Genomic DNA, 144,179 nt, shown 5'->3' with positions numbered 1-144,179 from the left:
CAGGAGATCAAGATGCTAGAGGACAGGCAAAGCCACGAGCCATGTGGCAAAATTTAAGTTGTAAGAGCTAGTTAGTAATAAGCCTGAGCTATAGGCCAAGCTTTCTATAATTTTTTTCCATTTTTTTCTTTCTGTAGTTAATATATATTTCTGTATGTTTATTTGAGACAGGTGGTTGGGACAAAAGAAAGGCTCTTCTGTCTCTGTTTACAGAGAGAAAGACAGAGGGGCACAGTTTGTTCCCTTGGAGTCAGATCAGTGGGTTCCAGACATGGTACTGAGTCCTATGAGTTACGTTATGAAGAATTTCCATATTGGAGAATTATCCTTCTTACTCTAAAATGAAATTACAATAAGAAATTAATATAAAAGTCTCAGAAAAGCTTGGCCCCCCACCAACCTCCCAAGAAAGCTTAAAGCAATTGGAAGTTAGTCATAGAGGAGTAGGCAGAAGTTTTGACATTGCCTTAACAGATACATTTTCTTATAATAAAATAGTTAAGGATTTCCAAAATGTCACAGCACCAGATGAGGAGCCTCAAGTACGCCTTATGCCATCTCTCTTCCTATCTGGTCAGAAATCCCCAGGCAGGGCCTGGCTTACACTGTGGTTTGCTTTCTGGATACCTGAGAAGAACTCTGGCTGCAAAGGTGCCAGAGTCTACTTTATTCTTCTAAGAGGCAGAATTAAGATGAAAGCCTTCTGTCTTTTCTCAGACTCAGAGGACACCTTCCTTTCTTTTTCTTTCTTTCTCTCCTTTCTTTCCTTCCTTCCTTCCTTCTTTCTTTCTTTCTTTCCTTGTTAGTTCTCCAATTTAACCTTTAAGCTGAGCATCATCTGTATGCTTGGTTAGAGTCACCCCACTGACCATGACTGAGAGATTGAATTTCTGCACTCCAGGATTGCTTCCAAAGTAGCACCTGACCTGCGATGTGTAAGCTCAGCATTGGCTCATACATGAGCTGCCCCTCTGTTGGGAATATTCCATATTTCTGCCTCTCTTTTCCTTACTGTTTTATTGCTTCTTAGGAAGTCTGCTCTTCTCTCTCTCTCTCTCTCTCTCTCTCTCTCTCTCTCTCTCTCTCTCTCTCTCTCTCTCTCTCTCTCCTTTCTCTCCCTTTCCCTCTCCCCTGCCTCTCTGTGTGTTTCTATGAGTTTATGTTTTCTGTCTGTCTATGATGTTGCTTGTTAGTTTTCAATGTATATGCTTGCTAAAGAGTCTTAAATGCTCACACTGTTTGCCAGACTTTGTTTCTAATTTCCCAGTGTCTTTGGCTTGAATGAACCCACACATCCTCTATATGAAAGGGTATACAAAGTCCCACTCTACCAGCTGACATTGCCAGTGAGAGAACAGGATCTTCCTCTGTCACCTGACTGCGCTTCTACTAGCTCATTCCAGTTTGGCAGGTAGACCCTTCACTCAAACTTACAAGAGTAGCTGAGACCTCATTGCTCCTTGCTAACAAATCTTGAGGAGTATAAACATCTGGCCCTGTTAATTTCACTGTGTGATGTCTTCCATTTGTAATGTGTTTATAATAATTTTTAATAAAGACTGACCATCGACTATGGCTTTTCTAAAACTCTACAGAGCAAATGTCTCCTGAAATACTTTTTGCCTTGGGGCTTTTTCCTTTTATTTCCTTCTGTATATCTTACTTTCATTGCTTCTCTTGTCTGTCTGTCTGGTGGCTACCTGACTTGTTGCCTGGGCATGTCCCTGTCTTTCTCCTCATTCTTTTCTTCTTTTTTCTCCTCTCAAGCCTGGATTTCTCATCCTATTTATTCTCTCTGCCTGCCAGCTCCACCTATCCTTTCTCTGCCAACATATTGGGCAGTCAACTCTTCATTAGACCAATAAGATGACTTAGGCAGGTAAGGTGAAACAAATCAAACACATCTTTACATAATCAAACACACATCCTTACACACTTAAATAAATTCAGCATAAATAAATGCAACAAACCTTTACACAGTTAAAGTAATATTCTGTAGCATAAGTAACTATAACGCATCTTTGCATAGCTAAAATAATATTCCACAACACTCATAAGACCCAGGCTGGTCTGCAATTTGCTATGCAGTTGAAGATGACTTTGAACCTATAATCCCCTGGTTTCTGTCTACCAAACATTGGGATTACCCATGTGTGCCATGAGAGCTCCATGCACACTAGGCAAGGACTCTACCCATGGAGGTACATTCATAGCCCCTACAGTCATTCATGTCACAATCTACCTGCCTTTGTGTCCCCCTTATGCTTTCTCATGAATGTCTAAGCCCTTATATTTTCTTACTCCCCAAGAAGAGTGAGGTCTAGAAAACTGAATTTTTAAGACAGCATTTGTTGGTAAACATTGCTCAAGCAGTGACATTGTACATGAATCAGCTTTCCTGAACCAAATAGCTCCTATAGTAATGATAATTACTTATGTGGTGTCTTGTCTGTCAACAAATTTTAGTTCTTTCATGAGATCATGGCAAATAATGTCTATAAACTATAAAATATGAAGCTATACAACCTGTTTAAGGGTACTACTGACAAATGCCTATGTTATAGGCCATCACTGAAAATGTATCACCATTTGTCAAATTATCCTAGGCATTTAAAAATGTATAGATGTCAAAAATGTTCATTTTATTTATTTTCCTTATGGGTTAACACCATCTACATTGCTTACAAATTTTGTGATGCAAAATGCTATAGTTGCCGGGCGGTGGTGGTGCACGCCTTTAATCCCAGCACTCGGGAGGCAGAGGCAGGCGGATCTCTGTGAGTTCGAGGCTGGGCTGGACCAATAGCCTCCAAAACAACACAGAGAAACCCTGTCTTGTAAAACCAAAAAAAAAAAAAATGCAACAGTTTAATCACAGAACAATACACATTCAATTTATATATATTGGGGAGGGACTTTTGAGACGAGGCTTTTCGCTTTTGTTTTTGGGGTTTCGGTTTGTTTGTTTGTTTTCTAACTGTATTTGCAGCTAAACATAGCCTTCCTTGTACTTGTGGCCATCCCCGTTGCCTCAGCCTCTTGACTTCTGGAATTATAGACATGACCAGCTAAGCAAGACTCTTGACAAATAGAAGTGAAAAGACTGGGTTAGATCTGGGAGAAGTTACATCAAATATATCAAAGTATATTGCATGACATTCTCAAAGAATTAATAAGAATGTCACATTTAAAAGTTTAATTTCTAAGGTACAAGCAGATTTGTGAGAAAATAGCAACTGTAATCCCAATTTACCATGGAGATTAATTTGGCTTTTCCCTTAGAAAAGTTGAACTATTCGTTAAGAACAAGACAAGCCAGTTGTGTGTGCATCTGTGTATGTGCGTGTGCCTGTAGTTACATAGACTGATAGTTAAAACACGGTATTTAAAATATTTCCTCAAACATTTCTAGTCATAAGTGCTCTGTCTTAAGTCTTTCCTGAAAGGAATTTATTTAGAAGTATGGATCATTTATACTTCTGGGTTCCTGTTTATCTCCGTGTGTTTTAACTTTTTGAGGGTTGTTTTCTTTTTTTGCAAAAATGAAACAAAATATTGTTTTAAAAATTAGACAAACTCAGAAACTGAGAAAATAAACATATGGGAAGAAAGACAACTTCAATATTGTTTTAATACAAGCACGTTTTCCTTATTAAATTTTTGGGATGGACTAAAGTTGCACAAAACACAAGCCAAAAGTAAAGATGGAAGGCCTCGGCCTTAGAGATCTTACAAAACTTCAGGTCCCAAGCCCCATCTTCTTTGAAGATGCTGATTTCTGAACTAAGCATGGCAGTTCATTTGAACTGACAGCTATCTGGGCAGGGCCAAGCCTTCCTTAAAGGCATACTGGAGCCAGGATGTCGGTTGGGCTGTCTGGGTCTGTGGTCCAGCTGCAGCTGGGGTCTATGTTGAAGTCTATGACCCAGGGGACCATAAAGCACACATGGATGCCCAGTGTCTGCACTACAGCCTGGGCCCTTGTTGGAGTCTGGGGGCCATGCTGTAACTGGGTAACATACAGATCTGGGTAGCCTGTGCTGCATCCTGGGGCCAAGGTGCCATCTGGGCCTAGGCTGCTGTCAAGGGACCCATGTCTGGGCCCGTAGCCCTATAGCCACCCAGGTCTGAGAGGACATATGTGGGTGGCTCCTGTTGCCAAAGAGGGCCATCTGGGTGGCCAGGATCAGGTCAGTCATCTGAGTCCACGTTGGCAGCCAAGAGCCATGATGCAGCCAGGGCCATGCAGATCTGAGTGACCTGAGTTGCTACCCAAGCTGTGGTGACATCCAGGCCAGAGCTGTGACTGAGGGCCATGGCTGGGCCCATGGCCGTACTGTAGCCAAGCTCTGTGGTAATGTCCAAGGCTCCTGTTGCCATCAAAGTCCATGTGGACACCTGAGGTCTGAGGCTATGTTGGTGGTTAAGGGTCACACCTACTGCTGGGGCAATGGTGGCATCCAGACCTGGCTTCTGCCGAGGGTCATTTGTGTGGGCCCGTGGTTCTACTGTGGCTGCTATCTGTGCTGAAGTCCAAGTCCTGTATTTCAGCCAAAGACTGCACAGAATCCTGGGGTTGGGTTGGCAGCTGGATGCCTTTGTAGTGTCCAGGGTTCAGGTCACACAGCTAGGACCATCCCAGTGGTTAGTGTCTCCACTCAGAGCCAGGGTGTCATGCAGGCTCAAGCTGCTGCCAAGGGCCAGGTCTGGGTTGGTGGTCTGGTTGCAGTTGGTGTCTGTGGTCTGTGTCATGTGTCACTGCAGGGGATCCCAGGAATCATGCAGGAAGGAATCAGAGGGTCAACATGAGCAGGCCCTGCCCTTCACTGGCCCCAGAGAAAGTTGGTCCTCCCTCTTGCTGGACACTGCAGCAAGAGAGATGACCCTGACCCTCATGGGAGAGCTGACCCTGACCCTCACGGGAGAGCAGAGCCCTGCTCCCGGGAGAGATGGGCCCACGCCTCACCACAGACTCTGACCCTCCTCCCGGGAGAGATGGACCCACGCCCCACCACTGACCCTGATGGCATGGGAATAGGGGAGCTGGCTCCACTCCTTTGTCTGAGGCAGATGGTCCCAGTGGCCTGGAATGATGCGCTCAGCTACCACCCAGGACCACAGTAGGGCCTTGGGTCGGCCCATCCTTGCATCTCCATCTTGGACCTACTGGAGCTTTTGAAGGAACTGGTCCTGTGGAACAATACCAGCAGGATCTCCGTGACTCCAGGTGGCCAGGAGATATCCCAGAGGAGTTTTGGTGAGGATCCAGTGATGATAGTGTACCAGAAACCAGAGGCTTTGAACCAGACCAGTGACTCATTATAATGAACATTTGCTAGTAGAGCTGATTGGACAAGGGTGCACCACGTAACACACTGATCCCAGTGCCACCAGGATGACTGAAGAAGTGTTGGAGAGGCCAGAAAGAAGGAGAAACAAAGAAGTAGGTTATTTTGTTGCTGTTGCTTTGTTTTATTCTTGTTTTTGTTTGCTTGCTTTGTTTTATTTTGACTTGATGTTTTTTAATTTTCTTTTGCAGGGGATACTACATAGGTGAAGGGGGAATATGGAGGAGTTGAGCAGAATTATAGTGCATGATGTAAAATTCTCAAAGAGGCAATAAAGAAATTATGTGAAACACTAGCTCTCATATTTTTATATACAAGTGAATGATTCAAAGTAACACACAATATGTTATATAAAGTAGTATGCTATAGCTAAATGATGTTATAATCTTACCTTTTCTTTCCCTAGAGAAAAACCCTAACCATACCAGGAATCCTGGCCACAAATCAGGCAGCTCAGATAGTGCTGATGGAAGCTGGGTGGTTACTACAAAACAGCAGGGAGGTGTTCTTCATAGACCAAACGTTTCAGGACATACTGAGACCCTCCCGCTCACGCTAGAAGCTAAAGTCCTCTAAGATACACATGACTGCTGACATGGAGACTGATAAACAAGATGTGTATACCTTAATGAAAAGTCAAATCTACAGTAACTAACTCACTTCCCTGCTACCCAACTCTGAGATTTCCTATTTCCAGCTTTAAGGCAAGCCTACGGCCATGCAAAGGGCAGAAATTAGCTGTGATAGTTCCTAGGTTTGCTTTTATTGGCTTTCCCAAAATTTCCAAGCTGGAGAAATTGTTTACAATGTAACAAACTGGAAGAGATATTAAATATTGTCAAATCAGTTTTCAGTTGCACGTTAAAGAAAAACTAAGGCTGAGAAGAATTCTTCAATTCACACCATTATTTGAGATCTATCTCATACCAAAATCCAACACAAAGTACCAAATCCCTAAAGTTATCGTTCAGTTCATGTGCATAAAGGAAAGAAATGGCTATAAAAATATCAAGAAGGTGGGGAAAATGTTGTGTATAAGAGAAATAGATTTACAGACAGCCTGCCTGGTCATTTCAATGATACAGTATTAACTCAAATTTTAAAATGATTTCAGCATGAGATTTCAATGAGTGTTTCTGTTACTAAACCATGACCGCAGTTTCTTAGGCGTATGGTCAGACAAACTGAAGTCTCGGGAGGTAGAATGACTCATTCGGGAAACGCAGTTAGTTGTCAAGCAGACGGGCTTTACCAGACACCTGAGTCCTAGTCCGTCATTTCCTCCTACACTATCACTGTTCGCTCATACTCAACCTCAAGAAAAGATGTGTCGGGCCAGAATAGCAGATCACAGACCAGTGTCGTCAGGACCACGACTGGGAAAGAAAGTAGCTTTTTCTCTGCTCCGATAGCCAGCAAGGCTCAGAAGTTTAGGCAAGGACAGGCTTATGGGAACCCTTCCAGAGTTGAGAGGTTTACAACTGTTTACAGTGCATTATTGTGGACACTAACTGATGCCAGGTTGTGTTGCCAAAAGGCCATGTTGTCACGCTGCATGAAGCCCAAAGGTTGTTTTGGAAGTCATTTCTGCTTGCTGGATTTCAGGATATGAGACAGCGTGTGGAAGGGAAGTCAAACGAGAAAGGTTTGTATCATTGCATCAAAGAAAAAGAAAATAGCAAAGGCTTGTTTATTCAAGTAACCCCTGAGTCATGATCCGTAAACTCATTTCTCTTATTTTGGAGGAAAGGAATGAAACATCTTTTAACCCAGTGCCAAAATGTGGCATGAAATAGAACTGTGGGAGAAGCCAGAATCACCCAGGTGTGCTGCAACCATGCCTTGAACAAGCCGCTTCTGCAGACAAGTGAACATGAAGGGTTTGGTTGCTGTTTGCATGGAATGGCTCACAAGAATCCCATGTACTACACTGGAGGATTTTAACTTTCTAAGAACTGCAATAATACGACTGGAACATGAGGACTCATTACGGTCTTTACTATTCCATGCCCCTAAAGCGAGTACCCGAAGCCCTGCAAGTTTACAGCCCTCTGTGTTAACTTAGTGTTACAGTACATCTTGCCACCATTGACACTGGCACACACTGTTCCTGCCTGAGGCATTAGATAGCTAATTTGATCAATTTCAGACCCTATAATTTGAATTCAAGTCAAACCACAATCAAATCACAACATTTATGAAGCCGCCACCATCTTGAAAATGTCATACGCGGGTTGTGAAGCAAGAAGTAGCTCTGTGAGGGATAAATAGAACCCACTTTAAGGAATTTCGCATCTGATCCCTTATGTGAGGCTACCAATCTACTAGCTGCGATTTGCATATCTTGATTAACCTTTCATCACTTTACATGTGTGCTAGAGAACAATATTCTATCTCCATGCACCATGCATATCAAAATGTCCCAAACTCAGAGTCTCAAAGTGCAGACCTAGACAGTATCTAAAGTCAGCATAGAAGCACAAGAAGTAACCAGAGAGGAGGAGATGCTTTCATATGTACAGAAAGTGAGGCTGGTAGAAGTATAGCCTGGTTTGGCAGTCATGGTCAGGCCTCCTTGTGTCTGAGGAACTGTGTGCTCCATTCGAAATCCTTTTGGAAATCGCCAGTTTGATAGAATAACATTGCAGGAAACCACTCAAATTGAACATGTTTGTTGTTTTATGTGCTGCCAGGCAAATGTCAGAACAATGCCAGGAGACCAGAGTAATTTAGAATTAGAGCTAGCAGGAGGGGAGGGGAGGGGAGGAGTGGGAGCCAGAAGGAAAACAATGAGAACAGAACGCCAAGTCGCTGTAATGGGGAGTTTTATAGTAGGAAATGAACTCTTGCTTTTAAGAATTAAGAGCAAAGTAGAATGTGTCTTCTAAGTTGTTTTGTGGTCAATAGCATGGCATCTAATGTGAAAATTGCGTTGTAGAATTTAATTATTGTGGTCAAAACTTTTCCGTTTAAATCTCCATCCATTGGTCAATGACGTTGGAAGCGATGACTATTAAATTGGAGAATGTGCTGATGGAAACTCATTGTTACAGTTTTATGGTCTTCTTTGTGTTGAATCCTTTACTACCGGCACTTTTCCCTTTGCATCTTTTATTTACACAGTATGCTCAACAAATTATTTCAATTATTCAGAATATTTTACCCTACTTGTTTCTTCTCTGTCACATAGGAAGACACAGTGAGACATAGCCATCCCCCCCAGCCTAATTTTTCTAATTTTCCTAGGTCTGATAGTATATTAGAACTTATTGGTTGGAATAGCAAATAGTCCTGCAGGGGTTTATCTTGCCAGAAAGATGCACACTGGGGAAAACTGTATGAATGACTGCGTCAGCTTAGCCCTTGCCTCGTTTTCACTCCTCATTAGGAACCTGATCATCTCTGTCAGACTGTGGGTGACTTCCTAAGGAAACAACCGTTGCTTTGTTCATTTATTTACTAACCTTTGAGGATTCAACCCCAATAGCACTCAAGACCTTCGTGGCCATGCCTGTCTTAATATTGTAGGGACAGAACATCAGTTAAGGTTATCTTGCCCGTCACTGAACTGTTAAACCAAGCATTGAATACACACTCTTTAATTTGCTGCAACATTATTGCATTAAACTGAATTCTAAACTGGGCGTTGGTGGCTCATGCCTTTAATCCCAGCACTTGGGAGGCAGAGGCAGGCAGATCTCTGTGAGTTCAAGGCCAACCTGGTCTACAGAGCGAGTTCCAGGACAACTTCCAAAGCAATACAGAGAAACCCTGTCTCTAAAAACCCAAAACCAAAACCAAAAAACCTGAATTCTATTGATCTATTGATTTTATTACACATATTAGATAAAACAAAATAGAACTAGAATTCCTGCAGTTGCCTTTCAAAAAAAATAATAACCCAAATACACACACTTTGGTAGCAGCCCAATGAAGACCATCGTATTTTCAAACAAGTGACATCACAAGCAATAATTGTTCACAAATAATAATTTGGGTACTTAAATCATTACTTAGTTAATACTGTTTAATGTTTGTGTTGATTTGAATAAAATGGTCCCTGGAGGCCCAAAGTGAGTGGCACTATTAGGAGGTGTGGTCTTGTTGGAAGAAGTGTATCACTCAGGGTTGCAGTTTGAGGTCTCAGAATCTCAAGTCATGCCCAGGATGCCTGACACTTCCCGCTGCTAGTGGATCCCATTGGAGAACTCCAAGCTACTTCTCCAGCACTATGACAGACTGCATGGTGGGGAATGTTCTTCTGTATATTTGTTTCTCTTATTGGTTAATGAATAAAACACTGATTAGCTGATTGGCCAGACAGGAAGTGATATAGCTGGGTAGAATCAGAATATAAGCAGGGAGAAACAGGAAACCGTTCTTTTCTTCTTTATGGAGATGCTGAGCAGTCGACACATAGGATGACAAAGGAGTAGCAGGTCCCTGGACCTTTCTCTGGTAAGAGAAGACCACCTGGGAATACTTAGATTAATAGAATGGGTTAGTAATTAAGACAGAGCTAGCCTATAAGAAACCCTAGTCACCAGCCAATAGTTTCATAATTTATATAGAGTCTTAGTGTTTATTTGGGGGCTCAAAGGTGGCATCAGAACCAGGCAGTGATACTGTAAGACCTGCACACCACCATGCTTCCCACCATGGCTATACTGGACTAAATCTCTAAACTGTAAGCCAGCCCTAACCAAGTGTTTTCCTTTAAGAGTTGCCATGGTCATGGTGTCTCTTCACAGCAATAGAAATCTTAACTAAGACAGATATATATTTATCTTATGCTTCTAAAATTAAGGATTTTGTTTTTATGTGCATAGTGAAATAATGTTTGCTACGAGAAATGATCAAGATAAATTTTGCAGTGCCTATCATTCATATTTAGCAGTATTCAGTGGAAAAGTGGGTACCATTGAACTAAAAAGCAGCAAAAACCAACTCTCAAATTCACCCAGTGTTTTGATTGAAGGCTTTTGCTTTGATAGGATAATTTTGCTACAGCACCAAAAAATAAGGGAATCGTTTGCAGCTTTTATTAGCCCCTTAAGTGAATGATGCAATGATAATGACAAACAGCTTTTGTGAAAAGAGAACCCAGTCCTTCCACTAAGGAGAAAGGGTGTTTATGTATATTGTATGATTTGAAAGATACAGAAAGTCCCATGTCTCCTTGGCTGCTTTTGTTCAGTTAGATGGCTTCACAGAAAGCCGTAAGTAACATTTCTGTTACTCCTCAGTGAGCATCACCTAGGAGACTACTCTTATCTATCTAGTATCAGATCTTACTTGAATTGGTTTTATTTATACTCAGAGCTCAGTTTAGCTGCTCATTCTGTTGAAGATCTTTAATATCCAGCAATGAGTGATTTTTATAATGTAAATAGGTGACAACCAAGCAAGGTAATTTTAAGACATTGGAAATAGAAGAAATTTCAATTTGGTCATCCATAGTCAAGTTTATTAGAACATGACACTGTTTGCACATTGTCTAGAGCTGTCTATAGCTGTCCAGAGCACTGATGATGGTTGTTTATTCTCCACTGGAATTTAAATTTCCTGATGGAATCATGTCTTACTCAGTGTGCTTTTCCAGCATTTACAAGAGAATGTCAGGGTACTCACGAGGTGTTTAATAAAGAGATGGGAAAGATATAGCCTTTCCTCAGTAAGTAATTATAATGAGTATCATTACTTTATCAATCAGTTTAAAATGACTCTACAAGCATGTTTTTATAAAATGAAACACAAGGAAAAATAAGGTGGGTGAGGATTAAGACACAGATATTAACTAAAAGTGGATTGCCTTTATTTCTTGCAACCAATTAAATAAAGTGGGCTTAATATTATTTCTTTCTAGGATTTTAAAATTTTATTATAATCACCCTCTTTTGAAGACCGAACAGGCTTTATTTTTCTCAGTATCTGGAAAAATATCTTAATTAAAATATTGAGATTATAGTTTCTGTCGATTGTGAATCACGAAAGATGTGTCTGGTCCAAAATTCACTGGTAGGGATGGACAGGTGGCCACAAATCACCTGAAACTAGTGACGGACACTAGCTGTACTGTGTGCTAGATTTCTCTAACATGGTCCATTAAACTATGTGGATTAAACCTCAGCCTCTAATGAGATGGTTTAACTGCAGAAGACAGATATTTGGTACTTCCCTGCCGTCACTCCTCGGTATGTAAGTATCAAGTTATATATCCTTGGAATGCATTGTATGATTCTTCTGTGTTTTAATAAGTGCTGTTGAGTTGACTTGCATTCCAGAAAAAGTCACTAAAAGAACTTTGACTTAGGATTAGTACAGAAATTCCAGCAATTTCTAAATTACCTGAAACATACTTTTGATATATTATAATGCATATTTATACGAGGTGATGTTTTTCAGCAATCATGATTATAGAGTCAAAATATCACTGTTCTGTGTCATACTGTATCAAATATTCAGCCATCATTTTATATAAGAAGAGAAAAGCATTATATATCTCAGTCATACTAGGTGTGTGTCCATTTTAATAATCTGTAAAAACCATATGTGCACCAAAGAATTGTTTTTAAATAAATTTATTACAATTAACAAATGTTTTGTTGGTATATCTCATACATTGATGTACCTGGAATTTATCTAAAAATTTTAAAGAAAAAAAGAAGGTCATTTGCGAGTGGTAAAAATTTAAGAAGTCCTGTCTTAAACAAGAGAAACACCTTTTCCCACTCTCCTGCCTGTTAGAAATCCAAGATCAAGACTAAGTGAAGGTCATTATTCCCAGTTCTCATTCTGTGGCCTACAAGTACCCATCTTCTTCCTCCATTTTCACATGGTCTTGAGTTTTCAGCCATCTGTGGCCTAACCCATGTTTCCTACCCAGGCCATATTGGATAATTTCTACCACGGAGACCTCAACTTTAATCATTTCTTTGATAGTTCTATCTACAAACACTTTCTGAGGTACTAGAAATTAGAACCCCACACTCACATTCTCAGGTACTATAGAAAGCAGAATCTCAGCATGCATTTTCATAGAACACGTTTCAACCCACACCATCGGAAAAAAATCTCAAGAATAATCTCCCACAGATTTTCATAGCTCCTGAGAAGGGCATGAAACAAAGCATGACTGAAAATTACCTTTTGAAATAGTGACTTTTCCAGTGATGAAAACAAACATTTTAGGTCTTGATGTGAAACGCAATTCTTGTTTCACAAATTCAAATGTATGGTTTTGTTCATACTTGTCCTCTCTACATAAGCAGGCCTTAAACCGTCTCCCAGTGAATGCCATAATATGTTAACACCTTGAGTGATGTCACATCATTTTCAATATCTGAACAAAGTTCGTGCCACAGTGAAATGTTTTCTTTAGTATTTGATTCTTCATTCATCATAATAAATTTAGATGTTAGACAAGATCTCTTTAAGTTAGTAGTGCAAAGGAATTTGCCAACTACCTGCATAGTTCTAGTGTGATTATCTCTTTACAGAGTACATACTTACAGTTTGTCAAAAAAAATACTAATTTGTCATTTTCCCTCTGTCTTTCTGTACATTGGAGTACCAATGGCCCTGAACTTTGACTTAAATAATCCCATAATATAAACTCAGTACACCCTGAACAATCCTTGTCTCTTTACAACTACCTCTTACACTGGAATTGTGTTCACACTGTTATATCTAAGTTGACTTTTAAGTTCTCAGTAGTTTGCAACTATCTTTAAAAGAACAGCACAATTAAATCTCAAGTCTCTAAGTGTGTTACCTTTTGCAAACCTTACCATGGTAAACTTTACCATGTCCAGTAAGGAACACCACAGAAGAGTAAGTGAGAGAATGCAAGAGCTGGAATAGCAGGAGGGGAGCTGTGCAAAGCTGACTCCTGGATGTGACATAGCTGTTGCACACAGCAACTCACAGCAGCTGCAGGTGTCCGCACAAGACCTGCAAGTTATCACACCAGTCACAATCCCAACATAAAAGGGGAGGGGCCCCAAGGTCCCACCCTCGGCAAAGAGTTATTGACAATAGATGTTTGCTGAGGGAGGGTGAGTCAATCTCCTTTGGGGACATGGCTGCTACTGAGTTACCCATATCTCAGTGGATGGCCCCACACCCCTGGGCCTATGGACAGCACTAGCTAGACTCAGGGGGTCTCTCAATAACAAAAACAAAAAAGAAAACAAGGACATGAAGTTGGGAGGGACATGTGGTGAAGCTGGAGATGGAGGAAAATAATGATGGGTATGGGTGGATATAATCAAAATGTTGTATTAATGCACAAATTTTCCAAAGAATAAAGAAAATAATATTATTAAAGCATTCAAGGTTTATTGTAGTGATATGTTATTTATGATTTATTAAAGTTTGCCTGAGGATTCAGAAAGCAAAGTCAGCCTCAAGCAGTGGTGACACATACCTTTAATCCCAGCAACCAGAAGCTAGGAGGCAGTGGTACACACCTTTAATCCGAGGACTCAGGATCAAGAGATAGATGGATTTCTGTGAATCCAAGGCCACCCAGATCTACACAAGAGTGAATCAGTCTAGAAGAGAATTATAGCTCATACCTTTAATCACAACATTAGGGAAGTATAGAAGACAGAAGCAAGGTCTCAGAGAGGCATTCATTCTCTAGTCTTACAGTCTGAGGCTTGGTGAGAGTTTGTGGAGACAGGATCAGCCCATTCAGCCTGAGGTAGAGGTAAGAAGCTAGTGGCCAGATGCTTTGCTTTTCAGATATTCATTTTGAAGCTTGAAGCCCAATGTCAGTCTCTGGATCATTTATTTTTCCTGTTACAGTTTTTTCTATATACTTCCTTCAGTGTCTCTATCTCTCTCCTTATCTTCCTCCATCTCTATTGATCTGTCACACACAGAGAGACACACACACAGACATACACACACACACACACATACACACACACACACACACACACACAGAGCAGAGAGAGAGAGAGAGAGAGAGAGAGAGAGAGAGAGAGAGAGAGAGAGAGACTTCCATCTCTCTAAATGGTTTGCCAAAAAAGAACTTCTAATGTGGAAATAGTTTAGGGTAGACACAAATTTAGAATACTGGAAATTCATGAGGATGACATACAACAAAATACAGTTCCAGTTCACCCCATGTGCCCACTGCACTCCACATATTTTTCTTTTTAATTTAAATCTCGAAAGTGTTATTGTTGAGCGGTCCTCTCCATCTGTCTCCTTGACTTTGGACTAGCTCTAATTCTCTAAGTCTGTGTTAATGACTCAGATACCTTTCAATGTTGTGGTTGGATTGAGTGACCAGTCTGTTTTCTTTACCCCATGAGTTGCATTTTCTTGTTTATCTTTTTGGTCATCAATGTTTCTGCCAGTCACAACCTTTTTGTCTTTTAGAGAGTGGTGAGTTTGCCTGAACAACACGGTGGTGTTTATAAAGGAAGATGAGGCAGTGATGGCTCATGGAGTCAGGACTGGCCACCAACAGTTACCTTCCTTTCTTAGAGGGAATCATGGTGGTGTTCTAATATTGGCTCAGGAATATACCTTCTCTGATACACTGCTTGTGATGAAAGCTGCTAGGGTGAAGTCCACTCACAATGAACATCAGTTCCTTGAGTCCCTGCGGAAACCCTTCCTTCTCACATTCATTGGACTCATCCTGGTTGTCTTTGATCGTCTCTTGTCCTTTTATTTTGAATTCTCAATGAGTATTCATGCCTTGTCTCTCACATACCGAGTGTGATACATCCTGTCCACATGGGAGCCCTTCTGCACATTCTAGCAGCTACCACCAGCAAACATGCTTGGTACACTTGGGTACTACAGTTTATTCATTTTCTGATTGTTGACTTGTAGTTGCATTGTTTGGATTGATTACTTTACCTGTTTCTCAGTTTCTTCTATTTCTGATCTTCTTTTTAATAACACTGTGCTTTTTAAAAATTCAGATGAGGCTAGTTCTTTCTTTAATGTTTTCTGTTCTTACAGTTAATCAGAAATCTTGTTTTTTTATTAGAACCTAAATTATTGTAATATGAGGCTGACCTCTATATGAATACCATCATCCTAACCTCAGCTCTTACTGGAAGACTACAAACAATTTCCCAGAATTACCTAGAGAAATTTCTCCATCTTCATGGTCTCCTTGTCTGTGGTTAATGTTTAATGGCACAGCTAAGACTTCACCATGATTAACACAAGCTTGTGACCATATCTTGGAGTCGGTGTTCATATTACTTCTTTGCTTCCTTCTGGACCCAATTCTGATGCAGGGTCTGGTCTTCACTATACAGTACGTGTCACTTATCTCCCCAGGAATCTAAGACAATGCCTCTGGCCACCAGATGGATAAAAAGTTGTAATCTCAGATTATCCTCTGTAAAGTAAAGCTTTTTTCCTGGTTCTAGAGCCACAACAGTCCCAAATAAACACACAGGAGGCTATATTCATTATGAAGCTTGTTAGCCTTGCTTGTTTCTTACTGGCTAGCTCAGACTTAAGTAATTACCCCATAATTGTTAATCTATGTGTTTCTCTTACCGGAGAATAGTTCCGGGCTCCTACCCCATGGCGGTTACATGTTGACTCTCCTGTGTTTCTCCTTCCCAGAATCCTCCTGGACTCCTAGTCCCACCTATCTAGATTCCTATTGGCTCAACAGTGCTTTATTGACAAAAGACTTCCCCAACAATCCTGTAAGTCCCTTTAGCTCCTATTTGACTCTCTTCCTGGATTGTCGGCCATTTGGACACTCCTGTGTTTAACCAGGATTCATTTGCAACTATGGTTTTGAAAAAATAGAAAAAAAAAACTTAGTGACTTAAAACAAGAGCAATGTATTATGTTTTTATTATGATAATCAGACATTCAAAATATGTCTCAGGGCTGAAAATCAAATATTCCTTACTGTTCCTCTGGGGACTCTAGCAAGGAGTTCACCCCCTTGCCTGCTCTGGCTTTGGGAAACTACCTACAGCTCTTGACCAGACTCTCTTTATTCATCTTCAAAACCAGCAATAGCTGGTGTAGTCCTTCCCCACATTCTGTCACCCTTAAGCTACTTCTATTGTCGTATTTTCTTTGAATCTCCTGCCTCTTTTTCCACGTTTAAAGAATCCTTGTGATTTCATGGGGGCCATTGGACAACCTCCTTGAGTTCATGTTATTAATGCCTTTAAAACAGAACATATTTACAGGTTCTGGGAATAGCATCATCGGCATCTTGGGAAGCCATGCTGTCTACCATAGTGACAAATACTTCAGTGACCAGGTTGTTGTTGTTCTAAAGGAACATAATGACAAAATTATTTTGTGTGAGTATGTTTACCACGTTCCCGATTAACTCTTTTAACTATCTTTATACATGGAATTTCTCCAGCTCTTCCTAAGGTGGGCTGAGTCAACTTGACAGGCTCTAGAATCACCTACGCAATTAGTCATTGCCATGCCTACCAAGGACTGTCTAGATTAGGCTGACTGAGGTGGGGAGACCCAACGTACTGTTAACACACGGTTCCATGGGCTGGAGCCCCTGGATCAATAAGAGGGAGTGTCACCACTCTCTGTTTCTTTGATATCAATGCAATGGAGCCATGTTTGTCTCACCACAGTGGTCAAGCCCTGTGAACCAGAAGCCAAAATAAGCCTTTCCTTCTGTGAGTTGCTTTACTTGGGTGCTTTGTAGCAGGAATGAGGAGAATCATCAGATCTTCAGCTCCCGCCCCCAACCCCAGATTTCAGGGTTTCTTTGTCCATCATGTGTGGGCAGCTGTTAGCCAAATGTACAGACATGTACTCCCTAAAATCATGATACAAAAAGTTCACATTAAAAGCCTTAGGAAAGAAACTTGTCTGTTAGAAATGAAATCCCTCAAGCCTTTTCATTCCTAACAACGTTTTCATTACTAAACTGTGTGTGGTACCTTTGGTTTAGTACACCCAGCCCTTCCTATGGATATGAGTGGGTGCTTTTGTGTATATGTGTCCCAGAATGCCCACTTCTGTTGTCACATAGAGCAATATTTAATAGAGTTTTAATAGAGCAATGGGAAAATCTGTTCTGAGGTCATTTTTTTTCCATTTTAGATCTTAGAAAGCAACTTACAACGTTGAAATGATGGTGTCTGTAATTTAAAATTTGCCAAGGTCCTGTCTCAACAGAGTACTGGGCACATATTCTAATCTCTTGCTCAAAGGTGAGACACCTAAATATAAACAGGTTTTCCAGGTCTTTCTAAATTTTCAAGTATTTGCCTTAGTTGTCCCTGTTCAAGGTTTAGGCACTGAAACTTTCATCTGTTTTTCTATTTTTCATCTTAAATACCCAAAAGAACTTTACAAGTAGTTAACATCACTTCTGACCTTCATCTCCTGCAAGCCCATCTAAAGTCCTCTGAGATTTATCCAAGTCCTACAGTGTTTCTCTCTGGTTTGAACCCTTGGTCATGCAGATCCATTTGTTCACCTAAGGGACGTTCCTCTTCTACGGCTTGTCCATGCAATCATCCTTTGTCATATTAAACACAACGTCAGGGGCTCTCCCTAATGAGACCAAGAATACATTTGATTTTCCATTTGCCTTTTTCCTTCTTCCTCCCACATATTAAGAATTATGAGGAACAGTTTATCATAATCATCTAAAAATATACATCCTACGGGGGCAAAAACTGTATCCTCCTTACATCCTATAACCTTCCAACAACTGTGTATAGAAAATGTTAAAGGGCTTAATTAACAAATGAATCAAGGCACTACCATTTCTTTCTTAAATGTCACATATTTTTACCGAGCTAAAAATATTTTCTCTGTGGTCTTGGCATTTTGCATGAGGCATGGCATCTGCTCTGAAAGCAACAATAGAATTATAACAGACCTCTCAACTGCTATTTTGAGTAAACTATTTTGTCATCTTAAATTCTTTTGTTAAAATGCAAGAGAGGATAATTATTTTCCCCTAATGCCGTTGTGAATAGAAATGCACTGTGGTTGCAATAAAAAAATGATATTCCAACTGTCTCAGGAGGTTGACACAGTGTCGTTTTAGGAATGTGCGAGTTCTCTTGGGACCACTCTATGTTTTCTCATCCAAGTAACTTAAACATTGATGTACTACCCATAATTCCCCACAGACAGACAAACATATAAGCAGTTCCTTGCCTATTTAAGTCAGTACTGGGCAATGCAAGCCTGTCTAAATAACAAATTCCCTAAGTTGCCACTAGAGTGCTTGGTTCAATAATTTCTGAACTGGAAACAGTGACATTTGCTCAGAGAATGTGTGCATGTAAACCCAAGTTCTCTAATATTTTAGCATCTTGACTGCAGATTATCAAATTACACCAAGTCCAACAAACTTAATGGTGATAGGCATCACATATTCTGTGATGCCAAATAAATGGCCGGATTACTTTTCCTCCTGTAAAATTGTTGAGCCAGTTAGTTAATTGATAGGCCCCATGTCAGCCTATAGGAGAAGCATGGAAGTGGTCTCTGAACTATAAGTGTTAAGATAATTATGAACAAAATTGTATTAAACCGTTAAACAAGTAATTATACTTCAGAAAATAGTGACAGGGAGCAGTCACTTTTGTGCCTGAACCACAAGGCTCATCAATATCTCTGTGGTTTCTAATGTAAGTTCTTAGTTTCTAATTTGCTCAGTTTTCCTTGGCTGGGCCTGGCAGCATACTTTTGCAATTTCAACATTAGGGATGAAGAGGTTGAAGGATATCTCTAAGTCCTGGGATAGCCTGGTTTACAAAATGAAAATAGCCTCAAAAATAACATTTAAACATTCATATGTTGTATAATTTTTTTCCTTTTAAGTCATAAGACTAAAAGTTTTGGTGAGCAATTTATAGTGCTACATTTCAAAATTATAAATCCCTATGATACATAATACCTATTTCACAAATGTGATTTGTGCCTACCTTGTAAATGTATATCACATTTCCTTCATTCGTCTGTGCATATAATATAGACAGACTTTTCTTCCCCTCCCACCAGTTCCCAAATAATCAACACAGAGACTTAATTATAAATGCTCTGCCAATAGCTCAGGCTTATTACTAACTAGCTTTTACTAGTTAAATGAACCCATTTCTATTAATCTCTGTATTGCCATGTGGCTTGTGGCTTCATCTGTCCTCCAACACATCTTGATCCCTCTGGACCTCCTGGTGACTCCTCAAGTCTTCTCAATCTCCACCCTTCTTCTTCCCAGCATCCTTATTCTGATTCTCCTGCCCAAGATCTTCCTTCCCAGCTACAGGCCAATCAGCTCTTTATTAGCCAATGAGAGCAATGCATATTTACGGTATGCAAAGACTGTTCCACAGCAACAAAGAGTATTTTGATATCCTGACTACAATAAATTGTGCAGAGGTGAAGGAGGAGGTGTCTTTGAGATGTTGATTTTAAAAAGTTATTTGTATATGCGTGTCGCGACCGCCTCGACCAGCAAGGAAGATGCAACACTCGGACTCTTCTCCCGCCTCGACCAGCAAGGAAGATGCAACACTCAGACTCTTCTCCAAGCAGTTTATTCAGGAACCTCGAACAAATCTTCTGACCCCAGGGAGTGCCCGCCCACATCTTAAAAAGGCCCTTGGGCGGCCAACCCCAGTAAGCCATGTGGCGACAGCAGATAGGTCCACATACGAGGAAGCAAGCCTGATATCCAGCCTTGACCAAATAAGGAGTTGTTTATCACAGAGAGCACTTGCTATCAGGCTAGCAGAAGGCGGAAGCCAGCACCATCTTAAGGGTGCAGCACTTCGCAGCTCTCTACATATGTGAATGTGTGTGTGTGATGTTTGCTCGAAAGTGCGCATGGGTGTGCTCTCTTATGTGGGCTTGTGACTAACATCGGATGTCTTTTCGTTCTTCCCTTCCCCACCTTAGCTTTTGAGGCAATGTCTCTCGGTGAAGCTGAAGTACAGTTTGACTAGCCTGCTTGGCCAGTGAGTCCCAAGGTCTGCCTTTCTCCACTCTCCAGAACTGGGGGGACAGACAGTAGCAGCTGTACTCAGCTTTTATGTAGGTGCTAGGGACCCAAACTCAGGTCTTCACGCGTACATGCCAGGGACCTAACTCACTGAGCTGCCTCCTCAGCCGAGAGACTGTTTCTTACTTGTTTCAGATATATTCCAGGAGTGGAGTGAGAATCATATGGAATTTTCTTTTTCATTTTTTGAGAGATTTTCATATTGTTATCCTCAGTGGCCATACCAATTTTCGTTTCTGCCAACACTGTGCATGGAGTTCCTTTTTTCCTACTTTGACAGATGTTTGTTAATTACTGACTTGCTCATAATGGCCATCTTAAAATGTACGAAGTGTTACCTCTTACAAATTAAGGATACTTCCAGGCTATTTCTAAGAGCGGTTGGCAATTGTACCTCTTCTTTGGAAAAATAACTGTTGAAGTGTAGGTAGAGACCTACGCACCCGTAGCCACGCCCAAAATAGGCGTGGTCAGTGGCACGTAGGTCTGTCCCTGCACTGAAATCACTTCTGTATTTTAAAAACTAGATTATGTGTATTTTTAAATGTACCTAATCTTTCAAACAATTGCTTTCCGAGATTTGTGCAGTGAAGCTACCGTTTATGCATTTGTTCAAGCCTTGGGGTATCTCTTTTTCGTTAACATCATATAGCCAGTCAGTCTGCAGATGTCGGCACCTAGTATCCTGTCCGTTTACAGTCCTTTGTCTCACTCTTGGTGACGATGCCAGTGACCGGCCTCAGATGTTGATTCTTCCTTAGAGTTGCCATTCTGACTGACATTTATGGATCGGAACCTTTTTCTATCCTTTTAGCTTTATGACTTCCTCTCAACAACAAACATCATCCTAATTCATCTCTTACTTTCCACATTGCCTGCTTCTAACACATCAGCCCCTTAGCTCCCCAAGGGAAAGATCCCAGAAACCCGCTGCAGATCTTTGCTCTCTGTTTAGCAAAGGCAGAAGGAAGGACACATTCCAGAACATTTCAGCTCAGTGCTGGCCATTATGTAGTAGCAGTAATGCCATTTCACAAACAAGGAAACTGCATTAGAGGAGATTTTCAAGGACACACTGCTACCTGCACAGCTTTGAACTGATTTCTGAAGTCATTATTATTCTTATTAGATCACACACCAACTATATTTTTACTGCTACAGTCATGATTGCTTTGGGGCGCATCTTCTTCAAAGGAAGTGAAAACAAACTTGATTTTATTGGGTGCTACAAAATTAATCAAGGTGATATCTCTGCTATAGATAGCATGTAGTTGCCATCCAATTGATGCAATAGATACAATGTTTCCTTGAGATTTATAAGTTATCAGATAATAAATATGTAATACTTTCAAAGTAAGATAATTTAACATAAAAAGGTCAGTATGTTGAGCACTTTCTTAAGTGTCTTTCAGCCATTTTAGACTCCTCTATTGAGAATAGTCTATTTATTCAGTCCCCCACTTTTTAATTGGATCCTTTGGTGTTTTGGAGACTTGCTTTTTGAGTTCTTTGTAAATTTTGGAGATCAGCCCTCTGTCATATGTGGGGTTAGTGAATATTTTTCCCAATCTGTGGGGTGCCTTTTTGTCTTGCTGAGAAAGTGTTCAACATCCTTAGCCATTAGGGAAATGCAAATCAAAACAACTCTGAGATATCATCTTACTCCTGTCAGAATGGCTAAAATCAAAAACACCAATGGCAGTCTATGCTGGAGAGGATGTGGAGAAAGGGGAACACTTGCCCATTGCTGGTAGGAGTGCAAACTTGTACAGCCACTTTGGAAATCAGTATGGAGATTCCTCAGGAAAATGGGACTCAGTCTACCACAAGACCCAGCAATTCCACTCTTAGGCATATACCCAAAAGATGCCCATTCACACAACAAGGATGTCTGTTCCACTATGTTCAAAGCAGGATTATATGTAATAGCTAGATCCTGGAAGCAACCTAGATGTCCCAAAACTGAAGAGTGGATAGAGAAAATGTGATACATTTACACAATAGATTACTACTCAGTGGGAAAAAAACAATGGAATCTTGAAATTTGCAGGCAAATGGATGGCACTAGAAGAAACCATCCTGAGTGAGGTAACCCTGTCACAAAAGACAAACATGGTATGTACTCACTCATTTATGGATTTTAGACATGGTGCAGAGGAGTGCCAGCCTACAATCCCAGTGCCAGTGAGTCTGGGAAACAGGGAGGTTCCCAAGAGATATTCTTGATACCCCAGAGAAGTGGAATGAGGCAAGATCTCCTGAGCAGATTGGGAACATCGGGGGAGGGGAGAGGGAACCAAGAAAAAGAGAGGGGAAAAGAGGAGGGGAGAAGGCATGGGGGAGCAGGAAGGTTGAGTCGAGGTAAGAATAGTGGAGAGCAGGAAGAGAGATACAATAATAGATGGAGTCATTATAAGTTTGAGGAGAGACCTGACACTAGTGAGATTTCCAGAGATCTACAAGGATAACACCAACTGGCAAACTAAGAAATAGCAGAGAGACTACATTAATAGCCCCTTCCTATGATAAGGTTGATGACTTCTTTATATGCCACCCTAGAAACTTCATCCAGTGACTGATGGAAGCAGAGATAGATACCCACAGCTAAACACTGAACTGAACTCCTGGAACCCAGTGACAGAGATGGAGGAGTGATGAGCAAAGGGGTCAAGATCATGCTGGTGAAACCCACAAAGACAGCTGAATGGACAACAGGAGCTCTTGAACCCCAGACTGATGGCTGAGAGGCCAACAGGGGACTGATCCAGACTCCATGAATGTAGTGTCAGTGAGGAGGCCTCAGAAATTTCTGGAGCCTTGGGTAGTAGAACTGTGTTTACCAGGGCATATGAATGAACTTTTGGAGCCCATTCCAAGTAGAGGGATGCTCTCTCTCAGCCTGGACAAGTAGAGGAGGGCCTAGGTCCTGCCCTGGATGAAATGACAGACTCTGGAGATCCCCCCACCGTGGAGGGCCTCACCCTCCCTGGGGAAGGATGTGGGGATTGGGTGGGGGCTGGGAGGCTGGTGAAGGGACAAGGGAGGAAGGATGGGAGAGGGAGCTGGGATTGACGTGTGAACCATGCATGCATGTTTCTAAGACATAATTTATTTTAAGAAAAATTTTTAAAAAGGTCAGTATTGTCACCTACTTAAGACTAAGACTGGATTTATGGTAAAGTCTACTGTAGCTGCAGATTCAACAAAGCAATGGGAAGGCTGTTATTTTTTCAGTGATTCAGCTTAATGAGGTATAAATATAAAGGGTTTTTTTGTTGTTGTTCTTACAAAGGCCACTGGTGTCTTATAGCAGCAATACTGGCTGAATTCTGTGTTTGAGTGGGAAGCATCAATCTTGTAGACCTTTCTAGATAACTTTGAAATATATCCCACTTGTTATTATAAAGGAGTGTTTAGAATCATTTTTATGGCAATCATAGTAAGTTCAGTGGATACAGTGGTGCTCCATCAGAGACACTCCGTGATAGTAACTGGGCAGTAATTCTAGTGCCTTAGAATTCCACTCCATTGCAGTTAGGAGATGCTCTGAGAAACCTGCTCCCTGTTGAAAGCTTTATAGAAAGCATTTAACACACATGCAGAACTCTTCTGTCAAAATGAAGAAGCACATCACAGCGCTCTTGTAGCTTCCGTCTTCCTTCTGCAAAGCCTGGGGGCCACTGATCTTTCCCCCATTGCTTGTATTTATCGGTTCAAGAACAAAATGATAGAACACAACAACTTGAGATCCATTCATGTATATCAGCAGTTTGCTCTCCTTTCCAGTTAAATAGCATTTCTGGTGTAGATTACAAAGACATGTTTATCCTTCTGTCGTGGAGAACATTTGGGAATAAGCTATTTCAGTTTGGGGATCTGACAAAACCAACCATTATGAGCATTATCTATAAGCTTTTGGTTGAACACAATTTTTTATAGATGACATAAAAATCCACAAGTGCGATTGCTGGGTCCTGGGTTTTAAATGCCTGTTTGATTTCCTTGGACACTGCCAAACTTCTGGAATGGCTGTACCATTTTATATTCTAAACAATAATTTATGCAGAATACATTTTTTTCTGCATCCTTGCCAGCTCTGGTACTGTCAGTACTTTTTAAACACTATTCTCATAGATGTGTAGGGAAAACAGATGGATTGTTAGTGGTATTTTTGGAACTCTATATACATACTCCAATGCACTTTCTAAAGTGCACATGAGTTCTTATACCACAAATAATCGCAGCAGATCAGACCCCTGTCCTCTCTTTATAAAAGTGAGCACAAAATCAGGGAAACTTAGACCCCTAGTAACCACAAAACCCTATGTATTTGTTAACAAACCTGGAACCCTTGTAGCTAGGTTCATGGGAGAGCAGACAGAGGTTGGCTGTGGTTTGCTATCTTCCTTATGGCCCAATTCTCATTGGTCAGATGATAAAGAGTCCTGGAAGGGTTGGGACTTTCTAAAGAACTCTTCATGTTTGAATTAGAGGACAGCAAGATAGAGGCATTCACACTGACCTCAAAGCATAGTGTTACTTAAAATCAAAACCAAAAATATTTAGCCAGACACCACTGGAAAATGCAGTCTAACAAAACTACTTTTCCTACTAAGGAAATTTAAACTAGATTAATGCATCAAAGTTAAAAGTTTTAGTCTTTAGTCTTATCTCACTACACATTTTATTCCTTTTTTTCTTCTATAAAATGAACTGATGAACACGTCAGTTATTTCAAACTTTGCATCAGGCTCTGCAGCTTAGTTGGGTAAAGCACCTGTCTGGAAACTCAGAAAAAAAATCCTTCTAATTGTAAAGATTACAGAGACATTTCTCAGCTCCTAAGCTCTGTTCCTGGGAATTCCAGCCCTCTCTGAGAAGCTTTAATGAATAGAAGAAGGCTATTGATGTCTTTTGAGCACCAGGGACTAATCTTAAGATTTGAAAGAGTGAAAATTGTCCTTAAGAAGTATAAAACTGTTAGTGAGTGAACAGCTTTAGTTTTGGTTTCCACTCTTTTACTGGTAGAAGACACAAAACAGTAGAAAAATCATGGATTTAGTACCTATTTACTAAGACTTGAGTTTGGACACACTAATTTGAACTTTCTGTGCCGTAGTTTGCTTATTTTTAAAACATCTACCTTTTGCTAGAGTGTGGTGGTGCATGTCACTGAGGAGGCAGAGGCAGACATAGCTGAGTTCGAGGCCAGCATGGTCTACAGAGTGAGTTTTAGGATATCCTGGGCTACACAGAGAATGCCTGTCTTGAAAAACCAAACTAATTAATTAATTAATTAATTAATTAATTAATTATCTTCCTGTTGACAAATGGCATTATGTAAAATTAAAAAGCTTCTGTACAGCAAAGGAAATCATCACTAGGAAGAGACCACGTAGAGAATGGGGAAAATCTTTTTCAATTATACATCTGGTAGAGGATTAATATCTAGGATATATAAAGAACTGCAAAAGTTAAACACCAAAAATTCCACATAATTCAATAAATGAGGCAATGAATTGAATATATACTTCTCAAAAGAAGAAACAAGATGGCCACTAAATACTTGTGTGTTTAACTTCCTTAGCCATCAGAAAATGCAAATTAAATCTGCTTTAAGAATCCATGTCACTCCAGTCAGAATGTCACCATAACCAAAATAAATGATTATAGAGGCAGACAAGTATGTGGGGAAAGGGGACCTCTTATTTACTGCCAGTAGGAATGCAAGCTCATCCAGCCACTGTGGAAATCAATGTTGAGGCTTCTCAAAAAGAGAAGCGATAGATTCAACACAAGACCCTACTATACCATCTTGGATTTTTCACCTGGAAGACCCCGAGTCAACGTGCCACAGCAATACTTGCACATTCATGTTTATAGCTTCCTTGTTCACAATAGCAAGAAATGGAGCCAGCCTAGATGTCCATCAACAGATGAGACAAAGAAAATGTGGTGCAGATACAAAAAGAAACTTTGTGCAGTCGTAAAAAAATTAAATAGTACAATTTTCAGGAAAATTGATGGAGCTAGAAATCGTTAGGTTAAGCAAAACAAAACACACTTGGAGAATCTAGATTTAAAATTATGTATGAATGTATTATGTACTTCTCTCTGTGTAGGTCATTAAAGTATAAAGGACACAGTAAGGAGTTATGATGACATATGAAGAGACATGGAAAAAAAGATGTTAATGGAATACATATGATGAATAAGGCGGAAACAATGCTGTCTACTAGGAATGGACCAGCCAGAGGAGAACTGGGAGCCTGTGGTGGTAAATGGAACAAATACAGTGCAATACAGTAATATATGTTTATGAAAATGACATAATGAAGCCCATTGATTAATATGCTACCCAAAACAAATCCAAAAATTAAGTGTATACTCAAATGAGATAATGATGTAAAAGCTACTGTCTCAGTGCTAAGAAAATAGAAGATAAATTTTAAAAATTATTTTCTTTTATTGTCTTTTATCATATTCCCTAAAATTGCCCTGATAGCTATAAAAATGCACATTTTCTTATCTAATAGAATCACCCGCCATGTGGGAAGCTACACATTTAACGGTCTATTCTAAAATGTGACACTGTACCACATTGGAGCTCTAACAACAAAGTTCTCATTCAAACAGAAATGTCTCATTTTTCTTCCCAGTTTATCACCTATTTGGAGACCTATAATAACTAAGACACAAATATGTTTTGTAAGATTATGGTTTCAGCTCTTTTGTACAGAGTGGAAAGAAAATAATACCATCTCTATAAGATTCTAGTAGCAAGATGATCCTGAGCATTCTGGACTTGCCTTCAGGGTCCTGCTGAAAGATTCTACTTTGAATCTTTAGCTGAAGTCCTACTCAGAGGTATGCATACAGGCGAGGGAGCTAGTAAAACCCATAGGAGGGCTGTGTTCAGGCCTGTCTGAAAAGGGTCCCTTTGAAATTCATATATAAGCTCTATATCTCCTAATCAAAAATTTATTTTAAGAAGCTCAATTTGGTGTGGCAATAGTTTAGCCTCTGTTTTTAGTGAAATTTAGTGAGCAGTGAAAATGTAATTTGAACATATAAAATATATGAGTATATATGGGTGTGTACACACACATGCATTAGTTAGGAAGCCTCAGGATATTTCATTAGTTTCTATCAGATTTAGTTACATAAACATTCTGTGGTGGTTTGAATAAGCATGTCCCCCATAGGCTCATATAACTGAATGCTTAGTCACCAGGGAATGGAACTCTTTGAAAGGATTACAAGGATTAAGAGGTGTGTCCTTGTTGGAGGAAGTATATGACTGGGCGTGGACTTTGAGATTCTAAAATCCTATGCTAGACTATAGGTCAGGATGTAGTTCCCCATCACTGTCCCAGTGCCTGTTTGCTGCCATGTTCCCTGCTATAATGATCATGATTTACACTTTGAAACGGGAAGCAAGCCCCTCCCTAGGCAAATGCTTTCCTTCATAAGAGTAGCCTTGGTCATGGTGTCTCTTCACAGCAATGTAACAGTGACTGAGACACAGTTCCAAGAATGTATTTGCCATATTGAAGGAGGACTGGGTTAAACTGGATATCTATCATTACTTGGGTATTCATTGCTTTTGGCATTAAAACCCATAATTCTAGCCAGGTTTTGTTTGCTGTTTTCCCAGGAGGAAATGAGAGTAGTAAACACATGAAACTCTCTTTGAGAAGAGCAGTGTTTGCTTCTCGCTTTTTGTTGCTTCTTATCCACTTAGCTATGTCTCATCTGCACTTCCTAGTATTGGGAGCATGACCCAAGTTCAATAGTAACAGGGTTATTTATTTGGGAAAATGCACATACTTGTATCTTGATACATAATATGATTTTGAAAAATCAACCAAAGGAAGTTTGCATTGGACAGTTGCCTCGACAAGAGTGAGGCCTCTGGATGCCATCCCTAGGCCAAAGTTCCACATGGATTTTTATGTGTGGCATCTGGAAGTCTATTACATGAGTTTCTCAGGTTTCAATTCTAGCACCATCCATGAACTTCATCTTTAAATGCTAAGCAAATGCCCCCTGGTTTATCAGAACCAGTTGGGAAATGAAAGGATTCAGGGTTTTCCTATATGTTCAACTTTGTTCATCCAAATGTTTGTTGTATCTATGACACTTCTCTTTCCATAAAATATGAAAGATGTGAATACATTTGAACTGAGAACTTTTTATGCACAGTAAGATTAAAATCATACCAACTTAGCAAGGGCAATAATGTCTCTTTCCTTAAAGCAATAAATACACAGTTTTTTTTTCATCCTAGAGTATGTTGGGAAGTTTTTAATTCATCAGTTAGTGTTAAATTCCATTAAGTTGCAATTTAGATGGTTCCATAACAATTCTTAAGAAGTAGTTTCTGTGAGTACTCAACTTCAGAGTTCACACATAAGTAATTAAAAACACCTCTGTATTTGATTATTTGCCTATGTTTTGTGGGACACACTGGTGAATGACCCAGCGCAGAACATCTTCTCACCATTGATGGCATCCTTCAGGGCCAGGTTGGCACATACGGAGTTTATGAAACATTCTCCTAACTTTATCTCCAAATCAGCTCACACAACTTATTTTTTAAGCATTACATTATTATTTTTTTTTACAGGGGAAAAGGTCTGATCCAATTTATAGCTCTTTTCCTTTTAATCCTTGGTCTTTTTCCATATTTGGTGCTTTCAGAGCTTATAACACATTTTTCCTCTTTTTTAATCTGGGAAAATTTAGCTTTGGCGCACCATCTGTTCTGTAGTGAAGCGCTTGCACTCAGCCTTCCAGATGGGTTGAATAAGAGAAAAAGGTTAAGTGATTTAACTTGAATTCGTACAGTGAGTCATCTGGCCTGGGCCCGGGCATGACAAAGTGGAGGACTGTCAAGGGTTTTTTTCTTACACGAACTTGGATCACACAGCTTTGAGCAGAGCCTTCTGCAAAATGGACAGAGTGTCAAGTACACTCAATATTGATGGGCAATAATTTGTGTTTCAAATTTATTTCTTAAATACAACATTTAAAAAACTTTTAAAAAGTAAACTTGCCCTTTTGGCAAGGAAGGAAAACATTGTTTTTAATAGCATGGCTTTCTAGCTGGTATTTTTACCACTCCTTACTCTCCCTTCCAACACATCTTCTAAGCTGGCCCTGTCTTGGATCTGTAACAACACCCCTTTCTCACATCTATGCTTAGGAAGAGTCAGTTTCTTCCTACAAACAGGGCACTAAGGAGCACCAACTCTCCAAAAGTGCCTGAGATCTATGTTTTTGAAAGCTTCCTTAGTCCAAAGGCCAGTGTGTTAACTCAGTTCTAGTTTAGATAACAATGTTTTCATTACAGGAACCAGTTCAGATAGCAGGAGATAGCTCCATGACTTAAAACTGGGCTAATAAAAGTTCTTGAGTCACTTGGTATTGTGAAGAGGTTCTAGAGAAGCACGGATAGTTCCTGTTCCTAGGGAGTTTGACTTCTAACTGATGCCATGATAAAAGTATCCCTGTTTCAGATAGAGACAGGTCATTTCACTCACGAACCAAAGTCTATGACAATTTGTCTAGAATTTCATATATGGTTATGCTCTATTTTTCTAAACTATATTATTCTTTTAACAATTAATTCAGCTATGTATCTTGGTATGAAGGAATATTTGTGTCCTCACAAAATTCAAATATTAAAAAAAGGACTCAGCCTCTCAATGTGATAGGTTCGGAGGTGGGACCTTTAAGAGAAAGTTAGGTTAAAAGGATAGGGTCCCATTAATATGATTATTATCCTTACAAAAACACAATAGAGTTTAGTTTTCATTCTAACAGTCAAGGACCATCTGTACAGGACCAGCCTGCTATCACCATGGCCTTGGACTTCCTGTTCTTTAATGTGGCAACATATGCAAAGTCATTCTGCCATTAGCATTTTCTGGCAAAAGATCTGACTCTCTTCATTTACTATGAAATAGTACTGTTTGATTAGTGGTTAATGTTACCCATTAGAAATTATATCAACGCATAATAATTATATACTTCCAGAAGAATTTTGAGGGAAAAAATCTTAATTAGAAGATTAATTCAAGTAAAGTTTCATTAGGATAAAATAACTTGGGCATAGAAGAATAAATAGCTATACAGAGGTAATAAATGATAGGGGGAGATTCCTAGCATTATGCCTCGTCCAGAGCTTAGTGACTGTTTTCTCATAAGTGAGTGTTACTCTAATAAGAATATGCACAATTGCCGCGTAGTAGTGGTGCATGCCTGTAATCCCAGCACTCTGTAGGCAGAGACAGGAGAATTTTTGAGGTTAAGACCAGCCTGGTCTGCAGAGCCAGTTTCAGGGTGGCTATGGTACATGGAGAAACCCTGACTCAGAAAACAAAACAACAACCATTCAAAAAGGAAAAACCAAAACAAAGAAACAACCAAAAAAAAAATACGTTTGCACAATGGGGCTGGCAAAATGACAAGCTTGCTCAGTTGATAAAAGTATTTGCTGCCTGGATCCAACATGGCAGAAGGAAAAATCCAACTTCCACATGTCAGCCTCTGACCTACACATGCTTGCCCAGCACATTCATGACAACACATATAAACATACACAATATAAATATAAAAATAAATATAAATTTTTTAAAGTTGTAAAGACATTTATATGACGACTGCAACAATCCAGACAATTAATTTGAATACTTATGTCACAGAAGACTAACAACATTTAAGGTACTTTGTACTTCCAATCTTCTTTTTATCTCCATGAGTTTTCAGACATGGCTGCCTTCTCTCCTCACCAACATCATCTTCGTGTCTTGATTGCTTGCTTCAAGTAATCAAGGGCCATGTCTCTACTTCCCCTAGACTAGTCTCTGTAACCCCGTGTGACATGTGACTGAGCTGAATTGCATTGTGGGTCATTTGTCTCCATCTTAGATGTAACATTGAAACAGGAATCTAATAAAATAAACAAGCATTTACAAACCAGTATTAAGAGAGTTTTGTGTGACAGAGACTGGGTTACACAGGAATTACACCAGAGGTGATGGGTGTCATGGCATTGTGGGTGCCTGAGAACCATCTGTGTGGCAGGGTGGGCAAAGAATTCCAGACTACAGTGCAGATATGATTTTCAGTAACTGAATGGAAGGAAAGTGCCTTATTCTCATGCTTCTTTAGCTAAAAGAGTCTCCAAATGTTGACTCCATTTCTTTCAGCCACATACAATTCAGGAAGATGCCAGCATGGGCAGATGGAGAGTTTTCAGATCCACACTTGGGGCACACGTAGTGCTCCTGTGAGGCCACTGTGTACTGTTTCTTCTAAAATAGCAGAAAGCATATGGCCATACGAATGGATCTGTCAGCTACTATCAAGAGAATAGTGAAGCTTTGAAAATAAACCAAATCAAACCTATAGGGTGACAAAATATCTTATCACATTTTGAGATTCTGAAGTTTTACATTTGTAGATATATGTACATTTTTAATCTTTTTTTTTCTCATAGAAACCACAATTCCTGTTAGAGCTGCTGGCTGAGTCTGAGACCAAAAAATGAGAAAAGGTCGGTGTAGTAAGAAAGTGTGGAGCAATTACAGAGATCAACAGTTGCGTACTCCTACTGTTTATTATGCTACAGGGTCTCTCCCCACTAAGAAATGGGTGTGTTGAACAACTGTAATACTTTCCTGCACTGCCTCTGCTTCCCTTTCCCAACACAAACATACAAACAGAAACTTGAGACTTGCACATGGGAAAAGCTTGCTTCAGTTAAGTAAGCCAGGTATAGTAGATGCTGGACACAGATTTGCAACAGCACAGGGCTGCCGTGGAGAGCCAGTCTCCCTGGATACTCTCCATTCCTTTTGGCAGGATGGCTCCCCACCAAGTCTAACCACGGTGCTTTCATGAATGGATTTCCTAACCAGGTCAAAGCTTCTTAATGCTAGAAGCAGAACTCTACCATGCTCTGTGTTTTCTATGGCAATCTACCGCTCCCTCAAATTATTATTATGGGATTTGAAATGATTTAACTTCAAGGAAAATGATTTCATAGGGCAAAACCCAAGGAATTAAAGGGGCTTTAGATAGCAAGACTCTATTTTAGGAAAATATTTTTGTTCAAGGTGAATAACTTCCTTTGCCTTTTATCCACATAGGATCCTTGATCCCAGATAAAGCAGAAGCTCTGTTGGTGGCTTTGAAGTCACATGCTCTCTCCCTCTGGGGCAAGACTGTGTGTCCGCTCTTGACTTCTAGCTACATAGAACTTTGTTTCCAAAGTCTGTAGCACGATGGTGTGAGTTTGGTGGTGTTCATTTTGAAAGACTATTTTGAAAATAAGGTTGTCATTATCATTTATTGATTTCTAGAGTAGGTGTTATAGGTACTATAAGTCATTATAGTACATATCATTCTCTCAAAAAGTTTAGGGGAAAAAACAACAAAATAAGGAATAAAGTGATCAAATTAAAAGCACAAGTAAAGTATTTTGTGAGTTTGGAAGAACAATAACTAGGTAAATCATAGATGTTCAGTGTTCATAGATACTTGACTGGTTTTTTTTTCTTACAATATTCCAAGACAATCCCATGACACAGTAAAAAATGTTTTTATCTAAGTGGGCCAATTATGCACCACTAGCACATGAAGTTTTGTATTCTAAATGACAATAAGTTACCATCAGCGACCCAGCTTATTCTCAACTCTTTCTTGGATTTTATCATAACTACAGGCAGAAACAGAGAGACATTTCAAGATCACATGTGCTTTATTTTTATAGTTCTTAAAATGAAACAGCATGCAATTCAAATCCTAATTTTGTGTTGTTTAAAACCCAAAAAAGATACTTTTAATTAATTTTTAGTATCTGTTTCAATTTAGAGACACAGTGTTTCCAAGACAGAATTCAAGTTCCATTCATATCTTCAAATTACTATTGTAAATTAAATCAGGAGCAAAAGCTCAAATTTTGGAATAAGTGGTAGTTAGTGTTCAGCCCTAAGGAGAATATGTAGCACCCTTCAAAGGCTACATGGGGGAGATTTTATGGGGTGTGGACCAGAAAGCGTGTGAGAGCCAGAAGACAGGGAGAAGGCTATGCAATGCCCTCTTCTGAGTTTGGCATAGCCAGTGTGGTCATAACCTCACAGCTACTGTGGCTGCCTACAGTGGGTCTACAAGAGACTGGGCCAGTCTCCAGTCAGTCACAGATAGGAAAAGGTTCCTGGGGTCATACCCCTCTCTCCTCAAATTTGATTTTGATTATAATGATGTCACAGTCCGTAGGTTTAAATCTCTTCCTGAGACAGGACCAGGAAATTGATTCTCTTTGGTTTTAGAAGCACTGGGCTCTCAGTGGCAAAAACAAAGTTTTCATTTAATACTAGAGTGAATACCGATTTCCAGAGAGATGGTAGCTGAATGTCTTCTTCATTTCTTCCCACCTCAGCATCCCAACAGAGCTCCAGCGTTTTGCCTTTGCTCCATTGTGGCGCACTTGTTGAGCTAAAGTAGAAGCTGGGGCTTCGGGGGCTCAGAGACTGGGACTTCCGGAGCTCAGTTTGTCCCTTCTGTCATACTTTGATTGGTAAGGAAGTCAGCTTTAACTTCCCTTGGTGAATTGTGACTCTCTGAGAGAACAGAGTGTATGTCACTTTTGCATTTCCAAGTCCCTAGAAAAATGTCATTCATGCACACTAATTGTAAGACAAAGGGGGTTGGGGTGTTAAATAAAACAAAGTTTCTTTGAACCTGGTCTGTAAGCACTGGCCAGCAGTAGTGTTAAAATATCGTGTGGAAGAATGTTTTATTTCCTCTGCTCACCTTCAATGACAAGAGATTAGAGATCTTCCCAGAAACAGTTACTGAGCTGTAGGTGGACACTGCCAGTGGCTCCAATATAACCACATAGAGACTTATATTAATTATAAATGCTGAGCTGATAGCTTAGGCTTGTTGCTAACTAGCTCTTACAACTTAAATTAACCCATATTTCTTATCTAATTTCTACCACGTGGCTCATGGTTTGTTACCTCATTATCTACCCATCTTTCTTCCTCTGTGTCTGGCTTGAGACTCCCCAGACTTTGCCCTTCCTACTTCTCAGTATTTTCTCTGCCCGGAAAATCCTGCCTAGCCATTAGCTAGTCAGCACTTTATTAACCAATTAGGGTTATATACGTATATACAGTGAACAACAAAGCACTGGGCTATGAGGCTAACTTTGTCTCATTTGGATGCAGCACTATGTAAAATTACCCCCCCCAAAAAAAGCAGTGACCAAAATCGTACAAGTCAGTATAGTACTTTCTACTGACAAGCACCCACGTACCAGCCTCTGCTTCAGTTTCCTGCTCACAGAGTCCCTCATCACGCTCAGCATCTGTTGTCATAAACAGTCAAGCAAGTTTCATCACTATCGATTCTGGCAGGTGATAAGAGGGAAGAGGAAACACATTATTAGAATTTAAGTTTAAACTGCACAACTTCCAGTAGCTCAGCTAGTTTTATAGGATTGTTTCCGAGGTGACACTATCCATTATGGTTTGAAGGAAAAACGTATTTGCAAGGAGGAAAGAACTGGTATGGGAATTTAACTTTTACTCATTGGTTTCTTTTAGTGTACACTTCTATTTAAAGTAATGATTTTGTCTTTTGTATTTATTGCTTAACAGAAATTGTATTCTACTTGAGGAAAGACCACCTCAGTACAGGTAATGATCTGCAGAGAAGATGTTGTGATCCATATAATGACATGCGGGTTTTTTCTCCCTGCAGACAAACAAAAGCACTCATGAAAATGTTCAAAAAGATAGGTCTAGGGGTGGGCTGTCCACTGCTGAATGCCTTTCTGTAAGTAAGTCTGACCTGTGATATGAATTTGAACATTAATTGTACCAAAAGCTGGTGCATGTAAAAATTTGAAACCTTTACAAATTAGTTATATCAAAATGTATATCAAATATCCCTATACATGTAATTTTAATCACTAACTTAACCAAATACATATTTAAATAATGGGCAATCAGTGCAGCAGCTTAGCTTGGTGATATATTTATTAATGGCTCTGCATTCCATAGAGTTTTTCACTTTATTTTCTCTTTCCTTTTTTATTTTTTGCTTTTTATTTATTTGTTTGCTTTCAGGAAATATTTTACTATGTAGCTCTGAATGTCCTAGACTCACTATGTAGAGCAGGCTGGCCTTGAACTCATAGAGATTCACCTGCCTCTGCCTCCCAAATGCTGGTATTAATGATGTGCATCACTATGTCCTACTCTTTAAGTCATTTTGAGTGAGTAGACTGAGAACAGTTTTTGTGCTCTGTCCCATCATGGTCACCTAAGTAATTACAATTAGGCTAAATCAGAGACCAGACAGGTCTAATCTTAACTGATATCCAAGAGCCTTAAGCCAAGAGAAATGGTCTTTTCTAAATCATTGTTATACACTGAAATAAACCTCCAAAATTTATTTGTTAAAACCCTAGTCCAAGATGTATGTAATTAGTTTAAAGATGGGATCTTTAAGGTGATAAGGATAAGTCCCTCATCACTAGGGTGATAAGGATATGTCCCATATCCAATAAGAATGGCGACCCTATAGAGAGGAGAGCAAGCCCCAGAACTGTATACACAGAGAGAAAGTCCATGAGAAGATGTGAGAGAAGTTGGGAAAGACCTCCAGAGAAATAGGAAAACATACACATACACACACACACACACACACACACACACACACACACACACACATAAATATATGTATGTAGTCCCTTAAGCTACCTAGTCTGTAGTGGTTGGCTAGGAAGATCTGCCTGACCAATGGACTATGTCACATGTACTTTTTGAGGGTCTGCTGGACTTATGCCTCCCTTTTGCTAACAACCAGAGCAATCAGATTCCTGAAACCATAGATTTATATACACCCAACACAAGTTAGGGACAATCACATTTTCTTTCCTGAAAAACTAAAGGTGGACATCAGAGCAGTAGTGCCTTTCTAGCAGAGTTGAACTTGTGATCTCAGTAGGGGCTGTCCTGGCCACACACACAAACGTCCTCCGTGTCAAGGATTCCTTTTAGTGCCCAACTGCTCAGCTAATATATACTAGGAAGCCATTTTTTTGTTTTAACATCTTTTTATTTTTACTGACTGCTTACTGCTATTTGGCGGTCATTGCTGAGTCTTTTGTATTCCATCTAACCTTGTCCCTACCGTAAGCTAAAGAGACATGCCTGTCTTAAAGTTACTATTTCTGTGATGAAATGCCATAACTAAAAGCAACTTAGAAAGGAAAGGGTTTATTTGACGCATATGTACTGAGTCACTGTCCACTTAGGAGGCCAAGGTAGGAACTCAAACTATACAGGAACATGGAGGCAGGAGTTAACACAGAGGCCATGGAGGAATGCTGCTCACTGGCTTGTTCAACCTACCGTATTAGAGCACCCTGGACCACCACCAGCCCGGGGTGGCCCCACCCACAATGGGCTGGGCATTTTCACATCAATCCCTGATTAAGAAAATGACATACAGGTTATCTACAGCCTGATCTTATGGAGGAGGTATTTTCTCAGTTGAGTCTCCCTCCTCTCGCATGACTCTAGCTTGGGTCAAGTTGATGCAACACTGGGCAGTGCAGTGCCTTACAGGCGAACACCAGTCACAGAAATAGTAATACTCTCACAGTCTTTGACAGCTGGTAAATAGTAAAGCAAATTCAGTTATCAGAGAGCTTGTCTCCAAAGTCCAAGTTCTGACCTACCACTTAGTCACCTTTCTCTTTGAGAAGCAAAAAGACAGAAAATGGAAAGGAGAGGAAAAAGTCAGCCAACTGTTTTTGCAGAGGCCTCTTTCTCCTTACAGACATTAATAATAATGAACTCCACTGTTTATAGGCAATACTGATGGTCCAATATCTGCCCTGCTTGGTCTTATGCTATGGCTCAAGTTCATTGTGTGATATGGTTGCCCAGCATAGGACAGCTATAGCCTAAGCCCCTCACCCCTACTTCACAGTTGTCCCCTGGGTGTTCTAGTTAGAATAATAACTGTGCAGTGACCATCAATTCAGGGACAAAAACCTGGTACATGATAGAAGGTATTGTGGCTTGCAGTGTGGGAAGCACATTGCTGTGGGTGAAAACGGGGCTCAGCAGAAATCCAGATAGGAAAAACGTCAGGCATGTCAGTCTGGGGGAATCTGGTTACTGTGATTCTCTACAGACTGCTTCTGGAATGCCAAGGAACTTGATAAAATAAGGTTTAATTGATTTGTCAATTTTCTATGAATTCTCCTTCGTCCTTCATGAGACCTATCACTTTTAACTGAGAATTTGACAGCCAGTCTTATAGGTGGAAAACCCAAATCGCCATAAGAAAAGTTAGTGCAATTGGGGAGGCAGTGACACATGGCTTTAATCCCAGCACTCAGGAGGCAGAGGCAGTTTGATCTCTGCAAGTTCGAGGTCAGCCTGGTCTACCGAGAGAGTTCCAGGACAGGCTCCAAAGCTGCAGAGAAAGCCTGTCTCAAACAACCTTTAAAAAAAAGAAAAAAAGAGAAATGAAAAGAAATATTAGCATAAAAACCAGGTTTTTAAGTATCTTGCAACTAAGTATGTTGTCTTGAATTTTAGAGAAATGATAAATTCATGTTGAGATGGATTTGTTTAGACATTGCTATATTGCACTTGGTTATTTTATTACTTTAGGTCAAGACTGTAAGGTAATGTGACAAAGAGACACCTACAATTTGCTTTTTAAAGCAACAATCTATAAACCCTAAAAAATAATGCTTAACCCTGAAAAATAATGATCTCCAACACGTACAAATGGTGACATTTGAATTTAGAAAGCCAAAATTATGTTTACAAGAATTTATTTACCAAAATCTAGAGATGAATTAATTCCCCATCCTCTTCCCTACAAACACTGTGGTCCATGTCTCTAGCATCATGAAAATGGGAGTAAAGCAATGGTGGGTCTCAAGTTCGTCAAGAACCTGGTAAATTCCGATATTCCCCATGGAGACTAAAGGCAGTAAGCATATACAAGACATAATATAGTCAACACAGAAGAGCAGTGTGGAATCTTCCCTTTTTCCTGTCATTCCTATTAGAAATCTTACCAAAAGCTTAGTGATCCCTCCAGGTTACTTGGGAACTGTAGCTTTTATCTGTTTAATCCCCAAAGCTTTGAGATGTTCAAAATCAAGTTATACAGTTTTGTTTTGTTTTCACATAGCTACAAAGCTCACTTGAGTTTCTTCATGCAGTGGGAGGCGTCTGATACCTACAATGTCCCTATGAGAGACATGTCACAGGTGAACAGGGTCAGTCCCATCAATATCAGTCACCTGCCTGTGTTTAAATGGCTGCCAAGTGGCAGAGCGGTTTGAGCAGCAGAGTTCAGCTCCAAAGTCCAACTTCTCAACCTTGAAGCCAGATAGTAATTTTTAAATTAACAATAAAAATCATGGATTCTTTAACCATGATTATATTTAGGGCTTTAACTGCATTTGGACCAGTTGTCTTCTTAAAGCACTACCCACTCATCCACATTCCCATGTGGCATTACATTGTAGCTGATATACATACATGCATGCATACATACATACATACAGATTGCGTTAGATTTTTCTATTTAAAATTTTTAGTATCTGAAGGTAGAAACCGTCAGCCCGGAAAGGCAGTCTTCACATAGTCCATAGTCACAGAAACATTAACCACAATGTTCCGTTCATCTTTGTAGTGTATTATACACACATTGAGTTTAATCATCTTTATGAAACGGATTAATCACAGAGTGGACTAAAAATGGGTTAGTGTTAACCATGCACAAGCCCGCTATTGAAAATGAGAGCAAGCAAACGGGAATGAGAAAAGAGGTTTTGTGAGATCACAAACCCTGAAGCTCATGGCAATTGCACACATCTTAATGTCTTCTTTCCAGGCCGTACCTGGAACTCTAAACAATCCCTAATTTGACACCTCACTATTCTTGAGTTACAGACAGTTGCATTCCTTGAAACCAACGACAGTCATGATGAGAAGGGAAAAATCCTAAGGAGGAAGTAGCTGTCAAGGATGGCTAGACTGGAAATTTTACTTCTCTTGACAGCGGCTTTGACTCTAATGGATTAACCTCCAGGATTACTGTTTGCCTACTTCTGACTCTTTCTACTTCTCCCTGTTAAAGCAATGTCTGGGACACCATGATGTTCTTTTGTCTAGATTTGGTTGTCACAGGTGAAAGGGGCGTGCTACTTGTGTCAAGGGACATGAAAGATTCCAAACGTCTTACAATATACAGTGATATTTCTCCCCATGAAGAATTCATAGTTCAGCATAAGACGATCACATATTTGAGAACTCCTGTGTTCACCCTTCCTCCCACATATCAGAGTAGGATCTGGGCTAAATACAATGCTTATTTTTGTGGTGTTATAGGATATCTGAACTTGTGCCCTTACCTCAGTTAACATCTTTAAAGATAAATGAGTGGGTCCTACATCCTTCCTTAGATGACATTTCCCTCCATGTCTAAAATATCATGGTTTTGAGTTATGAGAAATGGAAACCTAGGTGCCACTGACTGGGGGGGAACTGTGAGTGGAAATTGCTTGACACTGTAGGATAATGGTAACTTGTAGCTAACAAAGTCATCCTCAACCATACCTGCACATTTTAATTAACATGGAGAGATTTTGGTGTTGTGACTCAGCTACCTGGAGACGTTAGCTGTATTGGTCTCAATATGGATGTGGGATTGAGTGTCTTTCAAACGTACAAGGTCCAGCACACAGTCAGCTTTGATAATGATCTAGTCTAGACTCTGGGCATCACTGCAGAGCTACCAGGTTGAAAAATTCATTTGAGGGTCCAGAATCGATTAAGAAACTGACTGACTGACTACCTAGTACAAATAGTTTCCATTAGTATCATCAGTTTGCTCTGGATGGCTTGAAATTAGAGAATGAACCCCAAGATATCCCTAAAGTGTGTTGGCATCTGCTAGAACCTGTCTGAAGGACTCCCACAGAACCCTAAGCTTGAAATCTAAATGCCACATCACCAGGTAGCCTCTGTGCTAATCTTTGGTGTGTTTGTCTTCTCTTTGCATGACTCTTTTTCTATAGCACCCAAGTAGGGGCTGGAAGCAGCTGGACCCTGCCTATTAACTGCCATTGCTGATATCCATCTTCAGCCCATGAAGCTGCAGCACTGTTTAAAAACAAATCATTAGAGATGATAAATGCATCTTCATCCACCAATATTTTGTTCTCCTTCTCTGCCTTCATTTCCCTGAAGACAGTGACCATTCCTCCTTTCACTCTGTTTCTCTCATTTCAAATGTTAGCTAGCCCATTAGTTAAGTCTTAAGAGAAAATGTGAGTGCTTTCTCTACCAATTTGGAGAATTCCATGAAGGAGGCTTTGCTGGTCCAGTCTAACTGCTAAGACACGTGTATACATATACTACAGGGTGGTGTGTATGAGAGGGGTGTTGTGATATAGGTGATGACCAAGAGAATCAGTAAATGCCAGCTCGACTCTCTCTTAAGCCTGACTTTCAGGCTCCTGGCTTTGCTCCCACGTCAGGTCCCTGTTCACTCCTGCTCTGAAGGGGTAGCTTAGGGTTCAGCCTTGAAAGGATGCCACAGAAATTTTACTTAGAGAAAACAAGCTCAACAAATTTGTTTTATTTAATATGTATTTTACCATGCACTAAAAACATGTGTATCATGATGTCAGGCAAGTCTAACTCGAGAAATATAGGCAAGCATCAGTTCCAGAGACAATCAGCGCACTCAGAAATAGATGCAATTCTGACCTAAAACAAAACAAGCTTCACTAACTCCTGATAATCCCAGAGCGTGGCTGTGATTCAGAACAGTACCTCAAGGCTATCAGCTAGCTCAATGCTTCCTGAGAGTTGAAGAAGTCAATGGGAGCATGCATTTATCCAGTCACTGTGAATTCCCTTCTTGGTAGATCTTTTGCCAGTTTTAAGACAATGCTCGTTGTGAAATTCAGGGGAGATGGGATTGTGTAAGAGATTACATATTCAATTGAACTGGGTACTTTTTTTTTTATTCCTTCAAGTAACTGTGCTACTTCTACTTAATGGACTATTCAGCTAGAAGAAATAATCAACATTGGAAATCAGATTTCCAGAGGCCAAGAGAATTTGAAAAAAGTCTGGTTTAATCACTTAGCTTTCACACGTTCAAAAACAGGAAACTGGGGTGGTGGTAAAGTGCACGGTTGTGTAAGCATAGGGCCTGGATTGAGATCTCCAGCACCAATGTAACATGAAGTTTGGTCTGGAGGCAAACACCTGCAACTCAGAGCTTGCCTGGGAGGGACAGGCAGGAGGAACCCTGGAGCTTTCTACTCATCTGTATCTCCCTGCTGCTCCTTCCCTCTCTGCCTCCCTCCCTCCCTTCCCCTCCTTTTCTTTCTTTTATCTTATTTATTTATTTATTTATTTATTTATTTATTTATTTTGATACAGGTCTCACCATGTATGCCTGGTTGGTCTAGAATACTCCTTGTGGACTAGACTGGCCTCAGACTCAGAGGTCTGCCTGGCTCTAACTCTCCGTTGGTGGGATTAAAGTCATGCACTACCACACCAAGTTCTAGCTATTCATTCTAATTGACCGAGTAAACTCCTTGTTCAGAGAGAAACCCTGTCTCAAAATAAAGGCGGTGAGGGTTGCAGAGATGGCTCGGGGCTTAAAAAGCACTTGCTGTTTTTAGAGAGGACCCTTGTTCAGCTCCCAGCACCCACATGGTATCTTACAACTGTCTGTGTACCTCTAGTTGCAGGGACTCCATCAGACTTCTCTGGACTCTGAAGCTATCAGGCATGTATCTAATGCACTTGTGTTCATGCAGGCAAAACAGACACAGAAAATAAAAATAAAGGAATCTTTTAAAAGAAAATGAGATGGAAAAAAACATACATAAGCACCTAACATCAGCCACTCACTTCCATAAGGACATGCATCCACACACATGTACACCTGTAGATGTGCGTGCACATCGCACGCACACACACACACACACACACACACACAGAGAGAAGTAAAAGCAACCTTTCACCTCACGCTAAAGGCCTGTAGCAAAAGGAACACACAACGTTCTCTGATAATCCGGATCCTTGAACACATTTTAGACCTGATTCTTTGAGGATCTTTGTCAGTGTCTCCCTCAGAAGTTTGATAAATGAAAGCATGAGAAAGTCACAACTGTGAGAGAACAGTGTGATCAGCTTATTAAAATAAACACTTCTGAGTCATGCAGATCTGAATTTAATAAAAATTCTAGCACTTCCTAGATGTTATCTTTGGCAGTTGTCAAACCTCCGAATTTCAGCTCCTCCTAGAAATCAAAACAATGGGAACCCTACAACCCAGCACTGTTCTGCTGAATAGAAACGAATATCTAAGGCATTTGCACCAGCTCTGCCTTGGGTACCCGTCCTCACATCTGTAGTCTAAGCTGTTGGTGTACCTTGCAGCTGTCAGGAGTCGCACTGAATTCCACTCCAGTCCTTTCTCTCTCTGGTGGACATTGCTCCAATAATGGAAACAGGTTTGGCTCTGCAGAAATAAGTGGGGGTCAAAGAACTCGGAAAGGTGTTAGGACAAAAACTAGGGTGTTGGGAAATGGACAGAACTAATTTGTCAGAAAAAGAAGATAAGAAGATGGCTCGGGTTATGAGACTAAAACTATCTCCATTCCTGTTCCTTGGTTGTATAGGTTAGCTCAACCATTGAATACTGCTACTGGTCTTAGAGACTGAAAAACTCCAAATTTGAATTTTAGGAAAGGAAAATAATATTATGCTTTTTATGACTTGACCTTCAGTTTTCTTTGTAGTTAGATTTCTTTTCTTTTTTACATTTTAATAGTGTATGTTAAGTTGTGCAAAGCATAGTGAATGATTTTTGTGACTGATCAAAATAACTAGATTTTCTGTCATACAAAGGTAATTAATTGACTTAGAAAGTAAAAGAGTAATGCATTTCCCAAGTACTGCTGTTACTGGGAGGAATGCCTAACCTTTTGACATTGCAACATATTGTTGCCAACTACAAAGCTCATGCCTACGAACCATTAAATCAATTGATATTTTAAAAAAAACAACAACAAGGAAAGCAAAAACTTTGCGATGCTGGGGAAATGGCTTATTGGGTGAAGCATTTGTTGCACAACCTGAGTAGCAGAATTTGGATCCTTAGTATCCCTGTAAATGTCAGGAATGTGGGTGTGGTGGCCCACTTATAATCTGGTTAGATAGACTAGACCAATAGACCAGCTCTGGGTTCAAGTTAGAGACCCTGTCTTTCAGTATAACGTGGAGGGTGATCAGGGAAGACATCCAAGGACAGTCTTTGGTTCCCCACACTTCTGTGTATATGTGCATAAGCAGCATAGACAACCACAAACACACACGCATTCCCACACAGGAGAGGACACACAGAGACATTTTTAAATCATACATGTGAACAACCAGGATATTTTAAGTCAGTTTGCAACTTTTTTGGACTGCATTCATAGCTGTCCATAGCTAGCCTAGGGCTGCAGGTGGGACATTTAAATACTAGTGTTTGTGAAGGCTGGTGTGCCCTGAAAGTTATAATGTCCTAAGGTCTGCATGCATGACTCATTTGGTGTTAAGTCATTGTTGTTACCTAACTGAAAGCATTTTGAAGGCAACAAGTAAAACAAACATAAATAAATACTAATATTCCCTCGTGTCAGTGGTTTAAATAACCATTTTGTCTCACAAACTCGTTTATTATAGAGTTTTCATTAACCTAAAGAAAATCTCTACAACATCAGACTCAAATGTGTTAATTTATGATGAATGTGTCCCCATGTTTGGGATTTGCCCGGTGAATAACTAGATGTTTGGGAGCCTAGTAATATTCAGTTCGGACCTTGCATAAAAGCAGCAGCCTTGGATCTCCCAAAGTACTCTACATTACGTCTCTGTAGGGACAAGAAAATAATTCAGGTCTATCCAGACGCCAGCCTTAAAAGGAACTGGTTCCTTTCCTTTAACGCAAGTCTTACATTGATCAAAATGAAAGCCACTCTAAAGGAAATCTCTTCATTTTCATTTTCTTTTCACTGACAAGTAATTGCACGTACATATAAGATGTGTGGTGATGCTTCATGTACACATCCTGTGCTAGTTTGAATATCCATCTCCTTCACGTGTTTATCATTCCTTTGTGGTGAGCACTTTTAAAATCCTCTCTTTCAGCTACTCTGAAATACCCAATTTATTGTTAAGTGCAGTAACCGCGTTGAGCCGCAGGACTAGGGGAAACCTAATAGAAAAGGGAAGCGTTTATTCCACAGGTGCCAAGTCAGACAGGAAGCCTCAGTGCTAGAGGAACTCTAGAAGTAGGCTAAGTCCCTGGCTCCAGCAGCAGGCAGCTTAGCTCCGCCCCCCACACACTGGCTACAGCAACGTTTTAACCTTTACCGGCCCATCATATTCCTGAAGGTACAGCTAATATTATAAAAAGAGTGCCGTTCCTTGTTTCTTTGCATATCCCCATCATAACTTTTGTCTGGGTTAAGTAAGTAGACCGCAGAAACATCCTTGGTGAGGTACATCGAAATTACTGTGTGGGGTGAATACTGGCTCACGGGCACATTGAGAGAAAATAGGTCCAGGACTCAGAAAAGACAACGGTTTTCAAAAGTAGTTGCAAATGTCCAATACAAAGTGCATCCAAATGCAGGTAGGTGTTCTAGGTGGCAGGTCGGAGGAACGGGTGCATGTAAATGTCATTCCTGCACACCTATAAGGGCTCACACATTTGGAAAGAGAATTACCAGAGTTAAGTACATCACAAAGCCAAGAAAGGGTTCGAATCCTTCCTAGCTCAGGGAAAATGCAATCACCAGAACGTTTGTTTTAAATAATATAAAAGCTAATGAGATAGCCACGAGGATAATAACACCACATTTTTCTCTTCAAGTTCTATTAAAAACACATTACATGGACTTGGAATAAATGATCACACATAAAAAACAAAACAAGCAAATACTGCTTTGTGGCATGACCAGATAAGGGTCCTGACGCCTCTTTATGTAAATTTAAGTTGAAAAAAATTAGTATTTTTTAGCTCTAAAATTGTATACACACAAAAAAATGGCTAACTTAGTAGGGCCATGACTATGCTGGAATCTGACTGAAAAATAGAAGAAAAATTCTCCATATGGTGAAGGTCTCAACATTCTATTTTTAAAAGATTTTGGAAAAGATGGGTAGGAAGCATGACTACATGCCTGCTTCCAATGGTGGTGTCACGGCTGAAGTTTTCTATTTTTATACTTCCATCCTTATATTTTATTTAATCCACATTTTATTATCCTTTAAGGCAATGAAACAAGTTTTCTACAAGATAAAAATTCAGAAATGGACATATTTCTGTTTCACCAGAGATGAACATTCACACCCCAAAACTCTAGCAGCCTTCCAGGCTTTTCTTTTTAACTCTCTGCACTGCTGTAATTATGTCAGTGTATTTTTTTTTATTTCTTCTTAATCTCAATGAGACTTTTACTGTGAGACAAGAGGCTCCATCCCCCACCTCCACCCCCCCTACCCTCAAACAGTGCCTGTGTTTTTTTTCTGGAATCCAAATCAGATGCTTTCGCCATGCTGATTTCAAAGGCTCCAGAAAAACAGCCTAGCTCCCCGCTCCTAGCCAAGGCAGCCTCTGTGGCTTTAAGAGTAGCTTTCCGCCACCGCCCACCCCCCCCCCTGAGCCCACATACTTGTGCTCTCTTTGCACAGAAAGTGCCAAGCAGTGACATCTACTACAGTTTCTAGGACACGATGGTCTCTGCTATACAGGGAGAAAAAAAGAGCTGTGAGCAGCGAGAAAGACGGCAGGGGAAGTCAGCGCGAACCCGGCTGTGTTCCCAGAGGACAGACGGGCACTTCCCAAGCTGTAATCCTGAGTTGCTGTTTATGGCTGTTGGGCTGATAGGAAGCCCAGCTCCGGAGAGTCGCGGGGCCCCCTCCCCCTTGCTGTCCATTAATCACGAGTTGCTGCTACGAAGTGTACACAGAGCGGGGAGTCCTGCCTAGAGTGGCCTCTAGCTGTCTCCCGCTCAACGAAATGACCCTGTGTGAAAACTTGTTTTATGAGAGATTGGTTTATTTGTAACTAAACTACTTCCTCCGTTATTTGATAAGCTCAAATATTTGCTAGTGATAGTCTGAGAGTGTCACATTTATTATCCTGTTTCTGTGGTTGCCTCACTCCTTTGGAACTGGCCCTGTTAACCCTTGGAAGGCCTGCGGTGGGCCCATGCCCTCTTTCTAGAGGTCGAAGTTATGTCAGACCCATTAGGACTTGTGGTTCTTCCAAAACCAGGCAGCAGCCAACTCCGGGAGACCAGAAGGAAGACGCTGATAAAGACCCCCACCCCCGCCTCCCCCGGGTTCTGAAACCAAGGTAGAAAAGGAAGGAGAGGCCTTCTGACTCCCTAACACACATCTCAGGAAGTTCTACACCGATTTGTGTGTCTGAGATGGCGTTTTAAATAGGTCGGTGTGACTTCCTGTAGTGTTTCAGACCCCCAAACGTCAGTTGTGTAAAGCATGCCGTTCTCAAAATGCTGTCTCTTTCTGTGCTTTGACACTTTGCCTGTTAGAGGCTGAGCTCATTTGCGTTTGGCAGAACTTATTTCCTGCGTCCAGAGAAGGGGAGTGAGGAGGGGGCGAAACCCTTTGCAATACTCCCTCAAAGGGCTTTCTGAACATATAAAACTATGTTTCCAAGAATTAAATGAACCAGAATGAGGCAGCTCTCCTTTGAATGAAAAGAAATACAGGCTTTTGTTACATGCAACACATTTGGAAACCCTAACTTGAATGTCTCTCTTGACAAACCCACACTGGGACAGCCTACCAGCCCCTTCAGTCTCAGAGTCCTCAGTGAATGCAGAAGAAGGGAGGAAATGGCCACTTACGTGTGGCAAAATGTTCCAGCCTTGCAGAGATTTTCCCAAAATCATTAGGCCCACCAGCATGCTTTCCATTGGCCGGGTCCTCACCTACTCAGACATCAGAGTTTCCACACGCCTCCAGCCTCCCAGCCAGCTCTAGTTCCTAAAACAGCCAGTCGTTTGTAGCAGAAAATGTAACCAAGTCGGAGAGCTGGCCATCAAGCAGAAAAGAAAAGAAATAAAGTTGCCTCCCATCTTGTTTCAAAGTCGGAACTGACCATCCATCCAAGCTCCCTTTATGCTCCAAGAAAGGTGAATTTAGGGCAGCTAAAGTCTGTGGGAGGGCGCGTGCAGAGGGCCGTGTACAGGGAGGGAAGAGTCTTGAGAGATACACCGGTCTCCGGGTTCTACCACTGGTCCCCAGGTTCTACCACTGGTCCCCTTTAGACCTCCTTTCTCAGCAGGCGGCTCCCCCTTCCCCCCCGAGAGCCCACTGTGGAGCAAAGCTGAGTGACGACCCGAACTGTCATTATCTGCAAGAAATTTATACTTAAATATAAACATATTTAGTATGGTGAAAAGAATTTTGTTTTTTAATTCTCTAACCTTTCCATCTTTGTGTTCTAACTGAATTTTTGTTTGTTTGTTTTAAGCAATATTTCTTCTCTTTGACATCTTTTCTTTTCTCTGTCTCTGTCTCTGTCTCTCTGTCTCTCTGTCTCTGTCTTTCTGTCTCTGTCTCTGTCTCTCTCTGTCTCTCTCTGTCTGTCTCTCTCTCTCTCTCTCTCTCTCTCTCTCTCTCTCTCTCTCTCTCTCTCTCTCTCTCTCTCTCTCTCCCTTTTAGAGCTAGGGATTGAACCCAGACCCTTACATCTTACTACTACTCATTCAACTACTGAGCCACAACTCCAGTATTCCTCCCAAACATTTTTAAGTGTAAAATGCAGTTTTGATAACTGTAATATTGTACACTAAACTTCTAGAACCTTTTCATACTACAGGATGGATCTTTTTAAGCACTGTATGGCAAGACCTTACCCTAACCCATTCCCTGGTAAGAACTATTTTTTCTCCTCCTTCTTTATTGTTCCTCCTCCTTTAAAAAATATTTATTTTATTTTTATTTTATGTGTATGAGTGTTTTCCCTGCATGTATGGTTATGCACCATTTGCACGCCTGGTGTCTGCAGAGGCCATAAAAGGGCATCAGGGCCCCTGGAACTGGAGTTACAGATGGTTGTAAACTACTGTGTGCGTGCTGGGAATCGAATCCAAGTTCCTCTGGATGAGGAGCCAGTATTCTTAATGACTGAGACATTTCTCCAGCCCTTACCTTCTGGTAAATTCGATTATTTTAGATAACTGTGGTAGCTAGTTTTATGTCAACGTGATACAAGCTAGATTCATCAGAGAGGAGGGAGACTCAAATGCCTCTACAAGACTGAATTGTAGACAAGTATGCAGAGTGTTTTCTTAATTAGTGATTGATGGGGGATGGCCCAACCCATTGTTGGTCCTGGATTCTATAAGAAAGTAGGCTGAGCAAGCCATGCTGAGCAAGTCAGTAAGCAGCAATCTTCCATGGCCTCTGCATCAGCTCCTGCCTTTAGGTTCCTGCCCGGCTTGAGTTCCTGTCCTGATGTCTTTTAATGATGAACAGTGATGTGGAAACCTGAGCCAAATAAACCCTTTCCTCCGTATGGTGGAGAAAGAAAAAGACCCCCCAAAAGGAGTGGCACTTTTAGGAGATGTGGCCTTATTGAAATATGTGTGGCTTTGTTGGAAGAAATGTGTTGGGGTGGGCTTTAAGGTCTCTTTTGCTCAAGCTTCCCTCATTTGGTGCAGACTCTACTTCTTTTTTCCTGCAAGAGTGTAGGATCCTCAGCTACTTCTCTAGCACCGTGTCTGCCTAAACACTGCCATGTCCCATCATGATGATAATGGGCTGAACCTCTGAACTGTAAGTGAGCCACCCCAGTGAAATGTTCTCATTTATAAGAGTTGCTGCGGCCACGGTGTCTGTCTCTTCACAGCAATAGAAACCATAGCTAAGACACTCCCCAAGTTGCTGTGGCCACGGTGTCTCATCACAGGGACAGTGACCCTGACTAAGACAATGACTCACGACAAATATAATAATGCAGTATTTGTCCTTGTGCGATAGCTTACTATAGCTAACATAATGTCTTCAAGTTTCATCTACATTACACCATATAATAGGACTTCCTTTCATGGCGGAAGAACATCTCATTGCTTATACGAGCCATAATTTCTTTTATGTTGTTGATGAACAGCAGGCAGATTGTTTCTGCTTTGCAGCTATGGTCAATAAGGAATCAATGGTCCAAGGGGTGGATGCAGACATGTATCTCATAAGGAACTATATTCAAAACGTATGAAGAAATCCTATAACCAATAGCAAGAAATCAAATTAAAAATTGAGAAAAAGGACTTGAAGAGACATTTCTCAAAAAAGGGCATACAAATGGCCCATAGAAAATGTAAAACGATGCTATCATCAGCCTCTCCTTCTGTGAACCTTCTGCCGTGTCTTCAGGAATCTAAGTGTGCATCACTTTGGGAGATGCAAGCCAAAACCACAAGCAGATCTCACATCTATTCAGATGACCATGACAACACTGGATAACACAATATGACAACGCTTGTCACGAAGTCAGAGGCTCAGGGACCTGGTCACTGTCATGAGATGGAAAGTGCTGTGGTCAGCATGAAGTTTCCTCACAAAGTTGAAGTACAAGTGCGGTATCCAGCAGTCCCACCGTTTTTCAGTGAAACGTCTGTACTATTCTGTTCAGTGCAGCATCATGGGTTTGTTTGCAAATTCTTTCCGTTAACCCTTATGCTGTCTCAAGTGGCTTGAGTGACAGTGGATGGAGAGGAAATGGAATTTGTCAAGGAGACCTGGGTCTTAGTTCAAACTCTAGCCTTCACTGTCAATATGCTTTCCGGTGGGTCATCTAAATTCCTGGGATTTCATTTTGTTGTATTTAAATTGATAATTTAATTGATTATAGTCAATTCTTTCTGGCTTCTCAGTGGAAAACAAGGCACACAACACAGAATTATGACAGCTGACCAACAGGGATGGCCATTACTATTCTAGTTTCCATACACTTACATGTGGTAAGCTGGAAGGTTTGGGCATTTCCCTCAGGGAATAAGCTGATTTCAACATGGGATTAGGTTGGTGCTTTTAAAAATAATGCCTGTGGTAGTGGTCAATAAACCAGAATGAGGATAAGGAATAAAACTGCCCATAGTTTTACAAAACCCATTTTAGACCCAGGCTCACACCTGAAGGCTAAAAGTAAGATCTATTCCAGCCCTCATGCACACCATCTATTCCGCAGGTGTAGGCAGATGTTGAATGGAAACTCAAACGCTTAAATGAGGTAACACGGTTGAGAGAGTTACAAACCACAAAGTGCCACCAAAATGTTTGTTGTTGCTAAATGAGCGAAATGCCAATCCAGTTGGTCCTCCCTCCACAAAACAGAAAAAAAAACCACTCTACAACTTTAGTTTTATATTCTATAAATCAATTGTGGATTTTAAATGAGTAATAACTAACTTTAGATGTTTCTTTTTTAACCACAGGGACACAAGGGTATTATGATTAATTTTATTAATTCTTTGAGAATTTCATATAAAAGTAATAGACACCCATCAGCTTCAACATATGCTATTCATATACTTTGGGGTTTGGGACCATCCACTGGTGCACGGCAAACCTGCCAGGAGCCACAACCTTAAGGAAAACTGACTATCTGTCCCAGCAGCCATGAGCTACCCACAGACCCACAGTTACAGGTGGGCGCTCGTGAACCTGCCACCCCCATGCTACGCTGTTCACTGACTTGATCTTGGGCAGGCAGCGATAGATGCTAAGAGCTCATGGATACAGTAGCGTTTGTTCTGGTCTTCCCTGATCTTGGCTCTCACAGTCTCTCTGCTCTCGCTTCTAAGACTGTCCATCCCTGAGGGTTTGGGAGTGGTGATACAGAGGTTTGTAGTTCTTTAAAAAAAAATACAATGTTTTGTGTATTTGTGTTATGCATGCGTGCAACACTAGCACATTAACTCATACTAAAGGAATCTTTTTTAGAAACATTCTGTGTCATCCTCTCCTGTAATTTCTTTTTCTATTGGTTATTTAGGAATTTCGCATCATGCTCCCCAATCCCTCCCATTTCCCAGTCCTTCCACATCCGCCCTTTGCCCCTGCAGTGTCACACCCCAGGGGAACCCAAAATAAACATTAAAAATAAAACAAATACAAAGAATAAAACAAAAACAAAGATACGAACAAAAATATCAAATAAAAATGTAAAAAAAATAGGAAAAAAGCAAAGACAAAAAAACCTCTTTGCGCCTCTGTCTTTCCCTCCTGTCTGTCACCTCTTCATTCATGTCAGTGGCCTTGAGGGCTGCTGTTTGTCACCCCTCGGTGTACCCCTCGGTCCAAACAGCGTCACTTGCAAGACTCCTTGTGTGATGTGTCGTTGGTCAGGTTCAAGGTCTCTGGCTTCTGGTACACCATCAATCCTGGACCCGGAACGCCAGCAATCCTGGACCCACGTACCTCTAAAATATATTTCTGTATCTGAAACAACTCTGACAGCACTTCTTCCTTACCCTCCGCTAACAAGGCCCAGGTACCAGAATAGAAGAGTAATCAAGACTTAAAGAACTATGTAACTGGACAGAAAATACCTGCAGTCAGGGTCTGTGGCACCTAGTTCCCATGGCTACCAGCTTCCACGGGGAGGAACAAATTCAGTAGTCTCCCAAGACAGTGCCCTTTGCTTCCCACTCAGCTTCCTCGGCTCTCCCGTGTTACCCATCCCACCAGGCTGTTTCTGCAGCTCAGCTTACCAAGGGTTTCAGTGGCAACGCAAGGCTCACTGGAACCGCCGGGTCCCGGGAGGATAGAAACCATATACAGCTGGAGTTCATTTCCTGCGGAGGCTTATATTACTTGTTTAGCTCCCTAGTTCCTTCCTGGGGCTTCCAGCTTTCTCTTTATCCTTTTTTTAAATTTTTTTTTAGTTCATAATACTTAATGTTGTACTCCCCACGCCTAATGCAGAGGTTTGTTGTTGCTATTCTTACATTTAACCTCATGTTCATCTCTTTAAAATTAGTCTGGCAGACCTGGCCCCGGCTGCTGCCAGGCTCTGGGTCCTTCCTAGTCCACATGGATGTGATAGAAGCTGAGCTATACTTACTTGACTTAGACATAACTTGAATCTGAATACTGCCTTTTTAGTCTATAGCATTATAGCATTCAATACATGACCTAACCTAACCAAGTTTCATAATACTTGTCTGTGCAATGGCAATACTAACTCAAATTGCACTTACTTTGTGGGACTGTAATGGTTTGTGTTAAACACTTGAGCCAATGTTGTCGACGTGTAAGTCCTTGCTTTTAGTTCCTTTCTGAAGCATGCACTGTTTTCCCATTGAAAATGGGAATACTATTGTGAAGAATGACACAAAATTCTCAGTAATTTTGTGAAGAAAGCAGACATTCGAAAGAAGTTTTATACACACTTCTTGGATACATATTCAATCACCACAAATACACTTTTATTTTTCTCTGCTGTTTCCAATAAATTTTGGAAGCACTACATATTGGTTGAGATTTTATCAGTTACAAGTGATTAAAAACTTGAACTGAAATTGGAATACCTGAAAAGTAAGATCTTGAAGGTTCACATTGCTGAAATGCCCAAGGGTGGGGTTTTAGCATAGTTGATTCTATAATTTAACAATAGCATAAAATAGGGTTATATTTTCCAAAGATGTATTTATTTTTATTCTATGACTATGAGTGTTTTGCCTGCATATTATATGCATACTATGTGCCTGACCTGTGCTTGGAGAGCTCAGAAGAGGGTGTCAGGTCCTCTGGAACTGGAGTTATGAATGGCTGTGAGCCACCATGTGGGTGCTAGGGACTGAACCCATGTTCTCTGCAAGAACAACATGATGGGGAGGTCCTTCTGTATGCTGTGAATATGTTTCTCTTATTGGTTGATGAATAAGGCTGTTTCAGTCAATGGACAGGCAAGATTTAGCCAGGTAGAAAATCTGAACAGGGCTAGGGAAAGGTAATAGGCAGAGTCAGAGAGCCACCATGTAGCCTCTGGGCAGGCAGAATCCCCAAGGCATTACTAGTAAGTGAAGGGCATGTGGAGATACACAGATTAATAGAAATGGGTTAATAATTAAGAAAGAGCTAGCCAGTAAGAAGCCTGAACCGATGGTCATAACTGTTAAGAGAAGCTTTTTCTTTTGCTAGCCGCTTTGGTTTATCCCCCGCCAGCTGCCTGGGCTCTGCTGCGCCAGCCTGGTTCTAGATCCGCATCAGTCCCAAATAAACACACAGGAAGCTATATTCATTATGAAGCTGTTGGCCTTGTTTGTCTCTTACTGGCTAGCTCTGCTTTAAGGAATTACCCCATAATTGTTAATCTAAGTATGTCTCTTACCGGAGAATAGTTCCAGGCTTCCTACCCCCAATGGCGTTACATGTTGACTCTCTTGTGTTTCCCCTTCCCAGAATCCTCCTCAACTCCTAGTCCCTCCTATCTAGGTTTTCTATTGGCCAGACAGTACGTTATTGACAAATGCACAGGCAAATAACAGGACTTCCCCAACAACTCCTCTTTTCTGTTTAAACAAAAGAAAGGTCTTAATTTTAACATAGTCAAATTATATATGACAGAACAGTTATCAAGTAAGAACATAGTTACAATATTTTAGCAAGATTTAAAGAAAATATCATCCATCCCATCCTTGTGAGTCCAAAGTCCTATATGTAGCTTATCTTTTATCATAACTAAGGAAAACTATAATTATAACTATCTGTCTTCAACTCCATTAAAGACCACAGAAGGATAATATATAAACACTAGGATTGACAGAGACATCTTACTGCCTGGACAGTCACCCGAAGTTCCTCTGTAACGTTGGGGCATCCATCTTCAGCCCATAGGCCACAATGTGTCTGGAATACTTCTCAGCAAAGCAGGAAATTTCAAACTGTCCATCTGCGTTGGCAGTCTGTCAGTCATTTTTCTTTGTCCTGCAGAAAGTCTCATAGACTCTTCATCAAGCAGGAACCCTGTAAGACTGAGTTCAGTAGTCACTTTCCTGTGGGTCCTGCATGTCCAGATGATACAACAACAGTCAAACAATCTAGGCAAGAGCAGTTTCTTGCCCAAATGGCTAATCTTGCCATGTTGAAAGCAAACTTTATAACGAGTTTCTTCGATGCCCATCTTCCTCTCAGACATAATTGGTGCTGCCAGGAGCAGACATTGTCAAGAAAAACCCTAAACCATTTTAAATGCCATGTTCTGAAGGTCTTTGAGAGGTTTGAAGACTGTCCATCTCAAATATATTTCTGTATATCTAGAAAACCTAACTTATGTAACTATAAATTCTATTATAAGTAACTATCTATAGTCTGTATTCAATTATGCATTATGTTGTAAAAGATCAGTATAAGCACAATACTTAATCAAGAGGAGAAATATAAGCATCACAAAATTGACCTTGATTTTGTCTCAATAAATGAAAAACAATACCCATACCATAATTCCCCTTTTTACCATTAAAAAGATTGGCTGTGATCACTAGCCAATTATAAACAATCCCATTCAAATGAAAACAAAGATTTATAAACAAGATGGGAATTGGGACGTCGCTCATTCCAAACTGCTTCCTGCTGGAAGGGGGCACTGTTTATACCATGGGGATCATGACAAAACTCAGAAACCTGTTTAAGTCCATATTTTCGGGTTCTGTAAGACTGCATCATCTTCGCTGTTTTGATTGTTGGAACACCTGGTCCACTGCTTCCGGGGGTCTTGGTTCGTCAAACCACAAAAGCCTGGAAGGAATCCTTAGCTTTTCATTTTCTATAGAAACATAAATAAAAACTCCTTTTCCAAGTAACATATCCTTACACTTAAATTTTGAAGTCAAGGCATTTTTAAAAGATAGAAGTTGGATTAATTCAGCAGCATTTATAATTAAGTGTACTTTAGCAGCAGTTCCTTCCTGAGCAAGCAAAAAACTGAAAAACACAATAGCGTACAGTATCCAGACTCTCTGTGTATTTTCCATCTTTACGTGGCTTATTTATTTATCTATTATTGCTTTATTTCTTTCACTTTTATTTATTTTTCTCTGAGACAGGGTTTCTCTTTGGAAACCTGCCTGCCTCTGCCTCTGGAGCAATCCTACCGGCGTGCGCCACCACAACGCCGGCTTTTGTATTTATTTACCACTTTGTCGTTTCAGTTTCTCTCTCAATCTCACATATATTTTTAAACACACTGTAAACCCTTAGAAGTTTTTCTTTATCCAAGTCTGACTTTACTGTAAATCTTTGTTTTTCTGGCCACGTGTCTTATCTGTAAAACCGCGGCTGTTTTAAACTGCCGTTTCAAGATGGCGGGCGTAAGCGTGATTCCAGCTTACCGCCTCAGTCCATGCTGACCTCCAGCAAAAGCTGCCACTTTCAGCTGTACGTACACACCTTTCAATCGTTAGCAGAGTCTCTTAAAACAACCTTGTTGGTTTTTTTTTTTCTTTTTATGCTGAGTCAGGAAGACTCCGGTAAACGAGCCACGTGAATCTCGGCTTGTCAATAGCAAAACAGAGCACACCTGAGAAAAATGCTGCTACCAAAAATCTGTGCTTCTCTCTGTTCTTCTGTTTCTAAAATTCCTTTAAAGCTTTTGTTGTTTTTGCGTGGAATTTCAATCCCGCTCCTGATCACCATTTGTAAAGAGAAGCTATTTCCTTGAGTGAATATCAGGGTAATGACAAGAACAGGTTGGGGGCTGGACCTGGATTCCCTTCTTCTAGGCTTGAAGGGCACACAGATTGTACATAGTGCCTAAGAAGGGAGACTTGGCAGGGGTGACTGCAAGGACTTCTCTAGCTCTGCAGCCACACTAGTGTTGATGGTCGTCAGGTCGTAGAGTCCAGGGCCACTCATCACCGGTCTGCTCATGTACCTCCAAATGTGATATGCCAAAAGGGGCATATTGAGACCCAGTGTGAGCCACTCTGCTGCACAAAGAAACATGACACAGAAGAAAGCATGGATGAGGTACTCTGGCAGTACAAGAGGGTTCAGGGCATTACACTGGTCTATAGGGTTCTTGTAATCGGTCTTCAGGAAACCTGCCTGCCTCTGCCTCTGGAGCAATCCTACCGGCGTGCGCCACCACAATGCATAACAGCTACAGGGACCAGATTAGGTGGAGAGGAACCGGTCCATTGAAACTGAGACTAGATGAAGAGAATCTCCCAACAGTAACAGGAGCTCTTGTCCACAGAGCAATCTCTCCAGCCCCTAGTAGGACCTTAATAAGCTGCTATTATCCTTCACATTGTCATAGTTGTTTATCTAAGCCAGATCATTGATTCTGCTCTCTCTCCTCTCTCTGTATCCTCTGTCTCTCCAACCCCTTTCTCCTCTCTGCTTAAGTTGTTTTCATTAATAGTCCTCTAAGATCTAAGGAGCTCTGTTTTGAAGGTGCCACTTTCTCAAGTGAAGTTTAAACCCAACCTTTTTCTCAGTGTTGTTCACTTAGTTCATTTTATCACAGTGGCACTAATTTAAAAGCAAATGAGAATGTGAAAGAAAACCTTTGTCAATCACATTTTCAAGTGTTTATCTAAGTGGCAGATACAAGCCTCAATCTTAAGTCACTGAATTATGAGACTAAGAATTTGTTTTCCTCCTCCGTTTTGCTCTATAATTACATTGACTGCAGAACTGGGAGACAGAAGAGAAAAAAAGTTAAAAGTTTAAAATCTGATCACTGTCTTAATACACTAACCTACCTACAAACTTCATTTTTAAAAAGTTTCACGTATTTACATTTCAATTATATTTTGCCAGCATTACCTGCATGAATGAACTCCCCCAAGGGTACAGAGGGCAGTATCTTCATGTAGTGCTGAATATGTACTCTTAAATCAAAACTCAAATATAGAAAAATGCACTTACTCGTCCTACTATCTCTTGGCAATCACATAGCAGGTACTTTGGAAGCTGACTGTTACAGGAATTATTTTACTTTGTTCCTGTGACTTGATTTAGACATTCTCTGTAATGAAGATCAACAGCATCTATATAAAGAAGATGGTGAGATGTCACCCTCAGGAAGATGTAACACGCAATATAAACTTTTCTGAGCTTGCATCACACACACGTCATCCTTCTCTCAACATTTCACCAGCACATTTTACGCAGACAATAAATGACTTCTTCCTGTAATAAAAATCCCAAATTAGGCTTCTCTACAGGCAGAAATGTCAAGAGGTTGCCAAACATGCTTAGGAAAATCCCATTCACTTCGTGATTCACCATTTGTATCCGAAATTAGAAGGTGGGGAAATGTGGCGGGGGGGGGTCCACTAATACGGATTAAAAACACATGATTCATGTCTTAAACTTTCCTCAGAGAAGCAAATTATAGGTCTGACAAACCACAATTAAGGTAGAGAGGAATCCTGGGGGATAGGGAGGTGAAGTCTGTTTCAATTTCAATATCAATTCCATTTAGTGTCATTAAAACTGGTTTTTCATGCCACAAACTCTTAGTTTCTGGAGTCACTATTTAATTAAAAAAGAAGTAGAATAGTAGAGCATATCTATCAGTCAAGTAGGATTAAACATGGTACAGAACTACTACAAATTTAAAAATAAAGTTTAGGTGCAAACAGGCAGAACATGTGTACCTGGAAATTAGAATGGAGGGTTCATGTCCTACATTCAGAAGAACCGGTTAGTGTGTGCATTTCTCCTTGCAATCGGGGTGTTTCGAGACAACGTCTAAAACTTGCACTGTTATTAGAAAAGGATATGATTTGAAGTAGAAGATGATATTAACTTCCAAAGTAAAACTGCTGTGAAAAGGGTTAATACCCAAAAAGTCTTGACAATGAAACGAAATAAATTTCCTTAAAATAAATGTTCAATTAATAACTTGGAGCATCCTTTTTCTTTCTAGTTTCATTTTTGCTGCATATATCCTTAAAATGACAAAGGGTGGTCACTTTTCCTCCAGTAATACAGTAGTAACAAAAACAACTAAACGTTATAGTTGACATTGGTTGGGTGAGATGTCTCCATGAGTAAGAGTTCAACCCCTCGCACCCACGTAGTGGAAGGAGACATCAGACTCCTGCGAGTTGTCCTGTAACCTCCACACGTGCACTGAGGCACACATCCCTGCAAACATCCAACTCATAAAATAAGCAAATCCATATAAAGAAATGAATTTGTAATACAGAGTTGCACATGTAGGATAGACAATGTGTATGAGATTAGATGTATTAAATCAGGGCAAGAGGGTTAGGAGTTTTTGCTTTAGGATATAAATTGCATTAATTTCTTATCTAATAGAGAGAGTAAAGAGCATGGTCCTCATATTTGTCCGTACAAAGAGACTAAACAGTGACCTCGATTGAGTCTGGCTTCATGCGCCTAATCAAGAAAGACCCATAGAGTTAATATTCTCTTCCATTATCTTGGTAATAATATTTCATTCACAAAACTTCTATAATCATGCTATTAGCCATCCTTGTCAGAGGTCTCCTAGCTTTGCATTCACAGACTTCAACTGTGGAAACATAATGGAAGTAGAGAGCCATAAAGGAGGCAACTCATGGTGTGAACTTGGCCCGTGCAGCTTGTACAGCTCCTTCTCTGCTTGGAGAGTATCCAAAAGCAACAAAGAGGACGGGAAACGAAAATTTGCAAACTCCATTTTCAGCAAAACTAGGAGACAGCTGAAATCCCTGAAGCACAAAATAGGGGAAAGAGCTGCCAGCAGCACTGGAGAATGAGGCGGAGAGCAGAAGCCATGTGGGAGGAAGCCCAGAGAAATATCAGGGTGGGCTGTGCGGCAGGTGTTGAGGCCAACCCAGGCCAATAGCAGGAAGAGAGCAAAACTCAATGCCCAGAGAGACAGACACGGGCTGGCTGTTAAGTCTAAGCAGCCTAGATCCTCTTTGCAACAAGAGACTGGGGTACTCAGACCAGGAGCAGAAGCAATTCTAGAACTACACTAAGCCTGACACATAGGGGATCTAAATTTTAAAAATGCATGCATACAACCGTCATGCACAGAGATGCAGTTCATCCAAGGGCAACAGAAATTTAGGTAGTCTATACACCTATAAGCTAGGGACAATCCAAGGTATAGAAAGCCCCATATAGGGCAGAGTAAGAGGTTCCTGACCATTTTTCAGCTGTGGAAATATCAAGCTGGTCTGGGCTCCCAAGTTACAGCAGATTCAGGTTGTGCTTATTTCATAGCTGGCCAGTCTAGAGGTGTTGCTCTTTCCAAGCAGCCTGCTGACTTTTCATAGATTCGAGATGAGGTCAGATGAATACACAGCTCTGCTGATGGACTCTGGAGAACTGGTGATTGAGAGTGATTCTCTGAACTCTGTTGCCCGTGCCAGAGAACAAAGATGATGAAAGACACAGATCTGCAACAGCAGCACTCTCCTGCAAGGCTGCACCAAGACTCCCTTCCTAAGGCCCCGACACACATCTAGAGTCACCCTGTAGGCTTGCTTCTTCCCTAGCTTTCTGTTTTCATGGAAGTATGAGTCAATATTTAGGTCCTTACATTGCATTCATTTTAACACCTACATGGTAAATTGCTTGATGCGTTTTCACATTTTGGTTATATCTGTATCCCTTGTAGTGCTTAAAATTTGTTTCCTAAGGAAAGGGTAGGGGAAAAGTGGGGAGGATTGAGGAGGGGCACAAAGTGAAGTTAGGCTCTGCCCTAGTTGCAGCTTTAAGGCTGGGCAAATCAAGTTTGTCTACTTATAGCATAGGAATGAGGACCTCTGTTTGACCTCCCCCACATCTGTAGTGTTGAGCTAGCTTTAAGAAATTTTTATATCATGAAGGGGTGGTGAATTTTGTCAAGTGCTTTTCCAGCATCTATTGAGAGAAGAGCTACAATTAGTGACTACTAATTAATGAAAAAACATAATAGTTTTCTTTGGGGATAGTCCCCCAATAGGTTATCCAATTCTTGGTGGTCAGACCTAAACCCATGTATATATGACCAATGTTAAAAAGACTCAGTAGAGTGTGTGTGTGTGTGTGTGTGTGTGTGTGTGTGTGTGTATGTGTACAATGGTCATAATTGAATAAGTTGTAAATTTGAGAGGGGGTGGGGGCATAGGAGGAGTTAGATGGAGGCATGGAAATGATGTGAATACAGTATTCATTATGAAATTCTAAAAAAATTTAAAATAAAGAAAATGTTCTTAGGTATATCTGTCTTCTTCAACATATGGTCCTCTTGGAGATTTAAAATGGCATTCCAGTCTTATTACCTTCCAGGTGTCTAGAAGAGAGCAGAGACTAGAGCAGCATGTATTGGTAAACCCCACAAATGGGACCCATGAAGTCTATTTGCAAATTGTTGGCCAAACTCAGATATACAGATAAGTATGCATTCAGCTCACAGAGTAGATTAGGCATATTGCTAGCTGCAAGGGAAGCTGAAAAATGTACCATGACAGAAATTGCGCTAATCTGGGAGAAGGGAGAAAATTATAGATTAGGATGCAGGCAAGGAATTGTGCAAGATATATCTTTTCAGTTCATCTCTGCAGAGATCCAATAGTCAGTTACTTATAAGAAAATATTTCAACAATCTAAGTATCCTAATTATGCTGACACCAAGCTTATAGTTCTCCATCTTATGCAAATATGTGACCAAGGAAGAAAAGATAGATTCTATTCCCTCTGTTGTCCAACAATTAGATGCTTAATTACTGAGTTCAAAATTCCTGAGAAGGAACTTATATTGGAGGAGAACATTGTGTGATGGTATGCAGAAACAGTGCTTAAGAGAAACAACAGTAAAATTAACTCAGAGAAATAAAACACTCAGTGTAATAATACAAAGCCATTGCAAGGTAAATTAAAAATGGACGCCAGCTTATGACTCTAAATGCACTTGTGTGAACCAAGAAAAGCTGTGGAAACTTTGAAAACAAGAATGACATTATCTGAAATGTGGTTTTGGAAGATTTTCCTGGCAACGGTGCAAATATTTGCTGCTCAGTGGAACTGAGTCCAATCAGGGATTCATAGAGTTACAGTAGTGTAGGTGGAAATTTATAAGAAGCTTCATTTGAGAGGAAAAAAACAAAGTAGGAGTCACAAATGAAGGAATTTACCACAGCCTGTAGCAAAGGACAAAGAAGATGATGATTAGATTGTCCAATCTGTTGGACCTGGGGTCTGCGGAAGGTGGAGAAACGCTGGGGGATCACGAGACTGGAAAGCAATGAATTCAGTTTCTACCTTGAGATTTCATTTGGGGGAAGGCCTCGGTAACTATGACATGTGATAAACAAAAGTGAGTGTTTTGTGCTATGCAACAGTTTGTGCTGTGGGTATTCTCACACGGTTCTGGGAAACTCTCCCAGCTCAACATTTGGCTGAAGTCATTGTAAGCCCTTGAGAGTCATTCAGGAAATTCCATGTTCCTTATGACTTTATTCTAAAAGTACACAGCCAAGAAAAGACACAAATTATGATGCACTTTGTAGGGCCAAGGCTGCACTATGTTGATGATAGGCTGTAGAAGTCTGAAGTCTCTAAGGATTACTCTAGGCAAAACCACATGTGGGCATAAATTCCATGGGTGTATAGAAAGGAGGGAAGGTTTAAAACTTGTACCCAGCAGAGACAAACAAAATGAAGTAGAAGAAGACAGGAAAGCTAACTAACATTAGTTGCATAACTTATAGATTAGCAAGGCTGGATGATAAATGAGGAAAGGATAGATTATAAATGCTTTCCGTATTTGGAAAACTGGCATTAGCAAATAAAACACGCACCATAACAAAGTATTTTCAAAATTTGTCCAAGTAGGTCTCGGGTGTCTCCCAATGTATTTCATGGGATTTCAGCTCAAACCCATTTCTTTAAACAGACTATAACTTTGGGGTGTATTTTCCAATTAATATCACAGTGGTTATATGAGGTACAGCATTGAAATATATTGAACATCGATGTAGCTATGACACATCCTCTAGTTGGACATTAAATTTGTTTTCATTAAAATAAGAGAAGAAGAAAGAATTTGATTATATTTTTGTATAAATCTGAAGAGCTTCAAGAAGGGGGTAAGGATGAAAATTATTGACCTTCAGAACATCGATAACTACATACTTTGGCTGATAGCTCTTTCCTTGGGAACCATATAACTTGAGACGATTCCTAAATCTGAAGAAGGAAACAAATTAATATTCCTTTAAGTTCAATAGTCAAAGAACAAGTAAGAGGTCAATCCTGACTCCCCAGGCAAGGCCTCAATGAGATGCTTTTCTTTCTGAACAATAGCTCTATTGAGAGGAACACAATCGCTGCATATACTCTTTTCTCCATTTATGGGCACAAGTCCACGGAGTCAAAGGAATCTCAGTGCAGTGTCAAAGGAGCATCATAGCCCAGAGTCCGGACATATATATTAGTAGGAACTTTCTTTTCCTAAATGGTGTGTGTGTGTGTGTGTGTGTGTGTGTGTGTGTGTGTGTGTGCGTATCACCTTGGAGTTTTCTATTACAAAAAACAAATTATTCACAGAATTTATAATAATAAATGTGATTTCTTATGAGCTGAGAAATGCTGATATTCACTAATTCAATGTTTGTTCCCTAAATTCACTCAATAAAAATTGTTCCTATAGCCAGGAGTTTATATCTTTAATTCCAGCACTTGGAAGACCAAGACAGACAGCTCTGAGTCTGAGACCAACCTGGTCTTACATGGTGAGCTCCAGGCCAGGCAAAGCTAGATAGTGAGACCCTGTGTCAAATAAACAACTAAACTATTATTCCAAAAGTCAAAATGATTTCAATGTTTCAATAATGAAAAGTTGTAATTCAGTTTCATTTGTAGTTTAAATGGCACTTCTGGACCACAAAAAAATATATATATATAGTCGCTAATGTTCATAGTAGTTATGCTCATGATCACCCCAGACTCTCACAGAGATCTGCCTGTCTCTGCCTCCTGTGAGTAGGAGTTTAAAAATGCATCACCGTGCCCCAACATGGAAGCCAAAGCCATATGAGATTCTCATATTCTCTGACAATAAAACCCATGGCATACTCCCCAGTAGAAGCGTGTCGTGGTCTTTCACGGGTTCTCGTCAGTGCTGCCCTGACATCCAGCCAGCAGTCAGTCAACAAGTCTTTAATGGAGTCACACAGATGGCCAGAGCAGGTGGGCCTTGACTGCCGGATGGGACTAGGTTAAGACAAGCATATGTACAACAGGCAGCCCACATCAGCTTCTTCAAAAACTGAAACAATGGCAAATCAGTGTGGCTTCATCACGCTGGTTCTTCTGCCTGAAGAGAGTACAAAGCCTAAAATTTTTAGTTTTGTGAGAATGTACAGGAACACTGTCGTTTGCAAGATATCTCTATTTCTGGAATAAGAAAGGTCTTCTAGAATTCTAATCCATGAAGCATTTCTGTGACTACATTTGAGGTTCGTTGTGGGTACGAGGACCCTATCCAAGGAGACTAATGCACTCAGGCTAGAGAGGAGAGCAATGGTGAGTTTTAAGCATGTTAGCGTAATTGGGCCCACATATATATATAAATTGCTTTCAGATGAAAGGCTCAAGCAATTATTAAATTATAAACACTGAAAAAAATCCTCTGTATCCAATCTAGAGAAGAAAAGGTTTCCATTTGTACAGCAAATTAAATTCAGGTATTTCTGCGGGCCAGCTTTTATTTATTTATTTATTTATTTATTATCTTTTTGTAAAGTGGGGAGCCTCCCCTGGCCCTCACCACCCTGACTCAGAGGTACGAGGGCTGCGGTAGTGTGGACACCTTTGCCTTGCGCTTGCCCCACGGCGATTACGTTGGAAAGGGTCCTAGACTCAAGGGGTATGGGGCATGAGAAAGATCTGGAGAAAGACCAGAAGTATAAACAAAAGCTGCCAGTTTTCCAAAACACCTGATGGCGAGTCTTCACATTCTGTCAGCTTAGAAAGAGTCAAATGTGCTCTATTCTGAGAGCAGATTTTATTCTCAGCAGGGAAAATTATGAACCCCGGTTCGAGGAAGCATCTACCAATAACCTGTGTCAGTAAACTTGAACAGGACTGCACTGTGAGTTTGTGTCAACAAATGACTGACATCAGTCGCGTCTATGCTGCTTGGTTTCAAACCCCTTTAGATTAAGAAATTGTATGGCAAGAGGGTTATTTCTCAAGAAAGATCACCAGTGGTTTTACACTTTATGCTGATGATATCTTTTAATAGCAACCTCAACTGAATGCCAGTGTTTGAGTGTTGGAGATGGTTTTATAGTGACTTTCAAGCTTATAGCTCCCAAGTGGCTGCATTATTATACTTTGGCCTGCCATATTCTTTTAAAAGGGAGACACACACATACACAATTCACTCCTATTGCGTGCAAATCAAGATTCACTAAACTCAGTACAGGTTAAGTGAAGTTTCTTCAGGGAGAATGTTCTTACACATGAGGTGGGTGACTGCCGCAAGGATCCACCCAGGCTGTTCTCTGTGACCCCACCAGAAGCAAGAGAGAGCGCTGGGGTCAGCGACCTGCCCTCCATCATGTCCACACCTGTGACCACCCCGAACGGGTGTGGTCAGTGCTACAGATGTGGGCGGGTGGATATCTCACGACCCACTCCAAAGCATTGTTATATTACCCCAATATCTCAACATTTTTATTGGCCACAGGAACAACTAATTCAATCCCTGACAGCTCTGAAAGTGTCCAAACTCAGGCACACAGGACCTTGTCTGCCTGTTGGAAGAAACGACCATCAGGCTTTCCTTCCAGCAGACAGCTCCTACCAGAGCTGCCGAGGGCACTGCTTTCATATGAGCATGAGAGTCCGTGGTATCTTTGTGGGGACACTTGACTCACCAAGGTGAAAGGGGAGCAACTCTAGACAAGGCTTTACAAGGGAGCCTGAAAGCACAGGCATTATTAAGTAGCGCAAGTAATATTAAGATCCTATGGTGACTTGTCGTTTTTTTTTTCATTTTATCTAATTTGTCAATAGAAAGTGTTCATTGTGCTTCAGATACTCTGGGGTTTTTGTTTGTTTGGTACTTCTTTGTTTGGTTTGGTTTTGAGGAAGGGTCTTACAATATAGCCCTTCCTAGCCTGGAACTCAGAGATCTGTCTGTCCCCTTAGTGCTGGGATTCAAGGCATAAATAAATCACCCAGGCTGGCTACAATCCTTTCTTTAAAATCCGTGTTTCATTAGTTGGTTTTTAAACAATTTTATATATGTACAGTGCATACCAACCATTCTCATCACGCCCCTCCCTATTACCCATGTGTCACCCATTCTCCCCCCCCCACATTTCTGTCATGTTCAGGTCTACTCAGTCTGTTCTGTGCCCACTGAGAGTGACCAGAGCTGCCTGTGTGACCCTGAGTCTAGAACTGTCCACTGGAGCCTGCTAGGCTCAACAGTGAGCATGTAACTCAACAGTGGTTCCGCTCTCCCAGAATCTGGCGGTAGCTAGGAGCTCAGAGGCAGAGGGCAGGGTCCTGTGAGCCCCTTCACCCTCCCTCCTTGCCTCACCGTTGATAGGGCTGGCTTTATGTGCAGCTATTGTGAGCTGATGACTACAATAGCTGTATCACATCTAGAAAATAAGAGAAAAACTTTTAAGAAGACACATTCATTCACCGCCTCTCCTGATCATTCACAAAATATTTCCTGTGTGTTTACTGTCTCCTGTTGTCAGGTATTAATCCAGCCTGGCAGTCAGGGTGCCACAGTGAATGGGCATCAGACACTTGCATACTCGTGGGAACTGTCCAGAAGGTGTGCCCTGCACACACCTGTGAAATGCATGTGTGTGCATAAGTGAAAATAGATAGGAAAAACTTCCAAATGAGAATACCTTAGCGAGGGAAGGGGGGAGGAGGTAGGAGTAAATCTGAGAGGAGTTAGGGGACAGACGGGGTGAATATGATAAAAATGCTTTGTATTAAATTCTCAATACTTAACACAATCTTTTTTAAAGTAGCACTTTTGGGAAGAGGGAACAGGTAACACATAAGAATCGGAAGGGGGGTAAAGAGAGGACTTTTGTCTTCTGGCTGGGGAAGTTGATGGGAAATACCATTCCCCCCCCCACACACACACACACGCACACATACACCATTTCCAAGCAGCCAAACCTAAGCACACCCTATCCTGGGAACGTGAGTTTTCAGAGAGTGACAATGGTTCGGAAGCAAGAATGTTACATGAGCAGATGTTGTCAGGCCACTGCCCTACCATCTTTTTCAGATGGAACAGTCCTCTGTCTCAGGGTCCTGACTGGCTGCCCAACTCCTCTTTGTTAACTCCTAACTAACATCTAACAAGTGGCTGCAGTTCTCACACACTGCGTTTGTCCATGCATTTGAACCTTGATTCACAGACAGAGTCCTCTGGATTTGAAATCCCCTTTCCCTTCTTACCGCTCTTACCTCTCTGTCTTTTCCAAAATAGTTTTAATTAACATTGATATGTGAGCACAAATGTCAACATTTTCTTCAAACACTTCCCCTGACTGGATGAGGCATGGCGATAGTAAACTGTTGGTATCATTATCATAGCATCATGTTGTGTTAGCATTTTCTCTTAATGTCTTAGTCTTACTCATTAAAATATTAGTCCTTAGGAAAAACTTGTACCTTATTTATTTTGATATCCCCAGCACTCAGCAAACTTCCAGCCAATTTAAACTCTTAAAAATGTTGAATTGAATTATGTAGATAGTGTTCCCATTGGCATCGACCATTAGATTGTAAGATATCCCTTTGCTGAGGAACTTATACAACATCTATTTCTGTCAACCTGGATCTTCTACCTCTTTTTGATAATTTTTTACAATCAATAAGATCTTGCTAGAGAAAATGAAAAGACATCACTATTGGAGAAAATAACACGATAAGAAAACAATAAAACGGAATAAGGCTTTAGAAAACACGAGTCCCAGGCGTTTGCAACATGAAGAAGGAAACAGGGAGGCTCATTCTGAGGCATGATTCAGCCACAGATTAGACTGCTACATCTCACTTCCAGTTCCTTCCCTTCTACTTAAGCTATGCAAATCTTGTTTCCTGATGTAATCAACTTCTAGCAACATATCAGGCCCTGGCATGTGTAATTCCTGTCATAGACCACACCATCCTGTGACAGTGGTGAGCTCCGATGTCTTTAACTGAAAAATAAAGAGAAGGAGGAGGAGGAGAAAAGGAAAAGAGTTAAAAAGTTGAGAACAGAAAATTCTGAAGTCAGTCAGTCCTACATTAACCCCTTCTGTGACTGCTTAGTCTATGTAGCCTTGAGTGTACTGCTTAACATTTACAGAGTTCAATTCCCTTGTCTTGGAAATGGGTAAAGCACCTTGCCTATTTCCCAGGGGCTTAGGAGAAAGGAAATGTTCTTGTATTAGTGACGCCCTTAGCACTCTACCAGCAAGAGTAAATGATATAAGCTGATGAATTCTCACCAGTTGCAGGAAATCGATGCGGCCTGTGATCACTCATTAGCTGATACAATGTGAAAACAGGCATCCGTCTGTTTTCCAAGTCTTCCAAGTAACCCAGTGCTCAACAATGTCCTCCACAAGGCCTCAGTCATACTCCTGGGAGACCACGGTCCTTCAGCCTGAAGCATCACTGTCTTTCTGAACACTGGAATGGCGCTGGTACCAGCCTAGAAAATGACTCTTTGTAATGGCCTTTTCCACTTTCCATCTTTAAGAGTGAGTGTACAAGTGAGTTCTGCTATGTGGCTCTTGTCTCCCTTAACCAGTGAGGAAGCCAGCCTGATATTTAGCCTCTATAGCTGAGTACGTGTGAACCTGGGGATTCTGGAAAGCCTCAAGATGTTTCCTTTGCAAATGTCAAGGGAACCATGTATACAGAGTCCAGGTTTCAAGGAAAGTGTCATGAGTCAAACACAAACAGATGTATCTTAACCAAATGCAGCTGACAGGGTCCTGGAGGAGGTGTCCACGAATATTCTGTGGACACAGTCACTTTAAGCATGTCTCAAATGCCATTTCTATGAAGTCTTCTCTGACTTTTCTCAAATGGTGTTTGGTATCTCTCCCTCTGTGCTTCCACGCCTTATAACACTGATCGACTATTGGTCTTTGGTCAGTTTGGGCTGCAATAATGCATTCCACAGGCGAGGATGTTCCCAAACAACAAAAATCTGTTCCTCACAGCTCTGCGAGCTGAGTATCTAAGACCAGGTTTGGTTCTGGTCAGGGCAGTTGCCGAATGAAGTCTTTTCATTTATCCTCATACAGGGGACAGACAGCTAGCGACTCCTCTGGGGTTCCTTTTATAAAGACACTAATCTCATTTGTGAGGGCTTAACCCCCATGACCTAATTACCTCCTAAAGACTCCATCTCCTAATCAGATCACATTGAAGATTATGATTTCAACGCAGAAATATGGGGGGGAGACAATTCATCTTTATGTGTCCTTAACTGGCATTATTTACTTGAGAAAAATCTTGACTTCCCCAGTGCACAGCTATGATTCTGACACAGTCATTTCTTAATAATTATCCCACTATTAGAATGACTCAAGACGATTAGTAATCCCATTGTTTTCTCCAATTCATTCACCAGTGGAATTGGGCAATACGTGATGATCCACTGAATAGAGGGTGAATTGAGTTTGCCTGTCCAGATTGTAGCTGCACAGAGCTCTCTGGACTCCTCTGTTCTCCTAACTGGAGCCACACTCATTGCCTACTCTAACGGGTTAGAAACTGACATCTCCCAATGTTTTACATTTTCTGGTAAATTTGTTCCTGAGTCATTACCTTTTAATGCCTCACTACTATTGGTGGATACATACACTCAGCAAACAGCCAAGAAATTCATGACCTTGGCTGCCTGGAAAGGATCCATTTCAAGGATATTCTCAAGAATGGGGGAAACAGTGTGTATGCCATTATCTCATGGTATGTAGAATCCTTGGACAGCACACAGGGACTCCTAAGTGCTGAGTGCAAGAATGGACCCCTCAGGGCTTTTAACTGAGACATTGGAAGATCCCAACCTCTTCCTTATTCCATCATGGGTTAAGGTCTAGATGCCATATGATAAATGGCATAACCCTAGCTTATCTGGCAAGTGCCATGGCTAGGGAAACAATCATTTTAGGCTTCAGCCTATGTAATGGCAGTTATATGGCCAATCAGATGCACCGTTTATACCTCAGCACTTATTGTTGTAGGAAGGCCAGCCCTTGTCCTCTCATAATCAGGGAACCTGAGATCACAGCTTACATGGTCTGGCGAGTAGACCACGTTAGGCCTCTACCAGAATTCCCTTCATGAGTTGATCAGCTGCTGGCAGAAGGAAATTCTGGGGCTGATTAGTGCTAAAGGTGTCAAGCCCTGATCTCCCCCACGCCATCCCTGCTACTGGGGATTGAACCTTAGACCTCATGTGTGCAGTTCGAGCAATACTACTGAGCCGCATTCCCCCAGTGCTGACCTGTGTGTGACGGGAATTATCAATCCTTATGCTGCCTTCACACATCAGCGTCTGTTAGTGGGTCAATTCAATCAGAGCAAATGACTTCATATACAAGTGTTAGCATCTTTCTTTCTGAAAGTGGTCACCGAGCAGGAGAAGCATGGCTGACAGTCAGTACATCCCGGGCGCACATGCTACCTACCACATTTGTTGGGTGGATGAAGGAGTGAATCTTTAATTACACAAATTAGACCTGGTGTCCTGTTTGACATCAAGTGAAATTTAAATGTGGTTTACTTTCTGAAATCATGCTCCTAAGACAATTGTAATATGGGCTATCATTTTAAAAGGTCCGCATTTAAAAAAAAAATAACAACCCTGTATTTATCTCCTATCAGACAATATCTCAATATTTACTTTCTGTCATGTTTGAAGTTCTTCTGTAGTAAATGGTTGTGGTTCTAATGACCCTGGAATTGCATGACCAAGAGTGCACTGTTACACACACACACACACACACACACACACACACACACACACACATGCTTGATTGGAAGCACAAGAATGAATGGAAGTTCCCACCATCCTTGAAGACTTTTGTTCTTCCCAACTAAGTCCTTTTCTCAGTAAGAACAAAAGCAAGAATAAAAAAGAACAGGAAGGGGAAGAGGAAAGGGAAGGGGATGAGATAAGAGGCAGAGGAAGTAGGACAGGCACCATTCCTCTCACACTGAGCCACGGTGTCCTCCACCCTTGTTAGGAACCATCGTCGTGCTGGCACAGCCGGGAGAAGGAAGGGCCCATCAAGCTGTATACAGAGTTTTAGGTTTTAAGTTTAGGTTTTCTTGCAGTATTCCCACTTGCATTTCAGTACATTACTGACCCTAGCAATTGGCTCAGAGAACTAGAGTAGAGGAAGCCCACTAAATTGGGACCTAAGAGCTCTAAGTTCCAGTCTCATTCTGTCACTAGGCAACAGGGTGATGTGGGAAAGCTCTCTAACTTGAGAACTCCAGCCTTTCTTCAGATGGAAATACTCCTAAGCTGTATGCTAGAACTGGATTTTGCTCTAAACACTCCTCTACCTTTTGGTTCTCCTTAAATTAACGTAATTCTAAAATAGGACATGATTAAATCTGGAATGTACATTTTGCTTTTAACTAGTTGGGATGGGAGAGAAGTAAAGGCTTTGCTATTCCTTTTATTGCCATTTTTGCTTATTGGTTTGGTTTATTGAATTATAAATATGTTGCATATTCAGCCCTATTCCTTCTAATGTCTTAAAATGTGAGAATAAATATGTAAGGCAATTAGCAGAGTGAATAGACCTCAATAAATGAGAAGTCCACGTATTATTTCAATAGTTAACATATTGGCTGATCTAATAAAGAATTTACAAATGGAAACCACATGACAGAGATGTTTTTCCATATTTACTCTATTCTTTATTCCATTCAGAAATTAGGAGAGTGAATGATGGTAAAGAGTGCGGTAATTTTGAAGATTCAAACATGGTTTGAATTTACAAGGATTTCTTTTGGTAAGACTAATATATTAACAAAAGTTTTCCAACTAATCTTTCTAAATTGTTCAAATAGTAAGCAATATTCCCTTTGAATATCTGACCAAACATTCGTTAATTTTCTGCTTACTGTTCGGAAAGGACTTGCCCTTAAATTGGCTTAAGAGCATTTAGCAATAGAGGAAGAAAAAAAAATCCTTTCTTTGTTTTACTTCAGATTTCAAAGCCAGTTTTGTCCTTCAGAAGGAAATCATCCAGAAGCAGAAACCAGAGTCATTCCAACCTTACTCTGATGTGCATTTCCTTGGCTTTAGGATACAATTCTTGAGCAGAAGGAGCCAATGCTCACTGAAAAGCTGATTGATTCTAGCGCTATAGTAGGGACTTTGCCGGGTCAGTCTAGAGCATTCAGTAGTGATGTAATAAAAGGCTCTTTGAAGAAAAAAGATGGGGTCATTTCAGAGCACACAGGGACAATGTGACATGCAATGTCTGATGCCTGTAATTCCACTGTGGGTTCCAGAACAGCCTGGACTCTACAGTTAATCTCCTGTTTTAAAACATTAAAGACAAAAATAAGTAAAATACACAAACCAGTGTAGAAGACTTTCTTACATACAATAAATACACATTAATTCTTACAGTCAACTGCAAATTAAAAATATGAGAAAAGATGTCTCCCTTAACCCTGTGACACAGTCAAAACTATGCTGTCTTGAAATGTCTTTGCCAATGAAATTAGTCCAAAATTCTATTTAGCCTCAGGCAGATTCTTACAGCAAGGACAAAAAGCAGCCATTCTTTGCCACGTATCACAAGAATTGTCTCTGGCCTGGTTGATAATATTGTTCCCACTGAAACCTCTTCAACTGGGCCCCCATAGCCCACATTGATCTCAGTGCTGTCTTCCAAGCTCCTACCCTCATGGCTTATCAATGCGCCTCCTACATTATTCAACTGCTGCCCTCGTCCAAATCCTCAAAGTCTTCCACATTCCTCCAAATACAGCACGGTCAGTCCTTCCACAGCAATAACTCACTTCCCTATTGTTCCAGAGGCATATCTGCCTGCCTGCCGCCACATTCCTTGCTACGATGGCCATATATTCATCCTCAGAAACTGCAAACCCTAATATGCACTCTCTTTATAAATGGCTTTGGTCACGGTGTAGTGTCATGGCAATAGAAAAGTAACTAAGATGTCTAGTAAATGTATTAGTCAGCATAGTATTGTAAAAGCCATTAACTTTACAGCAGAGAAGGCAGCAAACATAACAATTGGGAGTAGATGAAGACCTGAGTGAATGGATATTGTTGAGATGATGCTTCAGACTCATAGTAATGGCAGAGCCTTCTTGGGCTCCAGGAGCAGATGCCTCAAATGATCGACATTTAGCTAAAATAAGTGTACGCAGAAGCTATCAGCCACTTGTCTTGGATAACTGAAACCTGAAATTGCTCCCCTACAGAGACCTCCCCCCAAGATTAGCCAGCCCTCTTCCTCCTGGTTCAACTGTCTACAATAAACCCACCTCCTTGCTCAGTGGTATGTAATTCCAGGTTACCGGTGCATCTCCATCAGCTCATGGTCCAACTGATTCCAGGTTTTTGGTGCACACATCCAATGAATTAAACAACAAAAATTTTTCACAATTTTGGAGTCCTGGAATCCAAGATCATAGTGCAAGCATTATGTGGTTCTAACTAGGATACTCTTGTAAACCATAGACCACACATGGTTGAGAAAAGGATTGATGGCTGTCTGAGGTGTGATTTTGAAGGGCATCAATGCCATCACTATGCATACCATGGTTTCAACAAGTGAGTTGTGAATGGGGAAATATCAATGTTCAGTCCATGACACCTCACACTATAGTGTCTGGAGAATTCCACGCAGATGCTCTGATACTTCCCACAAAAACGTCAGACAGACCCCCACTTCTATATTAAAAGGATAGTTTCCAAAACTACTTACCTGGTACTCCTAAAAAAGGTCAGACCTGTTGGCGGTGGGTGGAGGGTGGCTTGGCTGGGCCAGCCCTGAGGATGTGGCATGGGACAACTGACCCCACTATTTGTTTGTCATGTGGCAGCCCAGACAAGGGAGAGACCCCCACCACATTGTCTCTCACCCCTTACTGACTGTGACACTTGGGAAGCATGCCTCACAGCTCTCTACAGTACAGTAGAGCTGGCCCTATTAGCCAGGGCATGGGTGTGCCAGCCCCAAGAACGTGAGCACGGGAGATCTGACCCCACACCTCATCTGACACGGGGGAGAGAGAGGTGCCTCCTCTCCCACGCCTCACCGGCTGTAGCAGGTGGAAGACCTGGCCCTGAGGTCATGAGAGCAGAAGAGTTGTTTCTGCCCCTCACCAGCTACTGCAATCCGAGAGTGGTCCCTCCACTTCACCTGGGCAGCACAGTAGACCCGGCTCTGGTGGTATAGGTATGCCTGAGCCATCCCTGAGGGTGTGAAAGCAGGAGAACCAGCCCTGCACCTTGCCCCTTGCCGTATAAGGTGCAGCACTGGAGAACTCACCCTGGTGGTGAAGATGAGAAGAGTTGGCAGGCTGAGGAACCCTGCAATCACCCAGGCTCAGGACCAGGACTCTGAGACACCATCCCTGACATCCACCCCATCTACACTGCTGGAGCACATGAAGGGACTGATCCTAAGGCTCTAAAGCTGCAGGATCTCAACAACGCAGGGTAACAACTGGATATCCAAGAGGAGTCCCCGTGAGGTCCCAGCATCAATAGTGTGGCAGAAACCGGAGGCCTCCAACCAGACCAATGAGTATACTTGCAAGTAAAGATATATGTTCTAAAGTGTATACTGCATGATTCACTGTGTTATACTAAAACTCCTGTGAAGAGATTTTTCTTTCTTTTTCTTTCTCTTTTTTCTCGTCTCTTAAATTTTACTTTGCTTTATTTTGGTGGGGATATCGCAAGGGAAGAGTTTGGATGCAAACAGACTTGGGAGAGGGAATGAATGGGACCGATGTGTATGATGTTAAAGCCATAAAGAGTAAATAAAAAGTTAAATAAAAAATCAGTCAGTCGTTAAAACCTGGAAAAGAGCCTGAGACAGGGTAAGAAAGCCAAGAGGCAGCTAAAGCGGGAAATGATGGCTCTGTGCAGCACAGCATCCTACAGAACACAAGTTGAATGAAAAGGAGACAAGCCGGTGAAATCAAAGTAGGGAAGCCCCCGTGGTACGAACAAACCCTGAATCCCAGATTCTGTAACAGATGTGCCGAGGAACAGAGGAGGAGGTTGGCAAAGGAGGAAACCAAACAAGGTCTACAATGGAACTCTGTACAATCTTTCCAACATTTCTGCACGTCTAAAACTACAGGTAGTCGGTTTGCAGTTTTTGAGTAGATGCTACTTGTCAGTGTATGTGAATATCACTTAAATCTAACCCAGGCAGAAGCAGAGCCTCTGAAACAGGGCTCAAGGCAGAGGATGCAATCAACAATGACTACTGAGGAAACGGGACAACTATGATATATTTCTGTGTCTTGTAAGCTACTCACTTGCAATTGAAAAGAGGGTTTTTGCCAGTTATGGTAGCTCATGGGAGTAATCTCAATACTCAGGAAGCTGAGACAGTAGGATTACTGCAAGTCTGTGGCCAGCCTGAGCTACAGTGTGAAAACTTGTTTCAAAAACAAACTATAAAATCAAGCAAGAGTTTGCTGAATCTTTAAGTATTAAAATTATAGTTGATATTACTCAAGGAGAGAGAAAAAATGTTTTCATTTACTAAAATTTTCCATCAGATATTCAAACCAAGGATAATTTAAGGAAATCTACAGAGGGGGTGGCATATGTAATCAGTTAGCGAGCGTCCCAGCCAAATGGAACATTGCTCTAAGGGAAAATGGAGAAGATCTGATTAAAAGTAGCTATGTTTTCTTTTGTGAACTTTAAAAATTGATACCATTTCCTTTCCACCTCTTGTTTGTTGTGGTCATTCTGTCTTCTTGTTCTCTTTTCCATATTTTATATGTATTTTTTCTTGCGGTCTTTCTCACAGTTCCTTTTTTTTTTTTTTTTCCTGTCTTACAGCTCTGATGATCTTCTGTCTGTTCCTCTCCATTTTTTAGATCTGGCAGCCCCAGACTCAAGGTTGATGGGTTTTGATGTCAAAGACTCAGCAACCTTTTATCTGTCCTTAGCACCCAGCTCTGGGCGGGCCACCATGCCTTAGCATTTTTCTCCAGACACTTCAATGTGTTTATAAGACATTTTGTGATTCAGTCGAGTGTGCTGTCTTCACCAGAAAACACATGCATCTCATAACTACTGTTAATTCACAGATGTGGAAAACATCATAGACTTCCAAGAAAGTGACAAAATAACATTGTCTTAATTTTAAAGATCTTGAGAACAAAGAAATCACTGTGCCAAACATTTTTAAAATTCCCATGGAACCCTCTACACTTTCAGTGTTATTTTATTTTGTTCTGGTGTCTCACCTGGAGTATTCTAAACAAATTATTTAACCCTTCATGTCTCCAAGAGTATAGCTGTAAGAGTGAAAATATTCTGTAACTCCTCACATTATCGAGGCATAATCAACTGTAGTTATACCTAGCTGATGATTTTCAGGAAGCTGTTGTGTTTTAAGTTTAAATTGCTGTGCTTAAGAGATCTACAAAACAAAACTGCCTCTAACCTGTAAGCCCCACTTGCCCAAGAACAGATAGTTTCCTGGAATGATGGGGACTTTTGTTCATGAAAGATAACAAGCCCTGTGTTTTCTGTAAGCAAGCATGGTTACCCACAGTGGGCAAGGGTGTGTTTCATCACACAGAGGCAGGAGTTATGTAGGAAGGGAGGACATCAGAATGTGCACTTGACCCTGATTGAATGAAGGTGGGAAGTACATAGCCTTGTGGGTTTGCCTTTATAATTTGGCACCATATTCTGGGAACCCCAGGTATGGACCTAGCCATCTCCATCATCATTTAATAAAGCTTCCTTCCTTCAAATTTGGTTCAAACATTGTGGTAGGGGGTCTTACTCTTGCCAGGTGAGCTTAAAAAGCCTACAATTCTAAATTGAAATCTGTATTCAAAGGGCAACTTTTAGGCACATTGTACATTATAAGAGCATGAAGGAAAATAAAAATACAAGATACAATCTCTGCCTTCTAGGAATTTTCCATTTGGTTTGATAAGTAAGGCACTGCCATCAAATACCCAGATACAGTGTTGCTTGAACATACTACAGAATAAATGTTATGAACCTTCAAGAAGAGATCAACAGTTGAAATGGTTCCTGAGAGGACTCCAGAAGTCCAGCAGACTCCCCAGGAAGCAAAGGAAGTATGAGACTTGCTCCCAGGTAGAATTTATTTTAGATCAGAGTATCTGAAATGTCAAATGACCAATGTGTGGCATTCGGCCAATTACACTTCCCTTACAATCAGGAAAACTACGATAATATCTTACTTTGTTTGTCATAAAGGTTAAGAAATACTACAATAGACTAAGGATAGTTTATCAAAAGAACTGACAAACACACTCTAATTAAAAGTGAGTCGGGTGTGGTGGCATACGCCTTTAGTCCCGGTGCTCCGGAGGAAGGAGACAGGTCAAAAGAGCTCTGAGTTTCAAAGCCATTAGGGTCTACATAGTGAGTTCCAGGTCAGCCAGGGAAGCATATTGAGACAAGAAGCAATTGAGGACCAAGCAGAATGGAGTTCACACGGCTCATGAAAATGGGGACTTTGGAGGCATTTGGCTAACTGGTGAGGAAAGGAGTTTGTTTTCAGTCGTGTTAAGTTTTAGACAGCGTGTGCTTCTCAGAATGAGTTTGTCCTGAAGAGAGCCAGAGAGGTAATTCTGGATTTAAGAGAAAGAAAATCAAAGTCTCACTTAATTTGAACTAGCCTGATAAACAAATATGAACAAATATTTATAAACAAAACCCATCATGTTTTTCTAAAGGGACATGTGCGAGTATTTATTGAATTGTTTCTCTGTCTTCCTCTCCACCTCCCACACTTCCTTTTCCTTTCTTCCTTCTCACAGAGTTCCCTGAACTTGTTTTTCTTTTATTTGACAAAATCACCGACAGGTCACTGTCACCTGCTTATCCCATCTTCCTGAAGCAGCCCTAAGCACATCCAAGGAGATGTCACCTAACCCAGAGGCAAGAGCATCCTGTGTCTGAAAACAAGGGGCAGCGATGATCAAACAAGCCCACTCTTCCTAGATCCTCACCCCCACCTCTTCCGTTGCCTTAATATCATCATCCTCCTACCCAAGCATACTTTCTCATGACTGTTGACTTCAAAGCAAGTGCAAACAGTTCGCAAGTAGGCTTCATCACAGGAAATTAGCCTGTGCTAGAAAACTAGCCTGTGCTACATCGTGAGTCTCTGCCTCAAAAACGCAGGAGAGCCGGGCGTTGGTGGCACATGCCTTTAATCCCAGCACTCGGGAGGCAGAGGCAGGCGGATCTCTGTGAGTTCGAGACTACCCTGTTCCCCAGAGTGAGTTCCAAGACAGCCTCCAAAGCAATACAGAGAAAAGCTAAAAACACCAAAAAGAAGGGTGTGTGTGTGAAACTAAACTAGAAAATAAACAAAAACCAGCAAAGTTTATTTCTTCAGGTCTTCACTTTTTCCTGGAGACCCTGGTGTTATAAAAGGTTTAGATTAAGTTTGCATGTGTTTCTCTTTTTAGTCTAACTTTTGCATGCACATCTCAGCCATGAAGCTTGATTGCTGAGAGTCGGGCGTTTGTAAACTCTTTTACTTCCTTTTTTCTTTAAGAAAAATCTGAAACTTTAGAGGGAAAGATGCCTGTCTTACTCCTTGAACTCCCAGCAAGCACTCAATTAACTCTTTGGAGAAAATAACTGTCTCGTTGAAAAGACAGACATTTATACAAAAGCTTGGGAATTTCAGCAGGCACGAAGTACGACACGCGAGGCTCAGGTCTGTCCTGATGGAGCATAGGAGCATAGGCTCTAAGCAGAAGGTGAGCGTGGTCTGGGAACGCGCAGGACCGATGTTGTTCCCGGGAGAAGCACGGGAATTGTTACTCTTGGGAGATGAGATAGAAAAACTGAGCTTGCTTCAGAAAAAGATAGGAAAACACCCTGCCTTGGCACGCAGGATTGGCACATTCGAGATGTAATCAAGTCGGTGAAACTGGAAATGAGTCAGAAAGCCGGCAGACGAACTGGCAGAAAGATGGAGATCCCGCGATACTGTGCCCTGGGAATCAGCCTGCTGACTCTGCACCTTTGTTTATTTGCTCATTTTTATTTTCTTTTGTATTTATTCTTTGTGTCTTTCACGTCATGCGTCTCCATCCCATTCATTTCCCCATCCCTTCGTATCTGCCCTTGCAACCCTCCCCAAATAAAATAAAATTTAAGAGAAAAAAAGAAAAATCAATGTCATCACGGAAGCTGTAATGTGACACAGTGAGCCACATGGTGTACCCTTTAGTCCACACATCTTTACTTGGAAACGTTCACTGCAGAGTCATTGGTCTGGTTCAAGGCCTCTGGTTTCTGCTGCACTATCAATGCCGGACCTCCGTGTTACTGTTGTTGTCGTGGAGAACATACAGGTTTGCATCTGTAAGACCGGTCCTTCATATGCTCCAGCAGATCATAGATGGGGTAGATCATGGTGCCGGCCAACCCATACATGACCCTGGTTCTGGACCTGTGTAATTGCAGGGTTGGTCAGCCAGCCAGCTTTCCCTGGTACTCACTACCAGGGTGAGCTCTTCTGAATTGCCCTGGCTAGTTCATCCCTCGTATCAATGAGCAAGGGGCGGGGCCGGCTCCTCAGGGACCGCTCTTCCACACCTGCACCTTCAGGGCCAAAGGTACTGTGCTGCCCAGGCTGGCAGAGGGACCAGTCTCCAAGTGCTCTGCACTGTTATGTTCAAAGACAAAATTAAACAAACACACAAATAAAATAAAACCAGTTCTCGTTTTCAGTGGCAGAGTTGGCATGGTGATCCACGGCCATGCTACACACTATAACACAAACAATAACACTGTCTGTCCAGTTTCCAAATCTGAGGACAGTGGTGATGGTGAGATCCGCTCTCAGCTGGTCAGTGAGGGCAGAGACCCCAAAGCAGCAGTTCTGAGAATGTTCTTGCTAGAGGCCAAAGACGCCAGATAAGAGTTTCGTTTCCTGTGTCTAAGAGGACACACCTAGACATCTAGTTGGGCCTAATGGACTCGGAGCTTAACCCAACCTCCATACTTCACCCTTCTTTCTCCAAAAGTCCATTAAAAAGACTAGCAACTCCATGGTACCCTGTTTCCTAGGACCCCTTCTGTTATATAGAAACTCTGCTGCCTCTGCCTCCTTCTCCCCTTCCCTTCTCCTCCTTTCTCTCCCCCTCCCCTTCCTCTCCTTTTTTCCCTCCCTCTCTTCCTCTCTGTCCTCCTCCTCTCTCTCTCCCTCTCCAGTGCTCCCTCCCTCTCTCCTTCCTCCTCCACCTCCTTTCCTCCTTCCCTCCTTTTTTCTTTTTTTAATTTTTTCTATTTTTTATTTAAATTAGAAACAAGATTGTTTTACATGTCAATCCCAGTTCCCTCTCCCTCCCCTCCTCCCCTGGCCCCATCAACTCTCTATCCCATCTCCTTTCTGTTCCCCAGGGAAGGTGAGGCCTTCTATGAAGAATCTTCTCTCTGTAGACCAGGCTGGCCTCGAACTCACAGAGATCCGCCTGCCTCTACCTCCCGAGTGCTGGGATTAAAGGTGTGTACCACCAACGTCCATCATGGGGAATCTTCAAAGTCTGTCATATCCTTTGGAGCAGGACCTAGGCCCTCCCCTGTGTATCTAGACTGAGACAGCATCCCTCTATGTGGAATGGGCTCCCAAAGTCCATTCATATGCTAGGGATAAATACTGATCTACTACCAGAGGTCCCATAGATTGCTTAGGCCTTCTCACTGACACCCACATTCAGGGGGTCTGGATCAGTCCTATCCTGGTTTCCCAGCTATCACTCTGGGGACCATGAGCTCCCCCTTGTTCAGGTCAACTGTTTCTGTGGGTTTCACCAGTCTGGTCTTAACCCCTTTGCTCATCACTACTCCCTCTCTGCAACTGGATTCCAGGAGTTCGACTCAGTGTTTAGCTGTGGGTGTCTGCTTCTGCTTCCATCAGCTGCTGGATGAAGGCTCTAGGATGGCAAATAAGGTAGTCATCAATCTCATTATCGGGGAAGGGCATTGAAGGTAGCCTCTCCACTATTGCTTAGATTGTTGGTCGGTATCATCCTTGTAGACCTCCTTCTTAAGTTCCTATATATGAATTCACAACAAACTTCTCCCTGAAACTAATCATCTGTGATTATGAACTTCATCAAAGGCCATTGCCACAGAGAAAGTTTGATGTGACTGTCTAGCACGATGACTTCTGAGCAAAGCCCACCCAAAGAGCAAGACTTTGTCACCTTCAAAGCCACTCCAATATTCCCACTACCAATAATGCTTACTGCATAAACTTCTAAGAACTGAGTTTATCCATGTAAAAAGCCCAGAAGACTGCCTGGTATGGTATTACCACTATATAGAAGTTGATTTTAAGCGCATACACATATATACTTATTTACACATACAGGTATGAGCAGTCATGTATTACTTTTAAATATAGTTATAAATGAAAATAATTCTTAATAAGGAAGGTATTAATCACACTGGTCAAGAATAAAACAACTACCAGAGTTTAAAGCTAAATTTGAAGTCACATTAATTAAATACTAGCCAGGCTGATGGACTCTCTGCCCACGTCCATCTCTGGGTTTCCAGAAAATAATCCTATTTTTAGTTTAAAAAGATTATTCTCTGTCAAGCTGTAAGAGCATGCACATCACTAATACCAACAGTAAGGAGTCTGAAGCAGCAAGATTGTGAGCTTAAAGCCAGCCTGAGTTACAGTGTAGGACCCTGTCTAAATAGGTAAAGAAAAACCAATGAGACGAGTGACTACTGTTTGAAGGAAGGCCCAAGGAAGGCTTCACAAGCCAACTGCAGCAGTTTCTCTGGAAGAGGGCTGCAGGTTGTTAGAATGAAGCTAGTACACTGGGGTAGAAAAAAACCAGTTGAGAGGCTCAGAGTAAAACAGGAAGGAGTAAATGGCTGAATTTATATATTGCAAGGGAAAGAGGAATCATAGGGAAATGTCCAAAGAAGGATGGTTTTAAGGTTCTCCCTGGGCTACTGTGTGGTGCCATTTTTTCTGGGTGTATGAGAGAAAATGTAAGATTGGTGATAAAGTTAGGAGTTCAGTTGGGAATGAAGATGATGTAATAAGTATAAGCTATCGGTAGCTGGGGCTGAGAAGAAGTGCCATATGGAGACCACTAAATGCATTAAAAATACATTGGGAACTGGAACCTTGACAGAGCACAAGACTGTGTAAGGAAAGGTAAAGAACGAGAAGAAAGAGACCTCTGTCCTGTGGGCCTGCTGCTACCAATGGTCCAAGACAGGAGGGGAGTTCAGACCTGGTGTGTCAGTATGGAGATCTAGAGCCCCACCAGTTCAGGATAGGCTACAAAGAACAGCGAAAGAAACTATTGGTCGCACAGCACACACAAAATTGTGGGGCTGTTCCTTTGTTCCCACTAGAAGCAGTATAGCTTTCTCGAGGCACCCAAATGTGAACTGCTGTTAGAACTTGAAGTCAAAGCCAGCAGAATGCCCCAGGTGTATTAGCTACACACCATTTGAGTTGGTTGATAACAGACATTTGTACTCCCTGTTCCACAAATGTTCTTACAAGCAGAAACCTGTTGCGGCTGGTTGGAAACTGGCTGGAACCTAACCCCAGTCATACCAATTTCAACTCAATTCATACTCTTATTTTTATCTCCTATAGGAAGAAAGCTTTAATTTCATGGTTTCTGTTAAGAGAACACAGTCGCAAAGGTGAAACCATTTTCTCTAGCAATGTATGATCTCATCCAGTAGTGAGAAATAAATGTGCAGTGTGATTCAATACCCACAATCAGAAAGGAAACCTTAATGGTATATATTTATAACATGGCCATTTGCAGCCGTTGGCAAATGACACCGAGGAGTCCATGTGCTCTTTGTCTCCTCCCTTCTTCCCATCAGTGTGAACAGTGTCATACGGAGGACTGAAAGACAGGTATTACAAGGGTCCTTTCTTCCAAATACTTACCAAGGCTACTTAAAGAAGTAAGCGGACACACGAGCCCCCATTCAGGAAGAGCAAATGCAGAAGAGATGGTACCAAGTAGCTGATTGTCTGAGACTGTTAGAGAAGAGCTTCCCAGAGCTGGAACTTTAGATCTGAGTGTGCACACAGAAGGAGATGAAGATTCTCCAGGTAAGCGCCTCCAATGGAAAGGCTCGGGGAATAGCAGTGCAGTGCATTATTCAGGGAACAAGAGAAAGGTTGTTGTTGTTACAGGTGGAATTCAAAGAAAGATAGATAACAAAAGGCTTGGAGGAGACTTAACAGACTAAGTCTTCAACTTGTCTCTAAATGTAGGGCTACTCTTCTATTTAAAGAGGCTGGTGTCCAACATGAATTTATCCCATCCCGTCTACGTTCAGAACAAGAAGGTGAGCAGTATGTAGGGGCAAAATGAAAGGAAAGAAAGAGAATGAAGATGAGAAGGGGCAAGAAGGAAGAAAGGAGGAGAGAGAGAGAGAGAGAATGAATTCAGAGAGGAATTAGTTGGTAAGCAAAAATCTAGTAAAGAGTTATTGGAGCCTCTTCTAAAGCACTGGTATTAGTGACATATATGTATGTATGGAAACGGTAAGCTTAGTGCACAATTAGCAAATTAGGAGGCTTTCTACATAATTCAGAAGGCCCACTAGCTTCAGGGCACCAGTATTCAAATTCATTGCACTTAAGAGAAGATATGGGCTTTAACTCACATTCCTCCTGGCCCATGGCTCTGTCCTGTGGCTGAATGCAGAGTTCAGCCTCGGGGAAAGTATTGAAACCTGTACTTATTTCATCATGTTGTTGATCCTGCATGGCCACGACTCACTGCCTAATCCAAGGGACCAGACAAGGCACTTCTGTCTTTGCAGATGGAGATGCCACTGAGAACACAAAAGAACCAGAAAAACTTGAGTGGCCAGGAGTGGTGAGAAGACACTCCATTGCGTCTGTGCCTTTGTTCTCCAATCAAGCAACCAACAGCGTAGTTCAAAGGGCCAGTGGGACTGACTGGCCAGTTAATGCAGACAAGTAAGAGCGTAAACCTTTAAGTGTGAGTCTATTAAAGAAAAATCTCCAGTCACGCCTCTATTCTCGTGAGTAATTTGCATATGTAAATCTCAAGCTTCTGAGGAAGAAGTAAATGTGCGTTAGCTGGTGCAAATTTAGTTTTGTCCCTGCAATATATTACCACTAAATAGGCCGGGGGAGGAGGGGGTAGCCACTCAGCCATAGACTGCACACCTAGAATGTGTGGTGTCTTAGATATTGTCCCAAGTACAAGAAATAAAACAAAGTTCAGTAAAAGCATGTAAGTCCAAGCCAACCAGGCTCATTTGTGGCTTCAGTGCTGTTTGCACAGGAAAGGCGTATCTCCTCTCCTTTACTGCCCTTCAGTCCCCTCCTCCGATCATAATCTGTAATGGAGATTGCAGGGAGCCATTACTTACTTGTGGTTTAGGCTAGAGGTTTTTGCTATGCAATTTTAGGCTAACTTTGATCTTGTAATCCTCCTGTCTCAGTCTCCCAAGGACAGAGTTTATAGTCATGGACTTCCCACATCCAGCCACATAAAAAAAAATCCAGAACTCTCAGTCAGTGGCATAGAGTAGGAGATAATATCATAGTGACCATGCTATTCTACTCCTGAGTCAAGTTCAAGTGTCCTTTGAAAAGGGAAATGATAGTAACACATCGTTTCCTGTGTTGTACTTACTCAGATGTGTTTCATTCATTCTTCCCACAATGCTCATCCAATGATAAAAGATTCACTGTTTTCGTTTAACAAGAAAGAAAGAGTTGTACAGACAAGTAAACGAGTAATGTAAAATTGTAACCAACTTGAACTTTTCAACTTAAAGGAGTCCACAAGTCTTCTTTACAATACTACAGCCATCAATGAGTAGTCTGTAGGGGGTCAGGGAGATGACACAGCAGGCAAAAATGCTTGGTTACCCTGTACAATAAAGAAGCTTCCCGAGGTATCACGATCCCTGACTTCAAGCTCTACTATAAAGCTATGGTAATGAAAACAGGTATTGGCACAAAAACAGACAGGTAGACCAAGGGAATCAAATTGAAGACCCTGATATTAACCCACACACCTATGAACACCTGATTTTTGACAAAGAATCTAAAACTATACAATGGAAAAAAGAAAGCATCTCCAGCAAATAATTCTGGCATAACTGGAGGCTGGCATGTAGAAGACTGCAGATAGCTCCATGTCTATCACCATGCACAAAACTTAAGTCCAAATAGATCAAAGACCTCAACATAAATCCAGCCACACTGAACCTCTTAGAAGAGAAAATGTGAGGTAACCTTGAAGGAATTCATACAGGAGATCACATCACTAGCACAGACACTTAGATTGACAATCAATAAACAGGACCTCCTGAATTCAGAAGCTTCTGTAAGGCAAAAGACATAGTGAACAAGACGAAAAGGCAGCCCACAGAATGAGAAAAGATCTTCACCAATCCCACATCTGACTGAGGGCTGATTTCCAAAATATACAAAGAACTCATGAAGCAAGTCATCAAAACACCAAAAAACTAATTAAAAAGTGGGGTTCAGAACTAAATAGAGAATTCTCAATAGAGGAATCTAAAATGGCTGAAAAACATTTAACGAAGTGTTTGCATCAGGGAAATGCAAATCAAAACAGCCCTGAGATACCATCTTACACTGGCCAGAATGGCTAAAATAAAAAACACCAATGACACTCTGTGCTGGAGAGGATGTGGAGAAAGGGAAACACTCCTCCACTGCTGGTGGGAGTGCAAACTTGAGTGGTCACTTTGGAAATCAGTATGGCAGTTTCTCAGGAATCAGTCTACCTCAAGATCCAGCAATTCCATTCTTGTGCATACACCCAAAGAATGCAAATTCATACAACAAGTACATATGTTCAACTATGTTCATAGCAGCATTATTTGTAATAGCCAGAATCTGGAAGCAACCTAGATGTCCCTCAACCAAAGAATGGATGGAGAAAATGTGGCCCATTTACACAATGGAGTACAACTCAGCGAAAAAACAAAAACAATGAAATCTTGAAATTTGCAGGCAAATGGATGGAACTGGAAGAAACCATCCTGAGTGAGGCAACCCAGTCACAAAAAGACAAGCATGGTATGTACTCACTCATATCTGGATATTAGACATAGAGCAAAGGATTACCAGCCTACAGTCCACACCACCAGAGAAATTAGGAAACAAGGACTGCCCTAAGAGAAAAATGCATGGTCCCCCCAAGAAGAGGTAAAAATTCCTGAGAAAATTGGAAGCATGGGGTGAGGGGAGGGTAGGAAAAAGAGAAGGAGAGAAGAGAAGGGGGAGGAGAACAAGAGGGACCAGGAAGTCTGAGACGGGGCAGAATAAAGGAGAACAAGAAAACAGACACCTTAATAGAGGGAGCCAGTATAGGTTTAAAGAGAAATCTGGCTCTAGGGAAATATTCAGAGATCCACAAAGGTGACCCCAACTAAGGCTGCCTTTGATGCCCTTCCCCTATAATGAGATTGGTGATAACATTAATTGCCATCCTAGAGCCTTTATCCGGTAGCTGATGGAAGCAGAGGCAGACACCCACAGCTAAGCACTGAGCCGAACTCCTGGAATCCAGTTGTAGACAGGGAAGAGGGATGAGCAAAGGAGTCAAGACCGTGCTGGAGAAACCTACAGAACCAGCTGAACTGACCTAGTGAGAGCACATGGACCCCAGTTGTAAAGCTGAGGAAACAGAATTGGACTGAACCAAATCCTCTGAGTGCAGGGGCCAGTTAGGAGGCCTGGGCAAGCTATGGGACCTCTATCAGTGGAACCAGTATTTATTTATCCCTAGTGCCCAAATGGACTTCAAGAGCCCATTCCCTATACAGGGATACTATTTCAACCCAGATACACGAAGGAGGGCCTAGGACCTACCCCAAATGATATGACAGACCTTGGTAATCCCCTATGGAAGGCCTCACCGTCCTTGGGGAGCAAGTGGGGGTGGGTTGGCGGGTTTGTTAGGGGACATGAGAGGATGGGAGGGAGAGGGAAGGGAGGATTGATATGTAAAATGATTGTTTCTAAATAAAAAAAAAATGCTTGACTAGAAATCCTGGTGGCATGACTTCCATTCCTGGGACTAAGGCAGATGAAGCCTCTGATTCTACAAAGTTGTTCTCTGATCTCCATTTGCATGCCATAGGACATTGTGTGTCAAAACACACACACAGAGAGAGAGAGAGACAGAGAGAGAGAGAGAGAGAGAGAGAGAGAGAGAGAAATAATAATAGTGACAATAATAATAATAATAAAGTAGTGTATACTTGTGGCTAATAAATGTCCTGATGTGACAAGGTGTTTCCAATGTAATGCAGAGAAAAGGGAAGATTATATAATTATATGTCAAGCTATCAGTCTCCTGCTCTCTCCCTTTCAGTACTGAACCAGCCCTCTTTTTATTTATTTTTTATTCTGAGACAGGACACACTAAGTTACCAAGGCTGGCCTCTAACCTATTTCTGTAGAACAGGCAAATTTTGGAACACGCAATCCTCCTACCTCAGCCTCTTGGATAACTGTGTTGCAGCCCTGTATCCCTAAGCATGACAGCTCACTCTGTTTTAAACATCCTACTCATGCATGGATAATTACGTCTAAAAATAAGCATTTATTTTGCACAAAAGGAGACAACACAGAAAAGTAAGGATATGGGTTTGAAGTGAAAGAGGCTGAGCTATAGTCTCCAGTGTCACTTTATAGTCACCATCCCCAGCACTCTGAGGCTGTTACTTGTCACCCTGGGCCTATGCACTGCTCTGTAAAACACAGATCGGCTAAAGCTGTTGGGCATCAAGTGCGATGATGCACCTAAAATCCTGACAGTTGTTGTGTGTAACAGTCTTTCAATAAACTTTGGAGTGTCCCCACATGTCCCTGAGTCACTGGCTAAGGATGGTTTTCTTCTTATTCCTTAATATGATTTAAGACTTGTCATTTAACTTGTTTTGGCCTTGATGAGACAAATAGAATGAGACCCTAGGCACGACTATCTCAGCTATGGTTGCGGTTTTATTTGTGTATCATCCTGTATCAATCACTTATAAAGGTGACAAGGGCACTGGGTACTAAGTAAAGCTTGGTGGCTGAGGTTATAGCTCGGTGACAGAGAACTTGTCTCGCACATACAAAGGCAATCCTAGTTTCAATCTTTAGTGTGATAAAAGAAGAAAAGAAGCAAGACTCTGGAGCCAACTTGTCTTGATTTTACAATAATTTGTTTAATTATAATATAATTACATAATTTCCCATCCTTTGCATATACCCCCACCTTGCCATCTCTTTCAAATTTGCTGCCTTTTTCTTTCATTGTTCTTATGCACGCCCGCGTGCACGCGCGCGTGCGCGTGCGCACACACACAGTTCCTCTCTCTACATACAGGAATATATGTATATATTCATAAATAGAGAAATACAACCTGATGAGACTGTATAATGTTCCTTGTACATATATGTTTTTAGGGCTGACCACTTGATATTGGATAACCAACTGGACTGCTCTTCCTTGGGCTTCAGGGATTTTTGCTGAAGAGATTGGGCATGAAGATTGTAAGAGTCAGAGATTGGAAAGGTCAGGGAAGTATACAGGTGAAGTCTCCTCAGTATAACTGCCTAAGCAAGACCTGAACTACAATGACACCAGTAAACATGCTAACATGGATGGAGGAAGGCTCAAGAGGTCTCAACCCTGGACAAAGAACTATGGGCTACTAAGGAATGCTGGGAATTGGAGAAATAGTCTGCCATGCTTTTAATCATGGCTCTTCCATTCAATCCTTGCAAGCTGGGACATGTTACTTAACCCCTCTAAGCCTCATAATACTATCTGTATCATATAACTATTATGAGGATTAAATCAGATAAAGTACTTAGCCGAATATCTGGCATAACCAATATAACCAATCAAGACTAATACTATTACATTATTTTTCTGAACTCAGGAACAAATTATGGGAATCTGTAAGGCTCCTGAAACACTAGCAGAACTGTGTGTGTGTGTGTGTGTGCAATTACACTTTTATATATCTCATAGAGTTCAGAGTTGGACTTAAATCATTCTAAATAGTCTATGAACCCCTAAAGTGGTAAAAGCCATAATGCTAAATAATGATGTTTACAGGACAGTGTTATAATTCCCCGCCTCCCATTTTGAGGTGCTCAGGCTTAGCTGTGTTACATAATATGGAAATTTTACTGAAAGGAAATAGATAAAAAATGAAATCCATTAATCTTTGCATCATGTTGGCTACCTGTAGACTCTGGGTGGGTGGCTGTGCAGACTTGCTCCCCTCTTTTGGGGAGTCCTCATTTCCGGTTGCCTCTGTTCTAAGCGTTTCCTTTGGCTGTAATAGCTGCAGGTCTCACAGAGGTCTGAAGTGGTTTCAGAATTCCTGCCTATGAAGTTTTATGTAATTTCAAATATTATATAATTCGAGGCCAAAATAACTTTCATTCTGATTCCAAGTGTTACCTAAAATCTGTTGAGTCTGAATTTGAGTATTCTAAGATTTTTGTTAGCCACTGGTGGAAAAATACAAATTAAAAAAACGATGGCTTGTATACCTTCTTGTCTGTGGGTTAGATGTTTCCTCCTGTCCTGCTGTTGAACTGGTCTTGGTTTTCACAAGCATGTACAAAACAAACAAACAAACAAACAAGCAAAAAACCCCAGACATTTAGAGAACTTCATATATTTTAAGTGAGTTAGAGATACTTAGGCACACACACCACACACACACACACACACACACACACACACACACACACACACACACACGAGGAAGTTTCCTGCTTTACTTTTCTTAGACTGAAGACTAAGTGGTATAGCATTTATCTTACTAGAAACTTCTTCATTTCAGCTGTCACTACTAAGCCACCTTCAGGCCAGCATACCCCCGTCCTCTGGCTTGCTCTAGTACTCTCCATGTTCTTTCTTCCTCCTGGGCTCTCTGCCCTGTGCTTGCTGACTATAAAGAGGTGACTGCCCCACCCCCCACGTGTTCAGAGGTCTCTGCTCAGATGCCACATCTTTGGGAACGTTTTCATTCTGTCAAGCATGTTTCTTCTTGTCACTAGACTATAAATACTGACAAGTGAGGTCTGCATCACTGCCGCAGTTGGGCCTCAAACTAGGAACTTCCATTTGTCTTGCCCTGATGGCTAAAGGATGTTGAACATTTCTTTAAGTGCTTCTCAGCCACTTGAGATCCCTCTGTTGAGAATTCTCTATTTCTATGCCCCATTTTTAATTAAGTTATTTGCTTTTATGATACATCGTTTCTCAAGTTCTTTATATATTTTAGATATTAGTCCTCTGTTTAATGTGGAGTTGGCAAAAAACAAACAATCTTATCACATTCTGTAGGTAGGCTGACTCTTGATCTAATTGATGGTGTCCTTTGCCTTACAGAAGCTTTTCAGTTACATGACGTCCCATGTATTGATTGCCGGTCTTGATACCTGCGCTATGGGAGTTCTGTTTAGGAAGTTGTCTCCTGTGCCAATGTGTTCAAGGCTATTTTCCACTTTCTTTTGTATCAGGTTCAGAGTGTCTGGGTTTTTGCTGAGACCATTGGTGCATTTGGGCTGAGTTTTGTGCAGGGCGATACACATGGATCAGTTTGGATTCTTCTACATCCAGAAATTGAGTTTGACCAGCACCATTTTTAAATATGCTGCCCTTTTTTCCAGTGTGTACGTCTTACCTCTTTATCAGCAACCAGATGTCCATAGGTATATGTAGTTACATCTAAGTTTTTAATTTCATTCCATTGATAAAGTGTACATATTGGAGCTAATACCCTGAGGTTTTCATAAAGGGTCTTCCTTTGGACTACCAGCTCCTGAAAAAAAATGGCACAGAGATTTCTTAGCTTAGGCTTGTTCTCAACTGGCTTTTAAAGCTTAAATTACATTTTTTATACAATTTAATATATAATATAAGTTTATATTAATTTACATTCCACCACGTGGCTCATTATCTCTCCTGAGTACTGATTCTGACTTTCTCCATGTCTGACTGACCCAAATCTCCCAAGCCTTAGATTCTTCCCCAGAGTTCCCACTCCTGCCCCAAAGTCTGACCTGTCCCCTCATGCTTAGCTATTTTCCATGCAGCTCTTCATTAAACCAATCAAAAAGTGCCCTAGGCAGATGAGGAAGAACAGAGACACATCTTCACACACCGTACAGAAAGATGATCCCAGAAGGTTTTTATTACTATAGCTTTATAGTGCAACTTGAATTCAAGTATGGTGATACCTCTCGGTTCTTTCGTTCCTCAGGATTGTTTTCCCTATGCTGAGTTTTCTGTGTTTCCATATGAAGTTGAGAATTTTCCTTTCAAGATCTGTGAAAGCTTGTGTTGGACTTCTGAAGGGGATTTGCACTGAATTTGTGGATTGCTTTTGGTAGGATGGCTATTTTTACTATGTTAATCCTATTGGTCAAAGAGCATGGGAGAACTTTTCCATATTCTGACATCTTCAATTTCTGTCTTCAGTGTCTTACATTTCTTATTATACAAGTCCTTCACTTGCTTGGTTAGAGTTACCTGAAGATATTTTATATTATTTGAGGTTACTGCAAAAGGTGTCGTTTTCCTGATTTCTTTCTCAGCCCATTTGCCATTTGTATATAGAAAAGTCACTGATTTGTGTGAGTTAATTTTGTATGTAACTCTTTGCTGAAAGTTTTTATCAGCTGTAGGATTTTTCCAGGGGAATTGTAAGGGTAACCTAGGCAATACTATTCTATCATCTACAAATAAAGATACTTCCTTCCCTCCCACTTGCTTCCCATTGATCTTCCGCAGTTGTCTTATTGTGCTATTACCACATTGAATAGATGCAGAAAGAATGGGTAGTGTTAGCTTTTTTTCTGCTTTTAGTGGGATTGCTTTGAGTTCCTCACCATTTAAGTTGATGTTGGCTATGGGCTTGCTCTAAACCACCTTTATTTATTGAGGTATATGCTTTGTATCCCTAATCTCTCCAGAACTTTTGTCATGAAGGGATTTTGGATTTTGGATTTTGTCAAAGGCTTTTTTCTGCATGTAATCAGATGATCATGTGGTTTTTGTCTTTCAGTTTGTTTATATGGTGAATTACATTTACTGATTTTTGTAGGTGCAGTCATTCCTGCATCTCTGGGATGAAAGCTAGTTAATCATGTTGAGTGATCTTTTTGATGTGTTGTTGGAAGTATTTTATTAAGAATTTGCGCATCTAGGTTCATAAGGAAAATTGGTCCGTAATTCTTTTTCTTTGTTTGGTCCTTATTTGGTTTGCGCATGAGAGTAACTGTGACCTCATAAAAAGATTCTGACAATGTTCCTTCTGTTTCTATTTTGTGAAATAATTTGAAGAGTATTGGTATTAGCTCTTCTTTGAAATTCTGGCCCTGGGATTGTTTTTTGTTTGTTTGTTTTTTGGTTTTTTGGTTGTTAAACATTTAATGACTGCTTGTAGTTGACTAGGGGTTATAGGTTTGTTTTAATTATTTATCTGATCATGATATAACTTTGGCAAGTGCTATGTATCAGGAAAATTATCATTTCTTTTTGATTTCCCAATTTGGTAGACTACAGGTTTTAAATTATGTCCCTATGGTTCTCTGGATTTCTTCAGTGTCTGTTGTTATGTGCCTCCTTTCATTTCAGATTTTGTTAATTTGGGTATTCTCTCTCTGTCTTTTAGTTAATTTTGATAAAGGTTTCTCTACATTGTTGTTTTTCTCAAAGAGTCAGCCCTTTTTTCCATTGATTCCTTCTATTATTTTTCATTTGTCTACTTCATTGACTTCAACCTAGAGTTTTATTGTTTCTTGCTGTCTACTCCTTTTGGGCATCATTTCTTCTTTTGGTTCTAGAACTTTCTAGTGTGCTTTTAAGTTGCTGTATGGATCTCTCCAATTTTGTTTGTTCGTTTGTTTTAATGTAGACACTTGGTGCTGCCAACTTGCCACTTAGGATCATTGTGTCCCATATGTTTGGGTATATTGTATTTTTATTTTCATTTTCATTCAACTACAGAAAAATGTTCATTCTTTTTTCTATCTTGTTCCACTTCTCATTTTGTAGTGAGTTGTTCAGTTTCCATTAGTTTGTAAGCTTTCTGTTGTTTATGTTGTTGACGGTATCCAGCTTTAATCCATGGTGGTCTGATGGATACAGGGTGCTGTTTCAATGTTTTTCTATCTATTGAGACTTCCTTTAGGTCAGAGTATGTGTTCAATTTCAGAGAAAGTTCCAGAAGGTGTTAAGAAGAAAGTATGTCCTTTTGTGTTTGGGTGAAATGTTCTGTAACTATCTGTTAGATCTTTCTGGCTTATAAAGTCAGTTAGCTCCAGCATTCTCTCTTTAGTTTTTGTCTGGGTAACCTGTCTATTGATGAGAGTTGGGTATTAAAGTCTCCCACTGTCCATGTGTGAGGGTCAGTATGTGACTTAAGCTGTAGTAGTCTTTCTTTTATGAACTTGAGTGCCCTCTGTTTGGTACAGAGTTGTTAAGAATTGCAATGCCCTCCTGGTAGATGTTTCCTTTGGTGAGTATGTCGTGGCCTTCCTTCTCTATTCTGAATAATTTGGTTTTGAAGTCTCTTTTCTCGGATGTTAAAATGGCTCCACTGACTTACCTCTTACATATATCTTCTTGGTCTTTTTTCATCTTTTTACCTGAAGTGATGTATATTCTTGATGCTAAGGTGTGTTTCTTGGATGCAACAGGAGAATGGATCCTATTTTTGCATCTATTCTGTTAGTTTTTTTTTATTAAAGAATTGAGATTATTGTTGTTGAGAGAGATGAGCTATGTTTTGATTCCTGTTATTTTTATGCTGTGGTTGTTTTGTTTATTTTGCTTTCTTTCCCCTTCTTTTGATTTGTGAGTCTAGGATTCTTTATTCTTTGTGTTTTCTTGGTCAACCTCTTCAGATTGAAGTTTTCCTTCTAGTACCTTCTGTAGGACTGGATTTATTAATAGATATTGCTTAAATTTGATTTTATCACAAAGCATCTTTCTTTTTCCATCTGTTTTGCTGATTATAGTACTCTAGGTTGGCATCTGTGATCTCTTAGAGTCTGTAGAACATGTTTCCAGACACTTCTGCCTTTTAGAGTCTCCATCAAGAATTCAGATATCTTTCTAATAGATCTGCCTTTATATGTTACATGATCTTTTCTCCCTTGCAGCTTTTAATATTCTCTCAATGTTCTGTACATTTAGTGTTTTGATTATTATTTTGTTAGCCATACTATTAAGGTTGAGTTCTTGCCCTGAAACCTACACAGTAAAAATGAGACCAATTGTATCAGTTCTTTTTCTCATTCATGCAAGAAAATACTTGACAACAGTAACTCCAAGATGAAAGAATTTGTATTGACTGACAGCTCCAGGGTGGAGCCCATTATGGTGATGATGTTGTTGTGGTAGTAGCTTGAGGGAGCTGGATATCCTGTATCTACAATCAGGAAGCAGAGAGAAATGAATTTAATACTTCAATGTCTCCCTCCATTTTCTACAACCTGGGATGGCAGCCCATAGAATGTGACTGCCCACAATTTGAGTGGTTCTTGTGACCTCAACTAACCTAATCTGGAAAAGCCTCACAGACAGTTCCAGGGTCTGTTTCCAGGGTGATTCTAAGTCCCATCAAATTGATAATCAAGATCAACCATCACAGCCAGCAATTCACAATCCATCTCTTTCTAGTATTCTCACATAATAGTGCTTGAGGTCCAGGTTTTTTAGAAGTTGGTGGTATTTTACCACAAAAACGTGACATACAAGTGGCATTGTGCTGACTCAGCCAGGTATATTTTTGTATTTAGTAATATATGTTTTAAAAGGAGGTCATTAATTTAAAGAAAACCAGAAGAGGGGAAGGTTCATGAAAAGCTTTGGAGGGAGGAAGAGAAAGAGGAAAATTATGTAGCTAACTACAGTATAATCTCAGAAAATGAGAAAAATATTTTAAAGAGAAGGAAAGAGTAGACTAGAAACTAAACACTCCTAGTGTTTCTCCTCTGTGTATATGGGTGAAAATCCACTGTTGCAATGTTAATTATTTCAAGAAAAAAGAAAAATGCAGCTCAGAATAGGACAAGGACATGATCCAAGTCCCTTTGCTTCAGAGCAGTGCCTCAACTTATAGAAATGTGAGTGACATGGTCTTGTTTTTCCCAGGTCCCACTGAGAGTATTCAAATAACTGTTTATGCATTATTGGCAATAGCCAGAAATGTAACACTCTCACCCCATCTGTAACTTGTTTTATTTCTATGAAAATTTATAAATTGAGTGTTGGCAAGCCAAAATGTTTCTGTGCTGATACCGAACTTACATTAACTAAGGAAAGAGTAAACTAAAGGTCTATTTAATCTATTTATGATTACTCTAGACATCATTAAAACAAATTTGACTACCTTAATTCTCTGCTCCTAGCACATAGATAAGAAATAGAGACAGTAGAAAGAATAAGAAAGAATAAGCATGTTGAAGTACAAAATTAGACAACTATGGCAGCCTGTCTCATGGGAAAGGGTGCACCACAGATGGGGGGGGTATGGTGGTGGATGCCTTTAATCCCAGCACTTGGGAGACAGAGGAAGGCAGGCATCTGTGAGTGAGTTGAGGCCAGCCTGGTCTACAGAGTGAGTTCCAGTATAGCTAGGGCTGCTACACAGAGAAACCCTGTCTCAAAAATAAACAAAAAAACGTTTTATTATTGTCAGTATGTATATGTACAGACATGCACAAGAGTGTGGGCACATACGTGTGTGTGTGTGTGTGTGTGTGTGTGTGTGTGTGTGTGCACTTATGCTGAAACGTGTTGTGGTACTTGTATGGAGATCAGAACACTTTCTGGTATCAGTTCTCGTCTTCCACCATGTGGGTCTTGGGGATTGACCTCTAGTCATCAGAGTTAGTGGCCAGCGCCTTTACTAACTAAGCCATCTCACGGGCCCCAGGATATTTTTAGAGTCAAGATTAATTTCTCACCTGCCTGGTGAAAAATTTAAATTCAAAGGGCATCAGGCAAGTGCATATCAATAGGCTGAGGTAAGAAGAAAATAAAGACCCTGGTGCACTTTGGGTAATCAAAAACTCCATGGCACATCTTTAAAAAGCAAGAATTCCAGTTATTGCTGAAATAACTGCAAACAACAGATTCATACCTTCTGCTTTCTAACTAAACTTCTTTCTGTTTCAGCTGAAAAATAACTTCTTCGCTTTCCCTAGAAAATGTTTTCTCTGTAGCTTGATTAGACTTATGTATGTCTCTTTAGGGGGGTTCTTCTTACATTCTCTGAGAGTCTGTGCAAAGAGGTCCAGAGTGAACGATACTGTTTTACATGTCTTTCCACACTGCTCTGGATAAATGGCATTAAGAATGGCCAACCCTAGGAATCAGATGCACATATATGTAAATATGTATTTGCAAACACGGGTGGATGGACAGGTGAGTATATCAAAGGATTTACATTAAAATACACTAAAATCAAAGTGTTAAAGGATAATAAATGCGGAAGCTTTCGAGTGTTGTGGGATACTTTGATCGCATTCTGACAATACGTTTTGAGTCAGAGGATGGAGCTTGCCACTGGCTGGCCAAAATTAGCCATAGCGGTTGTGGTCTCAGCCTTCTCAGTGGTAGGATATCAGCCATGCACCTCCAGGTCCAGCTTCTCTTTTTACCTAAAGTTTTAAAATATTCTAATCCACACTTAATGTTTGTCCTCTCAACTAGAGTGAAGTGCCAGTTCTGTAATACAGCCTTGGTGTCTATACACAGAATGAGCATGTGTAGCAGTAACTAAATTTCTAGTCTAGTAACCAATATGCCTTGGCTTATGTAGCAAAGCAACAAGAAGACTTCAGCAATTCTAATGTGGACTCTACACTGCTTATTCAATTTGGTTGCTGTATACACACACATACATACCCCAACACACTGCTTTCTTTTTGCAAAGACGTAAAAATAGTATTAAGAGATATCAGTTTTTAAAACAAAACAGTACAGTCAGTCTCGGGGCTGCAGAGATGGCTGGGGGTGGGTAAGACACGTCCTGCTCTTGTAGAGGGTCCTCATTCAGTATCTCACAACTTCCTGTAACAGTGCCAGGGGTATTTGATGCCTTTGGCATCCGTATGCACCTGGACTCACATGCGCACCCACACACATATACGCATAGTTAAAACTAAAAGCAACCTTCAAGTTAATTCAACTCTTACACTTTGTCATAGTGGATGACTGCATGAAAATACATTTGATAGTGAAAGTGTAAGGTGAAGAATCATAGCTTCAGAATGGCTGTTCTAACTGTATAGAAATGGATGACCAGGTCTGGTTAATTTTGCTGTGAGATTCTTTTTAACTCATAATTTCTTTATATTCAACTTTTAATTGAAAAACACACAAAAGAAATAATATGAAATAAAATGAGTATTTTTCTGCACATATAAATAATTGATCAACAACAAAACATTGGTATCTTAGGAGTTCATCATTTTATTTAATTTCTCACAGATCATACTTATCTTTAGTGTACCTTGCTAACTATTGTTTTCTTAAGGTAAGTGACAACTCTGTGAAATGCAAGGTGCTTTTTTAGTTGATACTTAGCGGTAGAAAGATACTGGTTTATTGACTCTACATTTTGCCAAGCAAGGTTTTTTTTTTCTTGAATAGGATAGTGGGTTGCACAAGCCTTTCATAGCATCAGTGAGGTTGGATGCAAACATCAAACTTGGTAAAGAACTTGCTGTCCACTTTTTCATCTTATTCAGTCTTGTGTGTGGCACTTCAGTCTTGAACCACTTAGAAAGTGCCTGATAAGCACTAAATCATATCCAGGGCAAAGTCTAGGAGGGCCGGGTTACAACTGAGATGTGTGGCTTTCATTTCTTCAGGAATTTGCTATGGTGTCCTATCCATTCATGTTAATTCACCAGATGTCACATCCCGAATCAAAGGCATCTGTCCCCACTACAGTGCTAACCACACAGACAATTACTTACAGGGTGTGCCTGTCTCTTCAGATTATAAACCATAGAGCAGGGACTTGAACTCACAAAAGTCTATCTCCCTGAGCCCTACCACAGTACCTGACATAATAATATTTGTATATGTGTACATATATATATATATAGGCATATATATATATGATATTATGTATGAGGGCTGAGGCTATAGCACAGTGATAAGGTGTTTGCCTGGCTTCATGAGGCCCTAACTTCAGTTCTCAGCATTGCAGGAGAAAGGATGAAAAAAAGGAGAGAAAGGTTTGTGTTGTGAGGACCCAGATCCTCACAGCACAAACCAGTAGCCTCACTGCTTCCGTTTCTGTTCTCCTCATCTAGAGCAGGTCTATGCAGCTAGAGAACTGCAATGTGAATCAGAGAGGAGCACAGAGCAGCCTAAGGTCTCTAGAGGGCCAAGAAGGGCTTGACCTCCAACCATTCTATGAACTCTCCAAAGGAGGGTGTGTCTGCTCCACCTCACTGTAGCTGCTTTAAGATTTTGACCAGATTTTTGCATTTTACATGAATAGCTGGGATCAGAGTATTTTTACGTTTTAAACAAACCTCAAGCCCCCAGGATGTAATGTATTTCTCCCCCACTTCAGTGTTGGTTTGCATGGTATGTTAGTGATCTCTAATCTATCCCCTGCTCTTCCCTCACTTAAAATTGGTTAGAAAAAAAAGTTTCTTAGTAATCATTTCTTTCACCAGCTATCATGAAAATTAAGGCTATACACGATATTTTTGCTTGTTTCTTTCCTATGTTTTTTGGCTCTTTGGTTCCATCTTAACATCTGTCTTCTCTCATTTTTCCCCCTCTGTTGGGTTCTTTGGACAATCAAGTGTTGTGTTTAGTCCCAAGTGGAGTCACAACTTGACTCTCTACCTGTTTTAAAGTCAATGTGTAGGCGCTACTACCTACATGTTGGCTCATAAAGAAAGTCCTCAATAGCCTGGCCTTCAGCTTGACACTACTGGCAGACAGCAGGAAACTCAAAAGATGGCATGAAGGATTGGAGAGGTGGCTCAGTTGGTGATGTGTTTTTCGTGCAAGCATCATCATCCAAGTTTGATCCCCGACACCCACACACATAAAAAGCCATGCAATGTAGTCTATGCTTATGATTCTGGGAGATGTAGACCAGAGACTACATGGGGCTCATTGGCCAGCCAACCTACCCTAATTGTTAAGTTCCAGGCTAAATGAAGAATGCTGTTTCAAAAAGGAAAAATTATAAAGAAAGACAGAACAAGGAATGACACTTGAAGATGACCTCCATTCTGCATACAAGCAAGCACTCAAGACCAGCTCCTCAGATACACACACACAAAACTAAGCTAAAACACAGTGCTATGCCCTTGGAGGTGGTGTGGGGATTATAGCACTTTCCTCTTCCTGTCTTTCATTTGTGTCTAACCATAAGTGGAGCAAGCCTCCTCCACCAAGTGCTCCCCCCACAATGCTCAAACGCAGTGGGACAAACTTCCAAAGCTGCGAGTGAAAAGAAACCTTTTCTCTTCATAAACTGACTGTCTCAGACAATTGTTATAATATTATAAAACTGAATCACACAATGTGTTTAATCTCTGTAAAGTCATAACTTGAACTCGGTGGCTCTGAACTTCAACGGTATTGCAGCAATCATTAAATGAGATAACTTTGCATATCTCAAAACCCCAAAAGTACTAAGCTAATAAACTATTTTTAGTGATTCAAGTGTTTATTTTGTGTTTATTACTATCTTTGGAATAAGGTCATAAAAAGCTATAAGTATATTGAAACACACCTGGTACATCTTGTATATTCCCTTAGTGACATATGTATTGATAAAATACAGTATCAGTATCTCCCCATTTAACACCATCTCCTCCAGGAAGTGAAGATATATGTGTTGGTTTTAGCTTTATCTGGAAAATGGGGTGTGGTCTGGAAAGATATTATGTGAAATTATACAGTGATATGATTGCTGAATCAATAGTCTTGTTAATTTGGACTTTGTAAACTAATTTATTTAAAAGTTTTTATTGTCCTTCTATAAAGTCCTTCTTGCAAGAGATGGAGTCTCTGACAAAATGGACAATGATTCCAATTTGCTGAGACATGGATGTTCCCTGGTCTAGAACTTCAGAGGTAAAACTGAGTAAAGCTCATGTGGTTATGGGGAAAGTAGGATGCTGGCCATTTACTGCCAAGGAGGTTATTGGCAGAACATACTACACAGGATACAGGCAGAGCTTAACAGGGTCTCAGGGATTTCACTCTTAATAGGTTTTCTGGCCCAACTATGTGTCACCATGTGTCAACTCCATTCCTTCTGTCCTCTTGAGGCTTCCTTTGCTTAATTTCTGCTTTTCTACCCATAACTTCAGTTACTACTAAAATGTAGATATCATAATCATGACCTGTCTTTAGAGTCAGGATTTCACATTTTAATTCCAGGAGAACTACGAATCAACCACGGCCAAATAGACCAGAAAATGACCAAACACTGAGACTTTGTAGAGCCGAGACGGGGACTTTAGTCTTATCCATAAATAAGACTATACTTGCGATCTGAATCTGGCACCATCACACACACACACGCTCGCGTGCCCCCACCAGTATCTCTTCCAGCTTGGAGTTCAAGCTCACTCTCAGAGGCGAGCGTGAAACACAAGTATAGGACATCTCACTCTGTAGCCAAATACCCTTTGAGTGATCTTTTCACAGCATAGCACATTCCTCCAACAGGCCAGCGTGGAGCTTCGACAGAAGTCATCAGGTCTACGGTCATCTGCTTCCAAATTTCATCATCCTCTCTTTGAGGCTTCCAAACTGCCCTTTAGAAAGGAAATATTGCAGTCTGTCTGGAGTTTTCCCAATTCATTCACAAGACTTTCTTCTCTTTCACCAACCAACTGATACGCATATCTCAATGCTCTGATTTTATCAACTACAAGGACTTTGTTTTCAAATACTTCATGAAAAATGCAACATTGCTTTCAACATTTAAGCTTAAAACCTCACATTCTTCAAATTATCTATGCAAAATGCCTGACTCATAGCATAAATATTTTAGGGTAAGTGGTTTTTAAAAATCTGCAACTAAATGCTATGATTTAGTAGCCACTTCTGTATCAGAACTATACAAAGAAATCAGATAATCATATCTTTTCTTAATAATTTCATCTCTTAGCCAGGTGGTGGTGGCAAATGCCTTTAGTCCCAGTACCTCACAGGCAGAAGCAGATGGATGTCTGAGTTCAAGGCCAACCTGGTCTACAGAGAAAGTTCCAGGACAGTTGGGGCAACACAGAGAGAACATGTTTCAAAAAACAAAACAAAAATAGAGAGAGAATTTGCTTTAATGGAATAATGTTAGGACTCGTCTATCTTAGCCTTTATTTCAGGATTTTAATTTATTTTATTGTCATTTTGATTAATCTATAGAATCAGATTTTAATTATTATTATTTAGGCAGAGTCTCATACATTTCAGGGTGTTCTTAAACTTATATAACTGTGGATGACTCTGAACTTCTTATCTTCCTGCCTTCACCCCTTGAAGGCCAAGGTTACAGCCATATACCATCACACCTCATAAAGGCAGAGTTGTGGACCAAAAGCAGGGCTTAGTGAATAAAGGGTGAACATATTGTTTTAACAGAGATTGATTTCTATTATATGGAGATTATTATAATGAAAAGTGTTTTTCCATGTTTATAATTAAAATTTTATGTTTTATGATTTATAAAAACCAGAATAATTGTGTTCCTAAGAAACCCTTCGGACCAATTTTCTATATCCATCCTAACAATGAAATCCACTTCTACAGGACACTCTTCAGTCCTTGAATACTTAGTGTAAATGATAACTTACTGCTTCTTCTGCTCTTCTAAAATAGTCACTGTAACCTTAATAAAACTTATGACTTATTCTGGCATGCAGTTAGAATTCATTAAACAAAAAGAGCGGAGATGACTCAGTGATTCACAGAAAATGCCCTCTGAAATACTTTTTATTGTCAGCTTGACACATTCAACCTTCAGATGAGCTCACCCTCAGTCACTCGTCAAAGGGTAGAGATGAAGAAGGGACCTTCCATTTACTGGCAGGATGCAACACTCATCTGCAAGCCTGTGATATACATTAGGAACTCAAATCTGCTGCCCAAGGCTTGAAAAAGCTTTTCTGAGCTCTAATGAGATTTTCCTGCAGTATTGATTTGCCACATACCCCTCTTAATCAGTTAAAATTCACTTTAGCTATAGACTTAATATGTATACATTCCTCATGCTTTTCTAAAGTTGACCCCTCTCAGATTACCCTAGTGTGATCTTTCTTTATGCTCAGTGAAATTAGTTCCCTCCTAAGGATTAAAATTCTCTATAATCTCTTTGTCCACAATCCATGTAATAATTCCCTCCATATTGACCATTTTAAAGCCCTGATTTTATTGTAATATAATAACTCTGCTACCAACAGCATCTAATTTTATGACAAAAATAATTAAACAATAATCTGCAAATAGTGGAATCAGGAAAACAACTTGAATCATAAGGAATCTTAGAGATCTTCCTTCTAAAGCAGTCTCTACATGTGCGGTAATCGGCACACAAATGATTATGGCATACCTATTGTGCTTAGGTGTGGGAAAGACCTTAAAGGTAACAGTGATAGACAACCTAAAACATAGTTGCTGTGTTCAAATTTAGCTTTCAAGTCCCAGGGAGGTAACTGCATGAACAAAGAGGGAAAATGAGATGGCACTAAGAAGTATATGAAGAAAACACTATGTGCTGATGCCCTCTTAGCTTCTCTAGAGCAGGCGGCCAGGAAACATGGGATGGTTTTCTAGGGCCAGCGAAGCAAATTATCATCTATCTGGGATCTTAAAACAGAATAAATACATTAATGAGGCCAAAGTCAAGTTTCTGCACCTCTGAGAGCCTGGTCTTCTCTTCATGAGTTTTCCATATGCCCCTCTTCTGTGGATCGAGGGGACACTTGGTAATTTAGAGTCGTCCAAGCATGCCAAATTGCTTCCTCAATTGCTTCTGAATAGAGTTAAGACATGGGTTTCCTTTCTATAGACCATCAGCATACATGATACATAAGAACCCTCTAAAGAGATGGGTGTGAAGCCGGGCGGTGGTGGCGCACACCTTTAATCCCAGCACTCGGGAGGCAGAGACAGGCGGATCTCTGTGAGTTCGAGGCCAGGCTGGACCGACAGCCTCCAAAACAATACAGAGAAACCCTGTCTTGTAAAAAAGAGAGATGGGTGTGGGATGGCCAACATGACTCAGCAGTTGAAGGTCTTTCCTTAGAAGCCTGATAATCTGAGTTCGAGTCCCCAGACCATATAAAGTGAAAGGATACACAAATTCATCCTATGACCTTCGTACATAAATTGTGCCCTCCCCTATAGTGCGTGCGCGTGTGCACGCGTGCGTGCGCACACACACACACAACCAGGCATACATACACAACAATAATTTTTAATTAATAAATAACAGTAAAAGGATAGACACATAAACACATTTCAGAAGGAAGCCAGACTTGTGAAGATCAGAGAAAGATCATAAGGAGAAACCAGCCAACACAAGGCTCCAAAACAGTACAAGGCTTAACATGTTTCCAGGAGCAAGAAAAAGTCGGCATGGTAGAAAGAGCCCTGTGGATTGAGTCAAAAGTGCTAGGCTGGTCCTAACTGTTTGGGCAGGTATTTAAACTTGTGCCAATATGGGGTGTGCTCTTCAAAGATTTTAGTGAGAACTGTATAGTCGGAAGCAGGATGATATGATCTGAATTTTCATTCAAGCATCTGGGTAGAGCACAGATTCTAAGGATCCAGAAAGAAAAGAAAAGCAAACAAATTAAACTTTTAAATAAATAGACTGAGCAAGAGACGAGTGTGAAATTTACTAGGAAAATTATGTATATAATATATGTATAACATATATCATAAAAATTATATATAATATATATGCTAAATGTATGTTGCAGGTAGGGCTTATAGGATTTGTTTGTTGATTACATATAAAAAGATAAAGACATGAATCAAGATTGAATCTTTGGGATTTTACTAGAATGTGTTGCTATTTCCTGAGCTGAAATGAAATACTGGCAGAGGAACTTTTTTGAGACAAAATACCAAGGGTATTATTTTGGCCATCATTCCCACAGAAATGACAAATAGTGGGATATAGTAATACAGCATTAAAGTCAAATGTCAAAGATGTGGACATAACTCAGGTAGTTATGGTGCCTCTACTTAGACAATATTGCTAATCACTTAACTTTCAGGAAGTCGGATGAATTGATTGAGTTGTTAGTGAAGTCAGTCTCTGCCTTGCTGGAGATTACAGTACAAAACAATTGTACTCAAATGGGCACATGCAAACAAACTGAAGTAGAAACATCCTTGGGAATCCAAAAAAGTAACCTGGGGAAGAGGTTATGTTGAGATCATGATCCAGTTTCACACTTGACATCATCAAATAAGAATCTGGTGTACACAGCTCATCTCCCAGGTGTAAAGCATTCCTAGAGTTGCATCTAGGCCTCCTGCGTGGGACGGGCTTCCTCCCTGCTCCACCCAATCCACTGAAAAAGAAAAGAGGGAAATCCATTTAAGTAAGTGTCTCTTGTGTATGCTCCCATTATCTGAAGTGTCTTGTTCATTCAGTCTTTTCTTTCATAAGCAAAATTTTACACATCCTATCCTTTTAGAATCTATTAGTAGTATAACACTTCAAAAAATGTTTCAGTAGAAGCAATTCTTTTTTATCTAAACTTTCTATCAAATTTGAAGTAGTTCTCTGTGAAATCCAAAAGGGCAATGTCCTAGGAACAGAGGGTGGTTATCAATAGCAGAGGTAAAGACAACAGCAAAAGAGTGCCAAATTGTAGCTCGTTGGTAAAATGTTCTTGAGAGCTGATGGGCAGCATAGTGAGGATAGTTAGTAGTGATGTCTAGGAGTGGTGGTGGACACACAAACAGAGGGACCAAGGCCAGCCTGCTCTCTCTCTCTCTCTCTCTCTCTCTCTCTCTCTCTCTCTCTCTCTCTCTCTCTCTCTCTCTCTCTCTCTCTCTCTCTCTCTCTCTCTCTCTGTCTCTGTCTCTCTCTCTCACACACACACACACACACACACACACACACACACCTGTATTACATACTTGAAATGCCCTAGAAGAATACATTTTATTCTATAGCCATACAAGCCACAATAAAAGCAGTAATTACATAAAATGTTTGTAGAAGTCTGTTCATGACACACAAACATATCACAACAGGATAGTTTACACCTTAAATTTTAATGTTTTATTTGTCAGCTATACCTTGGTAAAGCTGGGGACAAGGGAAGTTCTGTTTTTTTTTTAAAGCAGACATTACATTTCATGGGAAAAAGAAGAAATAAAGACACATGTTTGTCTAAATAACAACTCCCTTTTTATTCTGTGTGCATGTGCTAGGGAAGACCATGAGTTAGTATTTTTATCTGCAGTTCTATGTGTGTTTCAGTCCTGCCTTTCAGTTAAATACTAAATGTCTATGGTGTTCTTTTCTTATCATATTCTTCACACATTTTAAGAAACATCATCCGGCCTCTATAGCATTCAAATACTGATACTATGGCATGCATAACAGCCTCACGAAGGTTATCTTTATTAGCTAAAATCATATTTTAAGATCCATTGTGAAGTCTTTATGTACAGGGTAAGAAAACAGTAATTATCTTTTCTGAGAAGAATCGTTTTGCTTTCACCTGTTAATGACAGAAATTTGTTCATACCGGTTCAGTAGCTATGGAAATGTATTGGGAGGTGGGGTGTTAGAGAGACAGACAGACTCAGACAGAGACAAAGTGTGTATGTGGCTGTGTGTGAATTGTGTCAGTGTGTGTGTATGTGTGAGATAAAGTGTGTGAGTATGTTGTGTGTATATGTGTGTTTGGGTGCATGTGGCTGTGTGTGAGTGTGTGTCATTCATCTGACATTGTATGAATCTGTATCTATTCTCTTAAAATATTGACCCTGAATTTATTTTTAAACTGACTTATATCACAACACACGCATTAAGTTTTTGACCTGGTGTAGACTTTCAGATACACTATCTGCAGTGGCACAAATCAATAAGGAAATGCAAGTTAGCAAAAGCTATCATGAGGCTCAATTGTCTAAGGGAAAATATATGATATGGTGAGCTTCCGGCTTTTGCTTCTGTGGACTTCTGGGAGCCCACCAATTTGCCCTCAGGCAAATGAATCCCAAGCCAAGGAGGGATGCACCCTTCATATTCTGTTAATTGATTGAAAGGGCAAATGATCTATAGGAAAAGTTGCATCATTAACTTAATTGAGGGCAAAGCCTAATTAGAGGGGAAATGGAGTAGACAGAGCCAGAGACACAGCAGGCCTTCATCTGGGATGTCAACAAACAGACCTTGTAACCAGAACCAGACAGAGACTGCAGGCCTTCATTTACAGCTTCAGTTTCAATGTGAAAACATTCACTGTGTGTGTGTGTGGGGGGGGGGCCAGGGGAAAAACAAAAGTTTACTTACTCAGATAGAAATCGGTTTTTCCCAGGTGGAGCTGCCTGGTGAGAATCAACATATTCTAAGCAAGCTAACTGGATTGTATATATTTGAGGGCATAATCTGAAACACATTTAAGCTGTAAGTATGGTAAGGCTGATCACATTCCCAGGCGCAAACTGGATTTAGAAGCAAACCGACCAAATCAAACATATTTTTACCCCAGTATAGCCTGATCACAGTGGGGAAAGAAAATGATGCATTTGAGCACACTGCCGCTTCATTTTAATTATTTCATAATTTATTATGAAATGGCCATTCTGAATTATGTATAAAATAGTGAAAGTTCCAAGCAGAAAGAACAAGGTTGTCCCATCCTCTGTAAGTGAACTGCTCTCTAGCAACTCCCGGCTTCCTAGATGTCCTCTCAGAATCAGAGGCCACTGTGTCAAAAGCAGCAATGCGGATTTTAAACATTTCGTTAAGTGTCTTAAACTTCAAGTTCTGTTCTGACTGGGATGCTGGTTAAAACATGTTCAGAAAAATCATCCATGTCCAACTTACCATTGAGTGTATTTTTCTCTGACTGTAGCAATACAAACTAAAGCTTTCAGAAGAAATGCCACTTAGGAGAAATAAAGAATGCAAGCAGACATGTTTTGGCTACAGCAGTAGTTGTTAGAACACATGGCTATTCTTTCATCATTCACTGCAGTCAGCGACTTTATAAAAACTCGACTTCATTTCTTATGTCTTATGCTTACACAGACTTCTAAATTCAAATAAGAAAACTGTAACAGTGTTAACAAATGGAACAGTTGGCTAATAAAATATTTCACTAGAAAAGACGAAAGTCACCTGTCAATTAAAATTTTATTCAGCATACCAACTAGGTGTGATATTTGAGCAATAAATCAGAAGTTTCAGACTCAAGGGCAATTCTGAAGACGTTGAGTAGGAAACATAACAGGGTTTGGTAACCCTTTGCAGTTGCATTAAATTTGTCTCATTAGAAATTTGACTTTTCAGGCTGAATTGGGAAATTCTCTCTTTCTTCTATCATTTATTTCTCAGAATATTTATATTCTCACTTTTCAGGTTTGACTTATGTGCAAGCTGCTAAATATTTCCCATATTCCATTTTTGTTTTTCATGTGTATTGGTGGTTTGTTTGCATGTGTGTCTGTGAAGCAGCACTTCCGGACAATGACAGAGGAAGTCAGAAAAGGGTGTCAAATCCCCTGGGACTTTAGGTATGCATGTAAATGCTAGAAATCCAACCCTGACCCTCTGGGAGAGCAGTGAGTAATCCTAACTGCTGAGCCATCTCTCTAGCTATGACAACTATTTTCCATCTGTTCAGTCATAATGTCAAAATTTGGGTAGGAGAAAAAACAAATCTCAAAATTTCTTTCTTGTAGTGTTATAATAATCCTGAAAAAAAGATACAATTGCAGCCATCAATCTTCTGAAGAAATATGGAACTCGATCTTCCAGAGAAATTTTCTTTACAAATAATACCTTTATATTTGTAAAGTAGTGCAATCAATAGTGTACTGTTTGTTATTTTCCCTAAACCAGAGTCGGGGGGGGGGGGCATCTGGACTCTAAAAAATTGACTATTGAATATTTGGGTAAATGTATAATCTCTACATTTTCTAAAAGATCAGGAACCAACACAGCATGAAACCTTTACTGTATAATGGCATAGTCACTCATTTTCTCCAAGCAAATTCCAAGGAATGGTTGACTTGTTGTATGCAGTAATATTTTCATTGCAAGTCAGAGAAATCCTGAATGGCTTTTAACAACTTTTCTTACTGTGTTTTATAGAAAGACAACGTAGCGGGTGGATCTCTGTAGTTTCGAGGTCAGCCTGGCTTACACATTTCCGGGACAGCCAGGACTACATAGACAATGTAAAATAAAATTTAAAAAAAAGGAAAAGAAAAAGAAGAATGGAGGAGAGAAGGAAGAGAAGGAGGAATCTCAGGTTAACTTCTAGCAGTAGCTCATGAAGTAGTTTTGTTATAGCTAACTTTGGCTATCCACTTGCACACATCTGCTTCCTGAGAACTGCGCTGAGGGCTGTTGCCCACAAAGCATCCTAGAGAAGAATGTGAAATCCTGCTTCTCTTTGTGGTCTAGATGCTGACAGCACAAGTACTGATGAGCGTGGACCGGAACTGATGCACAGGGTCACAGCGCATCACAGCTGAAGACCTAAAATCCTTCCATCCAGGGACTACTTTATTACAAAACCCAAATATCACCAACAGTTCTTCAAAATAGCAGAGCGTTCTTTATTAAAAGACCTTATTTAATAAAAAACTTTATTTAAAAAGATAGAGAATAATCCTGGCAATTTGTCTACATAGTATCAAGACCCACATGACTGACAATTCATTTTCTCTTAAGTATTTATGTTTATCCTCACATTTAGTCTCCAATCATCCGTCTTAGGGTTTGGAGTTTTGTCTCCCCCTCCTTTTTTTTCTTTACGTAGGCAAACCTGGAATAACAGTAATGTCTGCTTTGCTGGATAATTGTTAATGACAGTGCAAATTCAGTGACACAGAAGTAGGAGGGCTTGGGGGGAGGCACGCTAACGATTTATTTTAAACTCAAACATGTCTCTCAGGAGTCACAACCCTGGCCCCGGAGCACTCTGGAAAAAGCTAAAAGGAAGTAAAGAGGGTCCAAGCTGATAACACAGGAAGGAAGGTGGGACAGGGTGTAGCCCACAGCCTGATAAGCGATTCCTACTCATTCCTGCTAGGAGCATCTGAAAGCCGCCGACCCGGGAGACTAGGGGAGGCGCCCACATTCCGTAGATGCCCACTCGGTCCAGTCTCCTGATGCGGTCCGGACCGACAAAGGGAGGGGAGAAGAAAAAGGAGCTAACGTGGGGAGACAAGACAAAACAACAACAACAACAACAAAAAAAAAACAGCTTCAGCCTAAAGCTCCCAACACTTCACAGGCCCCACTCCCCATCCATCCAGCAGGCAGAAAAACTGGAATTGCAAGCCAGCGTTCGCCTCCAGGCTAACCGCTGTAGGGCTTTATCTTTCAAAAGTGAGCAAGCTTCCTGTTTGAAGCCAGAGCTTCCAGGGCGGAAGAAGAGGATAAACCTCTCCTCACCTTGGCATCAGAGCGCGCAGCTGACCTCCGGCTTTCTGCCTGCCTGAGGTTGTGAAGTCAGCCAGGTGAGCTGGTCCAACTCTTGGGTGCTGTGAGCGGCCCTGCTGTCTGTGGGGAAGTTACTGTGGAAACCGCCTTGCTTTCACTACCTGTGTTCACGTTTAGCACCTGAAGTTAAGAAGGCTTCCTTCCTCCTCCAGGGAGGACACGCAACCACAAGGAAAACTACGATAATACGCAGCAGACATCGCTCTGCGTCTATACATTTCTTAATGAATTTCATCTTGTGGGATTTAAATCTCCCCTAAGGGAGGTACTATGACGCTTATTGTTTTACAATGCAGGAAACTAAGGGGGCATAGAAAGTTAACTACTCGTTCAAAGCCATCTAGTTAATAAGTGTTAGAGCTGAGATTGAAAGCCAAAAATCTGCTCCCTAGAATCTACATTCCTAAAAGCTCTGCCTGCAACACTGCTTAACTTTGTTATCTACTTTAAAAAAAAAAAAAAGAAAAGAAAAGGCAAGATAGGAAAATCATTTAGAGATAGAAAAGATCACTGAACTTTTAATTATTATTTCAGAGTTTGTTTCAATGAAGCCATGAAAACAGGGGCATCCCCACAGAAGGAGGATGAGTTCTGAGAGGCTGCGGGCAGCATTCATCAGCTAGCGTGACTCACGGCATGAATACACAGGCAGATGGCAGAGCGAGGATCAGAAGGTCAAAGTCATTCGGTTACAGAATGTGTGGGAGCGCAGCCTGGGCTCCAGGAGACCGTGTCTCAAAAACAATCAAATCAAAGAAAAAATAATAATAATCAGTAGTCTGAAAGGAAGGCAAGGCGGGGGAATCCTTCAAAATGTAGCACTGTGGTTTTATTGAAAGATAAACACACAGAAGATCATGCCCGAAACCTTAAAATTTTGGCCGTTTGTTGTTTAGTTTTCAGTGCTGGGAGTCAAACCCGGGCCTTCATGCGTGCTAGGTTAGTAGCACTGCCACGGGGCTCCGTGCTCATCCCTAGCCAGCTCGGAATTCAGTAACAGCGCTTACAGCAAGACAGAAACAAGGCTGGAGAGGTGGCTCCCTGGCTAAGAACACTTAGTGCGTGTACAGAAGACCCAGGTTTGTTTCCCGGCTCCAGGGCAACAGCAGCTCTGGGGAATCTGACGCTGCCGTACTCCCTTTCCAGACACTACACACCTGTGGGTCGGGCACATGCAGACAGGCGGGGACAGGAGGAAAGCATTTGCTTACTAGGGATAGAAGACTGCACTGTAGACAGAGAAGGGAATTTTTGTCACTTATACCCAGCGCCAGAATCTAGCCCTTCCTGTGAGGAGGAGACAGGGTCCTGAGGCTGGAGTGCACTCTACTATCGAACCTGAGGGTAAAAGAGAGGTGTTTTTAAGAAAAAAAAAATTAAACTCTAGCTAGCATTATAAACATGTTATGTTTATGTATGTATCCATAAGCAAAATGGAGTAAGTAGTTGGACATGTTCAATTCTGAATGAGCATTAAGCACGAGTCAGAAAATTCTGTTTTTATAGCATGCTATTTTGAACTCTGTGTTAGTTGTTTTTGCATCACTGTGGCGAGGTGATTGAGAGGAACCAGGGAAACACTCACAAGCCTATGGCTTTTTTTTTTTTTTTGCCCCTAGAGTAACATATTTAGAATTTACTGGGGCTGGAGACAAGGCTTAGAAGGTAAAGGTGTTTGCTGAGCAAGCCCTGTGCCCCAAGTTCAAACCCACATAAAGGTGAAAAGAGAGACATGTATCCACAGAGTTGTCCTGTAATTGCCACATGCGCTCTGTGGCATGTGTGCCCACACATGTGCATCATTTGCATACACAATCATGCTAAATCATCTTTAAAAATAAACGTTCTGCCACACTCAACTATGAAATTAAGTCAGCCACACAATAATCTAGCACAGATGATATCCTTGAAGGAAACCAATACATTTAGACCAACTGCATAAGCCAATGATACTCAATGAAGCTGACTTTTGCTCTGACTAACACTAAAAAGGAAAAAACAGAGCTTGACGTACAGCTATTACATTTGATTGGCATAATGACTCAGGAGTTCATGGTTTGCAAAAGTACTTCTGCTCTCCAGGGTGCAATGTCTTAATGAATATGTGGGAAGTGGGAGGAGGAGGAAGCTGGGGGAAAAAAGAGAATACAGCACGACTCATTTATCATCTTATGTCAAAATGACTCATGAAGGTCATAAAGGAGAAACTTTGCTACTCACTGAATTTGATGTGCACACTCCAAAGTAAAGGTCAAGAAAGCAAATTTTTTCTCTAAAGATTCTTATTTTATATTTGAGAAAGCAGTTCTTTGTTTTGAGTTTCTTGAGACAGAGTCTCCCTACATGGCCCTGGTTGCCCTAAAACTCATTATGTAGGCCAGGCTGACCTCCAACTCCCGGAGATCTACCTGCTTCACGTCCCCAGTGCTGGAATTAAAGGTGTGTGCACCATACAGGCTGGAGAAAGCAGTATTTTAGCAGCATACAGTAGGAAGAAGAGCTTGGATTCAAGGCCCATCTCATATCACATGACCTTAAGCAGTTACCCTAACCTTTTTTTTTTTTTTTTTTTTTTTTGTCTTTTTTTGGTTTTTTGAGACAGGGTTCCTCTGTGTAGCTCTGTAGGCCAGAGATCCACCTGCCTTTCCCTTTCGAATGCTGGGATTGAAGGAATGTGCCAGTACTGCCCGGCTGCAATTGCCCTTTATCTGACTAAAATCTGCCTAACAGGCTGCAAGAGTTTGATATACTCCTGTCAGTGTCACAACAAACAAAGTCATACATAGTCACCTCAGTCTCTGCAAGCATACCCATCTTTAGTTCATTAAATAGAGGGCCAGACTTATAGTCACGAGTCACCTTTCACGTAAGTTATCAGGAGACACAGGAGAGCCTTGGCGGGTTTTATGTAGTGCTATTGATTCTCTGCAGCCATTTCTGAGGTAAAGGCTGACCATTCTCCCAAGACGAATATAACAGCCTGATGTGCCATTCATGGGGATGGGATTTCTTTGTTTCTGTCTGCAATGATTACATACAGGTTTAGGGACAGTAATTTTAAGTAGCGGACTGTCACCTTCAGGTCTCCCTGTAATCCCCTAATTTATCCTCATCTAATGCCAACAAGATTAAAAAAAACAACAACAACATATGCATCTAACATAATCTGACATGTACATTCTCTACTGAGAATCAGTTTATCCTTCTTAATTTTGCAGATAAATATTTCCCTTCTACATTCCACAGTTGAATATTGCTTGATCTACATCACTGTTCTGAATTCTACAATCTCAACCAGATAAGTCAAAAATGATATATTTACATGAAAATAGAACTGACATTAGATGTGCCCTTTGTAACGTCTTTCTCAGAAACATTTAAGTTCTGTACGCCTTAGTGGTAGTGTCTTAAGTTGGGTTTCTGTTACTATGGGGAAACACCATGACGAAGGCAACTTGTAGAAAAGAAAACATTTATGTGGGCCTGGCCTACAGCTGAGAGGTTTAGACCATTATCATCATGGAAAGAAGCATGGTAGCATACAGGCAGGCATTATGGTAGAAAGGTAGCTGAGAATTCTACATTTTGATCCTCAGGCAACAGGAAGTGAACTGTATACTGGGCATAGCTTGAGCATATATGAGACTTCAAAGTCCTCTCCCCCAGCGACACACTTCCTCCAACAAGGCCATGCCTCCTAATAACGCCACTCCCTGTGGGTTAAGCATTCAAACACATGCATGTATAGGGGCCAAAACTATTCAAACCACCATGGTATAAATAGAGTATCCATTTCCCTATGAGATGCATGGAGTCAAGGCTGACTGCAGACGAGACCTTCCAGCTCTGTCATCTCATACACATAAAAGTGCACAACTTCTTGGAAATTAACAGATAATGTATTATCTGTATATGCATTCAAAAACACAACTGTAATTTGAAATCATTGTCTTACACGTGTCTGTGTGAGCAAATGTGTACAGTGGCCTAAAAGTCCATCAAGTAGGCTAGGCTGACTTAAACCTCTAGGGTCTACCTATCTCTGTGTCCTTAGTGTTAGGATTGCAAGTAAGGGCTCTCAGGTTAAATTTATGTCTCTGTACTTATGAGGAAAGCAATTTATAAACTTTGACATCTCTCTAGCCCAGGCTTCTATAATTGTCTTCAAGAAAAAACAATAGGCTTGAAAGTTAAGAGTGGGCTCAACCATGTCATACTACCTGAAGTGATTCTTCATGTCATAAATCTTCAGTCCTGTGACTCTAATGCATAAAATATGGCAGCTGGCCTTTAACTATTGGTGGGAAAGTCTCAAGTACTCGTCCAGGCTAAAGGGAAATTAGTGAACAATATAGGTTAAATGGTTTTTGCCATCAATCTTTATGTATACATGTATATGTACACGTATATGTGGTGATATACTGTTTATGATCAAATAAAGCCATTGAAGATCAGAATGCAAAACCAGCCACACTAGTCAGCTATTGAGGCTGGGCAGGGGTGGCACACTGCTTTAATCTCAGGACTCAGGAGACAGAGGCGGATGAATCTCTGTGAGTTCAAGGCTACCCAGAGCTACATGGGAGTGAATTGGTCTAAAAGAGAAGCAGAGCTCATGCCTTTAATTCCAGCATTAGAGAGGTATAAAAGATAGGAGCAGGATCTCAGAGCTGCCATTCAGTCTTAGGCAATTAGCTTTCAGTTATGTTGAGGACAGGATTCCCCTTCTAGCCTTGGTAGAGGTAAGAGCTCTCTGGTGGCATGACTCTTTTGCTTCTCTGATCTTCAGTGGCTTTATCTGATCATAAACAACATAGCTCAACACACATATATGTGTATATATTAATTTTATTTTCATTATAACAAGAAATAACACTTGATTTATTCTAGTGATTCTTCTAATCTTCTGCTGAAAAGGTAATTAATTCCATTATTAAATAGGATTTTTTTCAAAATTGAAAATTATGACAATGAACATGAAACTACTTCAATTATTTCTCCTTGAGGGTTAATTTAAATGTTTTTAAAATAGAAAAAAAATGGGAAAGCTTTTCTGTGAGTTTAAAAGCACAGCAGTTTTTCAGTGAATGATCCACAGACCACCAACCATCAGAAAGCCAACAATGTTTGCTAAGAAAGCAACTATGAGTGTGACTATCTTAGTTAGAGTTCTATCGCCATGAAAAGACACCATGACACAGAAACTCTTACACAGAAACACACTGAGCGAGCTGGTTTACAGATTCACAGGGTTAGTTCATTATTTTTATGGTGGGACATGGTGGTGTACAAGCAGACATGGTGCTGGAACTGAGAGTTGCATATCTTGATTGGCAGGCAACAGGAAGTGAACTGAGATACTGGGCATGGCTTGAGCATATATGAGATCCCAAAGCCCACCTCCACAGTGACACACTTTCTCCAACAAGACCACACCGACTCCAACAAGGCCATACCTTCTAATAGTGTCACTCCCTATGAGCTTATGGGGGCCAATTACATTCAGACTACCACAGATACCAAATATATTAAAGTAGATTTTGGGGAGCTGGGCATAAAATAAAATGCTTTTTTTTAAAAGTTTTACAGACAGGACCTTACTACATTGCCTGCACCGACCTTGAATTTCAGAACTCAAGCATTCTTCTACCTGAACTTTCCACATACTGCAGATCACTTTTTCAAAACAGACATGTGTTGACTGCCTCCTACGTGCTATTGTAGACTGAGTATTGTCTGGCCTAAGAACTATTTATACCTAGCCACTTGTGTTATACAACCTGAGAATTCAAGGTTTGTGGTTGAAAAAAAAGACAAAAATAATATTTTATGACACATGTAACTTATGAAAAAATCAAGGTGTAGTGTCAACAAAAGGGATTTTATTAGGAAATAGCTAGACTGCTTGTCTGGGGCTGGGCAGAATCTGAGTGTGGCGGTTTGCAAAGAGCAGTACAAGTGAAAGTGATTGAGTTAGTACTCAAGTGTCAACCAGATCCCTGCACGGTGACATTATGCTTTTAGGTTCAGTTAAATATTGTAGTAAAAGTCAATACAAGAAAGCAAAGTAGACAGTGTTACAGTTTAAGTTACAACTGAGTATGGATTATTTTCTTATGAAAATACAAGCAGAATGTATTCACTCTGTAAAGGTCTTTAGTATACAAAACAAACACAGTCTAATTACTTCATCATCACCAGTTTTAGTACCTGTCACAGCATCTTCAGTGTATAACAGAGAAGTATTGAATATGCAAAGTGCCAAAACAAGCAAACAAACAAACAGATCATTTGTTACACAGGGTCACATATAACCCAGGCTACCCTTTCGAGCTTGCTGTGTAGCCAAGGCTTCTATCAAAGTTCTTGCCTTCCTGACTTCTGGGATGACAGGCATGTATCGCCACACCCGATTTATAATACAAAATATCTTATTATAAAAGGATTTTATCACAAAAGATGAACTAGAAACTAGCAAACAAACAAAAAAAATTTCCTGTGTCAGCCATGTCATAAAACCTGCTTACCAATGGGGAGGTGATCAGATTGGCACAATAGTGAAAGGAATGTAGCCAGAGGAAATCATCGTATCTAAGAGTATCGGACTCTTAGTGAAAATACTTGCTCAAAGAGTTCAAGACACAGAAAGTAGAAACGAAAATACGAGGTGTCCTTGTGAGCTTTTACCATCAACTACAGACTAGAATTGCCTGGGCAGAGGGACGCTCGGCTGAAGAACAGCTTTGATGAGAATGCCCTGTGGTCTTGTCTGTGAGAGATTATCTTGAATGATGATGGATTTTGGGGAGACCCTGCCTCCTGTGGGTGGCGCCATCCCTTGGCGTGTGCATTAGAACTGTATAAGGATGCTGCAGCATGGCGCCATCTGGGTAGCATACATTACTTTTACTTGCTACATTGAGAGCAACCATCTTAAGCGTTAGCAGGACAGCACGTAATGGATTGCAGGCTGTTCTTAGTTAGTGTTTGTGGCAGATGTGAGTAAGGTTTTTATGAGATTCTTCCTGTACTAGATAGTTTTCATTACTACGATAAGACATCCTAACCAAGGCAGTTTGTGAAAGAAAGCATTTACTAGGGGCCTACAGTTTCAGACGATTATAGTCATGACGGCAGAGTGGTGAAGTGGGGGGGGGGGCACCTGAAGCAGCAGATGAGAGAAAAGAGAGAACTGGGAAGGGCTCAAGTTTTTGTAACCTCAAATCCAGTCCTCGGTGACACACCTTCTCCAACAAGTTCACGCCTCCTAATTCCTCTCACTTGTGTTTCCTTTCTAGGAGCAGAACATTCCTTAGTCCTTTCTCTTTCACAATTCAGAAGCTGAGGAGAGTGGGTTTTGCCCCAGGGTTGTCTCAACCTTTATTGCGAAACCAGAACTCTCTTTAATCTGCTTGTACTTTCAGCACAAGCTTTAGCTCCACCATTACGTTTCTTGTGCTACTTTTCTCTTCAAACTGTATTTCTTTGTGCCGCATTTTCTACTTTAAATTGTAGAGCTGAATAAGAGTGATTACTAATAACCACACGATGCAGTCAGTATTAGGCTATCTTGAAATCTCTCCTTGGCTAAGAAATTCATTCATTAGTTTTTAATTAAGCCTCATGCAAACTCTGAGAATGAAGACAGAAAACAGCCATATCCTTTGCCAAACATTGCAAGAATGGTCACTCACTCACCTACTAGTATTTGTTCCCTCCAAAACATCACAAGTTGTGCCTCCACAGTTCATATAACTCTCAGTACCAACCATCTTCACAGCTCCTACTAGGGTGACCCACCCATTAAACTCTGCTTGCAGCATTTAACAGCTTTTCCAGTCCCAAGTCTCCACATTCTCCCCAAAACAGCATGGTAAGGTTTGTCTTACGGTAGCCCACTTGCTAGCACCAACTTCTGTCTTAGCTACTTTTCTATCGCTTTGACAGAACATCATGATCATAGCAGCCTACACATGACAGTATTTAATGGACTTACGGTTTTTCAGAGAGTTAGATTTCATGATGGCGCAGCAAAGGCGTGGTAGCAGCATAGAGCTCTCGTTTGATCTAGAAGCAGGACAAAGAGCAGGCACACTGGGAATGACACAGGTTTTTTGAAACCTCGGAGCCTTACCCTAGTGTCACATCTCCTCTAACAAGGCCAAACCTCCAATCCTTCTTGAAGAGTTCCATCTAGGGAGAGTCAAGTATTCAAGCCTATGAGCCTATTGGGACATTCTTATGTTAAATCACCATAGTGGTATTCCATGATCTGGTTAATGTTGCTAACTTAACTCTCCATACTAATGTCTATTTTATAATTTAAATTCATCTGAGTAAAATATATATTGGAATATCGGTGTGTTTCTAAATGAACATTGCCCATAGGATTCATTCTGCGGAAAAAAATGTCAGAACAAACAACACTTGCAATTAATTGACATAAGATTTCAAAAACTTTAATAATGATTGTTTATGTGAGTATTAGAAAAAAATCTGTGAGAAAAACTTAAAGTCTATAAGGTTTACTATTGTGACTATTCCTAGATCAATCTGATAGAGTTTTGAAACAGAAGCCAATAGCATAGGTGTGTATATAAAACCATTAGGAACTAAACAATGGAATATGTAAGATGAAATATAAGCCTCTATAATTTTCATACTTTATTGATCATAATTTCTTGCCTCGTAAAATGATAATTGTAAAGTTTTGATGTTTAAATCTGAGAACATTTTGAATATGATGGCTGTATTCTAATATATATAATAGATCCACAAATGTAAACCATTATAATGCATTTTTAAATTTTAGACTAGTATACATATGATTAAAGAGGCAATATTTGTGCTAATTTTCTTTAAGGATTTAGGATGACAGCACATTTTGTTAAAGGTCTCAAAAGCTGTTCTAGAAAATTCTCAGGTGGATTTTTCCCATAGCTCTTTGGACAGTTAGCACATCATATTTGTTTTAAAATCATTGTTAAATATATAAATTCTTTCCTTGGGTTTATGTCTTATCTATTTTTACCATTCCCATAATCATGGAATAAGATAAAGGCATCAAGTATGGGTCTGTATATCTTGGGAAAGAGAACAATAGAAATGGAGTATATCGAATAGGTTTTACAAACACACACACACACACGCACACACACAGTCACACACAAACACTCACACACACAGTGGGGTTAAAAGGGAAAGGAAATGAAATTGTGTGGTTTATTTTTTAAGTGCGTGCGCGCACACACACACACTCACACACACACACAGTGGGGTTAAAAGGAGAGAAACAAGGAGTAAAAGTTCACTGGGACCTGGTGATTTATTGGGGAAGGCTCAGCAAGCTCACATAAAAACTGAAGCAGGGAAGTGGTTGGACATTGGGTCAAATCCCCATTCACATGTCGAGTAATAAAAGGCTGACTGTAGCCTTTCAGCCTCGCGTCTACTCGTAGACAATGGCAACTGCAGAGCAAGACTAATAAGAGGATTTAGCATAAATCCACCACAGGAAGTGAGCAGTGGGAGGGGCAAATAATTAGCCAGGAAACATTCGACAGCAGCATCAAGATGTGTCCATGAGCTCTCCAACTCTCAATGTGCTTGTGATCATGAGAACCTAATGAGTCCCCAGCGATTGTAATTTTTCCTGTGTTTGTTGTAAGATGGCTCTTTCCCCCTTTTTACTTTTCACAAGCCGGCCTTATTTTTCCTGTCCCAATTTAGCAGCCACAGGGATGGCTTTGGAGTCTCCCAGGAGGAATTCTGAATGCACTCTCTCTCTCTCTCTCTCTCTCCCCCTCCCTCTCTCTCCCTCTCTCTCTCCCTCTCCTGCTGCAGATGCTTCTTTATTGCAAGGTGGAAGCTGTTTATTTTGCACAGCTAACAAGTGAGTTCAAAGCAACACGTTCCTCTTGAACTCCTGCCAGAATCCTAAAGCTGAAGGCTCCCCTGCGTGGCAGAGCCGACCCGACCTGTCCTATCAAAGCCTGATTAATTTGCTGAGGAATGTCAAAATGACACCGCATTTTCCACCACCTGCTTGGTTTGACACTTAACAGGAAAGCTAAGTGGGAGTGTAAAAGGAAGCAAGGCATTCAAAGCTTGCCTGTGCGTGCATTGACTTCTTCGGAGACTGGCAAGCACATTGCTCAGTGCTGCCTTTACAGCTTCTGAGCTGTTAGTTTCTGTCAGTGCTTTAGGAAGTGCTACTAACCACTCACGACGGCCAGCGTCATAGGGCCAAGGTCGCATTAGACTTGGCTTTGATCCTGTCAAATATCTGTGTGACGGGAAGCCATCTGATTTTGTCATCACAGAACAGCTCTTGAAAGACAGTCAAGGTCAATTATCTTTCTCCTTTTAGCACTTTAGAAATTCACTTTCTCAAAAAAACCAAGAGAGGTTGATGAACAAGCGTGAACTGTGTTTGCAGATAAACTGGCATAAGGTCAAAGTCTTAAACTGAATACTGAAAAGTATAATTCTTGAAATTCAACCGGGCTCACCTGAGAGGCATCACTGCCGAATGAAGTCATGAGGGGTCAGATGAGGGACTAGTTTCAACCTCTGTGTCCTGATTTAAGTTTAGAGCTTTGAACTTTATTATTATATTTTTTTTGGCAAAACAATTTTTTCACTTTGCATACTAGCCCGGTTCCTCTCCCTCCCCTTCTTTTACCTCTCCCCTCCATTCCACATCCCTTGGGGAGTCTGGTACGCCAAGTTGAGGCAGAACCAAGCCCCCCCCCAGCCTTATTAAGATTTCTATTGAAAATATATCCTGGGAGCTGACTGTGGTGTCCACAGTGGCCCTCACTTGTAATCCCAGCACGTGGGAGCTGAAGCAGTGTGGAGTGGGAGGGTCAGAAGCCCAAGTTTAAGTTCAGCCTGAGATGAAGATGTTAGCTTACAGAAGACACAGCGCGTTCCTTGCTAAAGCATCTAGGAATAGTACTGAGGCTCTGCGGTCAAGGCCTGGGAATCTGACTTGGAGATGAACTCCAGTGTCGCCAAAATAATTAATAATTATTACAAGTAATTAATTTTTAGACAGAATCTTCATCTCTTGGTGAACAGGACCATCGTCATCTTCAAACACTGTCGTCCTTTTATGAGTTTTGACTATACATGTCTTTAGTGTTACTCTCCAACACTGAAGTCCGTAGCTCAACACACTATGGGCTATTGAAAGGATACCTTTTAACTGTTACTTTAGTATGAGGGAGGCTGGCAAGATGGGTCAGTGGTTAAGATCAGTTACTATTCTGTCAGAGGACCTGTGCTGAGTTTCTAGTGCCCACATCCAGTGGCTTACAGTTGCCTGTGAGTTGCTCTGGGGAACCCTAGTCTCTCTTCCGGCCTCCATGGGCATCTGTACAGCACACACTCACACACACACACACACACACACCACCACCACCACCACCACCACCACCACCACTGCCACCACCACCACCACCACCAATAATAATAATAACTCTTTTTGAAAATATGAAATGAATGAGGGTGTATCTTAGCAGCCATGGCATGTTTAACATAAGGAAGCCTCTGGGTGAACTTCCAGCACCACAACCAGAGGAAGGGGAGGAAGGAGGAGAGAAGAAGGAGGAGAAAAAGCAACGGCAGTAAAGATTCTGACAATGCCTCAGTTGCTTGGCTTGAGTTAGCAAGGAAATCATGCCATAACTGTCTAAAAGGTGACTTAGACCAAGCCCTGTGAATGCACAAGGATAAAGTCTACTGTCAGACGGATTCAAGTTTGGATTATAACGGGAGCACTAACCAGCTATTTAACCACTACTAAGGAACGAACAGTCAAAGGCTTAGCTTCCTCTTGTGTACAATGAGGAGAATACAGGCACCCAACGTACATTTCACCACACTTTGTGCTGTGCCTGTCACACAGTAATGTTAACTATCCCCAAATCAAAACGGTTTGGGAATAAAGTGCATCAGGAGAGAAGAACTCCATCAAATAGGTTTCATATGTCGGCCACGTGGTGTTTCATGGAAGAGGAACCTGGGACGATGTGATCTTTGTCTTGCAGAGTTCTTTGTCTTCCTTTCTATGTGAGTTTTGTCTTCAGGCTGGTTCCCTTCATGTTTGCAAAATAGATGCCAGTTGCAGCTGAGACAAGCAACTTCTTTGTTCGAGACTTGCAAAAAAAAAAAAAAAAAGATGAGAGGAAAATACTTCTTTAACTGTGGAATAACCTGCCTGGGACAACTTGAGCATTGTAGCCTTCACATGTGATGTAATGGGCAGTAGAGAAATATTTCGTCCTGATTGTCCCCAGCCTCGGTTCTTATGATGGCTTCTGATATGGAGGAAGAGAATGCCTACAACAGTAGGCACCAGATATATCACCCATCTTTCCCTGGGTCACCCACATAGATGCAGAAGAGACAGTACCCGGAGAGATGAGATTCTATTAGGAAGGCTGAAAGGACTGTTAGAGTATGCCAAGGACCCAAAGGATAGAAATGGAGATCAATTTGATGAGGGCCATCTAATACCTATCACAAGGATACAGGCAGCAAACTTCAAGAGCTGCTAACCGTGCCCTAAAACCTGAATGGACAGAAAACAAACAAAAAGAACTTGTGACCAGAGTCACTTAGTGAGGAGTGTGACCTTTATGAAGGGACCCAGGCATTTACTTGTCCTTAAACAACTTCATGGAAAGAGGGACTGGAGAGATGGCCCAGCACTTAAGACTGCTCACTGCTCTCCCAGATGCCCCAAGGCAGGTTCCCATCACACACATCAGGCTGCTCACAACAGCCTGGAGCCCCAGGGGATCTGATGCCCTCCTCTGGCCTCCATCACCTCCCACACATATGCAGTTTTCAAAACTTCATCCAGGTACACTATTACTCTAAATAAATATAAGAACACTTCAAAAATCTGTAGTAGATGAACTATGTAGAAAGGTTGTTCTGTGAATGGGTGAAATAGGTGGATTAATAAGATTTGAAGTGAGACTTATGTTGTCAGTTTAAACTAGGAGACCAGGTGATGAAAAGTTGTATAGATTTACAATACTGGGGACAGAAAATCACTATTTTGGTAACGAAATGGACAAGAAAAAGGAAGAAGGGGTTCAAACAAGGAAAGAGCAGGTTTGAGAAGAATGTCAAAACACTGGTTTGGGGCATGTAGAAATTTAGATATCATTGGGAACCAAGAAGAAGGTGATCAGTAGTTGGGGGGATAGCAGTTAAATCCATGTGAAATCAGAGTCTGCAATGAAAAGGAGTGCTCTGAACCAGTGATACGTATTTATGGCTTGTCTGGGTGGCTGGTAGTTAGTACGAACTAAATAGTCAGAGTGAGAGCAGAGAAGAGGAGGTAACCTCCACAGATGAATTCAAACATTCAAGGGCAAGCAGAGGAGGATGAGCTTGCAAAGGGGTCGGGAAAATAAAAAACCCAGAGACTGATATTGGGGTTTAAACTTCAAGTTGAAAATCAGAAAGCAATGTGCAGGCCAGTAGCTCTTACCATTACCTCAGACTGAAAGAGCTGAGCCTGCTGTCTCTACTCAGTATGGCTGGAGAATCCTGAGACTGAATGTCTTCCTATCCTCAGTGTGACTGGAGAATCAGTCCCTCCTATCCTCAGTGTGACTGGAGAATGAATGCTCCATACTGACTACTGAAGATGCTACTCCCATGTTTCGTAACCCCCTAGTGCTGGGATTAAAGGCGTGCAATCCCAGGTGCTGAGATTTTCTTTGTGTGAGCTGTTTTTCTTTAGGACTGGATCACTCTTGTATAGATCTGGGTGGCCCTGAACGCATAGAAATCCGTTTACCTCGTAACCCTGATTCCTAGGGTTAAGATTCCTAGCTTCTGGCTGCTGGGGTTAAAGGTATGTATCACCATTGCCAGACTGGCTGACTTTGCTTTCTTAATCCTCAGACAAACTTCAATAAATCATAAATAACATATCACCACAGGAAAAGATTAGCTGAGCAACTAGGAGAAAGACTAGGACAGACTCAGTCAGGAAGATGAAGCTAAGCAGTAGTTCCAGAAAAACGTTGGAGAGTATCAGGAGAAAGCATCTGAAAATCAATATGAAACAGGGGCAGAATGACTTAGAAAAGAATATTCTGGAAGTCAAGAAGAGAGAGAATTTCAGAAAGAAAGAACTGGTAGGAGGGTTTTTAAAATAAGTGGATCAGAGAGGGCTTATTTGGTACAGTGACTGCTGCAAAAGCCTGAAGATTCCCTTCACATGTTGACATGAAACAGCCAGCGTTGTGGTGTACCCATAACCCAGTACTGGGAATACAGACGGACAAAGGTGATGGGGAAGTCCTGTGTATATGTCAATAAAGCACTGTTGGCCAATAGGGAAGCAAGATAGGTGGGACTAGGAGTCCAGGAGGACTCTGGGTAGGAGAAACACAGGGAGTCATCATGTAGCCCGCCAGAGAAGTAAGATGTCCATCCGGTAAGAGAAATACTTAGATGGGTTAAATACTTAAGTCAGAGCTAGCCAGTAAGAAACAATCAAGGCCAACAGCTTCATAATTAATACAGCGTCTTGTGTGTTATTTGGGGACTACAATGTGGCAGAGCCCAGGCAACTGGTGGGGAAAAACCAAAGCAGCTGGCAAGGAAAAGGTTTCTCTCTACACAAAGGCAAGCTAATCCCTGAAGCTCATGGGTCACCCTGCTTAGCTGAGTAGATAACCCTCAGGTTCAGGGGAGACTTTGTCTCAAAACAAATTAATAGCTAAATTCATAAATTAATAAGGCAGAGAGCAAAAGAGGGAAGGACCCAACACTGACCCCTAACCTCCACTTGAACATGCACAGATATTCACCCACATAGCAATATATGTAAAACATATACAGAAATATATACCTCTACACATACATGTATACATACACACATACATATATACGTACAGAAAACAGAGAAAGGAGCTTTAAAAGTATCCTATTAAAAATGCATGCAAACCAGGTACATGGCCCATCTCTCTCTATTATGGCCACCCAACAGTAAGAACACACTCTGAATTTATTATGGGCTTGGCTGTTTGTATGGCTGCTATTCTTTGAAGCCTTTTTGGTACACAGATGACCTGACTCTCTCTCCAGCAATCCCATGGGTGCCACGCCTATAAACACCAATCTCATTTCAGGTAAGAAAACTAAATCATGGAGAACTGAAAAACTTGCTTCTAAATGGGAAGGACACGCTTGGCACCCAAATGCACTTAACTCTAAAGTTGTCATTTGCCTGAAGTTGCAGAGTCCTCTTATTTTCATTATTAGAAGGCCATTATTGCTAAGTGGATTCTTCAAAATGTTCTATGCAGAGGCCTAGAATGTGACTCCAAAGAGACCCAGCAGCGAGGGAACCAAGGCATGAAGCGATCTCAACAAGGAGCAAATAGAAACGGCACAAATGCTCAGTCAGGCAAAAACTGAACACGTTTGAGGTGTTTGGTGCAATTAAAGACTGCACAGCCATTAGAATTAGCTTTCATGAAGAATGCTTCCCAGTACAGAATACTTACTGTGTAATAGAAAATGCAAAATTTGACATATACTATCTAAATCTCCTCATTTAAAGCAAATATACCAAGATTTCCAAGTAAAGGGAATTACAAGAGCTAGTAAAAATAATCACTCTAAATGGTGCAGTGTGTTGTCTTTTGTTATTATCTTAATTTTTAAGACCTGGGAGTCAACGCCAGGGCCTCATCCACACTGTGCTGCTTCCCTATCACTGAGCTGCATCTTTCAGACACAGAGTTCATTACCTTTAAGCATGTTCAAAATTTCTAAGTTTTCTCATTCTCTTTAAGTTTTTGGATTTGTATTCATTTTCTAAAAAAATTATATGTGTATGTATATGGCAATGTGGATTTGATATGTGTAAGTTTATTTCTAAGGAAATGTTTTTCTACACAGTATATTAAAATACTCAGTTTCTGGATATTGATTTCAGGAAAAGATTAATAGTACTGTAAAATACAGTCCCGTTTTATTCTCAATTACATTTAAAATTTATGGAGGTATAGTGGCTCATCCTTAGGATGTAAGACTATAAAACTGTGGATAACAACTAAAACATAACTCCATAGACTCACGTAAATTAATTTTACTTGGTTTGGTTTCACTCAATAATAAAAATGTTTCTGTTCACTCTTGTCTAGTTCCTTCCATCCATCTACTTAGTGGCCAAGTCTACTTCTATTTTACCCTTAAAATGTTCAATTTATTCTAGTTTATTTTTGCCAGATATGTTCTCTCTCTCTCTCTCTCTCTCTCTCTCTCTCTCTCTCTCTCTCTCTCTCTCTCTCTCTCTCTCTCTCTCTCTCTCTCTCTCTGTGTCTCTCTCTCTCTCAATGCTATCATTTCTTCTGGGTTATCTGTTTTCCCAGACAGTACCTCTCCTTCAAAAATGCATCAGAAACATCTGCCAGTTTCATCTCTGGAAGATTTGTTTCAGTCCACAGTGATCCAGGCCATCAACATTTCTGAGTTTTGCTATGTATGGCTTTGCAGTCTCTACCCAGTTCCATTTCTAAGGATTCTCACTGGCATATTAAGACATCCTTAACCGGCTTGGCTGCTTCACTGAGGTCATCTTCCACCTGTTCCTCCAAGCAGCCACTGAAACATGCAAGCCACACCCTTGCTTAAAACTTTCATTGTCTTTTACCATGAGGATAAAAGCCAAGATCTTCAGTAGGACTGACAATGAATGTCTCTGAAGCTTCCTCTCTCTTCTCCCCTCAGTCATTCCCACCACCCTAGGTTTCACTAAGTAGTTTCTAATTACATATAGTAACATAACCATAAATACAAGTTACCCAAATCAAGGCTATTTAGTCATTTCCTGTTCTTTTATGCACAACCTGTGGTTCTTCAGTACCTCTAATTATTGAGTTAGAATATATTACAACATTCTCTAGAGGGCACACAGTAGTCAGGCAGTCTTGAATAATGATAATTACAAATGTACTTCTAGACCTTGGTATTAAGACATTGAAACCCTAATGGCATCTACATCATTGAATTACAGAATGCTTGCTATAGCTCAAACTTAGCTCTAATCCTAGTAAATAATACCAACCAAGACCCTGCTGCTGATAGCCGCCATGTGCTGGGAATAGTAACACTGTTAAATGATGTTGACAGATGCCTCATCTCAGTAGTACTCGAAGTATGCATCACTGCTCCATTTTTACACATGAATGAACTGGGTCTCAATGGAAATGAGACACACATGCTTCACCAGAACAGTAAGCCAAGGTGGGGAAACCATTCAGACCTCTATTATCCCAAGGCTCATCCTTCGGGTCACCTTAATACATCACTTAACAAAATGCACTAAATGTATAAATAAATATATTCCATAGTATAATGACAGGATCTAAAATTATCCGGGAAACTGGCCTCTGGCTATGCCTATGGAGCACTATCTTGATGATGCTATTGTTGGAGGAAGACCCATCTTCCCTGTGAATGGGATTATGACCTCTTCAGGGCTCCCTGAACTGTATAAACAGAGTCATTGCTCTGGGTCTTGACTATGGATGTGACTAGTGGCTTCAAGCTCCCCCTGCCTCCACTTCCTCACCATGATGGGCTGTTAAGTTAAACTATGAGCAGATTAAACCTGTTGTTGCCTTTAATTTGCTTTTGTAGGGGTATTTTATCATAGCGACAGGAAAAGAAACTAAAATACACACCATAAAAAGGCACTTTTTTTTTTTGAAGGGGAAATGGAAGAAGAGTTGATCTGGGGGAGGGGGAGGGGGGAAGTACTGAGAGGAGTGGAGGGAGAGGAAACTGGTTGGAATGTAATGTATGAGAGAAAAATAAAGTCTTTAAAAATGCATATAAGGTTATATTTAATTCTATGCTTAAAATCTTGTTTAAGTTTACTTATTTGGGGGAATCAGTTTGTCAAAGCTTGTAACATGACAGTCATGCCAAAAGAGTAGCAATATAAATATTGTTAACTTTGTACTTGGCTACAGAAACTGCTTCATAAATTAATTTCATAGAAAAATCATCTTGGAATAGTTGTATATCTACTCTACTTGTACTTACATGTAGAATACTCATGCAAACCCAAGGCAATTAAAACCTCATTCTGGGAAAACATTGGTGCCTTCATTGTCTCCTGCACACAAGATCAGATATGCCCACTCCTGTACAGCATTGTGACATTTCGTCTTCCTCATTCATACAACTTTTAACAATTTGACAAAATCTTCAATCAGTCCTTCATGGCTATCTCCTACAGAAAGGTTGCAAAACCCTTTAGGAGGTCTAAGCCCACCTGGGATTTTCCCGCCATGCAGAGGAAGCCTTCTTCACTTCCTGTCAACTAGCCCGGTGTTCAGCACAGTGTATACACTTGCATCCATCTAAAGAATGAATGAATGCTGAAAAGCAAGGACTACGATTATGCGGAGACACACTCAGTGTCAGGAATCGTCAAGTGTGGACACCAGGATGTGAGGAGGAACAGCTACTGAGAAGCAAAACTCCAGTCCCACAAGTCCATGACGCCTGTGCTACGGAGTTTTCAACACTCGTTATTATCATGAAATACAATAGTAGAATACTGAGTCTTGTGAACAAAAATGAGCTGGGCATGGTGGCACACACATGGGATCCCAGCACTAGGAAGGCAGAGAAAGGAAGATTAGCACAATTTGAGGCTTCTCTGTTTCAGTAAGTTGCAGGCCAGCCAATGGCTGCCAAGTGGAAGTTTGTCTTAAAGAAACAACCCAAGCCAGAGAGTGATGGTGCACGCCTTTAATCCTAGGAGGCAGAGGCAGGTGGATCTCTTAGTTCAAGGCCAGTCTGGTCTACAGAGTGAGTTCCAGGACAACAAGGGCTGTCTCAAAAAAAGTGAAAAAAAAGGAAGAAAGGAAGGAAGAAAGAAAGAAAGGAAGGAAACAGCACAAAAATAATCTATTTGATTACTGTAGTTCCCAATATAAGACGTTTAAAAATAGCTTCACTAAATAATTTATAAAATTCTTCTGACATCACATATGTCTTTGTTTTGTAATTTAAAATGTTAAATATATTGGAACTCATTGTAAAACACCATTCACATTGCTCTCTCATCTACTTTTCTCAATTTCCATACTTACAAGAAAAAAGGTCTCTGAGATCACCACTGTATATGACTACACCAAGGAAAAGAGTATGATCAAGAATCACATAGCAAACACTCGGGAGGCTGAGGCAGGAAGATTGTGAATTCCAGGCTAGGCTGGGCTATAGAATAATATCCCCACCTCAAAAAAAAAAAATAGAGAGCATAGCAAACTCTAAATATATGACTGGCAAGAATGGTTCACCCACAGTGAAAAGCATTATCTTTTCTTTAAAAACTAGAGTTTGAATCTAGCATGCTGACACATGTTTTTAATCCTAGTACTTGGAAAGCAAAGATTGGTAGGTCTCTGTGAGTTCTGAGCCAGTCTGCTCTACATAGTCACTTCCAGGCTAGCAAGAGCTACATAGTGAAACCTTGTCTAAAAGAAAGAGAGAGGAAGGGAGGGAGGGAGGGAGGGAGGGAGGGAGGGAGGGAGGGAGGGAGGGAGGGAGAGAAAGAGAGAGTCATAAATTGAAAAATAATTTAGGGTACTATGTCAGTGATCAAGGAAGCCAGACTCCCCATCTATACTTGGAGGAAGTCTCAGACACAGCAAACACTCAGAACTCTGAGTGTCTGAGCTACCAACTAGACATCCTTGCTGTCTACACCCAACCCATCTACCACAGCCCCAGTGACCAGGCAGCAGCATCCTCCATACACCCTGCCCAACCCTCCTCTGCTCCATTAGCCACCACCAGAGTCATAGGCCTCATCTGCATCAACTGGAGGAAGACAGACCCCTGAAGCCACAGGCTCCATCTGTACTGACTGAAGGAAGAGAGACCTGTGGAGGCATAGGCTCCTCCTGCACCAAGTGGAGGAAGAGACTGGTAGACAGCAGTGTAAGAACACATTCAACAGCATAAAAAGCAATGTGGCAGCACCAGAAACTAGTGGTACCACAACAGGAAGACCTGAACATCACAAAGCGATAAAGCAGAAGAAAGAAACCTTAAAAACTACTGTATGAAGATGATAGATGTCCTTAAAGAGTAAATGAAAAATTCCCTTAAAGAAATGAATGAAAAAACAAACAAAAAATGGAAGAAATGAAATAATCTCTTAAAGAAAACCAAGGTGGGGGGGAAGCAATCAAGCAAGTGAAGAAAACAGTCGAAGACTTGAAAATTCAAATAGAGAAAACACAAACGGAGGGAATTCTGGAAGTGAGAAACCTGGGTAAAGGAGCAGCAAGCATAACCAACAGACTGCAAGAGATGGAAGAGAGAATCTCAGGCACTGAAGATACAATAGAGGCAAGAGATTCATCAGTCAAAGAAATGTTAAATGCAACAAATTCTCAACACAAAACATCCAGGAAATCTGGGACACCATGAAAAAAACAGATCTAAGAATAATACGGATACAAGGAGAAGAATTCCAGCTCAAAAGCACAGAAAATACATTCAGCAAAGTCACAGAAGAAAAAATTCCTAACCTAAAGAAATATATGCCTTTGAAGGACAAGAAGCTTACAGAACACCAAATAAACTGAACCAAAAAAAAACAAAAACAAAAACAAAAAAACAAGCCCCTAACCACATAATAATCAAAACATTTAAAACATACACAATAAAAAAAGAATATGAAGATCTGCAAAGGAAAAAGGCCAAGTAACATATAAAGGCAGACCTATCAGAATTACACCCTACTTCTCAATGGAAACTCGGAAAACCAGAAGGTCCTTGACAGATATTCTACAGACACTAAGAGACCATGGGTGCCAGCCCAAACTACTATATCCAGTGAAGCTTTCAATCACCAGAGATGGAGAAAACAAGACATTCCATGACAGAGTCAGATTTAAACAATACCTACCCACAAATCGAGCCCTTCAGAAAGTACTAGAAGGAAAACCCCAATGAGGAAGTTAGGTGCACCTACAAAAACACAAGCAACAAATAACTACTTACCAGCAAACCCCAAAGAAGGGAAACACACAAACACTACCACCAACATCAACAAAATCAAATACAACAAGAATTAATCACTGGTTATTAATACCTCTTAATGATCCCAATTCACCCATAAAAAGATACAGGTTAACAGAATGCATAAAAAAAAAAAAACAGGACCCATCCTTCTGCTACATTCAAGAAACACACTTCAACCTCAAAGACAGACATTATCTCAGAGTAAAGGGTTGAGAAAAGATTTTCCAGTTGAATGGACCTAAGAAACAAACTGGTAAAGCTATCCTATTAACTAACTAGGTAGACTTCGAACTAAAATTAATAAAAAGAAATGGAGAAGGACATTTCATATTCATCACAGGAAAAATCCATCAAGATGAAGTCAGTTCTAAGCATCTATGCCCCAAACACAAGGGAACTCACATTTGTAAAAGAAACATTGCTAAAGCTTAAATAACACATCAAATTGCACACACTAATAGTGGGGGACTTCAACACTCCACTTGCACCACTGGACAGGTGTAGAATTCAACAAAAATGAAAAAACAACATACCCAAACTTAAGGGATAGTATGAAAGCAGTGCTAAGAAAAAGTTATAGCATCAAGGGCCTACAAAAAGAACATGGAAGCCGGGCGGTGGTGGCGCACATCTTTAATCCCAGCACTCGGAAGGCAGAGGCAGGTAGATCTTTGTGAGTTCGAGGCTGGGCTGGACTGATAGCCTCCAAAACAATACAGAGAAACCCTGTCTCGTAAAAACCAAAAAAAAAAAAAAAAAAAAAAAAAAAGAACATGGAGAAATCTCACACTAGCAATCTAACAACACACCTGAAAGCTCTAGGATAAAAAGAACAAATTCACCCAGGAGAATTAGACAAGAAGAAATAGGCAAATTGAGGACTGAAATAGAATAGAAACAATAAGAATAATACAAAAAAATCAAGGAAACAAAGAGTTGGTTCTTTGAGAAAATCAGCAAGATAGGCAAACCTTTATTCAAACTAACCAAAGGGCAGAGAGAGAATATTCAAATTATAAAATAAAGAGGGAGACATAATAACAGACATAGAGGAAATCCAGAGAATCATCAGGTCATACTTTGGAAACATGTACTCCACAACATTGAAAAATTTAAAAGAAATGGACAATTTTCTAGATAGGTACCACATACAAAAATGAAATCAAGACCAGATAAACAAATTAAATAGACCTATAACCCACAAGGAAATAGAAGTAGTCATCAAGAGGTCTCCCAACCAAAAAAAGCTCAGGACCAGATGGTTTCAATGCAGAATTCTACCAGAATTTCAAAGAATACCAATACTCCTCAAGTTGTTCTACACAGTAGGAATAGAAGGCTACAGTTACCCTGATACCCAAACCACACAAAGACACAACAAAGAAAGAGAATTACAGACCAATATCCCTCATTAACATTAATGCAAAAGTACTCAATAAAATACTGGCAAACTGAATCCAAAAATCATCCACCACCACCACGATCAAGTAGGCTTCAGCCCAGAGATGTAGAGATAGTTAAACATATGAAAATCTGTCAATGTATTCCACCATATAAATAAACTACAAGAAAATTCAACCACATAATCATCTCATTAGATGCTGAAAAAGCCTTAGAGAAAATCCAATACCCCTTCATGATAAAGGTCTCAGAAAGATTATGGATACAAGGAACATACCTAAACATAACAAAGGCAATATACAGCAAGCCAACAGCCAACATCAAACTAAATGGAGAGAAACTCAAAGCAATCCCTCTAAAATCAGGAACAAAACAAGACTGCCCACTCTCTCTATAACTATTCAATATAGTACTCAAATTTCTAGCTAGAGCAATAAGACAACAAACGGAGACCAAGAAGATACACACATTGGAAAAGAAGAAGCCAAACTTTCACTATTTGCAGATGATATTATAAGTTACATAAAGTGACCCCAGAGATTCTACCAGGGAACTTATACAGCTGATAATCACCTTCAATAATGTGGCAGGATATAAGATTAACTTAAAAAAAAATCAGTAGCCCTACTATATACAAAATGGGCTGAGAAAGAAATCAGAGAAACATCATCCTTTACAATAGCTACAAATAATATAAAATATTTTGGGTAACTCTAGCCAAACAAGTGAAAGACCTGCACAACAAGAGCTTTAAGTCTTTGAAGAAAGAAATTGAAGGAGATATCAGAAAATGGAAAGATCTCCCATGCTTTGTGATAGGTAGGATAACAGTAAAAATGGCTGTCTTACCAAATGTAGTATGCAGATTCAATGCAATCCCCATCAAAATCCCAGCACAATTCTTCACGGACCTCAAAAGAAGTGTACTCAACTTCATATGGAAAAGCAAAATATACAGAATAGCCAAAACAGTCCTGTACAATAAGGGAATTTCCTTAGGTATCACCATCCCTGACTTCAAGAGCTATAGTAAAGAAAGCAGCTTGGTATTAGCACAAAAACAGACAAGTGGATCAATGAATTCAAATGGAAGAATGACACTAATACACACACCAATGAACACCTGATTTTTGACAAAGAAGCCAAAATTGTACAATGGAAAAAAAAGAAAGCATCTTCAACACATAGCGCTGGCATAACTGGATTTCAACAAGTAGAAGAATGCAAATAGATCAATATCTACCCCCATTCACAAAACTCAAGTCCAAGTGGATCAAAGATCTCAACATGAATCCAGGTACACTGCACCTGATAGAAGAGAAAGTGGGAAATAGCCTTGAATGCATTTCCCAGGAGAATACTTCCTAAATATAACACTAGTAGCACAGACACTGAGAGCAGCTACTAATAAATGGGATCTCCTGAAACTGGGAAGTTCCTGTAAGATAAAGGATATTATGGTCAATAAGACAAAACATCAGCCTACAGAATGTGAAATTACCTTAACCAATCTCACATCTGACAGAGGACTAATATCCAAAATATGAAAAGAACATAAGAAACTCCACACCAAAATACCAAATAATACAGATCTAAACAGAGAATTCTCAACAGAAGAAACTCAAATAGTCAAAAGACAATTAAGGCATTGCTCAACATCCTTGGCCATCAGGGAAATGCATATCAAAACAGCGTTGAGATACCATCGTATACCTTTCAGAATTGGCTACGATCAATAGCACTGATGACAGCTTCTAGAAAGGTTGTGGAGTAAGGGGACTACTCCTCTATTGCTGGTGGGAGTGTAAACTTGACTTGCTACTATGGAAATCAGTGTGGCAGTTTCTCAGAAAATTGGGAATCAATTTACCTCAAGACACAGCAATATCACTTTTTGGCATATATCCAAAGGATGCACAACCATATCACAAGGAAATTTGCTCAACTATATTCATAGCAGAATTATTTGTAATAGCCAGAACCTGCAAACAACCTAGATGCCCATCAACCCAAGAATGGATAGAGAAATTGTGGTACATTTACACAAGGGAGTATTATTCAGCAGGAAAGAGCAATGACATCTTGAAATTTGCAGGCAAATGGATGGGAACTAGAAAAAAAAGAAACATCCTGAGTGACATAACCCAGACCCAGAAAGACCAACACAGTATGTATTCCCTCATAAGTGGATATTAGATGTAAAGCAAAGGTTAACCATACTGTAGTCCACAACCCCAGAGAAGCTAGGTAAAAAGGGGACCCTAAGAGGGACACACATGGAAGGTCCCAGAAAGGGAAAATAGTTAAGACTGACTAGGTAAAATAGGGGGAGGAGTTGGGAGTAGAAGGGAGGGGATGGAGGGGGATGGGAACATGAGGGATCAAGAAGACCAAGTTGGGGGAGGGACAGAGTGGGAGAACAATGAAAGAGACATCTTGATAGAGGGAACCATTATGGGGCTAGAGGGAAACCTGTTGCTAGAGAAATTCTAAGGAATCCACAAGGATGACCCCAGTTAAGATTCGTAGCAATAGTGGAGGTGTCTGAATGGGCCTTCCCTTATAATTAGATTAGTAATTACCCTAACTGTCATCATAGAACCTACATCTAGTAACTGATGGAAGCAGATGCTGTGACCCACAGCCAACCAGTGGTCTGAGCTCCTGGAGTTCAGTTGAGGACAGGGAGGAGGGATCATATGAACAAGGAGGGTATGGTCATGATGGGGAAAACCACAGAGACAGCTGACCTGAGGTAGTAGGAACTCATGGACTCTGGACTGACAGCTGGAGAACCTACATGGGACTAAACTAGACCCTCTGAATGTGGGTGACATTAGGTGGCTCAATCTGTTGGGGGGGTGCTTCTGGCAGTGACACTAGGACCTATCCCAGGGGCTTCTTGGAGCCCATTCCTTTTGCTGGGGTGCCTTGATCAGCCTTGATACAGGAGAGAGGGGCTTGATCCTACCTCAACTTGATATGCCAGATTCTGTTGAATCCCCAGGGAAGGCCTTACCCACTCTGAGGAGTAGAAGAATGTAGGAAGGGGGTGGTGTGTGTGGGAGAAAGGGAAGGAGGGGCAACCAGGGTTGATATGTAAAATGAAAAATACATTTTTTTAAATTAACAAAAGAAACAATTTAGGGAATTTAGTAACAACAAAAAGCTTTGCTTTAATTTGTTATTGCAATGTTGGAAGCAATGATTATAGAAAACACATTTTGGAAAACATGACATTCTGGCATATTAGGAAATTTACTGCCAAATGCAAACCACTGAATTCTGTGCATGATAGACAATAGTCAGTTGCTTCCTGGATTTTCAGTTTGCTAATCTTTACAAGGCCTGATTGTCTGTTATGATAGTCAGACTCATACACGGTCCTTAGTGGACTTTTCCTTTTGATGTCCTGCCCTTATTTGGTCCCCTCCCACACTGTACCATGATGGTCTGTTCCCAGGTCAGTACTTAGCACAGGAGTAATGGCTTGTCACTTGGAATTCGGCCCTGGAAAGGCACGCTTCTGCTTCACCCCTCTTTCCTCCTCCTCCTCCCCCTCCTCTTCCTACTGCTTCCTGTCTGTCTGTCTGTCTGTCTGTCTGTCTGTCTTTCTCTCTCTGTGTGTCTCTGTGTGTCTGTCTGTCTCTCTCTCTCTCCCTCTCTGTGTGTGTGTCTCTGTCTGTCTGTCTGTCTGTCTGTCTGTCTGTCTGTCTGTCTGTCTCTCTCTCTCTCTCTCTCTCGTACCCTCTGTTCCTCCCCCTCTCTCCTCCTGAAAAGTGTCCCCCACCCCCACACGCATGCCTGGAGTGCTACTGAGTCAGTCAGTGGTCAGTGTGAGGCTCACACAGCAAAGAACTCCGGGAGTATAACAGGCAACGAGAAAATGTAGACAGTTAGTAACTGACTGTAGCCACGGACTTGCAAGCAGGTCCTCTTGTCTCTGTCAAATCTTGACATAACTATAACCCTTCCTTATGGTATCTTGACTTTACAGTGGAGACTCTGTGGAGATGCTAAGCCAGAACTAACCAACAAGATTGTAACCATCATTCTTCCTGCCAGCCTGGTCCCAGAGCCTCATCAGTCCTAATGAACACACAGGACGCTATAGTAATTATAAAGCTGTTGGCCGTTTGCTATGATTTCTTATCAGCTAACTCTAACTTAATTGTTAACCCATTATTACTAATATGTATTTCTATAAGGACTTATCTTTCCAAGGACACAGCCTCATGCGTCCTCTTCCCGTGATCACATGGTGACGACTCTCCCTTGGCTGCATTTCCCAGAATCCTCTTCTACTCCTAGTCCCTCATATCTTGCTTCCCTATTGGCCAACAGGGCTTTATTCATTAACCAAAGAGAGACATATTTACAGAATGACATCTCCCATCACAAGATGTTTCTAGAAACCTGACCCTCAGAAACTGGGGGATAATAAATGAAACTAAATACTTTGGTGATAATTTTCAATAAACAAGGCATCTACCTCAGAAAAATTGTTAAAAGGGAAAGCAAAAGAAAACTGTCTAGGAAAAAAATTTAAGTACTATTCAAAGATTAGCTTATTGGATTACTCTCCAGTGTCTAAAGAGGGATTTCATCAGAATAAATTAAGCTATGAAAATAGTAGTCTCAAACTTCAGTAAAGTTCAGAATCTCAAGTGCAGGCACACATACCCATGCAAGTACACAATAGTTAAATACATAAATAAATGCAGGCTAAAAAAATGAAAGAAAAGTCCTGTGCAATATCACAAGCCATGGATATTTTATGCACAGCTCAATGGAAGTCAGACTGATAGTAAAATACATCATAAGAAAAATTTAAAAGAAAATGCATGTTTTTCCTGACTACAAAGATCTTCTACTTTACCATGAAAAAGGTCATGAATTTTCTGACTCAAAAATCATTGATACTAATTCATAATTTCAGTACCCAGTTTAAAATAGATCTGGAATGTATCACATGTGTGCAGCCAGAAGTATCTTTTAAAGTAGCTAGCATTTTAGTATGGTAACTGGTAATACCTGTAACAATTACTCTGTAGGAAACACAAATAAAAAAGCATGCCATTATTTAATGCAATTTTTGAATGAAAAGCTACAGTACCAGTTTATGCTCTGTAGCTTGCAATTGCTAGATTAATATATTTCAGAAGGGATTCAAATTCAGTATTAATATGGTTGTAAAAATAGAAGGAAACCATTTCTGCCAACAGTCTACAACAATGTACACCCCATTCAGTGCTGGTTTCCACATGAAGTTTTGACAAATGTATTCAAAAAAACAAAATGCAATAAATAAACCAAAGATATTGAAGTGCATTACAAAGCTGTAAAACATCGTATAAATACCAGGTATTACCATGCTGGCACTCTTACTAGGAAAGCAAACCATAAAATGGCATTGGCAGAGAAATATGGACAATGGGAGGATAAAGCCTGCACGAAAGAATGAGGGGGGAAACTGAGGCTCAGAGACGTCAAGAGCACTGTCCTTTATAACACTGAAAAACAGCATTCCCATTAAAAAGAGTAAGTACTTTAACACTGGAACATGACAGTGTCCCAAAAGAAAGAAAACCCATGAAAAACAGATCTGTGAATAATAAAGGAAAAGAAACAAAAGGGGTGGATAAAGAAGTAAAAACTGAGCCCGAAGATGCCTCCTCTGACAATATGATTTGAATCTAAAGCCATAAAGTCTGCTTCATATTACTCTCTGCGTGTATCAGCTGACAATGAAAGACCATGCTGACGTGCATTGTAAGATCGAAGTAAGCGGCTTATTAGGGGAAAGGGAAAAAAATCCTCCATCTCCAGGATAATAAAGTCTCCTTTCTCTGAAGAAGGGAACTTTTTATAGAACAGTAGCAGCTGTACATACATTGTTCAAAGGCCATTCTTTTAAGAGAATTTAAATCACTTAGTTCATTCATCTTTGGTAACATAAAGTTGACTTTATCTGTTAAATAATGTTTGGTCTTTATTTGATCTTATTTTTTTTAATCCTCCTGTTATTTAAGAACTTCATGCAACAAAAAGAGCTCTTGGCATTTGAAGTTAATTTTTTTTAATTAGGTTACCTCTCCAGATGAGTTATTGGAAATACTAAGTCTTTAACACACTGAGGAAGAAAAAAAATTAGATTCCAATGCTGGAGCTGTTGTGGAAGCACATGACTTGGTCCCCAGGGCTGAGGAAGCTTAGACTGACATACACATGTTTGAGGAGACGTTGTGAAATCAGGTCTGAAGGGTGAGGGGAAGGGCACTAGCAAAGGGCAGAGAAAAGGATAGAGGGAGGGAGGGAAGGGAGGGAGGGAGGAAGGGAGGGAGGAATTTTGTGACCTCTTTTTTCTTCCTCAGTCCAGGCAATGAAGTTTTCTTTCAGTAGAAGTTGCTAAGAGGAGTGTTTCTTTTCAGTCAAAGTGCACCATTGAATTACATTTACTGAGAATTGCTGACTTATTTTCATGAGTTTCTGTGGAATAGACACATTCCTATAAAGTTGAGATTTGGAGAATTTCCTGCTGTAATGTTTATTCGCTGAGAATGTGGTTTCCCCACTTCTCAACATAGCAGAATTCTATTGTCCTCAAATCCTGACTGGTTTTCCTACATCTGGTTATATTTATGTTTGATTTTGTATGTAGCAACGTTATTATTTTCAAATTTGTTTTAACAAATCACCATTTACAATGCATCTGAATCCTCTCTCTCACATCTCACATGACTCAGAAAAACTTGCATAGGTTAGGACTAACTTGGGACTACATTACACCTCGTGTACAAGCGGTTCACAACACCTGGAGTTAAAACATGATCCTACTAGAAAGGGGTGTGGCGAGGACAGGGGGTGACAGGGAGTGAAGGAACACACCGACTGTAGGCGCCTAAGAGATTGTCAGAGCTTCACTGGCACTATTCCAGTGTACTGCGGAAGATTCGAAATGTCTGTTTTACTGTCTCAACGACTGGCACGTCTCCAAACTACAGCTTTGCTTTGGAAAGCGCATCTCAAGTCAAACGGAGAGTTAAGGCAGCTATGGAGATAATTCAGTATACCACAATCACACTAAAAAAACTTCGCTTGTTGAACTCTCTGGAATGGCAATGAGAATGCAGATGACATTCTCTGTATTTGGTGTCTGTCTTTGTGCATGGTAGACCTGACTTTGATCCTGCTGTCGAATACTGAGCAGTTCTCAGCTTCATTACTGACAAGTAAAAATCTCTCCCGGTAATGGATAACCCTGCCGATATAATAAGCCAATCAGGCCGAATTAAAGCCTAGGTTTTAATCTGAGTAAAGCTGGTCCCAGGGGAAAAGAAGGAAACACTAGGGGAAACCAGGAGGGAAAGACTGCAGGCCAGACCTTAAATACCCTCTGAGGGTGGAGCCACGGCTTGGTGGACTTTCTTTGGGCGGGGTCTAAAGAGAGAAGCCCCCCTGGGAGAGGCCACGGCTTGGTGTCTTGGAGTACTGAGGGCAGGGTCTGCAGAGGGCAGCTCAAGGGCAGAGCCCCAGCAATTACCTCCCAACAGATTTTTTCAGATCATGTCTGTATTAACACGCAAGAGACATGGCATCCCCATTATCTGTATGTAGAGATCTTTGTGAAGTATTTGACGTAACTGATCGAGGGTTTTTCTTTCTGTTTTAAAGAGGATCTCATGTACTCCAAATGGCCTCAAATCCACTCAGTGTAGTTGAACATGACCTTGAATTTCTGACCTTCCTGTTTTCTCACATCCCCTCTCCTGAGATCTGGGATGTTGCCACGCCTGGTTTATGTAGTGCTCGAGACCAAACCTAGGGAACTCTGGGCAAGAATCCTACCAACAAAGCTACATCCCAGCCCCAACAGATAACTCAGTACAGCAGCAATCAAAGTGAACGAAGACGATGTCGAAACCCCTATTTGCTTAAAACCCCTCAGTTCTTCTTATGTTACCGAATAGTCACAAAATTCATAAAGTACCTACATAAAGACCAGAGAAGTCTAGAGCCTGATGACTGTTAGCCTTGGTTGGGGTTCCTATTGCTGTGAAGAAACACTATGACCACGTGACTCTTACAAAGAAAATACTCCATTGGGGTGGCTCCCTTATAGTTTCTGACGTTTAGTTCATTATCATCATGGCAGAGATCATGGCAGTGTGCAGGCAGATATGGTGGGGGAACAGTAGCTGAGAGTTCTAAGTCTTGCAGACAACAGGAAGGAGACTGAGGGAAGCTTAAGCAAAAGACTTCAAACCCACCTCTCTAGTGACTCATTTTCTCCAACAAGGCCATACCTCCTCCAGCAAGCACCTTACGATAGTGCCACTCCTTTTGGAGGCCATTTTCTTTCAAACCACCACACTCTTGATCCTCAAAATCTACAGTTCTCATTCATTAAAAACTTGATGATTGGATTAGAAAAAACATTAAGTTTCTAGTCAGCCCCTTATCATACATTTCTTAATATATCTCTTTTTCTACAGATTTCTAGCTTCATTATCAATATTTTATTTGCACTGGTTTCGGTTGTTCACTCAAACAAAAAGAGTAAACTTTGTTTTCTCTTTTTCCTTAGCCATTAGTTTCTGGAAAACATCCACAAATTTTCCTAAACCCAATGCTAGTTCCCCAAATGTTTTCAAGTGCATAGCATTTTCTACTCCTTATCTTTTATTGAGATATACTGGCTTGCTTATAATGTAAACATATTATGATTAAAATTTTCATGAAAACAATATCAGGGGCAGTAGAACTGTCCCAGCAATTAAGAGTATTAGTTCCTTTTCCAGAGGACCCAAGTTTGGTTCCGAGTAATCACATTGGGCAGTTCACAACCACCCAGTACTCCAGCTCCAGAGGATCCAACACCTCTATTGACCTCGTTGGGTACCAGAGCACAAGTGGCATATATAAATAAAATAATAAAAAAGTCTTAATAATAATAATATGAGTGGAAGCAAAAGAGGTATTAAAATGTAAAACAAGATCAACCACATGGCAGCTGGAGCACAGGATCATAGCTTATGCTACCAATTTGTATTTATGTTTGATTTATTATAATGCTATTTATGAATGCATGTATGTGTTTTGAAAATAAATTCATTGTATATTTGATACTTTAAAGTTATTTGAAATCCACTTTTGTCTTTGATGGTAATAGGAAATAAATATTCCACTTTCCTGTTACTGCTACCCTCTCTGTGCCTGGGTTCATATTTCCCTTACTCTTTCTACGGCACATAGATTAAGGTTGCTCTTACTAGCTTTCTAAAAGAAGATCGTTTCATAGGAAAGTTCTCTTCCTCTTAAAATTTGAAGAGAGCCGGGCAGTGATGGCACACGCCTTTAATCCCAGCACTCCGGAGGCAGAGGCAGGCGGATCTCTGTGAGTTGGAGACCAAGCCTGGTCTACAGAGGGAGTTCCAGGACAGGCTCCAAAGCCACAGAGAAACCCTGTCTTGAAAAGACCAAAAAATAATAATAATAATAATTGAAGAGATAACTTCAGACCTGGACACTCCTTTCACTGAGGTGCTGGCATTTCATTCAAGCAGAGATTGTTATTGTGAGATTATGGATGAGAAAACCTTGACCAAAGTATGTCTTGATGTATTTCAGTTAGTCCATACACAGATAAAGGGGACAATTTAACTCTATTGCAACATGAGATGCAGCGTTCCTCATTAGACTTTAAAAAGTCATGTCAGAAAGCTGTTTTAATGACGTGCAATGAAACAAACTCAGACAGTGTACAGTAGGGTCTAACACAAGTCAGTTTCTAACTTCAATTTGAACTCAGTCCTGATATATCAGAGAGCTACCAGCATGGGGTAGGGTGTACAGGTAGAGGGTGGAGCATGTGTTTAGCATTTGTGAAACACGAGTTTAATCCCTATGACAAAGTGAAAAGAATTGAAGGAAAAAGAGGAGGAGGAGGAGGACAAAGGAAAGGCCATCAGAAATGTCTTGTACATTCTTTCAGAAAGTATCTTTGTATACAAAAATAAAAGCGTTTTTCAAGACATAAGTGGGAATTATATTACATAAATTGTTTTAAGTTGGGTGTTTTCATTGATCAATACATACAGCATTTGTATATATAAAATTTACTATATCCCATTTACTTAACTACCTACCTACTTACCTGTACCTATTTATCATTGAGACATAGCTTCATAGTGTAGTACAGATAGGCCTTGAACACCCAATTGTCTTCCCTCAGCTTCGAAAGGGCTGGTCCCTACTTTTTAATTTCTTGTAGGAGTCTCTCATTAAACCAATGTTTTGATTTAGTTCACTGATATTGTACATCATCCTCTTCCATGCTTCCTTCTGCAATTGTGCTAATGCATTCTTTGGCTAAATATAAAGGTAGAAAATCACAATGCCTTAATGCAAGTCACAATTTCAATTTGATCAACCTAATAGCTTCAACAAAATTGTTGCTCAAAGAAATTTTGTTTCTTCTTCCCCTAATTTTTTATTAGATTGCCCCCCCCGCCATACTTTCTCAAAACATCTTTAGATTTTTTTTCAGTTTGGTGAGTTTGGTAGTTGCAATTCTTTTGTTGAATTTTCTCTAGTGCTTTAATCATGAACAAGATTGAACACTGGCTCCCATATCTTCAATCACTTAGGTAGTGTTTTGTCCTATCTCAATCTTGTGTTTGAATTGTCCCATTTCTTAATCATACACAAAATACAATGCAAATGTTTTTATCCATTTATTTCCATATTAAACATTTTAAAATCCATCCGTATTCACTTGATCAGCCTTTTCTTTTATTATGTCTGGAGTTGAGAGATCATGTTTAAAACCATTTCTTCCCTAAATAAGTCTAAAATATGTGGATGATCGTTTAGTGCTTTAATTTTTAGGTTTAAAATATTGAAACAGGAGAGTGCCAGAGAGCAGACCCCCCCAAAGATGTTTTCTGACTTCTTCCACATACATGCCATAGCATGTATGCACCAGCCCCTTACACAGATGTACCCCATATACACAAAATAAATAAAATTAAATTAAAGATAAAACAAAATGCTAGAATGTTAATTTAGAAAAAAGGAAATAGTAACCCAACCATCTTCCTCCCAAATAACTAACACAATCATGTCTTAATTTTATTTTTGTTGGTGTGATAAGCACCTGGAATCAAATCATCTTGAGGAGGAAAGGGATTATTCAGACTACATATCCAGCTCACAACCCATCATTGATAGTAATTATTAGCCATAGAAGTTTTTCTTGCTTTCTGTCTTTCATTTTCAAACACTGAATCAGACTTCCTTTCTTGGGACAAATCCCAGATGTATTTTTCTTTTTCTACCTCTGGCCTCTATTTTATTGAGGATGGTCACACTGTCATCCATATGTAAAGGATGCTAATTAATAGTCGTGTTTCTTTTTTTTCTGTAAAGTCATTGGTGGTTTTGCTCTTAGGGTATTATTAGCTTCACAGGCCAAACCAGAAATATTCCTTCTCTTCCTGTTGTCTGAAAGAAATTCTAGATAAATGATATAATTTTTTTCCTTTAAAGTTCAGTAGAAATTACTAGGTGGACCCAGGCAGGTTGGGTGTTTTCTAGCTTATAGCTGGTGTCTTAGTTAGGGTCACCGTTTCCATGATGAAACCCCCTGGCCAAAGCAACATGGGGAAGAGAGGGTTTCTTTCATTCACAGTTGCATATATCAGTTCATTTTCAAAAGCAGCGAGGGTAGGAACTCAAGCAGGGCAGGATCCTGGAGGCAGGAGCTGATGCAGAGGCCGTGGACCAATACTGCTTATGGGCTTGCTCCCCATGGCTTGCTCAGTCTGTTTTCTTATAACACGCCCAGGACCACCAGTCCAGGGATGGCACTACCCATGATGGTCTGGTCCCTACCACACATAACTGAGTAAGAAAATGCCCCACAGGCTTGCCTCCTGATCTTATGGAAACATTTTCTTAGCTGAGGTACCTTCCTCTCTAGCCTGTGTCAGGTTGACATAAAGCTAGCCAGAAATCATTATTAATCACTGATTCATTATTTTTAATGGGTGTAGTGCTACTCATATTATCTTTTTATCCATGTGAGTCTCAACATATTTATCTTCTAAATAATTCATTTTATTATTGTCCGCCACATGTATTTATTTATTATTCTACTAATACAGTATCTATAGTAATGAATACCCCTTCCTTCATTTATATGTAAT

The sequence above is a fragment of the Mesocricetus auratus genome, unplaced genomic scaffold (genome assembly GCF_017639785.1).
Source record: "Mesocricetus auratus isolate SY011 unplaced genomic scaffold, BCM_Maur_2.0 Super-Scaffold_2245, whole genome shotgun sequence".
Taxonomy (NCBI): domain Eukaryota; kingdom Metazoa; phylum Chordata; class Mammalia; order Rodentia; family Cricetidae; genus Mesocricetus; species Mesocricetus auratus.
This window is presented reverse-complemented; position numbering follows the sequence as displayed.